Here is a 121896-nt window from a genome sequence, read left to right as displayed (position 1 = left end):
TCAAATGTTTTGCAGATGTCAGGACCTAGATATCATTCAATTCATTTTCAACAAATTAAGCTATGTCACACTCAGGGGAGATGTCCCGTGTGCTCTCGAGGAACCTCTTCGTCATGCCAATTCTCTAGCCCCCAGCCTTGTCACCATGTTCTCAGGCAGTGCTACCTCTTACCTGCACTCCCAGTCAGTTCGAACCCCAGCTGGGGTCATGGAATTACCTCTTGTGTTGGAAAATCGTAAAGCTTTGATTTTTGTTACACACAATGCTCCCAAATCGCATACCACCTCCTCTCGCACCACCGCCCCCCCCCCCCCACCCACAAAGTTTCTTTAAAAAGCAGTCATTTGAGCCCCCTGCTCCACTACTTAGTGAAAAGCTAATGATTGGACAAAGTGCAGCAAGGCTGTTGACACTGGAGGAACCAGAGACATTACTGTTGTGCAGACAGGGGCTGCTCTCCGACACCTCATCCAAGAGCCCGTGCTGGACGGATTCAATGTCCAGACAACAAGGCAAAGCAATTAAATCAGCTGATAGAGTGTTGGGATAGATGTTTGGAACAGTCTATGCAATAATGAGAGACTTGCATTAATGTAGCGCCTACGCCTTTCACAACCTCAGACCATCCCATATTGCTTTACGGCCAATAAAATAATAAAACATCTGGAATCCCTCATATCTCATAAATAACCTTCATAGTTTGGATCTTTAACTAATTTATGTAGTTTGACAATGGAACAAACTCCCTTGGTGTCCTTCATTAATCTAGATCAATACATGTGGCGGCACAGTGGCGCAGTGGTTAGCACCGCAGCCTCACAGCTCCAGGGACCCGGGTTCAATTCCGGGTACTGCCTGTGTGGAGTTTGCAAGTTCTCCCTGTGTCTGCGTGGGTTTCCTCCGGGTGCTCCGGTTTCCTGCCAAAAGACTTGCAGGTTGATAGATAAATTGGCCATTATATAAATTGCCCCTAGTATAGGTAGGTGGTAGGGAAACATAGGGACAGGTGGGATGTGGTAGGAATATGGAATTACTGTTGGGTTAGTATAAATGGGTGGTTGATGGTCGGCACAGACTCGGTGGGCCGAAGGGCCTGTTTCAGTGCTGTATCTCTAAACTAAATCTTTGAACTGTCGTCACTGTTGTAATGTCAATTTGCACACCACAAACTCCAACAAACAGCAATGAGGTAATCATCAAATAATCAGTTTTTGTGCCACGTCCCACTCCAGGGACTCGAGCACACAACCCAGGCTGAAGTTCCTAGTGCAATACTGAGAGAGTGCTTCACTGTCAGAGATGTGGTCGTTTGGATGAGATGTTCAACAGAGGTCCCATCTGCCTTCTCAGGTGGACATAAAAGATACCTGGTACTATTTTGTAAAAGGGCAGAGGAGTTCCTCCCTCATGTCCTGGCCAATATTTATCTCTCAATCAACACCATCAACAGATGATCTAGTTATCAGGTGGGAAGTGTTAGCTGACCAGCAAGCAGGGGCCTCATTTCAGGTGGTAGGAATCGACAATGTTCAGTGAAGAGGCAAATTGGGGTGAGTGGGTTTTGGCAGGTTCTTGCGAAAGGGAAGGGATGGGAGACCGGGGCAGGGGAGACTGAGGCAGTGAGGCCTAAACTTTTCTTACAGACTCCTGGCCCTACAAGGCAAATAAAACGTACCCGTTTGAGCTCTCCTGATCTAGTAACCTCCTCCTGCTGTTTTCACCTGGGAGCTGAGCCACAGGAAGTTCTCCACGCTGAAAATTGATGTCATCAGACGTCACAGTGGCGCAGTGGTTAGCACCGCAGCCTCACAGCTCCAGCGACCCGGGTTCAAATCTGGGTACTGCCTGTGTGGAGTTTGCAAGTTCTCCCTGTGTCTGCGTGGGTTTCCTCCGGGTGCTCCGGTTTCCTCCCACATGCCAAAGACTTGCAGGGTGATAGGTTAATTGGCCATTATAAATTGCCCCTAGTATAGGTAGGTGGTAGGGAAATATAGGGACAGGTGGGGATGTGGTAGGAATATGGAATTAGGGTAGGATTAGTATAAGCGGGTGGTTGATGGTCGGCACAGACTTGGTGGGCCGAAGGGCCTGTTTCAGTGCTGTATCTCTAAACTAAACTAAACTAAACAATCTGCATATTTAAAGGCCTCACAGATTTCAGGTGGATGTCTTTACAGCTTGCTCAGAAGAGACGATTTGACTGTGGTATGCCTCACCCAACTAATTCCAGCCAGGAGTATTGAACAATAATCAGAAGCAGGTGTTCTGCACCCCAAACCCAGGCTTATTGAAGCCAGCTATAGCAGCCCAATTACTGTTATGCTCGGAATCAACTACCTCAGTTAGACTAGGATCAAACCTGTGACTTTCCTGGTCCTGACACGCAACCTCTTCCATCAGTTGGACCTACCCAGAAACCAATGACAGTGCTGCAGAGGAACTAGCTCACTGATCGATCAGCAATGAGCATCTAAGTGTATATTCTCAGTCTCTGTTCTGGTTTTCTTGCTATCTATTTCTGACTTCGTTTCTCTTTGTCTTTGTCTTGCTGTCCCTCTGTCTCTATTATTCTCTATCTCCGGTCCTATCTCTGTTTCTTTCTGTGTTTCTTGTCTTTGTCTCCCATTCTCTTTGTTCCATCTCTCACCATTTCCCTCAGTTTCTCGCTTTTTGTGTGATATAACCAACGTGTTTGAAATACACACAGAGGGTATGTGCAACACTTCAGTTTCATGATTAAATGAAGCTGATGTACATTTAAAAGACACTGTCAGCTGATGGTTGAAACGTGACACTTTAAAGGGGTGTGTTTTGTAGGTAAGTATGAGCTCTATTTCCTTGGACATCCCAAACGACATTGGCTGGGAATGCTCTGTGCTGCTCCAACACCAATAACACAGGCGACTAGAATCACTGAGTGAAAGACTGAGGAAAGTCCGCAACCAGCTAGCCAGCAGAATCTCACATGCTCTTTCACCTGACACAGACTATCCCCACACATTGGTCCTTTCCTCAACCCAAGAGGCCGAATGGGCAACAGCCACCTGGAAATCTGCTGCTGTTCGAGAATGGAGTTTCACACAGTTAGGGTGCCTGGCAGAGCCCATCCTCTGATTTTTCCAGGTTTAACCATGTCGAGATACTAAGACACCTTCGTCCACCAGGCCTCAGTGCCTGAGCATAAGCCCAGGCTGTGCCATGTAGTGGTCATTCCTAATGGATGACAGCAATTTTGGGAATTTTGAGTGTTGAGAGTGGTGTGTTTAGTCACCAGGCATTTGTTTAGGTGAGAAGGTGGAGTCTGCCATCCTTACTGTGGAAGAAAACCAATGCAAGGTCTTTCACTCAGCTGCCATCTTGGATTTACATGACAACAGTGACTACATTTAAAAAAGTACTTTTCAATGTTCTGAGGCACTAAATAAATTCAAGTCATTTCAAGTCCTTTTTTTTAAAGCTGATGGATCCCTGTGTCTGTGTCCATGTCTTGACCTCTGACACAGGATGCCCGGGAATTCTTGGACCTCCACCGGCAACACGTATAACACACACTGAACAAAGTCCATAACAATCCCATGGCCTCGGGAATCAGCTTTAGATTCTTAAAATTCCAAACGCTAGAAACTGATCCAAGACCAGGATGTTGGTCTGTTTGAATCTTCTCTTCACAGAGGGTGGGCTCCAGGCTGGAGCCAGGAGCTAGGGGGTAGGAGAGAAGATTCAAACTTAGTGCTTTGATAGGGTTATGAGCTTTCTCAGCTTTTCGACCTCTGCCTGCAACAAAAATAAAACAAAATTATCAAATTATATTAAAAATACTTCTCTTTTAATTTTTTTTGTTAAAATTTGCTGATCTTTGGCTTTCTGTCACTCATAAGGTAGATACAGGCTGTGCTCCCCACAACGGCCTATTGAGACTATTGCCTTCTAAAGACTTGCCTTCAGCAAGTGACTCCTTCCCCCCCTCCCCCTTCCGCATCCCATTTTTCCCTCTCTCCACTAGTGATAATGAACTCCTCCTCTAACAGGAACACCACTCACACCCCCACAGAGAAACTGCTGGTAGCTTTGTCCACGTCTACAGCAGATGCTGTTCAGCAATGCCACCTGCAGGCTCTGCAATGATATTGCAGAAATTCCAAGAACCTGACAGAGTGTTATTCTGTTTAAATGAGTTAACATTCCCATTAAATGTACAGGAATGTCACCTCAATATTTTGAATATTAATGTCTGTCTCAGTTGATAGCACAATGTCAGAAGATTGTGAGATATCTTTTATCCATTCTTTGGGATGTGGACATCGTTGACAAGGCTGGCATTTATTGCCCATCCCTATTTGCCCAGTTTGATACAACAGAGTTTGCTAGGCCAGTTCAGGAGGCAGTTAAGCATCAACCATGTCAGTGTGGAGACTGGAGTCACATAAGCCAGACAGGGTAAGGGCGGATATTAGTGAATCAGTTGAGTTTTTACAACAATCTGACAGCTTCATGGTCAATTTTACCGATACCAGCTTTTTATTTCCATGAGGTTTGAACTTACTCTCAATGGATTACCAGTCAAGAAACATAACCACTACACTCCTGTACCCTCAGGTTGAGCATATAATCCGTGTTTGACCCTTGAGTGCACCGCTAAGGGAGCCTTGCAGAGGAGATATTAACCGGGAGCCCTGTCTGTCCAGGTAGATGGTAGGGTTGAAATTCTGATGGGGAGGGTTGCAACTTTGGCCCAATCTGGCAATGCAATTTGCAGCAAAATCCCGAGCTGCCCAGTTTCTGCCTCTCAGAAGTTCTTCAGGGAATTGCCAGGGAGGAAGTTGCTTCCTAGCCCATCCCTGTCTCATCATAACCGATCTTTTGGGTCGTGTCTGGAGGGTGGTGGGTGGGTGGGGTAGAGGTCAGATTTTCCCAGGAATTCTACTCAGCCCACCCAGACAGGTCCAATTGTACCGGGGGTGGGGAGGGATCACCTGAGAAGTGAGATCCCATCCGGCACTGCTCAAACTCACCTGATCTCCCTGATCTCCACCTTGGAGCATCAACAGGAGCGGGCTGGCAGGAGGAGGGGATGGAATATGGGGTTCAGGGAATATCTGGAGAAACATCCAAAGGGAAATTTCTAAAGAAAATGTTTCACATGTAGTTCACAACATATTAAATTATGACAAATAATTTTATGAATTGACAGTGCAGAAACTGGACAGCTGTGGATTTTGCTCCAAACGTCTTCTGCTTAACATCTCATCTGCAAGTAGGCCATTCAGCCCCTCCAGCCTGTTCCACCATTCAATTAGATCATGGCTGCTCTGTTACCTAACTGCATCCAGCTACCTTGGTTCCATGAGCATAAATTAACCTTACCTAACAAACATCTATCAATCTCAGTTTTGAAACTTTCAATTGACCCCCGGCCTCAACAGCTTTCTGCTGAAGAGAGTTCCAGCTTTCCACTTTTGTGTGAGGAAGTGCTTCTCGACAAGAGCCCTGAATGGCCTAGTTCTAATTTTAAGGCTATACCCTCTTGTTCTGGACAGAATAGTTTCTCTCTACCTACCCTATCAAATTCTTAACCAAATTCAGAAACAGTAACTCTTGCAAGAGGTTTACCTGCAGTGCATTCCGTTTGGTCTTCTCCAATGCAATCTCTTCTCTGAAATCAGTTGTATCCCTCCTGTGATGATAAAGAGAACACCACTCAATTACCTGAAGTCTTGTTAAGTGTGTCCCACCTCACGTTAGTACACAGGAGGTGAAGTAAACGTGCAACTTAAAACCACAGGTAGTTCCTTAGTTACGTTGCTTCATTTTTTAATTGTGTGAATTTTGTCCACTTCCTCTCCTGAAAGTGTTGTGATGTTGGACACGACTCCAAGGTGACAGTCAGCCATCCAGAACTTCCCCCAGATACTATTTCCACAGTGGTTAATTGATTTTGAGTGGCATCAGAGCTGAGCCCTATTCTGACCCTGCTTAATGCCCACACTTACCGGAAGGAGTAATGAAAAGCAACACCCTTGGCTGATCTTTCCTCTCAGAAAAGTGAGGTCACTGCTGTGACTCAGGTGAGACGGGACTACTCAGTGCAGAGTGAGGATTGAACCCATGCTGGTCAGCACCATACTGGGCAACTCTTTTATTCATTGAGCCATTGGGGCTTATTGTGCTCTCTGCTTTGTCAGTAATTGCCCCCCGCCATTTCCTTCAGCTACATGTCTCCATGCCCCATCCTTCCTACCACAGTTAGATGATGGTGATCTTTCCTGTCTCCAGTTAGATGATGCTGGTCTGTTCACTGTCAGATGTAATAAAGACTTGGAATAGTTTCTGAACTGAATGTTACTTACAAATGTTGATTCTTCAGCAGATCAAAGCTTAGTTGCAGGCTTCGCACTTCCGCTCTCAGCACTGCAAGAGATGTGGCCATGTCCTCGCTCACCGCCTCTCTCTGTGGTTTGTTTGGTGAACTAGACAAGACTGTGTCTGGTTTGACAGCAGATGATTGGTGCATTTGATATGGGGGTGGCTCAGAACGTTGGATGGTTGGAGCAGTGACCTTAGCTGGTGCTGCTGGTGATGCTGACCTCTTTACATCCTGCTATAGGCAGTTTCAAAAAAGAGAATGAGACTTGCTACAAGCACCATGTACCCACAAACAGAATTAGAGCAAAGGGAAAGCTTAAAGAGGGCACAGAGGAGATTTACTAGAATGGTGCCAGCGGTGAGGAACTTCATTCACATGGAGAAACCAGAGAAACTGGGATTGTTTGCCTTAGAACAGAGAAGATTAAAAGGAGATTTACCAGACGTGTTCAATATTGTGAAGGGTTCTGATAAAATAGAGAGGGAGAAACTGTTTCCACTGGCAGGAAGGATGTTAACAAGAGGACATCAGTTCAAAATAATTAGCTGAAGAACCAGGGGAGAGATTAGAAATTTTTTTAAGCAGTGAGTTAAGCAATACAATCTGGAATGGTCTGCCTGAAAGGGCGGTGGAAGCAGATACAATTATAATTTTCAAAAGGAATTTGGCAGATACTTAAAAAAGGAAAAATTTGCAGGTCTGTGGGGAAAGAGCAGGGGAGTGGGACTAATGGGATAATTCTTTCAAGGAGCAGGCACAGGCACATGGGCTGAATGGCCTCCTTCTGGACAGTCAGATGCTGTGATCGCCTCGGACACTATTTGTAATTAGTACCACATATTCTGTGACCGTGTGGGAAGCCGATTGGGTCCCGTGCCAAGGCTTCTGCCAGTGCAGCTCTGTAGCCAGGCGCATGAAGACAGCGAGGGGGTGACTGCTCTTGCGAGTTCTGTCCCACATTAAATTTTTAATGACTCCCAGTGCCTCTGTAGGGAGAGAATTTCCTTGAGTGAAAATTGCAGCCACAAACTCCCATTCTCCCATCCTGTGACTTGCCTCTGGAACACCAGCAAACTCCACCAGCTCCAGGCAGGAAAATGTAAGGAAAAGGAAACCTCGCAGATAATGAGAAAGTGAACAAATAAGCAAATTTAAAAAGCTCTTTTTCACATAAGTTCAACGTTATTCAGACCCCTATCCAGCAGCACTTGCAGGTCACCTCCCATCACCTTTGACCCTCAGCATCTGCTGTTCTTGGTCTCCCTGGGTGTCTGTCCAAAGCCCAGCAGCTACTGGAGTCGGGGGAGAGAAATAGATGGGTACCTACTAGGATTCTAACCTTTCACAGAGACTTGTCATGGACTGATGGTAATAAGTAATTTTGGGGGGCAAAACCCAACAAAATCTATATATTGTATTAGATTTTTAAAAGATCTGTGCGCGTGTACACTTTCCATTGCAAACTTCACTTCCTGTTGTCATGGTTTTTAGGTCATGCTCTTGACATCAACATTTAACACTATCAGTTGAAATGGAAATTCCTTATGTAAACAAAGGCTGGGGAGAGTTGTGGCCACAAGCTCCATTGTACTTTGCGCCACAGCATACTCTTCATCGAGAGCAATGCCACGGGAGATATACCAGTACTAGACAAAAACAGAAGGAGATTAACGTTTCTGACGGGGGGGCCCCATACTTTAAACTGCCCTTCCCTTTCGGACTCCATACATTTACAGTTTTTCTCTTTTGTAATTTGTTTTGACATTTGGAACCTTCCCTCATGCCAGCAGTGGGAGCTGCTCAGAAGCAAGAGGCAAAAGACAGACTCACGGCAGGTGAAGCAACAAACTGAGAGGGTGGCCTGCGCCCCTGGGGTTTGGGCCTGTCTGTTGTTGGGTGCCTCAGCTTCTCTGGAGATACAGCAAGCGTGTCAAAGGTCACCAAATCTGAGAGGGGAAAACAAAAATGAAATATTTTTAAATCACTGAGTTTTCCTGAGTAGGACAATGAGTTCTAATTCATCCCAGTTTCACCATCAGTTGTATATTTGCCATTACCTGGTGGGAATTTTGAGCACAGCCCCTGATTTTCATGTCAGCTGCTGCATAAAGGAATGTCATCCACCTAATTGTATGTTTCTACTGTCTTACAAGTAACATTAAGTGCAACTGCCATCCATAGAAATGCATTCTTTGGATCTAAAATTCTAGACTGACACTCCAGTGCAGTACAGAGGGAGTACTGCACTGTCAGAGGTGCCATCTTTTGGCTGAGACATTAAACCGAAGCCCCGTCTGCCATCTCAGGTGGACATAAAAGATTCTTATGCATGCTATTTCTAAGAAGACTAGGGGAGTTATCCCCGGTGCCCTGGGCAATATTTATCCTTCAACCAAGTAAAACAGATTATCTGGTCATTATCACATTGCTGTTTGTGGGAGCAATCTGTGCACAAATTGGCTGTCTGGTGTCCTACATTACAACAGTGACTGTTAATTTTATATTAATTGTGTTTAATTGTATGCAGGTTGTGGGCATTCACTTTAGCCCTTATAAATAGGCTCAGGCTAAAACTGTGCTTGTTGGATTAGGAGGTATATGCTTGTAATATGTAATTCGGTAAATAAATGTAAAAGTGTATAATGACTGGCTCCAGTTCTATCCTTCACCAACTGGCTTGCTGGAATAGAACAGTGACTACACTTCAATAGGTACTTCATTGGTTGTAAAGTAATTTGGGATGTCCTGAGCTGGAAAGGCACTATATAACTACAATGGGCATCTAAGCATATTTTCACACAAAAAAAAATTAAGTCCTTTCTCTATTTTTTGAACTGGCATTGGGCTGTAGGAGGCACGAGGGAGTTAGAGGCTGAGATTTCCACAGAATGGGGATTTCACAACCTGAATGGTTGCACTTTGCACTATTCTGACTCCTGATCTGCCAATAGATTTCTACGTGGGTGGTTGAGTAAGAGAACTTGCATTTATATAGCACCTTTCATATTCACGGGATTTTCAAAGGTGATTTACTACCACAAGGAAGTGTAATCACTGTTGTGATGTCAGAAACACAACAGCACACAAAGATCCCACAAACAGCAAATGAGATAAATGACCTGTTTTTGATGGTGTTCGTTGAGGGAGTGTGTTGGCCAGCAGTCCTCACCTGTCCTTCATCGAATAGACAGGACCTTGGTTTAACAATTCAGCCAAAAGACGACACCTCCAACAGTGCAGCACTCTCTCAGTACGGCTTTGAAGTGCCAGCCTAAATTTTATGCTTAGGAGTGAGCCTTATACTGATCACCTGCTGACTCAGAGTGTCACCACTGAACCACAGCTAGCACATGAATGCTGATGCTCAATTTACAACACAGCAGAGAAGCAGTTTTAGACCGAGCCCAGAGCAGAGAAACGCTGAGTAGAAAAACTGCTCCATAACTGCCGCCCTTGGGATTCTTACTTGCTACCATTGCATAAATCTAAAGCCAGGAGCACTGCTTACTGCAAACATGATTCTATACTACACATTTCAATTTACAAGTAAAAAGAAAGACTTGCATTTATACAGCACCTTTCCTAACCTCCAAAGAACTTTACAGTCAAATAAATACTTTTGAAGTCCAGTCACTGTTATAATGTAGGAAATTCAGCAGCCAATTTGTATACAGAACAATCCTACAGACAGCAATATGATAATAACTGTGTAATTTGTTTCAGTGACAGATAAACATTGGCCAGGACACCAGGGAGAACACCCCTACTCCTCTTCGAAATAGTGCCATTGGACCTTCTGCAGCTACCTGAGAGGGATGACTGGGCCTCGCTATAATGTCTCATGCAAACGACGCACCTCTGACAGTGCAGCAGTCCCTCAGTACAGCACTGGAGTGTCAGTTTAGATTATGTATTCAAATTTCATGGAGTGGGGGCCCTTGAACCTTCTGACTCAGAGTTGAGCATCCTGTCCACTAAGTCATGGCAGATGCCTCAAGCCTCAGAAAAGCTGACACAGCCTCATAAATAGCTGGCAATTCAAAAGGAGAAGTAGAAGTGAAAAACAGCTCTGAATAAATGCCTATGACCAAGGTCAACCCTTCAAGGCAACTGAATAAGTTAATTTTTTATCATATTGGATTTCAGGATTTTGATCAGTGTTTCGGGATCACATTCCTCGTTTAAATTTATTTTTCCGTGAAATCTGACACCCATATGGGAAAAGAAGTAATTACAATGGAAGTGGAGTGGGGCATAAATTGATCATTACTGTACCCAATATTCTAGAAAGAGAATAAACTGAAATATGCATTAATGCAATTTTTGCAGTTGTGAAGTTAGAAATTTTTGAATCGGGAGACTTTGTCCTCTAGTTTACGGAGGTGACAGTCAAGTCCAGCAGTGCTCGAAGTGTAGAAAGACAACTTGCCCAATGTATTAGCAGTCAAACCACAAAACAAATGGTCTCTTCATACTGCAGATACCAGCTGAGTACTCATATCGGATTTGAAGGACGAAAGGCAGCAGTACCTGATTAGACCACCATATCTAGGCAAAACATCACAAGACAGCACAACGCAACAGGTCAGATAGGTTAAATACAGAATAAAACTCCCTCTACACTGTCCCATTAAACATTCCAAGGGCTGTGCTTGCCCTTGGAGTACTTTATGCGACAGCATAGAGAGAGCTTTATTCTGTATCTAACCATGCTGTACCTGCCCTGGGTGTTTTTAATGGAACAGTGTAGAGAAATCTTTACTCTGTATCTGATCTGTACTGTATCTGACCTGGGGGTGTTTGATGGGACAGTTTGATTGAGTGTAGGAATTTTACACTGCTCAGCGCTGACAACAGGTATAAAAGGTCATGAGGCCGGAATTTTATGGGCTCCTGGGAGTCGGAATGGCAGGCAAGGGGGCTCATAAAATAGCAACGGAAAGCGGCAGGTGGAGTGCATGTCAACTTCCCATCACCATGCAATTTTGTTGGGGGCGGAAAAAGCCAAAGATGGCCTTCCTACCCAGAGGCCAATTGACCTTCTTACTAATACTAATTTCCTTCAATTCCTCATTCTCCCTAGTCCCTTGGTTATCAATGAGTGCATAAATGCATCAAAAACGATCAAATAAACAACTGGTCAATCTTGATGGGGCCATGGTAATTTTATGTACAAAATATCACTGTTCAGGACTAAGTAAGACACATCATATGAATACCTGCAAAATGGTCAATGTATAACAGCTGAGGGTGTAAATAAATCAAGCCCTGACTTTCAGGGGACTGATGCATATGATACACAAACATCCCCATCCTGGCTCCCTCAGTTGGACACTGTTATGTCTCTGCTCCGTGATGCAGATTCAGTTATTTGTAACATCATCTTGCCATAGTCACCCTTACCTGAATCACTGGTCCTGACTCTGGCTGGTTTGCTGTGTTCCTGTGGAGGGAGAGCTTGCTCTCCATTAACTCTGTAAAGAAAACATTTGTAACCATTTGTAATCCGTTCAACATCTCACTGCTTGTGTTCTCATTTTTCTTAAATAAAAAGCAAAGCATAATTATGTAAATATGCTCCTTATTTTGAGCCTCCCTCCTTCTGACTTTCTCTCTTATGTCCTTATCGTGCCGTGACGTTATGTGAAACCCATGCCAGTGCTGCTAGTTCCCAACGGAGGGATCTCATGCAGTTGACTGCAAGTCAAATGGAGACCAATTTTTCACCAGGTTTTACTGACACCTGGCGTTGAGTTTAATGAGATGTGTGTCCTTTGTTACCATGCATCCTGTGGTAACTCAGTCAAGACCCTTCCCCCTGCAAACTCCCCCCACCCTACCATAATCAAATGCTCTATTGACACCATGAGGGCTGAACTTGTGTAAAACCCCTCGGGCGTATGCACCAGAGAATGTTTGACATGGAATGTAAATGTACTTTGTAAACAGAACCTGTAATGGCAAATGTAGTGAGGCACCTCATGTCTTCTTGGCATTTCTTCACAGACGTAGATTTTGGGAAGGTTGTAGTCATTGGTTGCAGGCCCCGCTGGTGGCTAGTCAGGCCTTTCCGTGACCGGCAGGTTCTCCCACAGTGGAAACAATTGAAGGTGTAGTTGCTGCTGGGGGCAATTGGATCTATCCTTCTCCTCCTTTTCTCTTTCATGCTTGTTCTTTTCTCATTCTCAAAGGTGTCTGTAGCCCTCCTTATATAGCATCTCCAGGCATCACAATCTCTGGCCTACACTTCCCACTGGTGATAGTCGATGTGGCACACAAAGAGGGACTTCTTCAGGGAGTCCTTGAAACGTTTGCATGGGGCCCCTCTGTTCCTTTTACTCGTGGTCAGCTCTCCATACAACACGATCTTCGGCAGCAACTGTCATCCATCCGGCAACGTGACCCGTCCAATGCAGCTGGCTTTGCAGGAGGCTGGCCTCTGATGTTGGCTGTTCCCAGGACTTCAGTGTTTGAGATGCGGTCCTGCCTGCCACCGGATATTGAGGATGCTGCTGAGGCAGCGCTGATGGAAGCCCTCTAGAAGGCGTACGTGACGGTGGTACAGGACCCATGACTCGGTCCCATACAGAAGGGTGAAGTCTATGGCTTTGTACACTTTGAGTTTGGTCTGAGGCTGTGGTTCCTCCACACATATTTGTAGAGTCTGTCGAATGTACTGTTTGCTTTTGAGAGCCTATTGTGTACTCTATTGAAAAAAACTTATCTGTATTGAACTTTTATGTAATGTCAAATTTGGAATGTTACGTAATGTACTTTTACAAATTTTATGAATAAAGTTTATTTTTGAAAAAAAGCTCTATTGACACCTTGACCACAGGACTACAGTGAGGGGAGACAAGGAATACAGTCAAGTCTGATCCTGTCGTCACATAATATCCACACAAGCGCACTTTCCAGCAGATATCATTGGATAGTAGTTGAGAATGGGAAGTCTGGGAATACTCTCAGTTAACATGTTGCCATATTTTGAGTAAATGGCTGCAGTTTCCATTCAGCCTGGTTCTCACTATCTTGTAATAGACTTAAATAAGCCACATTTACAACCTGATCCATATTACCATCGGAAATGACTTGTAACTTCACAAACAGCTGAGCAATGAGTCTCACACAACCTGGTGCTGGTTTAGCCAGGGTTGGAGAGGGTCAGGGGCCTCTCTATGGTAACAGTGTGTATGACATGACTGGTCAAGAGGAGGCTTTCTAACCTGTCCTGAGGCAGGGTAAAACCACCTGTGGAAAATTTATTTTTCTAACCCCCATCCCGCCACTTAGTTCTTTTTGTGATTATTTTAAAATTGGTGCCTTCTCATTATCATCTCACTAATGGAAAAAAAATCAATCACCAAGTATCATAACTCTTCATAACATGGAAGACCTTTACTAGTACACCCCTCAGCTATCTCAGCACCAGTGAAAAAGCTCTCAAGTCCTTCTTTATGTCTGGTTATCTCATCCTGGTAATATCCCAAGGAATCTATGCTTCACCTTTCCCATTGATTTCATTCCCTTCCTATAATGGGGTGCACTAAACTACATACAATACTCCAAATGCAGCTGAAGTAAGGTTTAGTAGAAGTTTTGTATTGCAACCTTGATTCAGTGTTTTCTTTGTTTATCACCTTCAATGACCTGTATATTAGCACAGCAAAGTCCCTTTCTCCCGACTGAATTTAAAATCTTACCATTTAAGGTCCATTTCCTTACGTTCATTTGAAAAAAGTACCATTTCACATTATTTTATATTGAACTGCATCTGCCACATATCTGCCCAACCTGCGGGTCTATCTACAAAAATTACAACTTGCATTTAAATAGAGCCTTTAACATAGTAAAACGTCCCATGGCACTTCAAAGGAACACAGACAGAAAAAATTGACATTGAACAACATAAGAACATATTAGGGCTGGTGACCAAAAGCTTGGTCAAAGAGGTAGGTTTTAAGAAGTTTCTTGAAGAAAGAGAGAGAGAAAGAGAGAGAGAGAGAGAGAGTGAGAGAGGCAGAAAGGTTTAGGGAGGGAGCTTATGGCCTTGGCAGGTAAAGGCACAGCCACCAATGGTGGAGGGAATTAAGTCAGAATGATTGTGAAAGTCAAAGGATTGAAAATTCATCAGAGGGCTGTAGGAAGTTATAGAGCTTGGGAAGGGTGAGGCCAATGAAGGTTTGAACATGAGGATGAGAATTTTAAATCTGAGACATTACTGGATTAGGATCCAATGTAGGTCTGTGAGCACAGGGGCAATGAGTGAACAATACCTATTGTGAGTTAGGATAGGGGAAGCAGAGTTTTGAATGAGCTCAAGTTAATGCAGGGTGAAAATGTTTTAATAGTTTCTTCAACATATCCCGAACCTAGTGGAAATGGAATGCACACCCCTTGGTTAACTGATTCTAGGTTAATAGCCCCTTACGTAGCTGGGTCTGGTTGGAGTTTAGGTCAAATGGCAGCCATCACAGTGAGGTAAGCACATGTGCCCTTGTCAAATAGGAGTTTTCTCGGCAAAACATTTTGCCGCTAAATATAACAAACGTACCTAGAATAAGTTAATAGGGAAGGACATTGAGGCTAATAGCATTAATGGGTTCAAAAGACAATTAGCTATGTACTTGAAAAGGCAGTTTAAGTGATTCAGTGGGCAGGTGGAGTTAAAATCAGTCAAACAGGCTGACAGAGATTAAGAGCAGAATTTTCCTGTGGGTTTCAGGAGCCCACTGCCAGGCTCATTGGGGGTCAGAAGCCCACACTGTGTGAGAAACAGTCAGTCATCTGTGGTTTTCCCCCGAATTGGCCAATTAGTGGAAGAGGGTGGCTCACTGCTCAATTAAGGATGGTGGTTGGCTTTCGAAGCTGGAGGGCCATTAGGAGGCAGAAGCAGGATGCCTTTGCAGGTAAGTAAGGGAGAGGTTGTCCCTCGGTGGAGGCGCCCTCTCTCCAACATTTCTAAATTTAAAATTAAAAATGGCATCAACAGCTGAGTCACCATTGTTGGAGGTAGAGGGTGGGGGAGGGGAGCAGATCCCCTCTAAAGCGCGGCCTGCAGCTGTAGCTGAAGTCAGGGAGGCCTGTAAGCCTGTCTGGAGTGCTGGCTCTCCAGTCTGTTGCCATGAGGCTGCCTCCAGTCAGCCTCCAACAATAGGCCTTAATAGACCCCTAATTAAGTAAATTGACTACCTGCTGCTTACGGGCTGCGCTGGCACACTGGAGGCGGTGCTGAGTTTCATTGTTGATGTCTGACCTTGCTGAGAGGAGGCTCCCTTGCTGAGAGGAGGTATGGGAAGTCACAGTGGCGCAGTGGTTAGCACCACAGCCTCGCAGCTCCAGTGACCTGGGTTCGCTTCTGGGTATTGCCTGTGCAGAGTTTGCAAGTTCTCCCTGTGACTGTGTGGGTTTCCACCAGGTGCTCCGGTTTCCTCCCACAGCCAACGACTTGCAGGTTGAAAGGTTAAACTGGCCATTATAAAATGCCCCTCGTGTAGGTAGGTGGTAGGAGAATGGTGGGGATGTGGTAGGGAAAATGGGATTCATGTAGGATTAGTATAAATGGCTGATTGATGGTCAGCGCAGACTCGGTGGGCCGAAGGACCTGCTTCAGTGCTGTATTTCTCTATAAAATATATCATCCCTCCTTACTGTAGTAATTGACTCCTTGATCAATAATGCAATGCCACCTCCTCTTTTACACCCCCTCCCCCACTCCGTCACGCCTGAAGATTCTATACCCTGGAATATTGAGCTGCCAGACCTGCCCTTCCTTCAACCATGTCTCTGTGATTGCAATGATATCATATTCCCACATGTTAAGCAATGCCCTCAATTCATCTGCCTTACTTGTAAGACTCCTTGTGTTAAAATAGATGCAATCCGGCCTTGCATTATACGCTTGTGCCTTAACAGGTTTATTATTTGCTCTGCCTTCCAGACTGACTTAGTTTCTTTTCTATATTTGGCTGTGCACCACCCCCTACTGTACCTCCACTCTGTATCCCATTAATCCACAAGTGATCCACATTGTCCACTGGTTCGCAGTGGATCTTGATAGTCGGGGCAGTGTTGCGCTGCGGGAGCAGGCTGGTAGAGGACCTTTGTCTTTTGATGATTAGCTTAAGGCCCAATCTTTCATACACCTCTGTGAATGCATCAACGAGGGTTTGAAGCTCAGCCTCTGAGCGTATGCATACTCAAGTGTCGTCAGCGTACTGCAGCTTGATGACAGAGCTTGGAGTGACCTTGGTTTTGGACTGGTGGTGATATAGGTTAAATAGTTTCCCGCTCATCCTGTAGAATAGATCTACTCCCTCAGGGAGCTTCATGGAGATGAGGTGGAGTGTTGCAGCGAGGAAGATGGAAAAGAGCATTGGCACGATGACACAGCCTTGCTTGACCCCAGTTTGCACTTGGATTGGGTCAGTGGCTGATCTGCTGGCAAGGATTACAGCTTGCATGTCGTCGTGCAGCAGGCGGAGGATAGCGACAAACTTCTCCAGGCAGTCAAATTTAAGGAGGATGTTCCATAATCCCTTCTGCTTGATACAGTCGAAGGCCTTTGTGAGGTCAAAGAAGGTCACGTATAAAGGTTTTTGCTGCTCCCTACATTTTTCTTGGAGTTGTCTTGCTGTGAAGATCATATCCACTGTGCCTCTTGATGGACGGAATCCACATTGTGATTCTGGTAGGTGTTCTTCAGCCATGAGGCAGAGGCAGTTGAGAAGGACTCTTGCGATGACCTTCTCTGTGGTGGACAGCAGGGATACCCCTCTGTATTTACCGCAGTCAGTCTTGTCACCTTTTTTGAAGATGGTCACAATTATGGCGTCTCGGAGATCCCCTGGCATGCTCTCCTCCTTTCAGATGAGGGAGCTGAGACCATGTATTTGTGTCAAGAGTACCTCTCTGCTGTATTTTAGAATTTCAGCGGGAGCTCCATCTCCACCGGTGGCCTATCCTAACCCGAGAACTCCACCACTACAACATTGATATCGCTGCCCTGAGCGAGACACGGCAGGCAGGAGAAGGCCAGCTCAAGGGTCAAGGTGTTGGAGACACCTTCTTCTGGAAAGTGTCATGGGAATTTTTTTTCCTCTATTTAAAAACTAAGGGGGGCTGTGTACCTATAAGACTGAGAGAAGCTTTTATATTCTCTGTGCACAGTGCGTGCAAGCAACAAGTCTGTTTCCTAGGTACCAGCAGATGAGAAAGAGGCCACATGTTGTATTGTATCAGTTGACTGTGGGTAAAGACTGGCTAGAACTGGTTTGATGTGGTAGTCCAGCGAAGCATGCTCTACATGAAGGAAGGATTTTGTCTCTCTCAGCAGAAAATCTGCATTGGCCTATAGGCTGTGTTCAACAGAAGAAGAAAAAAGCCCTGAGAAGGAACCTTTGCATTGTTGGAGGTAGCAAATTCCATTTTACTTCCAATCACTAATAAGTCTCTGCCTCTGGAGTGACTTTCTGTTGCTTTTTGTGTTTCTGGGAGTTTGGGAATTCTCAGTAAAGTTTCTACTGATAGACTGCCAATTTAAAAATCCAAATAGACCTGTTGCTATACTCCTTGTTGAAAGATCTGGGTGATGCCTGCTGCAGCCGAAGTGCGTTGAACACCTATCCATTATAGACGGTTCCTTAAATTCGCCTGGAGACTTCGAGTGGCATATGACTATTTGACTCTGGGACACCTCACTGAACCAGGAACATAAATCACCAGGACTTACAACCAGCTATTTAATCATTCTGAAGAAACAGCTCTAATTTAAAACATCATTTTTGAACCACTTAACCATTGGTTTTTGAATATATGTGTGTGTGTATGAGGGTTAGGAGGAATAAGAAGTTATAAAGTCTTTAGACGTAGATTTATCTCAATATTGTTTAAGATTTAGTTTATTAATAAATAGTTAATTTGTTGTTGTTTAAAGATAGCTGGTTTGCTGCGTTTTATTCTGGGTGGTTAATGAAGTGTTTAATTTGGTTATTTTCCAGTAGGTGGGAAACTTTAATCATATGCTATGACCTGTGGAGTAATGGGACTGAATTGACAGTGCATTGCTCCCGCCTGGGTCTAGCAAAAGGTAAACCAGAAGAAGAGCACCGACTCCATGGGGTTGGCTTCGCCATAAAAAATGAAATAGGCTACTGCTTCAGCAAACCGCCTTGGAATTAAACGATCGTCTCATGACCCTCCGGCTCACCCTAACCCGGGAACCACATGCCACAGTTGTCAACGTGTACGCCCAAACCCTAGAAGCAACAGATAAGGTCCAGGAGGCTGGACTAACCAATCTCACCACAAACCTCTGCTTTTTCCATAGGCACACCTCAGGGGCCAGACCAGCAGCAATGGGTCAGTTTACATAGAAACACGCACTTTCTGAAGCACACGTTCATTTGGATTGCACTTGGTTTGCAAGAGAGTGTGCATCACAGGAAGCACCTCACAGCTCAGATCAGGACTGACTAGTCGCACCACAAACCACTTCTCTTTCCCAGATTAGCACCTGATAGAAAAATAGGAACACTTATCCCCTCGAGCCTGTTCCACCATTCAATGAGATCATGACTGATCTGCGACCTAACTTCATATACCCACATTTGCCTCATATCTCTTAATACTTTTGGTTAACAAAAATCTATCAATCTCTGTTTTAAAATTAACAGTGGATTTAGCATCAACTGCCTTTTGTGGAAGAGAGTTCCAAACTTCTATCTTTGTGTGTAGAAGTTTTTTTTATTTTTTCACGGGATATGGGCATCGCTGGCTAGGCCAGCATTTATTTATTTAAGTGTTTCCTATTTTCACTCCTGAAAGGTCTAGACTATGCCCCCTAGTCCTGGACAAGACTGGACAACCAATAGAAATAGTTTCTCCCTATCTGTTCCCCATAATATCTTAAAAACTTTGATCCAATGTATAATTTACCTGGTCCTTGTAGAGTACACTGGTTCCTGGGGCCATGTGTGGTTAGTAGTTGGAGCAATCTACAGAGGGTGGTACCAGTAACCTACCTAACTAGAGATCTGATTCATTGAAATCATTGTCCTTGACTGCCTATGGATAGGTCACTGTAGCTGGTTGGTTTCCCCTCCTCTTCTGGTCTGCCTTTTCCTCTGGGAGGATGCCATGGCTGCTGATGGAGCCTTGTGTCAAATGACCTCAGTAACCTTATGGATTCTTGAGCAATGCCCTTAAACCCTTTGGTCCCTATAATCCCTAGACTCCATTTCAGACTCAACACCATTAACTTGGATCTCAAGCAAAAGGTAGCAAGCCAGTGTGCCAAAAGAATTATGGTATGTGAGTGACCACAATGGAGGTGGCGAATTGCTAGTCAGTACCATACTGATCGATGGAGAAATGTGAGAGGGAGTGCTACCAAAGTTAGCTGTGCAATGAGGAAAGTAGCCACACTGATGAGAGAATTGAGCTGTGAAACCGAAGAAAGTGGGCAAGAAAAGTTAAAAATACATAAATGATGTCTAAAAAGATGGCTGGACTTGTCCGGACATAAAGGTTCATTTTGTCCCAGACTCCCAATTATGATGTCCTGTTGTACACCTATTAGAATGAGAATAGAAGTTTCTCATATGTCCCAGGTTATATCTTACAATGCCCAGCCAATGCCAATTGTTTTACGTTTTCCAAGGGGCAATTGCCATTATTCAGAAATAACATTAATTTAACAGAGACAACTGGAGTAGTAATGGAAAGGGAAATGGTGCAGACAGCACTACCCTGGGTGTAAACATCACATCATTTCTCTTACTTATTCGGCAGGTTCGCCAACACCGGCTTCACTTTTACAGGAGGTGGCACCTTTTTGAGAGGCATTGTGTTGGGCTTCACTGCAGCTTCTGACCACTCATTCTTGGGTTCTTTCTTCTCATCTGCAAGAGAAAGGAGGCAGTGAGTGAGAGAGGGAGAAACAGAAAGACAAGAGCACAGAAAGAGGGAGAGAGAAAGAACATCAGACAGATATAGATGCAAAGTGAGAGGGAGAAATAGCAGCAGATTAGAATGAAGGGAAAATATTAAAACACACAATTGGACAGATAAAGAAATTTAGATTTGCATTTATATAACACTTTACACAATATCAAGTCATCCCAAAGTGCTTTGATACCAGTGAAATACTTTTCAATTTTAGTCACTTTTGTGAATATTGAAAACAGGGAACCAGTTTGCCCACAGCAACCTCCCACAAACAGCAAGGTAGGTGAGGCCTCAGTTCAGTGGGCGAATTTCCCCAGCCCGTGGAGGTGGTTTTGGAGGCAGGGGGGCAATGAGGAGCGACAACCCACCCAGCAGTGGCAGGTCACCAATAGGGCACTTAATGGGGCAATTCGCCCCTATTGTGGAATAGGTTTGCAATTTTTCTGTGCTTGTAGCTCACCAATCTTAATCACCACACTTTGTGTGTTTACATGCGTGCATTCTTAACCTGTCTTTTTATTCCTCATAATACTTCTTAGTCTGCTCCTATCTAATATGGTACTGCTTCCTTCCCTAGTACTATTCAATGGTTTCACTCCTTTATGCACCTTATTCCTCTTTTCTACTTCTATAAGCTGGTGCACGGGCCCCTGCTGTGTCAGGAGCCTGGCAATGGAATGGAGGCAGCTTCACAGCTGCAAGTCCTGAGCCCCGACACATGGAAGGCCTTTAATTTAGTTGCAGTCATTAAATAGCAGTGCTCAGCTCTCCCCAAGCAGAAGGCATGTCATTGTAGCCACTTCAAGGAGACTGATGTCACTTCTACAATGGCAGCTGCTGTTTTCCATGGTGCCACTGAGCTCATGCTGCTGGCCTCTCAGCAGCACCTACACTGAAAGGGAGGCCAGCAACTCTACCCAGAGGCCTCGCTGAACAGGCTTCCTGTTGGAACCCGACTGCCATCCCTAATTGGAGGGGGATCCTGGAGTCGGCTTCTTAATTGGTCGCCTCCAGGATGATGGTGTCCAACGTCCTGCCACCGCTAATTCTGGGTCCCTGATCCAAAATTTAGGCCGACGTCGGGATCACAACCCACCCAATGTCTCAGTTGCAAGACGGTACCTCCAACAGTGCAGCACTCCTTCAGTATTGCACTGGAGTGTCAGCCTAGATTATGTGCTCAAGACTCTGGAGTGGGATTTGAACCCATAGCCTTCTGACTTAGATGTGAAAGTGATACCACCAAACCACAACAGACACTGTAGATAGAAAAGTAGGACCTCAAAGGTAGTACTGTCTGGATTACTCCCAGTGCCACACACTAACGGGAGTAGAAATAGGATGATAGGGAGGATCAATGCGAGGCTTGACACATGGTACAGGAGAGAGGGCTTCAGCTTCTTGGGACATTGGGACAATTCTGTGGCAGGAGGCACCTATTCAAAAAGGACAGGTTGCATCGCAACAGGACTGGGACCAATGTCCTCGCAGGGAGATTCACTAGTGAGTTTGGGGAGGGTTTAAACTAAAATGGCAGGGGGATGGGCACCAGCTTATAGAAGTAGAAAAGAGGAATAAGGTGCATAAAGGAGTGAAACCATTGAATAGTACTATGGAAGGAAGGAGCACCATATTAGATAGGAGCAGACTAAGAAGTATTATGAGGAATAAAAAGACAGGTTTAGAATGCGCGCATGTAAACACACAAAGTGTGGTGATTAAGAGTGGTGAGCTACAAGCACAGATAGCCATGTGGGACGTAGTGGCAATAACAGGCACGTAGCTTAAAAATGGTGAGGACTGGGCGCTTAATATTCAAGGATACAAAGTGTTCAGAAAAGATAGGGAAGGAAAAAAAGGAGTGGCAATACTGATTAGGGAAGACATAGTAGTGTTAAGGATATCCTTGAGAGGGCAAAGACAGAATCCATTTGTTTAGAGAAGCAAAAAGGATATAATCACGCAACTGTGGCTATTCTATAGGCTTCCAAATAGTGAGAAAGAGATAGAGGAACAAATTTGCAGGGAAATTACAGTGATGTGCAAAAATTATAGAGTGGTGGTATCGGAAGATTTTAATTACCCAACTATTGATTGGGATAATGTTCGTGTAAAGGGTAAGGAGGGGGAGGAATTTCTGAAATGTGTTCAGGAGAACCTCCTTGACCAGTATGTTCTTGTTCCAACTAGGAAGGAGGCTTTGCTGGATCTAGTGCTGGGGAAATGAGGTGGGCCAAGTGGATCAAGTGTCTGTCGGGGGGCACTTGGGTAAGAGAGATCATTGTATCATAAGATTGAGATTAGTAATGGAGAAGAGCAAGGAACAATCTAAAGTAGAACTACTAAATTGAAAGCGGGCTAACTACAATGGAGGGAGAGGGGATCTAGCCAGAGTAAACTGGAATCAAAGACTGAAAAGAAAAACTGTAACAGAACAATGGGTGATCTTTAAGGAGGAGATGTTTCAGGTACAGGCCAGGTACATTCCAACAAGGGCAGAAGTTAAGGGAACAAAATCCGGGGGTCCTTGGATGACAAGGGAGATATAAAGTATGATGAAACAAAAAAGAGTGGGTATAATGCATGTCAGGTGAATTTTTCAAGCAAGGACCAGGCCAAATACAATAAGTTGAGAGGGGAAATGAAGAGAAAAATGAGACTGGCAAAGAGAGAATATGAAAAGAGAATGGTAGTTAACACAAAAGGGAACCAAAAACCTTCTACCTGCATGTAAATAGTAAGCAGGTTGTAAGAGGCGGGGTGGGTACTGTTAGGGACAAAGAGGGTGATATATGCTTAGAGGCACAGGGTAAGGCTGGAATAAATAATGAGTAGTTTATATTGGTGTTTACTAAGGAAGATAATGCTGACAGAATATCGGTAGAAGTGGAGAGGGTAGAGGTAATGGATGGGGTGAAAATTGATAAGAAGGTTATACTGGAAAGGCTATGCTTAGAATGGATAAATCACCTGGTCCAGATGGCTTGCATCCTAGGTTGGGAAAGGAAGTGGGGAGTGGAGATGGCAGAAAGGCTTGCCATAATCTTCCAATCTTCCCTAGATACAGGGGAGGTGACAGAGGATTGGAGAGTGGAAAATGTAATACCCTTATTCAAGAGTGTAAGGACATTCCTAGTAACTGCAAGATGGTCAGCATGGGTTTGTAAAAGGCAGATCGTGCTTGAGTAATCGAATTTAATTTTTTGATGAAGTAACAGAGAAGGTTGATGGAGGGAAAACAATGGGTTTTGTTTATATGGATTTTAAGAAATAATTTGACAAAGTACCATATAAGAGGCTGGTTGAGGCACATGGACTAGAAGGGTCAGTGTCACATTGGATAAAAAATTGGCTTAAGGACAGAAAACTGCAAGTTGTGTTAATGATTGTTTTTCAGACTGGAGGATGGTAGACAGTGGTGTTCCCAATGCTCAGTGCTAAGACCACTACTTATTTTGATATATATCAATGACTTGTATATTGGAATATAGAGTCAAATTTCAAAATTTGCTGATAATACCAAACTTGGACAGTAAGGATTATACCAATCGACTGCAACAGGACATAGGTAGGCTAGCAGAATGGGCAGACAAGTGGCAGATGGAATTTAATACAGGGAAGTGTGAGTTGATACATTTTGACAGACAGGATAGGAAGAGGCAGTACAGACTAAATGGCACAGTTCTAAAGAGTGTACAGGGACAGAGGGACCTGGCGGTTCATGTGCATAGATCTTTGAAGGTGGCTGGACATATTAAGAGAGTAGTTAACAAAGCATATGTGATCTTGGGTTTTATAAATACAGGTATTGAGTACAAAAGCAGGGAAGTTTTGCTGACCTTTATAAAGCTCTGATTAGACAACAATTAGAGAATTGTGTCCAGTTTTAGTCACCACACTTTAGGAAGGATGTGAGGGTCCATGAGAGGGTGCAGAGGAGATTCACCAGCATGGTTCCAGGGATGAGGGATTTTAGTTACAAGGTTAGGTTGGAGAAGCTGGGGTTGATCTTCTTGGAGCAAAGGAGATTGAGGAGAGATCTGACAGAGGTGTACAAGATTAAGGCAGATTTAGATAAGGTACACAAAGATGGTACAAGGACTAGTGGGCACAAATTTAAGATTTTGGACAAGAGATGCAGGTTGATGTGAGGAAGAACTTTTTACTCAGTGAGTGGTAATGAGCTGCAACTCGCTGACTACGAGGGTGGTGAAAGCGGAGATAATGAATGATTTCAAAAGGAAATTGGATGGGCATTTGAGGGAAATAAACTTGCAGGGCTACAGGGATAGAGCTGTGAAATGGGACTGATTGAACTGCTCTACAAGGAGCCGGTATGGACCAAAGGGCAAAATTGCCTCCTTCTGTGTCATAATGACTCTGTAACTCTAAAAGGATTTTCACAGAAATCGAGAGAGAAACTTAGAAACTTAGGCAATATTAGGGATAAACGTTTAACATGTTTATGTAATACCCATCCATCTTCAGTTATAATGTATGTGGTAACCCGTTTAATCTCAATGGATTAACAACGCCATTAAAAGAGCACACAGTAGAATTTCATAGGAATGTGTGAAACATTTGTCCTATGATACAGTTACAGTTTTACAGGAAAGGCAAATACATTGAGAATCACTGAAAGGAAAAAACTGAGAATGGAATAGGAAAAACAGAAAGTGAGAAAAGCACTCAAAAAGAGCAGGAAGATGGTCGGAACCAACAGACAGGAGGTCAAGGAGACAGAAGCATTCTGAGTCAGAGAAAGGGAGATACAGCCAATGCATTGAACAGAACGAGAGTGAGCGGAAGGTCGGAAGTTTCATCACGTGACCGCCCACCTCCAACTGTCCCTCGCCCACACTCCCAATATTGGTCACCCAACATGTCCATCCTTGTGGCGCACTGCCTTCCCCCTGCCAACTGGAAAGTGAATAGACTCTTTGTTATCCAATTAGATGAACCTTAATTGTCAGTCAAGCAGCCCTTTTCCCCAGTTCCAATATTTTTATAACTAATAGTAAGTTTTCTAAGAAAATGAAAAAAGCAAACAATTATAATAACGTCCTATGAGTTTTCTCTCAGGGTTGCTCGCAGCAGATTAATCCTCAATTCGTGATGATGCCAGGACAATCGTGAAGGGTTGGTAACCTTGTTGAGGACACAAGAGAGACAGTCCATGAGAGAGAGAGAGAACAAAGGAGAGAGATAGATAAAGTCCCTTCTGTGCAACGGTTAATTTAAAATATCAGGTCAGAAGTAGAGAGGGTTGGTTTCACAAAACTGGAGCAGTTACTGTTGCTGTAGATGAGGGGTGTTGGTGGGGATTTTTGACACATATTACTGGTTCACACATTCGCTAACAGAACTTGAGTATGCCCACATATTATGCAGTGTTTTTGGTTTCCTGCCTGTGCATTGCTTGTTTGAGATGTACTTCTTCAATCTGTCGGGCTTTTATCATAAACTAATACCTGTTGACCAGCCAAACTGAACTTTAGAGTTGAGAATAACTGGTGCAATTGATGTCTTAGCAGGCGGAGCTGCTGGTATCTGCTATGCTCTGCCCTCTGTCCTCTTCCCACTACCTGCTACCTTCTGCTTGCTATCCTCTACCCATTACCCTCTGCCATTCACACATCCCACCAGCTGATGTTTTCACACATTGTTAAAACACACAGCAGTGAGGTCAACTATCTAGCCTTTGGCTTTTGATTCATCATAGCACTTTTGCAGTTGATGATTTGCTAAATGCCACACTCTCCCCAACGTTGATTTCCTTGTCCCCCAAAAAATACACAATCACTAAGACTGCTATTTGTACCTCTGGAACATCGCCTGACTCCACTGTTGCCTCAGATTATCTGCTGCTAAAACCCTCATCCATGTTTTTGTTACCTCTAGACTGGACTATTCTAATGCAGTCCTGGCAGGCCTCCCTAATTCAACCCTTTGCAAACTTGAAGTCATTCAAAACTCTGCTACCCATGTCCTAAAGTGCACCAAGTTCCTCTCACCCATCTTCCCTATGCTCGCTGACCTATATTGACTCATGGTGAAGCAACACCTCGATTTTAACATTCTCATCCTTGTTTTCAAATCCCTTCAAGGCTTTATCCCCTCCCTAACTGTGATCTCTTCCAGCCCCCTGAGATCTCTGTGCTCTGCCATTCCTGGCCTCTGGAGCATCCCTGATTTCTATCACTCCACCATTGATGACCATGCCATCAATTGCCACGGTATAAGCTCTGGAATTTCCTCCCTTAATCTCTCCACCTTTCTACCTCTCTCTCCTCCTTTAAGATGCTCCTTAAAACCTACCTCTTTGACCAAGCTTTTGGTCATCTGCACTAATCTCACCTCATATGGCTCCATGTCAAATGTTTGTTTGATGATGCTTGGATGCTTGTAAAGGCACGATATAAATGCCAGTTGTTGTTGTCTATGTGGGTCTTGTTGTATGATCGCTTTAAGAGTGATGTCACTTTAAGAACACAATATGCTAATGAGCTAAGTACCAGGATGTAGTCACATGACTAGAAGCCATAATCACTCTGCATTGTAACACCCTGGACAAAGGTTCTGTCTACAGTTTTCTCTGTATTGTGTGTATTAGTTTAGCTGTTAATAAACCTTCTCGAGATCTTCAAGGAACTGAAATCCATGTACCTCATTGTGTTGCTTAAGATAACACAAAGAAAGTCATGATATGCTGGCAACGGTAGTGAAAAGATGAGATATAAGCTTGAAGACCACGGGTAAAATAGTAAACAAAATTTAAAAGCAGTACAGAAAAAAGAAGAAAAACTTTGAAGCAACAAGTGAAGACACTTTTAAACAAGTAACTGAATAGAGTGAAAGAAAGCTACATACCTTAGAAGGCTGAGAAAATTTCCATAGAACAGAAGCATGACTGTAGATCATGCAATCGGGTGAGTCATTGTGCCGATGATCAAGAAATCCCAGTAAAAGAAAAGCCTTTGAAGATGTTAAAAAAACCTGAAGAGTGCGAACTGAAAATAATGTCTGATAGTGAAAAGAAAGAGTGGGAAACCCCGAACGCAGCAGAGTCTTCATTAAAGCAGTTAAGCTGAAAAAATAATTAAACCAGTCAAGCATGAAGAAGATAAATAAACTCGAACAAAAAAAAGCAAAGGGGAAAACCCTTGAACTGCCTAACAAACAGCTATGTACCCATACAAGCAAAGTTCTGAAAGAGAAAAAAAACAGAGAATACTGTCAAGCACCTGCTGCACCTGTCAAAGCAGCGAGCCTGGAAAAAAGAATTTCTTAAAGGGGGAACAGTGCAGAGTTAATAGAACAAGTTTTCAAACAGGCTTTAAGCCACAAATAGAAAACACAGTGCTGATGGCACACACAAAGCTGAACAAAGTTAAACATAGAGCAGAAAGCAAAATAACAGCAGAAGGATGGATATCAAATTTCCCAGCATGAGCTGGAAGGCCATTGATATCCTATCCAAGTTCGAACTTTTTAAACAAAGAATGCAGTTATGCTTCACAGACCAAGCAGTTGCAGAACCACAGAAGCAGGCTGTGAAAATACTGACAGCAGTTGGAAATGAGGGCTTGTACAGAATCAATACCTCTGGCTTATCTGAAGAGCACCAGTAAGATCCCGCAAAAATATGGAAAGTGCCAGATGATCAGCTTTGGGTAAGAGTGAATTTTAGAATTTGTCACCTGGAATTGATGTCTTGCAGGCAACAGCCACAGGAATCAATAGATCAATTCATCAGTAGGGCAATGAATGTGATTTTTCAGAAACTGAGCTGTCAAAGCGAATCAACACCTGAGCTGTCAACACCTATTGAAGCATTTCAAGAAGACCTCTTAAGGAAAAAGAAAGGTCACGGCATTGATGGGCTGCGAGAAGATGGCAGGAAATACAAAGCCATTGTAGCTGATCAACAGCATCTGCAAGCACTAGTGGCAGCCAACAGTATCGACACAATAACCAGGTCACAAAAAGCAAACAAGCTGTGTGGTAAGTGTGGTTTGTCCCACTCACCATAAAGTTGTCCTGCATTTCAAGATCTTGCAAGGTGTGTGATGCAAAATGGCACTGCCTATGCAAGAAATCTGGCTCCAAAGACGCAGCCAAAAGTCAGAATAGGACACAAAGGGCGGCACAGTGGCGCAGTGGTTAGCACCGCAGCCTTACAGCTCCAGTGACCCAGGTTTGATTCTGGATACTGCCTGTGCGGAGTTTGCAAGTTCTCCCTGTGACTGCATGGGTTTCTGCCGGGTGCCCCGGTTTCCTCCCACAGCCAAAGACTTGCGGGTTGATAGGTAAATTGGCCATTGTAAATTACCCCTAGTGTAGGTAGGTGGTAGGAGAATTGAAGGAAGGTGGGAATGTGGTAGGGAATATGGAATTAATGTAGGATTAGTATAAATGGGTGGTTGATGGTCGGCACAGACTCAGTTGGCCAAAGGGCCTGTTTCAGTGCTGTATCTCTCTATAACTCTATGACAAACAAACAGAAGACAGGAGTGGCAACAGCAGCACGGAGAGTGCCAGAGACCTGTGTAAATGCATGTTGATACACAAAGTCCACAGTAAAACAGACCTGAGACAAGACTCAGAGTGAAGCAATTCTCAGCCAGAAGATGAGCAGGTATTTCATATTGTGAACCTGAAACATTGTGTTGATGAAGTTAAACAACTGGAAGCTTTTGCTACTATTAATATCATGTGCCCAAAGAACTCAGGACCAAGATTGACACTGGAGCTAGTGCAAATATCCTACCAGTCCGAATTCTAAAGTATATGTACCGGTTGTTTCTGAAAAATCACATTCATTGCCCATACTACGGCATCTGCTGATGAACTGATCTATTGATTCCTGTGGCTGTTGCCTGTAGGACATCAATTCCAGGTGATGAATTCTAAAATTCACTCTTACCCAAAGCTACTTATCTAGTACTTTCCATATCTTTGCCGGATCTTTCTGGTTCTCTTCAGATAAGCCAGAGGCATTGATTCTGTATAACCCCTCATTTCCAACTATTATCAGTATGTTGGAAATTAATGATACAACCTACAACTGCAAACTTAACTGCATACAATGGGTCACCCATCACTTGCAGTGGTACATTAACAATGCAATGCAGCTATGGCAGGTCAGCATGGAAACCACAAATATTTAACCTGGTAGACATGAGAGGACCAGTAGTAACCATTTATAGACCTCAACATCATGACTATCCACGAGATCACCAAGGTACCCATTACAGAAGAAGAAGAAGAAACCAAGGGTACTCGCATTGAGTCAGTTCAGGACTTACAATGAATGTACCCACATAGGCTCGATGCCATAGGAGATTTCAAAGGCAATGCCTTGCTGCACCTCAGAGAGGATGCAATTCTGTCAATCGACGCTCCCAGAACGTGCAGCGTGCACATACAAGAAAAGCTTAAGCGCGAGTTAGATGACATGAAACGCAATGGCATCATCCATCATGTGCACCATCACACAGACTGGTGCAGCTCAATTACATGCATACTGAAGAAGGATGGAGCAATCAGAGTATGTCTAGATCCGAGGGGTCTAAACCTCTCCTGAAAGAGATGCCCCCACAAGATTCCAACATAAGAGGAATTGAATTCCAAGTTCACAGGAGCCAAATTCTTCTCCAAGTTGGATGCCAAACATGGATATTGGTCGGTACACTGAGCTGAGGAATCTCAGGAAGTCACCATCTTGAGGACACCATTTGGAAGATATTGCTTCCAGAAACTACTCTTCAGCTTATCTGTCAGTCAAGATCTGTTTCGGCAGCACATGGACAGAATTATAGAAAACATGCCTGGATGTATATGCATTGCCGATGACATTGCGGTAATGGGCAAAACCAAAGAAGAGAATGAGCAAAATCTTCACTCACTGATAACAGTAGCTCATCATGAAGGGCTCATTTTTAACAGCACGAAGTACCAGGTAAATGTAAGTCAGATCAATTTCTTTGGCTCTATCTACTCAGGTTGCAGAATCTGTCCTGATCCAGGCAAAGTTGAAGATGTAAGGCATATACCTACTCCACAAGACAAAGAAGATCCACAGAGATGTCTTGAATTTTTCAACTTCTTGGCACCATACATTCCAAATTTTACTGACAAGGCATCATCACCGAGAGAGCTCTTAAAGAACGATGTACCATATGTATGGCTGGAGGACCATCCGTATATGTTTGAGTCCCTCAAACAAGCATTGTCAGCAGAAACCTGCACCCTGCAGTACTATGATCCAAGGAAGACGACAATCCTGGAAGTTGACACCTCACAGAAAGAGCTAGGAGCGTGCATCCTGCAGGATGCCAAAACAAGTGCATTCAGATCCAAAAGGTTATCTTCAGTACAATCCAATTACTCAAACATAGAGCATTTTGCTCTGGTGTTTGGGATCACAAGGTTCCACACCTACCTATTCGGTAAGCAGTTTACTGTGGAAACCAACCACAAACCACTGGAGATGATGTGGCGCAAACCATTGACAAAGCACATCACCTTGACTACAGCGACTCTTAGTGAAGACTTCGATGTCTGCGACAAACCGGGTACCAAAATGGTCAACTCGGATACGCTGAGCAGATTGCCAAACCAGAACAAGAGTGAAGAAGTTCCACTGAATCTACAAATAGACAGCACGGACATCGAGGTGGAAGATGTGCTCAATAGCGATTTATTGCATTTTGGTCAGCACAATTGCGACCAACCACAATCAGAAACAGCCAATGACCCGCAACTGAAGGCAGTGTGGAGAGTCATCATAGAAGGCTGACTTGACATGGTAAAAAAGGTGCCAGAAACCCTCAAATGTTTTTGGCTTTATAGAGATGAACTTGGTATTGCGAGAGGCGTCACCTTCAAAGGAAAACATGTGATTGTGCCCAAAGCTTTCCAACAAGACATCTTGTCACAACTTCACCAAGGCCATATGGGTATAGAGCAAATGAGACAACTGGCATGAGACACTGTTTATTGGCCAGGGATCAACAGTGACATCGAAAAGTTAGTGAAGATGTGCAAGGCATGCCAGAGCCACCAGCCACAACAATGCAAAGAACCTCTACATCCTCATGCGATTCCATCAGTCCCTTGTTCCAAAATCACCATTGACCTATTTACCATGAATGGAGAAAACTTTATCTTAGTCACTGATTATTTCTCCAAATTTACAATTATCACACAGGTAAGACACTTCAAGCACAGTTGTCACAGACACATTGAGTGCCATATTCAGTCTATTTGCTGCACCTGAAGAAATCATTTCGGACAATGGGCCACAGTATATGGGCAAACCTGTCAGAGATATGTGTGCCAAATGGTGTGTAAACCATGTGACGTCCTCACCACATTACCCTAGATCTAATGGTCTTGACGAGTGAATGGTTCTCACAGTTAAATTGCTTATTCTGAAGTGTAGGACAATGAAAAAAGTTTTTACTGTTGCCATGCTCCACCTCAGAGCTACACCTATGGATATGGGCTTATCGTCACCAGCAGAGATCATGTTTGGCAGACAAGAGAGAATGATTCTGCCAAGCTATCATCTGTCCAAGTTCTCCGAGATACAGGAGACACTGCTTGAAAAACAAGGGAGAATGAAGATGGTGCATGACCAACATGCAGGGGTGGAACTATCTCAGCTACACGTAGTACAAAAGGTCAGGGTCATACACCCCACAATGAGGACATGGTTACCCGCAGAGGTATCCTAAGTATGCAGTGAGCCTAGGTCTCCGAGATTACAACATCTATAGGAGCAGTATTGAGGAGGAACGGAAGCCAATTCAGAGAAGTGTGCAATACTCCAATTGCACACAGTGGACTCGAAAGAACACACTCTGACAATGAGGGTGTGATGGAACAACAGGACAACAACCAACACATTGACAACACGTCTGCAAGCCAAGAACAGCCAAGCGTGAAATCCACATCCCCAGAAGGTTATACTGTAACAAGATCTGGTAGACGTGTCAAACCACTGAAATGCTATATGGACTCTTAAGTAAATTTCACAATCCTTATCTTTATACTTGTAAATTTTATAATCTCTATCCCTGTATAACTAGTTTGGATATTATCCAATTTCGTGCATCGTTACTTGTAGTGTACGATACTTATCTTTGGAAAGAAAGGGAATATTGTGTGATCACTTTAAGAGTGATGTACCTTTAAGAACTCAGTATGCTAATGAGCTAAGTACCAGGATGTCATCATGTGACTAGAAGCCATAGTCACTCTGCACTGTAACACCCTGGACAAAGGTTCTGTCTATAGTTTGCTCCACATTGTGTGTATTTGTTTAGCTGTTAATAACTTTCTAGAGATCTTCAAGGAACTGGAATCCATGTACCTCATTGTGTTGCTTAAAATAACACAAAGAAACTCATGACAGGCCTCATGCCAGTTCCTTTGCACTGTAAGTGGCTGAGCTGCAACCCAACCATAGCAGAGGTGCCTGTATTGAAGAACAGAATTGGCTGTGTCAATTGCAAAAGAGACAGGATCCATTCATCCTCGATGGGCCCAGCTACTCTATTAACGACAGCAATCTCCCGCACCATAGTGAATTTCTCTGCAGTAAGTCAAGATCAGGGGGCAGGTTGTTCAACCTTGCCCGTCTAAGAGCGAAGTCCAAAGTACGGAAAGTCCCCATCAGAGAACTCCTCTTTGCTGACGATGCTGCTTTAACATCTCACACTGAAGAGTGCCTGCAGAGTCTCATCGACAGGTTTGCGTCTGCCTGCAATGAATTTGGCCTAACCATCAGCCTCAAGAAAACGAACATCATGGGGCAGGACGTCAGAAATGCTCCATCCATCAATATTGGCGACCACGCTCTGGAAGTGGTTCAAGAGTTCACCTACCTAGGCTCAACTATCACCAGTAACCTGTCTCTAGATGCAGAAATCAACAAGCGCATGGGTAAGGCTTCCACTGCTATGTCCAGACTGGCCAAGAGAGTGTGGGAAAATGACGCACTGACACGGAACACAAAAGTCCGAGTGTATCAGGCCTGTGTCCTCAGTACCTTGCTCTACGGCAGCGAGGCCTGGACAACGTATGCCAGCCAAGAGCGACGTCTCAATTCATTCCATCTTCGCTGCCTTCGGAGAATACTTGGCATCAGGTGGCAGGACTATATCTCCAACACAGAAGTCCTTGAAGCGGCCAACACCCCCAGCTTATACACACTACTGAGTCAGCGGCGCTTGAGATGGCTTGGCCATGTGAGCCGCATGGAAGATGGCAGGATCCCCAAAGACACATTGTACAGCGAGCTCTCCACTGGTATCAGACCCACCGGCCGTCCATGTCTCCGCTATAAAGACGTCTGCAAACGCGACATGAAATCGTGTGACATTGATCACAAGTCGTGGGAGTCAGTTGCCAGCATTCGCCAGAGCTGGCGGGCAGCCATAAAGACAGGGCTAAATTGTGGCGAGTCGAAGAGACTTAGTAGTTGGCAGGAAAAAAGACAGAGGCGCAAGGGGAGAGCACGTATCCATTGTCTCTCGAGATAAGGAGGCCCAAAAGAAGAAAAGAAAAGAAGACGCACACAATCCACGCTTGACGTGGGCCACTATTGACCGTCAAACAATAAACACTAGCCTTGCAAATCTTAGTGTCCGAGCACTTAATGGGGTAGACTTTGACTTTATACGATTGTGGAAAACAGATGAAAGCGAATTGCCAGCCTGTTTAACATCTCTCCCAAATTCTCCTTCTATTAACTTCAATGTAAAATGGGCTGCTGACTCACTATTACCTTATTTCCTATCACACAAAATCAAGATCTGCCCCAATGAGTTAATATTCGATTCCTTTGCCTGCTCTTTAAAAATGTACTGGTTAGCCCTTCAGTTAACATAGACAAGGCAAACTAAAGTTTCCATGCACTACAATTCACTCAGTGATACATCCAGGCCTTTGCCTCTTATGTTCTGAGGTTAGCAGCATTTGTAAGACACTTTTCCAACTTAAGACTTTTTTTCAGAAAGAAGTCTGCACTGTTAGAGCATCGGCTGACACTAAAAAGACTAAAACTAAAGAGTGAGCGAGGCCCTTGAGCCACCTGCTCTCTTCAGTCACACTTCAAGTTTATAGGATTTTCTACACTTACCTTTGTGGTCGATTTTCCAAAGTAACAGCTCCTGGGTTTTTGCTGTTGCCATGGCGTCAGGTTTCGAAGCTAAAATAAAATAAAAACCCAAAGAGGCATCCAACTTAAAGAAAAGTCATGCTTCATGTACAGATGAGAAAAATACAGCATAATTTGAAGCTGATTTGAATGTGGTATAAAGTACCTGGGCTTTGAGTGCCATAGCTATACATATCTTAATTTAAATCCTATCCGTATCCACTACGCATTGGAGATGGCAGATGGCAGATGAGAACTTTCCAAGCCTCTCAATGCTTCGGGCACATATACAGAAAAGGAAAATACACAGTTTTCTTGAATCCTGCAAGTTCCTGTTTCAGAACCAAACTCTTTCCACCCTGGCCCCAACTCCACCCCCATGCACACATTCAATGCAAATTCTAATGTAAAGCATTAGTCGAAAAGCCCCGGGAACATCTTGTTGCAAAGTGCCCGCAACCTTGCAAACTACAGACTCGTGCAGTCTGGCCGACAGCCCACAGATTGAGTCACATGTTGTGTGGTTAAATGCAGCTGCCTGAGCACAGTGAAAACAGGCCAAGTAACCCACATGATTCCTGTAGAAACGGAACGATGTAAACTAAAACGGCAGAATGCAGTTCACACAGCGCCATACCACATCACTCAGAAGCAGGTCATCACGCATTGATGACGCCAAGCTGAATGCCCCCAGTGTTCTGGGTGCCAGGGTCCCACGATGCGATGCCCCAAGACCTACTCATTGGCCGATGCTCTCTACGTTCTGTACTACCCTCAAACTAAAGTCTTCACATCGAGCTAATTAGGGGCTCAGTTTCAACATTAATTAAGCCAAAGCCCCATAGGCCTGAATTTTACTAGGCCATTGTGACCGGGGTCGGCAGCTGGGTGAGGGTGGGGCTAGGAGCCCTTAAAATGTAGTTGGGGCGCATTCGCCTGGAAGTCCGACATCATGAAGTCACTTCTGCATTTTCCATGCAGCGGCAACCATGGAGAACAGACCTCTCACCACGATATGGCGAGAGATCAACTCAGGCAGTATAAATGACAATTAACTCAAAATTTTCAGTGCGTTTATAATTTTATGAATGGTGCACAGGAATCACAGGGTTTCAGAGCACACCACCCCACCCCGGTTAAAGGAGGCAGCAAGGAGGTGAGAGCTTAGTGCTGCCTCTGCCAGCCAGCCATACTGAGAGCCAACGTGCAGTAGAAGGGTGGGTGGGGAATGGAGGCCATTGCCAGACTATGGCAGATGAGGGCTGGGGGAGGTGGTGATGGTGGCAGCACCAATGGAGGGGGTGTGCTGCAAGGGTGACAGAGGGGCCATGGCACTTGTTCCCAAAGGCTAGCCAGGGAAAGATCTTGGGGCAGGTGGGCTGCAAAGAATACACAGGACCAGGACAGTGCCCACCTGCCATGAGCCTGATCCACCCAGTCTTAATGGCCTGCACTCCAGCCCCCGCAAGCAGGAGGTGGAGCAGTGCAGAGGGAGAGAGTTCCAGGCACCAGCAGGGGCACAGCAGGAACACCAGGAGCAGCAAGAGGGCCAGCATCCGGGTCGGCACACTGGGGAAGGGCGCAGTGGGACGTGCCAACAGCCTCATGTGCGAAGAAGGGTCTATCCCCAAGAGAGAGTCTACAGTACAGGGCTCAACTATCTGCAGATATCTGAGTGTCAGTATCAGCGCAGACTGAGTTCTCCAGGGAGGCAGCCACCAACTTTTGTGCCATGCTACAGAACAAGCTGAGCCCTATGGGGTTTGGTGGGCACCCAATGCCAGTGGCCCTGAAGATACCATGGATCTCAATTACTATGCCTCCAGATCTTTCCAGGGATCCACTGGGGATATGTGTGGGATCTCACAGGCTGCGGCCCATCGGTGCATCAACGAGGTGACCAATCCTATGCTCCAGAAGGCCAGTGACTATGTGCGCTACTGAACCAACCTGAACAGTGACAGCCATTGGATTTGGGGCCATTGCTGAATTCGCCCAGGTGCAGGATGTGACCAACTACATGCATTTTTTTCATTTGTTTCATGGGATGTGGGCTTCACTGGCTAGGCGAGCATTTGTTGCCCATCCCTAATTGCCCTTGAGAAGGTAGTGGTGAGCTGCCTTCTTGAACCCCGCAGTCTACTGGGTATGCAAACAAGGTTGTTAGGGAGGGAGTTCCAGGTTTTTGACCCAGTGACAGTGAAGGAACAGCGATATAGTTCCAAGTCAGGATGGTGTGTGTCTTGGAGGGGAACTTGCAAGTGGTGGTGTTCCTATGTGTCTGCTGCCCTTGTCCTTGTAGGTGGCAGAGGTCGCAGGTTTGGAAGGTGCTGTCGAAGGAGGCGTGATGAGTTGCTGCAGTGCATCTTGTAGATGGTACACTGCTGCCACTGTGCGTCGGTGGTGGAAGGAGTGAATGTTTAAGGTGGTAGATGGGGTGCCAATCAAGCGGGCTGCTTTGTCCTGGATGGTGTTGAGCTTCTTGAGTGTTGTTGGAGCTGCACTTATCCAGGTAAATGGAGAGTATTCCATCCCATGGACTAGCCAGCGGCCTTCATCAACAGGAAGGGTTTCCATTCCATCAGTGTACAATTGGTCTGCAACTGTCGAAAGCAGATCCTTTAGCTGTGTGCATAGTTCCCGGAAGCAACCTCGATATCTCGATACTTGGATGGATTCTCAGGAACAAGGGGTACATATTAAAGACATGACAACTCACGCCAGTAAGGAACCCTCGCTCTGCAGTGGAGGCAAATTACAATATGTGCCAGGGGTCCACCTGAGCGACCAACAAGCAGGCCATTGGGCTGCTTCAGATAAGATTCAGGTATCTGGATCGATCCGGTAGAGCTCTTCAGAATGCCCCAGCGAGTGTCTCGTGCATCATGGTGGTCTGCTGTACTCTGCACAGCCGAGCACTGTAAAGGGGGGAGATGTTGAATAACAAGGACAGCATCGATCACCACTCCTCATCTGAAGAGGAGATGTGGAGGAGGCTGCAGAGCAGGCAGTACCGGATGAAGAATCCTTTGCACCAGAGGCAAGGGGAAATGAGAGATGTGCAAGAGAGGCTCGGGACAATCTCATACATTCACATTTCCTGTTACCCTGATGCCCTTTCAAAATCAGTGCAATAAAAACTCACTTCTATGTGGACATGCTGTCGCCCCCTTCATCTCGTACTCATCGCCCAGCACCGAGGTACACAGCACGCATTGGGAAAGCTGAGGAGCTGACAGACATGGCCTACTCCAACACTAGCTGTGCATTGTGGGAGCGAGGCTGCGGATGACATCTATCAAGGCAGCACGAATGGAAAGGATGACCAACAGCAGAGCCTCCAGCATCTATTGAGTGGCACAACATAATAAAGCCTTAACATCTACAAAGTCTAAACACCCGTGAACACCAAGTGCATCTAGGTGCTCTTCTTAACTGGCTTACGAGTGCTCCTACAATGTATCACCCCTACTTTTGCAGCTGAGGTGGAGGCAGGTGGCTGATCGGGCTGTCCCATGGCTTGAGATTACCTTGGTGGCCGACCTCTGGCTGCCTGAGGCCTGGAGAGCCCTGGCATGCTGAGGGCCTCCTGCACAGGTGCCAGAGCCTCCTCTGTCATTGCAGCTACTGGAGGCGCTGGGGTCACTGGCAGAGGGACTGAGGAGCCACTGTCCACACCAAGAGTATCTTGAGAGGAGCCTCCAGATGCAGAAGGCAGACGCTCCTCCTCCCTTGTAAGGCAAACTTGCACCTCCCTGCTGACCTGAGAAGGGTGAGGACCTGGTGGAGACTCCAGGCACCTCGTCCCCCTCTCACTTTGTCACTGCTTCATGGAGCTCATGGACAAGGCAATGGTGTGCAGGTTTGTGGCATCCCCAGCATCCACTGAGTGTTTTGGTAGATATGTTTTTTCAAGAGGGTCACCAACCTCTCGATGGAGGAAGACATGTGTGCATATGCCTGAGACATGACCACACTAATGGCCTCGATGGATTCCTCCATCGTCAGTGCATGGGTGACTACAGCCTCTGGCTGCTCTGCCAGATGTTCCCTAACCTCTCGCTGCAGCTCCAGCACTGCCATGTTGCTGAAAGCTCCTGAGGTATGTCATCATCCTGGGCCTGGCCTCCCACAGTCCTCCAACTGTCAGAGGCCTCAGCTGTCACAGCCTCCGTCAGATGCTCGGGCACATCTGTGATGAGCTGTGCTCGCCAGCTTGTGACCCTGATTCTAAATGTGGATGCATAGCCTCCAACATGAAAGTACCTGCGCTGCTGGAGGTTGCAGGGCAATGATGTGACAGTGCACCCTCTGAGGATCTCTCCTCCTCCTCAGAGGTGGATGGATGTCCCCACGCTCTCTCTAGTTGCACATCCTTTGGGATTACCGAGACCAGCATGAGAGAACACAAACATTAAGGGGTTAAAGGCTTCACATCTCCTCATCCCAAGCTGCCTGATGTGGAGTTCCATGTGTCCAATGGTTGACAGATGAGCACTGTGCTTCATGTGTGGGCCAGGTGCACCCTCATGCCCCTGTAATCGTTCACTCACTCTCCTGTGATGGCTGTCCAGTTTTTGCCATCAGCAATCGCTCGGCTGCTTTGAGACCCAGCCAGTTCCAGGGCCTCCTCCTCTGCCGGGGTCAGCATACGCAGGTCTGGGAGGCCTCCACCAGTCTTGGTCATCCCTTTATTGTTGTGTGCCCATTTCTCCTGCAAGCAACAGCAGGAAGGCTGTTAGTTTCCCCACGAAGCACCCTTTGGTCCATGATGGGGACTCACGAATGCCTCCTCCATCCATCTGCTCTCGAGAGACCTTGTCAACAGAGACCGATGGCTGCCTCTCGCTGAGGTGCATCCATGCAATTGACAGGGTCAGCTGCTGCCTGACCATCTTGCCACTGACTGGGTGGTGACTCCCTAGCACACCCTCTCGCATTGCCACATGCAAGCCCCAAAGAGGAAAGTGGGATGGAGAACTCACCTTGGTGGAGCAAAGTATGTAATTGACTTGTTTGTGGCACTGCACCCATGTTTGGGGGGTGACCCCACGGTTGTTGACCTCCTCTTCAATCTCTGTCCAGGCTTGCTTGGTCAGGTGGGCCGATCTATTTTTACTGCCCTTGCAGCGTGGAGGAGAACCTGCGGGGAGGCGTCACTAAACCATGGGGCCACCTGATGTCCTCCCTCTGCCATGGTTACAGCAGGCTCCTGATCAGCTCCTTTGGGGTCTTCTGCAATGATGGTCGGGGGAGAGGTCATCTGTACAGGGAAGTTCTTTGAACAAGGCAGTAGTACATGCAGGGCTGGCAGGCCTTTAAAGATGGTGCCAGCACCTGTCCTTGAGTCAGATGATGCTGCCATTGGTGCCTCGTTGCCCACCTCCACCTTTTAATTGGACGGGACACACGCCTCCCCTAAGTTAATTGGCCGGCCATTGAGTGTTCATGTTTGGCCGGCCGTATGACACTTGTGCAGAAGCGGCACGTGCTTCCGGTGCAGCCGCCGGGACCTGCAGCTTCCAAACAAAATTCAGCCCATAACGTGGAGAATAACATTCTTAACTTAAACCGAAATGTTTTGGTTATAATGAAAAAGGTCAACATTTTCCATTAGTAGCTTGTCTCTTAGATCTCCCCTGTTCCAGAGATACACAAACAGTTTTGTGCCTTCAACATTTATATTCCTTCTTCAGCCTTTCATGTACTTAATAGTTCTTCTCTCTCATACCAGCAACAGAGTGTTGGGTCAATCCAAGTTCTTAAGTTGCAAAACTCCTGGAAACTACCCGGTTTTGACATGTCGTAGGCTTATAATCAGGCCCATTCTTCAATTATCTGCTTTTCGGGGCTCTTTCAGATTTTATGAAGTTCTGAAGAAGGGTCACTGACCTGAAACGTTAACTCTGCTTCTCTCTCCACAGATGCTGCCAGACCTGCTGAGTATTTCCAGCAATTCTTGTTTTTATTTCAGATTTCCAGCATCCGCGGTATTTTGCTTATATATTCAGATTTTATGAAGCTGTTGGTTCAGCTTTCACCACTTTTCTACATTAGAATATACTTATACCTGCCCTTGGAGCATTTGATGGGAATGTAGAGGGAGCTTTACTCTGCATCTAACCCTATACTGCACCTGGTCTGGGACGGGTTGAAGGGACAGTGTAGAGTGAGCTTTGCTCTGTTTCTAACTTGTGCTGGACCTGGTCTCGGACTGTTTGATGGAGACAGTGTAGAGGGAGCTTTACTCTGCATCTAACCCCTTTTTAAAAAAAAACTTCATTAAAACTCAAATCAAAATAAGATTCTCTACCTCTATGATGCACTCCAGCCCCTCCATTGCCGACTGGTCGCAGAAGGCCTCAAGCGAACCAGTGGACACTGCATGCTCCCTCTCTAGGACACCCGGGCACAAATGTAACCTTGGATGAGGGGCAGGCAGTGTAGAAGGAGCTTTACTCTGTATCTAACCCCATGCTGTACCTACCCTGGGAGTGTTTAGTGGGTCAGGGAAGAGGGGTCTTTACTCTGTATATAAATCCATGGTGTACCTGATCAGACAACAATATTGTTGATTTTGTATCCAAACAGGTGGAAAATGTTGCAATCCATTCTGACCCCTCATATTCATGAGCACCAAGTTTTTCCTAAGCATTATGCTTGGGCTTTTCTTGGTTTCTTTTGCTCCAATGCATGGACAATGCCTCATGGTTTTCCTTGTCAGACTCTTGAACTCCTTCAATTCCCAGCACTGAGTCACAAGAGGATGACACTGAGTTGACTGTTCAGGCTGGTTAAACCCTTGCAGGCTGAAGGGTTTGATTGATGGTGTATTGATTCTGGTGCTTTAATTGGAACAATGATCCTGCCTTCTTTCCCATATCACATGTGACAGGTCAACATTTGCACATTCTGGCCAATGCAATCTGCTCCTGATAAGTTAGTTCTGATTTGTCTGCCTGGCCTAAATTTAAATGGATGATTGCTAATAAGGTGGTTTTACTTACTGTTATCCACACCTGTTCTTGAAGGAAGGACCTTTTTCATCTGCAATTTAAAACAGAGAGAGGTAAAATAAATTGTGGGATAAGAACACGTCATTAGATTCTATCAAGCCCACTACATACTCCTCCACAGATCATGTATAATCTACCCTTCCAGGAACTCCACTCCCCTTGACATTCAATGGCATTACGATTGCTGAATCCCCCACTATCAACATCCCGGGGGTTACTTTTGACCAGAAACTGAACTGGAATAGCCATATAAATACCATGGCTACAAGAGCAGATCAGAGGCTAGGAAACCTGCGATGAGTAACTCATCTCCTGACTCCCCAAAGCCTGTCCACCATCTACAAGGCACAAGTTAGGAGTGTGATGGAATACGCTCCACTTGTCTGGATGTGTGCAGCTCCAGCAAAACGCTAGAAGCTTGACACCATCCAGGGCAAAGCAGCCCGCTTGATTAACATTCACTCCTTCCACCACCGATGCACAGTGGGCAGCAGCATGTACCATCTACAAGATGCACTGCAGAAACTCACCAAGGCTCCTTCGAAAACACCTTCCAAACCCGTGACCTCTACCACTTAGAAGGACAAGGGCAGCAGATGCATGGGAACACCACCATCTGCAAGACACCCTCCAAGCCACATACCATCCTGACTTAGAACTATATCGCTGTTCCTCCACTGCCGCTGGGTCAAAATCCTGGAACTCCCTTCCTAACAGCACTGTGGGTGTACCTACCTCACATGGACCGCAGCGGTTTAAGAAGGTAGTTCACCACCACCTTCTCATGGGCAATTAGAGATAGACAATAAATGCTGGCCTGGCCAGCGATGTCCACATCCCCATAAACAAATAAAAAATCATTTATACCCCTGTTCAAGTCCCACTTCAGGACTAGAGTACAATATTCTAGGCTGTCAATGCAATGCAGTACTGAGGGAGTGCTGCACTGTCAGAGGTGCCGTCTTTCAGGTGAGACATTAAACCCCAAATGCCCTCTCTTGTGGATGTAATAGTTCCCATGGTTCTATTTTGAAGAAGGGCAGGGGAGTTTTCCCCAGTGTCCTGGCCAATATTTATCTCTCAATCAACATCACAAAAACAGATTATCTGATTATTATCACATTGCTGCTGTGGGATCTTGCTGTGCACTTATGCTACAACCATGACTACGCTTCAAAAATACTTCATTGGTTGAAAAGCGCTTTACGAAGACCAGTGGTCATAAAAGGCGCTATATAAATGCAAGTCCTTTTTTGTAATAAGTATCTATGTAGATATCTGGAAGAGTTAATCCAGCCTCATAGGTCCATCATTTAACCCTAGCTTGCTGCCCTCCAGACACAACACCTGAACCCTTCCTAACCAGACAAATGCCAAACATGTCAACCACGTCGTATTTTTGCTTATTCTGGTTTTGGCTTGGTGGCTGTCACTTTAAATTCACCCACGTCCCACTCAAATCGGATTCGTGTGTTGAGAGGTTGGTTCAAATTGGTTTACCAAGCTTTTAAACTTGAGAGAGGAGCCCAGCTACTCTGAGCAAATGCAGGCCATGTAATTTATATGACAGTCAATTATTTGTGAACCCAAGTGTCAGTTATAAAAATCTAAAGCAGTCACAGAAGCTGGTGGAAGCATGTATTGAGTAGCTGGGGCTGTCCATTAAGCTGACAAAAGTTAACTAATTGGAACCTTCACAGGAAAAGATGACTAGGTTATCGAGTTAAATCAGAAAAAAATTACAAGGAAGTAAAGGACTGTGAAATTGGACTACGCCAGCAGCACAAAATGGGATTGTAATACATCGCCTGCCAATTCTTCACCCGGCCTGATCTTCCTTCCACTGAGGTTCACAGAATAATAGTTCAAACTCTTTTTAGAGACCCGTTCCCTAGGCTGACTGTCACTTTTACATGGTTTGAAATTAAAAATCTTGGCAATATTTTCTAAGTTAATAGAAAATAAAAACTGGTGAGGTGAAAAATCGGCTGCTGATTCACTGGGAGCCCGTTATGAGCTGCTGGCGTAGACCAATTTACCTCCTATGTATCTAAACTTAACCATAAAAGAATAGCTTAGCATTTTATTTTGTGTTTTTCCACTCAAGAAGTGAGATAACTGGCTTTCTACAACAACAACTTATATTTATATAGAGACTTTAACGTAATAAGCTACTTCACAGCAGCACTATAAAACAAAATATGACACCCAGACACATAAGGAGATATTAGCTCAGATGACCAAAAGCTTAGTCAAAGAGATAGGTTTTTAAGCAGAGTCTTAAAGGAGGAAAGAGATGAAGAGAGGCTGTAACTATTCTACTGTACTACTACTGTCACTATATAATACATAATAAATATATAATACTATATGATCCAATCCCCACAAGTTATATTGGGCAAATTTGTGATTGGCCCGCTGTACATGATGGCTGATATAACATGATAGTGCTATTACAGTGCTCTACAGTATAACAAGAATGTTGTCTACTCGTCGATCGCGAATAAACTAAACAAGACTGCATGCAATCCACCTAGATTTATTTAAACTGCAGTCAGAGCTTTGGACAAACTGCAAGTCCATGTCACTTAGAGGGATTAGAAGGGCTTATGTGCACAAAATGTAATTGAACATTAATGAACAGTTTTCATGAAAGGTCATCGACCTGAAACATTGGCCGGGATTTTGTCTGGGCGACGGGGGTCTCGGCCACTGGCTAAAGCCCCGCGTTGCTTCCTGTGGGGAGGGCTCGCTGGATCAAGTGTCAGCTAGGCACTCAAATGGTCAGCAGCGGGCCTTCCCCAGCATCAAGGACCCTGAGCTGGCAGCTCTTTAACTGAGCAGCGCCACAGCGGAGTTGGTGGTTACTGCCAGTAATGGAGTCAACTGAGGTGCTGGACCCTGGCCACAGGTAAGTCAGGGTGGGAGAGGTTTTGCAGGGGGGGGGGAATCATGGGGGAGGGGGCTGTAGGGGGATCAGCAGCAAGGGCTGTTACTATTCTATTCATTGGCTCATTATTTGCCTTTTAAATTTGCTAAATAACTTAATTTTTAAAAGGATGTGAGGTGATGCTGTATCACTATCAGAGATTATAGAGAGACTCAATGAAGACATAAGATTAATTCCAATAGCTTAATAATATTAACCCGACAGAATTTGTTGTTTGTTATTCTGGGCACATTAAATAACGCTTACCTGTATGTCAAGGCTAGAATAGACATACTCAAAGGTCTGGAGAGTTGGGACTTGCCCATGAGAGAGATCTAAGGCACAAGTGCCAAAATAATCTAGCGAATGAAGGGTAGAAGAGAACTAAAAATGTAACACTGACATTACAGAAACTATTGGGGTATTTGATTATTTCAGCCAGTACCGCTCCATCTCAGTGCAGTTGATTCTTAGCTGGCCACTTCAGAGGGCAAGCAAGCAGTTGTATAAGGGCAACTTGGGATGGGAAATAAACACCAGCCTTGCCAATGGTGCACACTTCATGAGAATTAATAATATTAAGCTCTAATACTCATTCTCAACCATGGAAGCTGCCTAATTGTTGCGAATTCCCAATTGGTTCTCTAATGTCCTTCAGAGAAAGAGAACCAGCCATCCCTACCTGCTCCAGTGTATATGTAACTCCAATCCCCTGCCCCGACTGGGTCACACACCTGCTGAGAGCATTGCAGCGAGCCGATCTTCAATCCCACTTTGTGGAAACTCTTACTCTTACTGTCTGCAGCTCAGCCGCCGAGTAAAAGTGAAGCCTGAGGCCCAATATCAGCGGCTGCTTGAGCCTCACCGTTCAGGTGCAGAGATTATACCCTGTGCCTCCCACCCCTCCCCCCACCTCACACCCAAAAATGGGCACACCTGAATTTCTATCCCTGTGTGCCTCAATATTCTATCCGTCAGTGATTCCTTCCAATAGGCCATCTAGAGAGCTCAGCCAGCCTCACGTTTGATCCCTGAGTGTCTCATAATAAACAATCAGAAAGGCACTCACCTCTGTATCTTCTAGGTAAGGGACCACATAGTTGTCTGGGAATAGCCCTTGGTTTCCATTCACATATCCTTCCCACCAGCCATAGTCCTCTGTCTCCTGTTAACAGATATAAATCAAACTCCTGCTTAGATGGGAATGGAATGGGATGCAGTTCAACTGTTGCCCAACCTATCACTGCAGTTGCCTCCTTTGGTAAACATGTTTCCACCATATACTGTGAACTGATTCCCACCATTATACTTGTAGCCTGAGTTCAAAGGGTAAGACATTTTAATTTATATGAGGATACTTCTTTTTACAGATAATTTTAAACTTAGAATTGTAACATTAAAACCAACTTCTTTTGACCAAGTTTTTAGTTACTTTCCTAACATCTAATTCTTGGGCTCAGTGTCAATCTGTGTCTGATTACGGCTCTTAGAAGCTCCTTGAGACATTTTACTATAATTAAAGGTGCTATATAAATGCAAACTGTTGTTGATGCTATTGTTTGAATCAGATTGAAATGTGAGATTGCAGTGTGTTGTACCATCACCTCTACTGGATGGACGTGTGCATCAACAATACTGGTTGAAAGAGTTGGACACCAGGCAGACTGAGCTCTTGCATTAGCAGCAATGCAGCTTTCAGTTCTCCTGTTTTTCAAAATGGGGCACCCTCTATCCCAAATATCCTTGCAATACAGGAGCGGCCCTTCAAAACCTTGGCAATGTTTCGCCATGCCTTCATCACCTCCAGCCTTGATTATTCTTTACCCTTATTCTCCATTCTGGCCATAACAAATTAAACTCATCCAAAGTTCTGCCACTCGTATCCAATCCCATTCCCAGTCCCATTCCTCCTTATCCCTGTGCTTGCTGACTTTCTTTGGTTCCCTACCACGATGCATCAATTTCAAAACCCTTGTCCTCATCCAGTAATCTCACCATGGCCTCCTCCTTCCCTATAACTGCAACCTCCTACAAGTTCTATGTTTTTGACAGCATCTACTGGCCTGCTTCATAACCCTTTCTCCTTTTTCTTTACTCAACATTTAACCACAAAGCCATCAGCCAATTTGCTCCCACACTCTGGAACTCCCTCCCTTTTCTACCAAGCTGCACGCCATCGAAACCGTCCTCAAAACCCAAATCTTTGATTACACTTTTGGTCACCACCCCGAACCACTGCTTGGCATCTGGTTATATTTTCACCTCCATGAAGTCCATAGGACATTTTATTACATTAAAGCCTCTCTAATAGTGCCAGGTTGTTGTTGCTTAATCCTTGCTGACCTTCTGAATTCTGTCCTTAAAAAATTCAACCCATTCAAGTTTAAGTTGTTGTTGTTAATGGTGTCAGCTGTGGATCAGTGACAGCATGCTTATCCCTTCACCCTTACAATCTTTATTTAACAAGGGAATACCTCTTTCCATCCCCAGCTTAGAAAGACCAATGAGCTGAGCTCAGAGATCACCTCCCACCAAAACTTGCCACCAGGTAAACCAGAAAGAGGCTGTGAGGAAAGTCTTTAAATCCAATTATTTCTGACTGCAAGTATATAGATATCATCTTTTATTTCTTTTGCTGAGGTTTATGTACAAATGTACAGACATATATATAAAGAAAAATGATTACCTTATCTAATATAAGGATGATATCTCCTTTGTCCAGATTGAGTTCATCGTCTGCACTTGCAACATAGTCAAATATTGCCTTATAGTACTCTTTGCCTGAAAAGAAGGATTACTCCATTAAAACATAGTAAACCATAAAATAATGTGTCTGAACTTCCCACTGGTTGGGTGGATGATGGGTCATCCAGTGTGGCACTAAGTCATAGGGTCCAAAAGGATCTCAGGTTCTGGTCTGTGTTGAGTTAGATGATCTCGGCCAGGCTGCTACAAATGGCCTCAATGCCAAGGGTAGGGAGAGGGAAAGTTAGCCAAACGTTCCTACCTGAGTATTGGCCACTAACTTTATTGGAAGCTACAGATGTCGGGTGAGGACAGGACTGAACTTGAATGTGTTGCTGCCGTGCAACACTCAGTTGTCTGGGTTCAGCACCTGAAGGGCAGTCACATGGGTAAGGAACCAGTCAGGAACAGAGGAAGAAAAATATATAGTGCAGCTTGTGGATTAATCTCCAGTAATGCTGTAAATAATGCAACTTATCAAGGCAGACATCATACATCCCATAATGCCTGTCTCAATTGCCTTTGTTAATAAGTGGAAACTAGCTGACTATTTTTAATGTTCTACAACTCCTAGTATAGTGCCACCCAGAGGCTCCAGTGTAGATGGGTTGTGGGTGGCACAATGTTAGGAGGTGGAATGTGAGAACTGAAATGTTAGTTTGTATGGACTCAGTAGCGCTGACATATTTTGATCTCTCTCCAGCCTCTGGTCCACATCATGTATCCTCCTTTCTCCCAAACCTACCTTCAATCTCCTTACCCTCCCTCTACAGAGATGATGGCAGCAACATTACATTGATTGATCGGAATTTTTTGAAATGTGATTTTTGATGCATCTATATTCCCACTGTTCACGCAACTCCAATGATTTCCCTGGTAGTCACTGAGGAACAGACATACTGCTTTAAACCTGTGAATCTATCCATTCTTAAGACAACAAATCATCCTCCCACACCCCTTTCCACTGCTTTGGCCAACCATTCTCTATTCCCACCCCCCCTAACCCCCACACCTCTGGTTAGCAAGGATCCAGAACAATGACGTTGATTAATTTAATGCAGTTTTAATACAGAAGCCCTCAGAGCAGAGCTTGGGGACTTGACTTACTGAATCTCCATTAGCTTCCCCATGCACTGAGAAGGCTTCTGTTTATCTTCAGCATTAACAGCTATATGCTTCACTGGGATTCTCCTGGTGCCAGGTGAGCAGTCCCTGAGCCTCCACTGGTACCAGGTAGCCAGTCCCTAGGTCTCCCCCATTCCAACTGACCAGTCCTTGAGCCTCCCCAGATGCTAAGTGACAGGTCCCTCAGCCTCCCTTGGTTCCAGGTGAACAGTCCCTAGGTCTCCCCTAATCCAGGTGGCCTGCCCCTAGACCTATCCTAGAGCAATACCGAAACCAACACCAGACTGTCCCCTGGATGACTCACACTTGCTCTGAAGTGAGCTTTGGAACTCTGCATCTCAGATTTAATACACAGAAAACACAGCATCCCAACAGTCCATGTCACAGTGCAATACCACTTCAAAATGTTACACCACCACCTGCAAACGTCCAAAGAGTAGCATGTAGAGCAGTTTTCAGCTTTTAGGTATTGTGTGTACAATAGATCGAACACACTGGATACAAACCCATCTGTTGTCGAGCAGCTCCAGGATCCCCAAGGTCTGTTTTGGGAGGTGCTGATCCAAAAGTTGGGTCCTACAAAAAAAAAAACACTTTGACTTCAACAGCACATATTCTGACACTTTTTTTAAAAAAGCAGTTTTATTGATCACAGTTTTCCAGTGTCAGCTATGAACACACGGAGCGTGGTAAATAAGGTTGGCATGTGGCAGGCACAGATGGACGCTGGAGAGTATGATGTCATGGCAATAATGGACACTGGGCTCAAAAAAAGGGCAGGACTGGATACTAAATATTCCTGGATGCAGATTGTTCAGGAACAATAGGGGAGGAAAGAAAGGAAGAGGGGTAGCAGTATTGATTAAGGAGAATATTACAGTACTGGAGAGAGAGGATGCCCTCGAGGGGTCAAGGATAGAATCTATTTGCTTAAAGCTAATAAACAATTGAGGTGTCATTATACTCCTGGGTGCATTCTATAGGCCACCAGCTAGTGGGAAACATATACAGGAACAAATGTGCAAGGAAATTACAGAAAGGTGAAAACCCTATACAGTAGTTATAAAGGGGAACTTTAATTATCCAAATATAGACTTCGATAGTAATAGTGTAAAGGGTTTTGAAGTATGTTCAGGAGAATTAAGATAGGTATGTTTCTGGTCCAACAAGGAAGGAGGCATTGCTAGAGCAGGTTCCGGGGAATGAGGTGCCTCAGGTGGATCGAGTAGTAGTAGGAAGACATTTAGGGGACAGTGACCATAGCAACCATTAACTATGGAAAAGGACAAGGAGCAATCCAGAGTAAAAATAATTAACTGTGGAAGATCCAGTGAGAACAGATCTGGCCCAGGTAAACTGGAATCAAAGATTGGCGTGCAAAACTGGAACGGAACAATGGGCTGCCATTAAACAGGATATAGTTTGGGTACAGTTGAGATACATTATCACGAAGGAGAAAGGTAGGACACATAAAACCAGAGCTTCCTGGATGTTGAAAGAAATAGTGAGTAAAATGAAACAGAAAAAAGGCACGTATGAGAGATGTTAATACAACTGAGAACCATGCTGAATGTAGAAAGTTCAGAAGGAAAGTGAAATAACTATTGAGAAACAAAGATGATACCAAATATGGAAGAATTTTGAACTGTAAGGAGGATAGTAATAGACTTCAAGTAGACATAGACAGGCTGGTGGAATATGCGGACAAGTGGAAGATGAAGTTTAATGCAAAGAAGTGTGAAGTGATACATTTTGGTAGGAAGAACAGGAAAGTCAATATAAAATAAAGGATACAATTCTAAATTGGGTGAAGGAGCAGGGAGACTTGGGGATATATGTGCACAAGTTGTTGAAGGCACCAGGGCAGGTTGAGAAGATGGTGAATAAATCCTATGGGGTCCTGGGCTTTGTAAATAGAGGCACTGGGTATAAAAGCAAGGGAGTTATGGTAAACCTATATAAAACTCTGGTTTGACCTCAACTGGAGTATTGCGTCCAATTTTGGGCACCACACTTTAGGAAGGATGTGAAGGCATTGGAGACAGTGCAGAAAATATTTATGCAAATGGTTCCAGGGAAGAGGGACTTCAGTTACATCGACAGATTGGAGAAACTGGGGTTGTTCTCCTTAGAGAAGGTTGAAAGGAGTTTTGATAGAGATGTTCAAAATCATAAGGGCTCTGGACAGAAAAGTCAGAGAGAAATTGTTCCCATTGGCAGAAGGGTCATGAACCAGAGGACATTGATTTATGGTGATTGACTCTCATGCTTCTATAGGATTCTTGCCTGAAGGGACTGTGGGTCACAGATAAAGTTTCAAAACTATAGAGCCAATTCTCGGATGATGCATCCTTTCTAGGTGAGACATTGGAGCATGGGATTAATTAATTTATTTCCCGATAATATTACTGTGTGTGTCCTGTTGCAACATGGTGGACATCAACACTGAACAGTAGTGTGGGGACAGATCAAAAGTAAGCTAATCAGCTAACAGACTAACTGTGAAGCTGTGGAGCCAATTTGTAAAAAAAAATAACAAGCAGAAGCTAACAGGACAGCTGCAGATAGCTTAATAGTAGCCTATTGTTTAATAATCAGCCTCACAGTTCAAGGAGGGGGGATGTGAAACTACTGAAATAAAATGCAAAAATAAAATGCTGGGATGAATGAACCAATCATGCATTGATAATAGAAGTCTGCAAACCACTCAGAAACAAGGGGGGGAGGGCGTTACTAGTTTTGTTTGAATAACTATAAGAAAGGCTTGCTGTAGTGAGTACATGTTCTTTTGTTTTATTCTTTTGTTTTGTTCTTTTGCATGTTCTTTTGTTTTGCTTCTTGTTCTTTTTGTATCCTTGCAATGTAACAATCACGTACTGCAATAAAGTTTCTAAAAGTTACGGTCGGACTTCGTCTCTCTTTGTAACTGATGGGATCCAACAACTTGGCGTAGTTGGCAGGATCGCTGGAGGATAAAGACCGAAGCCCTGGACATCGGACCTATATCGGCCCCCGGAGGTAAGGACTCCTCTTTACTTTAAAAAGTCCTCGGCTGTTGTCTAGTTTCGGTACTCCACCACACGATCCCGAACTCTTCCGAGGCTCGAGACCCCCTTTATAGACGTCTAAATCGGCGGTGTTCGATGGTAATACACCAGCCCGGCTGAAAAGCTCCACGGCATTTGTATAAGAAGCCGCACGGCTCGAGACCCCCTCCCCCACACAAAATTGGTACAATGACTGACGAAGGAAACCGACAGTTGCCAACCACCGTAAAAGGCGGGCGGGCCCCGCCAGACGTTTCCGAAGATGAAATTCTACAGCAGTTAAAAGGATATATGGAGCAACAGTTTAATTTGGCTAAAACCTGCACTGAAATTGAACAGAAATACAGTGCCTCCAAGGGACAGTGGTTCCTGGAAGATATAAAGAGAGTTTGGGGAAAACGACCCGTTTAAAGGATAAAGAATAGACCCAATGGTCCTTAGCCGTAATGAACCAGATCCGACAGCGTAATGAAATTATCCAACAAGCTCAACTGTCTCAACACGACCGCGACCTGACTAATGCTAAGGACCAACTGAAGGTGGTCTGCGAACAACTGAGAAAGGAAAAGCTTAAATTAGAAAAATTAGAAACTGAAAAAGCAAGGTTGGAAACCGAAAATAAAGAACTTAAAAAACAATTACGAGAAGAACAGGCAACGCAACCGAAGGGACCGGGACCGCCCTGTGGACCCCGCCGACCACAACCGTCTCGCCTGTACCCGAATCTGGAGTCGTTACTAAAAGAACTACGAAAAATGCAACGGCGTGAAGCCGGTATAGAGGAAGCTGAGTCCTCCAGCGAAGAAAGTGATACTGATGATGAGTTGCCTTTTGCGCGGCTCACCCCCCCCCCACAAACAGAAATGCGTTAAGGTCAAGCAGGAAAAGAAGACGACAGACGGTAACGAGGTGATCACGTCTGAGCACAACACTTATTGGATGCATGTCCCGGCGGATCCTGAGAAAATTGATAAATGGTCCAAAGAATTGCCTGACCCGAAAAAGGGGGGTCAGAAGACGTGGGAATAGTTGGAACGTCTGAAGGGAATTTACCATCTTCACCCATGGGACGGGGTACAGATTTTGACTGTGATGGTGCCGGGGCGAGTGGGGCGAAGACTGAACAGAGAGGTCCAAACTGCTTTGGGCGAGGACGAGCAACAACTAGATGCCGGATGGGCTGCGAATAGTCAGTGGCTGCGAGCGTTCTGTCCCACAAAGACGGATTGGAATAAAACTACAGCCTGTCAGCAAAAAGGTACCGAAGAGGTGCGGGAGTATGTAGAGAGGTTTAGATCTGCTTGGCTGGAACACTCGGGGATAACGGACATTTCTCCAGAGGATCTGGACGATACCCATGTTGTGCCTTTGAAGTCTGCCTTTCTTGCGGGGCTAAAACTAGAATTATCCAACATTCTGAAGGTAACCTTACCAGATTGGGAAGGCACAGGAGTAACATACGCGCAGTTGATTGATCGATGCAGTCAGCTGGACAGGGACATGGGAGCAAAGCTCCGAGCTCTGCAGGCGGTTGGACACCCAAAGGCCCTGATAGGGCGCAAGATAGGCGACCCGGGGCACGCCACTACTGTGGGAAGGAATGCCATTGGGGTAAGATGTGTAGAGCGAAGGGATGGGGAAGAGGACGGCAAGGATACAATCCGGCACCAAGACCAGGTCCCTCCCCTGAGGACGATGACCTAGAAAAATTCAAACAGTTGTCACCCCAGCAACGGAAGGAGATACTGGCATTACTCGGTGCGGCAAAAAACGATCGGAGCCCTCCCTCGCCCCTCCAATGCCCCTTCTGGCGCTAATAGAACAATGAAGAGATGGATTGTGTATAACCGCGAGGGTGGGCGATCAAGATATAGACTGCCTATTGGATACCGGGGCCGATTTAACGTGTCTACCTCAACGATACAGGAACTCTATACCGATGGACGGTAAAGCTAAGACCGCCCACGGGGCTGGTGGCCATGGGGTGGTGATCAGGAAAACTCAGCCCATACGCATTGGTCTTGGTCCACACGAATTGATAACACCAGTCTGGATAGGTCCGGTGGACCAGGCCCTTCTGGGTATGGACGTTCTTACCCAGTTGAACTCCTCGTTGCATTTTGAAGGCGGCCAGATAACATGGTCTGTCAGAAGTCTGAAGAAGGAGGAGCTGAGGGAGCACCCAATATGGGCTCGGGATAAGAACGATTGTGGGCTACTTCAAATGGAACCGGCAACATTTACAGGATCCGCTCCACCCTGTACTAAACAATATCACATTAGTCCAACATCTATTGCAGGAATCTTACCCGTAATTAGACAATTAGAGGAGCGAGGCGTGCTGGTTAAAACACACAGTACCTCCAACAGCCCTGTGTGGCCAGTACGGAAACCAAACGGGACCTGGCGGCTTACTGTTAACTATAGAAAGGCTAAGCAGTGTATTGATCAAAAGGCTCCTCTGTTAGCTGACCCCTCAATGCCCTGAGGCCGGAACATGAATGGTTCTCTGTTATCGACATGGCCAATGGATTTTGGTCGGTGCCACTGGCACCCGAGGTCCAACCGTGGTTCGCCTTTACCATTCAACCACAACAGTACACCTGGACCCGACTGCCACAGGGTTTCCACAACAGCCCTACGGTATTTCATATGGCCCTACAAAACCATTTGAGGGAGTTACCTTCCATGCACTCCACGGTCATCCAGTACGTGGACGACATCCTGTTAGCCTCTGAAATGGAAGAACAACACGAACAAGATCTGCGTACTATACTGGACCACCTTCATCGGAGAGGACACAAGGCCAGTATCGACAAAGCGCAAATAGCCCAAGAAGAGGTCGTGTACCTGGGACAAAAGATTTCGAAAGGGAAGAGGGAACTTACCCAGGACAGGACCACAGCCATCCAGGCTGCCAAACAGCCCACCACTATCCAGGAGATTAGGTCCTTTTTGGGTTTGTGTAACTTCAACAGAAATTGGATCGACTCCTACACACAACTGGCTCAACCGTTAAATGATCTCTTGAAAGGGAAGCAGGCCTCAAAGGAGGCAGTCACCCTCACAAAAGACCAACAAGAGGCCATGCAATTACCACAAGAGGTGTCCATTCTGAAATGTAAAGCCCATACGAAGGATAATACCATAGAGGCGAAGGGGAATGCCCTAGTCAACCAGGCAGCCAAGGGAATCGCCTTGCAGGGTGACTCCCCGGACGCACGGATGCAAATATGTAAACTGAACGTACCCAGTTTGGCACAAGACCTACAAGTGATGCAGAGCGAGTGCCCCAAAGACGAAAAATGGACCTGGATAGAAGCAGGGATCAAGCTATGTGAAGACGGCATCTGGAGGCAAAGGGACACCGAGAGACCAGTCGCGCCACAGGTGCTGATGCCCTTTTTAGCCCAACAGATTCACTCCTGGGGGCACTTGGCCCCACAACAGATGACAGCTCAGTTCCAGAGAAGCTGGTGGGGTCGGGGGTTCAAAAAACACGCCCAGCTAGTGGCTGACCACTGTGTGGTCTGTCAGAAAAACAATCCAGGACCCACCACGATAATGCCTCAACTAAGAGCTCCTGCTCCAGCCGGTCTATTCCAGTGCTTGCAAGTCGACTATATCACTCTCCCACCTTGCCAGGGATACACCGGCATTCTCGTCATTGTCGACAGATTTTCCAGATGGGTAGAGACCGTCCCAGCCAGAAGAGCCACGGCCAATCACACTACTAAGGTCTTGTGTAAGGATTACATCCCCAGATGGGGAGTACCGGTCAGCATTGATTCTGACCAAGGGACTCATTATACAGGCGCGGTCTGTCAGGAAGTCTGTCGGCTACTGAACTTTACGTGGGATTTACACTGTCGTCACCACCCACAGTCCTCAGGCCAAGTGGAGCGAATGAATCAGACTCTAAAACAAAAACTATCTAAGTATCACCAGGAAGGAATACCATAGCCCCAGGCGTTGCCGATAGTTCTGTGCGGTATTAGGGCGACTCCGAACAGAACTACGAGCCTGAGTCCATTTGAAATAATAACAGGGAGACCCATGTCACTTCCGGGAACAATTGATTTGCGAAAAGCTGATTGTCACCTGATGAGTGACGCTCTAGTAGAATATTGTCAGAACCTAACAAATGCTATCAGTTCTGCTTCCTCGCAGGTATCGGTAGCTTGGGGTGACCCATCAGAAGGAGGGCACGACATCATCCCGGGAGTCTGGGTTTACATGAAGAAAATACATAAAGAACCATTGGGCGCCAAGTGGGAGGGACCTTTCCAGGTGCTACTGACCACCCAGGCAGCAGTTAAGGTGGAAGGGAAGAAAGCCTGGATACACGCCTCTCACGTCAAGCGAGCGACCCGTGACTAAACACAAACCTGCTATCAGGACAATTACCATTTGCCAATATGTTCAGAATTTTTATTATCCTCTTTGCATGCATTTTAAGTATCTGCTTACTTTTGGCTAACCAAACCTTTCCACTTTAGGGAACTAATCGAGTGTCCATGGAAATTCACGTTGATAGAAAAACTCAAACAACCCCCAACTCCCACCTTATGGGGTTGGGCGACTGGGTGGTTGGGCTCAATAGGGACCTGAATGGTACAGGGTTTGATCTTTTTTGTTATAATCATAATTTTGTATTTTACGTTTTTGCTTATTAAGTGCTGTTGTAAACAAGTAACTGAAACCCCTGCCAAGCTTATGCCCTTATAGAGCTCCCACCATCCCCTCTTGTGGCACAAGTGGGCAACGTATTAAGCACAACCCCTCCGGGTGTTGAAGGCTGTTTCTAGACGAGTAGAGACCATTAAAGGCACCTTGGTGGGATTGATGGAATGATTCTTCAAGAAGTTTGAAGAATCAAAGGGGGGGACTGTGGGGACAGATCAAAAGTAAGCTAATCAACTAACAAACTAACTGTGAAGCTGTGGAGACAATTTATAAAAAATAACAAGCAGAAGCTAACAGGACAGCTGCAGATAGCTTAATAGTAGCCGATTGTTTAATAATCAGCCTCACAGTTCAAGGAGGGGGGATGTGAAACTACTGAAATAAAATGCAAAAATAAAATGCTGGGACGAATGAACCAATCATGCACTGATAATAGAAGTCTGCAAACCACTCAGAAACAAGGGTGGGTGGCGTTACTAGTTTTGTTTGAATAACTATAAGAAAGGCTTGCTGTAGTGAGTACATGTTCTTTCTTTTGTTTTATTCTTTTGTTTTGTTCTTTTGCAGGTTCTTTTGTTTTGCTTCTTGTTCATTTTGTAACCTGGCAATGTAACAACCATATACTGCAATAAAGTTTCTAAAAGTTACGGTTGGACTTAGTCTCTCTTTGTAACTGATGGGATCCAACAAGTAGACTACACTTTCACACTTTTTGCCCCATTGTCAGTCTTGAGCATTTCTCGCTCAGGTATAGCAGAGACTAGTTGCAGTGTGTTGCCTTTGGCATTTGGGACAGTGAAAATCTTGGCTTTGTCTGGGTTTGCAGCTATCCCTTTAACTGTTGGGTGTGGATATTGAGAATCCTCAATTATTCAGGTAAAATTCATGGATCAATGGAGATTTTTAGCTTGGCTGGCTTCATAATTTGAACCATAATTGACAACAGGCCATGGGTTCACTCCAACACTCTCTCTGCAGGCTCCATCAGCACAAAAGGTTATGATGCAAGCTCACACTTGGGTCCACTTCAATGTGACTTGTGGCAGCCCAAGAATGTCACCAGGTCCATTCATCATTTTCTTATAAACCAATAGCTCCATGATTGTTTTGTAATAAATACCTAATGACAGGTATCTTTAGAAAACTTCAGACCACATTTGTCTGGTGGATGCATCACAGACCCATTGCACAATTCCACCTCAGCATGATGGCTTTGCAATCCCCCTATCTGTCACTATTCTGGGTGAAAGCAGACTGCGCACATCTCCACAATCTAGCTGAAATCTAGTGCTAAGATGATCATTGCCTCTCATTGTCACTTCTGGATTTGTTGGAGGTTTTACCTGCACGTCTGAGCTGGCTTCATCTTGATTCTGGGCACTGGGACCTAATGAGAGAAAGATGAATATGAGAAATTACACATGACAGGATGATGATCACAGCAGAATTTGAATGAGTCCTGTCAATTTATACAGAAGCTCCGCCCCATTCACTTCCTAGTGATTAAATGTCCTCATTGAAATCCAACATTTAGAATCCTGAATCCATACTATCATTTTACACCCCTCCTTTCATCTTGGCAGTGGTCCTCTGAACTTTCTTCCTTCTAGGCTCCAACCACACCATCCCATATTCCCTGCCTCCTCCAAGCCCTTCGAACACTGTTTAAATCAAGTTACATTGCACTATTCCATCAGTTGTTCACATTCTTGCCTTAGTGTCAGGAAGTTGTCTCCACCTTCTGCACATAACCTAGGCTGATCACTCAGTGTAATACTACACTGTTGGGGCTGCAGTCCTCCAGATCTGATGTTAAAGCAAGCTTATGTGGGTGCCTGAGGCTCTCTATGTTAAATGCAATAATTAATGTAAATGCTGGATGTTACTTCAAATGAAACCATTAAAATAAAGTAGAGGATTTAAATTAGTGAAGTTCAAGTTTAAAGCAGATATCAGGAAGAACACCAGACCGATCAGGGAAGGAGTTGAACCTCCATCAGCCCATGGCCGATGTCCCTGACCCTGGCTAAACTCCCAGTCTCTGGATCATTTCAATGTTTCAGGTCAAGGGCATTGAACACAATTATAGGTCCCGTACTGCCTCCTTGGCTGAGACCAGCTAACTCTGCATAGACTAAGATGCAAATCTATGGATGATATATCTTAGATTTACCAAATGTGTCATCTGGGGAGCAATTGGTGCTCCTCTTCCCTCGGGGGAGGGACTGGAGCAAATATGAACCCTCTAATTTTTTTCTTTTGTTGTGCATGGCCGATTTTGTGCAAATGCGCGGACCCTTTAAATTTTTTTGTGCAGCTGCACTCGGTTGGTAACTTATAGAGGCCGACTTGTGTGCGGCCTGCGCAGGAACTTTCTGGTTGCTGAATGGCCACACACCTGAGAGGGAACATTGGACAGAAGGTCTCCTCCCTCTATTTTCCTTAGAATTTAAACCAGCTTTCGGAATCTTCATCTGCATTTTATTCAATCATATAAACAATGGAAAATTGTAGCAAAACAATCAAATAAATCAACTTCAATGCACAACTAATCACCTCTCCCTCCCCTGGCCCTCTTTAACTTATCATGGTTATACACTCACCCATCTCTGCAACCCACTCACTCGCTGGTGCTAGTTTGGATGATAGTGTGCAATGGGCAATACTGATTGGCTGCCTGTTGTACACCTTTCCCTAATATTTGTTCCCATTGTAATCAGTAGCAGTGAAAATGGGGAGAGGAATGAATGGAGAGCTGATCTGTTACCCCAGTTACAATTACCGTCACTCAGGCCTCATCACCCACAACACAAGGAACGTTGAAAAGTTTTGAATCGACAAACCTGTAACAGTGAAAGAGACCGAGTAGCTTCCGTTTCTTTCCAGCCAGAGGCTCTAAATTGAGGCATGAACAATATACAATCCATAGTAGGAATGATTCATCTAGGGACTGCTAGCTTGTAACGTTTGTTTAGCCCATTAACAGGGGTAGGCTGGTGTAGATTATTATTATCTATGGTAAAAGGAGTAATATAGTTTCGATATATTTCACTAGAAGACTGGACTCAGCCATTCATAAACTTCAAATCAAATAAACCAGTTTGTCGATTCAAAATTTGCTTTGCCTCATGGATGTGTTTATCAGTTTGCCTTCCAAAAGTTAGAGGAAATGCATGTGGTAATCTGAACACAATCATAGTATCCAATCGCAGAATAAGGGGTCTTTTTGTTACACCCACCTGGTCACTCTCTTGTTTAACCAGATATCATATAGTAAGGGTGCTCTCCAGATTGTAAGGAACGCACGGTCCACTTACAGGAGTGACAGGGGATATTGCATCTCAGAGAATATCGACCATACAAATGAAACCTCTAACTCTTGTTGAATGAACATAATAAATCAAAAATCATACTTGAGTCGGTAACTGAGTGCTGAACCTTTCCTTCAGTGTTGTCCATTTCTACGACAAAAGTAGATGGGAAGCCCCCGGTTTTTCCGTTCTTTTTTCCTATCCACCAACCGTCTTCAATCTAAAAGGCAAACAATTTTTAAAATAAATTAGAGTAGGTTTTTCACAGTGTCATGACTGAGCAAGTCTCAGTTCAACATTGTGAGGGGTTTTGGTAGAGTAGATTGGGAGAAACTGTTTTCACTGGCAGGAGAGTCCATAAGCAGCGGGCACAAATTCATGGTAATTGGCAAAAGATCCAGGGAGGAAATGAAGAGAATTTTTTTTTTTTACACAGTGAGTTATTGTGATTTGGGATACACTGCTTGAAAGGGCGGTGGGAGTAGATTCAATAGTAACTTTCCAAAGCGAATTGGATATATAATTGAAAAGGTTATTTTTGCAAGGCTATGGGGAAAAACTAGTAGAGTGGGACTAAACGGATCTTTCAGAAAGCCAGCATGGGTGTGATGGGCCGAATGGCCTCCTTCTGTGTTGTACGATTCTATGATCCTAATGGGACTCACATCACCATTCAGCAGAATATTCAATGTTTTATTGAGTTGTTCTCAAGATGAGTGTGACACAAATAAGATCAGCATTTATTGTCCATCACTAGTTGCCCTGAGAAAGTGGTGGTGGCCTTTTGCTTGAACCACTGCAGTGCTTGTGGTGATGGTGCTCTCACGTTGCTGTTAGAGTGGGAATTCCAGGATATTGACAGGTGTGGAGACACAACCTACTTTCTCACCAGGGGAACAGTTCATCATCCGGTTCCGCCGCCTCTGAGTGTACGAAACACTCTGTAGGGAATTGTGGGTGAGCCAGCATACAATTTTAATGTGAATTCACTAATAGGATATACTGTTTAACAAATAAAAATATTTTCAAATTCAATTCATGCTAACATGCTAATGAGCAGCAAACATTGCATGCACAGGAATAATTAGTGAGTCCGACAGCACAGAGACCCAACCTTATGCACACGTTTCACTTCAGAGATGAACATTTTTAATCTGAATCAAGCCTCTCCTTCAACTCATCCTTTCTGTCCCTCTCTGTTTTATCTGTAGGTCTATGATCACTTTGCTTGCGGATTCTCTTGTTACTCCTATACAATCTCTCCATGGATCCTCACTGTCCTAAAATCAGAATTACCAACTGGCTCCCACTCAAGCTAATTTTATCCAGGATTGAAGAAGTGTGGAACTCCGCCCCTCCCTTAGTTTTGCCTTCTTCTTACATTCTACAGGCTTTATTATCTCCCAAGCATAATGTCATATTGTCAGCTCTGGCTCAGTGGTTGCTCTCTTGCCCCTGAGTTAGAAGGTTGTGGGTTCATATTCTAATCCAGGGACTTGAGCACGTGATCTAGGCTAACACTCCAGTACAGTACTGAGAGAGGCCCTGTCTACTCTCTTAGATGGATGCAAAATATACCTTGACACTATTTGAAGAAAAGTGGTTTTCCCAGTGTCCTGGCCATTACTTATCCCTCAATCAACACTTAACACAGATTGTTTGATCATTATCACATTGCTGTTTGTGGGAGCTTGCTGTGCACAAATTGGCTGCTGTATTTCCTACATTATGACAATGACGACGCTTCAAAGGGACTTTTAGTTGGCTGTAAATCTCTATGGGATGTCCTAAGGTTGTGAAAGGGTGCTATATAAATGCAAGTCCTTTTTTTATTTAACTACTACATGACTGATATCATCTTCTCTCCTTTTCCACTCTAGTCGTGGCCTGTATTATAGGTATGGGCCTTCACTATGTCCCTTAACGGAAGCAACATTACAGATAGAAGCTCCATGGACTGTGATGAAGACAAACTTGTTCATTTGTAAAATTTTATTTGAAAAGGGATCTCACCTCATCGATGACTTCAATGAAATCCCCCACGTTGAGTTCCAGCTCCTCTGATTTCACAGGGCTGTAAGAAATGACCACCTCACACCATCTCTGCTTCCTCTTCTTCAGCGCGTGCTCTGGAATTACAGACCTGATAGTCAGTTCTCCCTCAGTTTGCAGGGGTCAAGATGCTGCTTCAATCAGCACTCACTATTATACATCCCTCCCACACTGACAGCTCTGCGATTGTCCCTCTAAGTATGTCCTTACAAGGAAACAGCCCCACAGCCACTACCCACCCTCTGATTTATTGCTGAAGAGATCAGACTAATGTATGAACCTAGATCCTGACTGATTCCAGGCTATTCGGCGATGGAAGGCATCACAGATGAGCCCAATCCTCAACAGGCAACAACATGCATCTTCCTGCTGAATGGTGGGAGTCCTGGCCAATTCTAACATTCTTTCTGCTGTACCAGAGATCAACTAACCCAGCACAAACCAGGGACTGAGCCTGGCACTTTCCAGTTCCACTTGCTTCAGTACCACTTTGGACAATGTGCTTCACAATTGGAATTACTTTCTCCAAGGGCCTCATTATAAAAGCTGTTTGTGGACACAGCTGACTGTAATGCACAGTCCAGATGGTTCTTTCAAAGTGATACCTCTTGTGAATAATGGTCATTAGGTGTTGGAGTCTGTCTTCCAGCCTGTCAGTATCGGTTGGTGTCTATCTGTGTTTATATTATTGGTGTGGGAGAATGACGTTAGAACTATTTGCCTACATGGAGGGTAAATGCCAACACAAACTGGATCAAACCCATCAACAGTGAGACACTTCACTGGATCAATCCCATCGACAGTGCGATACCTCACAGAATCACAGAAATGTTACAGTGCAGAAGGAGGCTATTTGGCCCATTGTGTCCATACTGGCTCTATGAAAGAGCAAGTCCCTCAGTCCCATTCCCCTGCCTTCTCCCCATAACTCTGCACATTCTTCCTTTTCATATTACTGTCTAATTCCCTTTTGAATGCTTTTGAACACTCTCAGGCAGTGAATTCCAGACCTTAACCACTCACTGTGTGAAAAAGTTTTTCCTCATGTCACTTTTGCTTCTCTTACCAAATAATTTAAATCTGTGTCCTCTCGTTCTCGATCCTTTCACGAGTGGGAACAGTTCCTCTCTATCTACTCTGTCCAGACCCCTCATGACTTTGAATACCTCGATCAAATCACTTCTCAGCGTTCTTTTCTCCAAGGAAAACAGTCCTAACTTCTCCAATCTATCTTCATAACTGAAATTCCTTGTCGCTGGAACCATTCTCATCAATCTTTTCTGTACTCTCTCCGATGCCCTCACATCTTTCTTAAAGTGTGCCGCATAGAACTGGACGCAATACTCCAGCTGAGGCCGAACAAGTGTCTGATACAAGTTCAACATAACCTCCTTGCTCTTGTACTCTATGCTCCTATTAATAAAGCCCAGGATACTGTATGCTTCATTAACTGCTCTCTCAACCTGTCCTGCCTCTCAATGACTTATGCACATATCTACCCATGTCCCTCTGCTCCTGCACCTGCCTTAGAATTGTACCATTTATTCTATATAGTCTCTCCATGTTCTTTCTACCAAAATGAATCACTTCACATTTCTCTGCATTGAACTTCATCTGCCACCTGTCTGCCCATTCCACCAACTTGTCTATGTCCTTTTGAAGTTCTACACCATCCTCCTCACAGTTCGCAATGCTTCCAAGTTTCGTATCATCTGCAAACTTTGAAATTGTGCCCTGTACACCAAGGTCCAGGCCATTAATATATATCAGGAAAAGCAAGGGTCCCAACACTGACCCCTGGGGAACTCCACTACCAAACTTCCTCCAGCTCGAAAAACATCCATTAACCACTACTCTTTGTTTCCTGTCACTCAGTCAATTCCGTATCCATGTTGCTACTGTCCCTTTTATTCCATGAGCTATAATCTTGCTCTCAAGTCTGTTGTGTGGCACTGTATCAAACGTCTTTTGAAAGTTCACGTACACCACATCAACAGCATTGCCCTCATCAACCCTTTCTGTTACCTCCTCAAAAAACTCCAGCAAGTTAATTAAACATGATTTTCCCTTAAGAAATCCATGCTGGCTTTCCTTAATTAACCTGCATTTGTCCATGTGACTATTAATGTTATCCCAAATTATTTTTTCTAGAAGTTTCCCCACCACCGAAGTTAAACTGACTGGCCTGTAATTGCTGGGCTTATCTTTACATCCTTTTTTGAACAAGGATGTAACATTTGCAATTCTCCAGTCCTCTGGCAATACCCCCGAGTCTAAGGAAGACTGGAAAATTATGTCCAGTGCCTCCGCAATTTCCACTCTCACTTCCCTCAGTATCCTTGGATGCATCTCATCCGGCCCTCATGCTTTATCCACTTTAAGTACAGACAGCCTCTTTATCAATTTTAAACCCTTCTAACGTATGTATTACCACCTCTTTCACCATTGCCTGGGTTGCATCTTCTTCCTTGGTAAAGACAGATGCAAAGTATTCATTTAATACCTCAGCTATGCCGTCTGCCTCCATGTGTAAATCCCCTTCATAGTCCTAATCAGTCACATTCCTCCTTTTATCACCCTTTTACTATTTATCCAGGGAGGTGTCTCACTGGATCAATCCCATTGACAGTGAGCCACCTCACTGAATCTATCACAATGGGACAACACAATTTCTGACTGCACCCACAACTCCATTACTGAAGTTTCCATCACTATAACGTTCCCTTTAAGGCTGAGTTTCCCCATATTACCTCACACTACAGCCATACAAGCACTAAAAACCATCATAAAGTTTCTGTAATTATGCGACCATCAAATACTGATGTAACCAGAACCTGAAATTACTGTTCAGCAACAATCGGAAACCTACAATCATTTATATCAAAACAAATTGAACTAAAAATTGCCCGAGAGGTAACAGATCCTGAGAAGGACATTTTATAGATTTGTAACAATCAATAACCAATGACAGACACAGAACTCACCCTCCACCCCAACGAAAATAGAAATAAACTAAGCTCTCCTTGCATTTCTGGGTGCTGTCTGATTGTGACCAGCTTTACATCCCTTGCCTGTTCAATTAGCCTTCTGACTCCCTGTGGCTCTATTCCCCATCCCCATCCTTTCAAAGCAGTTCCCGACACATGCTTGACACTGTACCAGTGATGAGTGACAACTTGGTTTCCGACCTCCTCCTGAAGCAGCAACACATCCCAACTGTTACTCCAATCAGACATTCAAATTAAAGCCATCCAGGGGGCCGTGACCAGGGTGATAGAGCAAAGGAAATAATTTTGAGTATGAATTAAGCTGCCTTTGAAAGTGTCACTTCCTGCAGAGGGTCAGATCCTATCTGTTGTTTTCTCTCCATTGGCCTGGCCCAGTGGTCTGGTATTTCTATTATCATACCACGACAAGATTTGCTTCACTTGAGTACATCGATATTAAGCCACTTCCTGAAAACAACTGCCCACTATAATCTCACCATCTGCTGTTGCAGAGAATTACATAGAATGCATAGCACAGGAACAGGCCATTCAACTGAACCAGTCTGTACCAGTGTTTATGCTCTACACGAACATCCTCCCACTCTATTTCATCTAATTCTATTACGTACATACGAGCATATGAATTGGGAGCTGGAGTAGGCCACTCGGCCCCTAGAGGTTGCTCCACCATTCAATAAGATCATGGCTGATCTGATTGTAACCTCAACTCCACATTCCCACCCATCCCGGATAACCTTCCACCCCCTTGCTTATCATGACGCTATCTAACTCTCCCTTAAAAATATTCCAAAACTCTGCTTCCACCTCCTTTTGAGGATGTCCCAAAGCCTTACAAACCTCTGAGGGAAAAAAATTCTCCTCATCTCTGTCTTAAATGGGCGACCCCTTATTAGCATATCCTTTCATTCCTTTCTCCCTTCAAAAGTACTTCATTGGCTGTAAAGCGCTTTGGGATTTACTGAGACTGTGAAAGATACTATAAACACTCCTATCTATCCAGTCACAGCCAGTAAATGATCTGCAACAGTTTCTCATACTGCTCCCACACTGTTACTTTATTTTTATTTTTGATTTTTATTTAGAGATACAGCACTGAAACAGGCCCTTCGGCCCACCGAGTCTGTGCCGACCAACAACCACCCATTTATACTAACCCTACAGTAATCCCATATTCCCTATCACCTATCTACACTAGGGGCAATTTATAACAGCCAATTTACCTATCACCTGCAAGTCTTTGGATGTGGGAGGAAACCAGAGCACCCGGTGAAAACCCACGCAGACACAGGGAGAACTTGCAAACTCCGCACAGGCAGTACCCAGAATCGAACCTGGGTCACTGGAGCTGTGAGGCTGCGGTGCTAACCACTGTGCCACTGTGCCGCCCCTTTGATCTTTTCTTGGTCCCTTCTATTTCACATCTACATGCTGCCCCTCGGTGACATCATCCAAAAACACATGTCAAGTTCCACATGTCTGCTGACAACACACAGTTCTACCTCAACACCATCGCACTCCAATATCTCTGACTGCTTGCTCAGCGTAGATGATTGAGGTATACAAAATTATGAGGGACATTGATAGATTAGATAGGAAGAAACTTTTTCCCTTAGCAGAGGGGTCAATAACCAGGGGGCATAGATTTAAGGTATGGGCAGGAGGTTTAGAGGGGATTTGAGGAAAGGTTTTTTCACCCAGAGGGTGGTTGGAATCTGGAACGCACTGCCTGAAGAGGTGGTAGAGGCAGGAACCCTCACAACATTTAAGTAGTATTTAGATGACCACTTGAGCTATGGGCCAAGTGCTGGAAAATGGGATTAGAATAGGTAGGTGCTTGATGGCCAGCACAGACACGATGGGCCGAAGGGCCTGTTTCTGTGCTATATGATTCTATGAGCAGACATTTCTTCCAACTGAATATTGGGAAGGACGTAGCCATGGTTTTCAGTCCCCAGCCAATCTCCATTCCCTAGCCACTGACTCCATTCCTCTCCCTGGCCACTGTCTGAGGCTGAACCATAACCTTTGCATCCTATTTGACCCTGAAATGCATTTCTGGTTACATTGCTGCTCCATCACCAAGACCATGTCCTTCCGCCTCCGTAACAGTGCCTGTCTCCGCCCCTGCCTCGGATCATCTGTTGCTGAAATCCTCCAGAATTGCCTATGCTAATATTCTCCTGGTGAGCCTACCATCTTCTACCCTCCAAAAAACTTGAACTCATCCAAAACTCTGCTGCCTGAGTCCTAACCTGCACCAAGTTCTGTTCATCCATGACCCCTGTGTTCACTGACCTACATCCGCTCGAAGTCTGGCAATGCCTCGATTTTAAAATTCTCATCCTTGTGTTCAAAATCCTCCATGGCCCTGCCCCAGCCTATCTCTGTAAACTCCTCCTACCCCACAATCTTTCAAAATCTGTGCACTCGCCCAATTCTGACTTCTTGCACATCCTGATTTTAATTTCTACACCATTGGTGGCCATGCCTTCAGCTGCCTGGGCCCCAAGCTCTGGAATTCCCACCTGTGCCTCTCTACCGCTCTCTCCTCCTTTCAAATGCTCCTTGTTAACTATCTCTTTGACCAAGTTATTGATCACCTCCCCTAATATGCCTTCATGTGGCTCGGTGTCAAATTTTGTTTGATGGTGCTCCTGTGAAGCGCTTTGGTTTTACTATGTTGAAGGTGCTACATAAATGCTAGGTGCTGTGGTAGGTGCAAGTTTCTGTCTTTCTGTCCTTCAGCAACGTTTCTCAGTCCTATCTTAATGGAGAGAAACTTCAGAATGCTTCGGTGCAGAGGGATCTGGGTGTCCTCGTGCATGATTCGCAGAAAACTAGTATGCAAGTACAGCAGGTAATAAGGAAGGCAAATGGAATTTTGGCATTTATTGCTAAAGGAATAGAATATAAAAGTAGGGAAGTGTTGCAGCAACTGTACAAGGCATTAGTGAGACCGCACCTGGAGTGTTGCGTACAGTTTTGGTCCCCTTACTTGGGGAGGGATGTAGTTGCATTGGAGGCAGTTCAGAGGAGGTCCACTAGATTGATTTCAGGGATGAGGGGTTTGTCTTATGAAGAGAGATTGAGCAGTTTAGGCCTTTACTCTCTAGAGTTTATAAGAATGAGAGGAGATCTAATTCAGGTATATAAGATGATTAAGGGGATTGACAAAGTAGATGTAGAGAGGATGTTTCCTCTTGAGAGGAAGAATGGGCGGCACAGTGGCGCAGTGGTTAGCACTGCAGCCTCACAGCTCCAGGGACCCGGGTTCGATTCCGGGTACTGCCTGTGTGGAGTTTGCAAGTTCTCCCTGTGTCTGCGTGGGTTTTCTCCGGGTGCTCCGGTTTCCTCCCACAAGCCAAAAGACTTGCAGGTTGATAGGTAAATTGGCCATTATAAATTGTCACTAGTATTGGTAGGTGGTAGGGAAATATAGGAACAGGTGGGGATGTTTGTTGGGAATGTAGGATTAGTGTAAAAAATGGGTGGTTGATGTTTGGCACAGACTCGGTGGGCCGAAGGGCCTGTTTCAGTGCTGTATATCTAATCTAATTGAGGTATATAAGATGATTAAGGGGATTGACAAAGTAGACGTAGAGAGGATGTTTCTTCTTGTGGGGCAATGTAGAACGAGAGGTCATAGTTTTAGGATAAGGGGTAGCAGATTTAAAACAGAGATGAGGAGAAATTACTTCTCTCAAAGGGTCATGAGTCTATGGAATCACTACCCCAGAGTGCAGTGGATGCCGGAACATTGAGTAAATTTAAGAAGGAGATAGACAGATTTTTAATTAGTAATGGGTTGAAGGGTTATGGAGAAGGCTGCGTGTGCTGATAACGCTACCACTAGGTGGCACTGCAATGGCACAGGCGCAAATGCAGCCTGTGCCACTAAAACGTCACAGTCTGCGACTTCAGGCAGCTGCCAGGACTAAAGATGGCGCTGCTCAAATAATCACACAAAGGCAACCTGACCTAAACACATGACAGCACACAATGGCGGGAGGGAGAAAGCGAGTGAGCGGGCCGGGGATGGGGGCGGTGGGGGGGGGGTGGGGAGTGGAGCGGGCTGGGGGGGAGCGGAACGGGGGTGGGAGGGGGATGGGGGTGGGCCGGGCCCGGAGATGGGGGGGGTGGGGGCAGTGGTAGCGGAGCGGGCCGGTGAAGGGAGTGGAGCAGGCCGGGGAGGGGGCAAGCGAGTGGGCCGGAAACGCTGAGGGAGCGGAGCGGCCAAAAGAGTGGAGTGGCCGGAGAGAGCAGCGAGGGGGGAGCGCAGCGGCCGGAGAGAGCAGCGAGGGGAGGAGCGGAGCTTGACGCATGGGTGAATACGTTAGCATTGCATTGCTGTACGCGTAAAGCGCATGCACAGAGGCTGACCAGGCACATTGCCTGAAGATGCACACATCACGCGACGAGGTCATCGGCGCATGTGCTAACCAGTCCTGGCAAGTTGGAACACAGCGCACACGCAGAGAGCAGGAACCCGTCTGCGCAAGTGCACACCTTGGCGCAGTCTGATGACGTCAGTAGCCAGCTGCATTGTCAGGAATCACTTTGTATGGAGAATGGGCAGCCACCCTCAGACCTCCTTGAGCATCATTGCTATTTAGCTGTAGTTCTGTACTGGTGGCCCATTCACACTTAGAGGGCGATTTACCAAAAGAACCATAACCGTCCAGCAAAAACCAAGTGGGTCAGCCTTAAAATGTAATGGGTAATTTACACGGCGATTTCCCGCCTGCTTTGCACCGCTCCTAATTTTAACCAGCTCTTCTCAGCTGGTGGCAAAGGCACCAACTGAAGCCAGAGGGTCCTTCTTAAAACAAGCAGATCGGGGTCCGAGTCTCTTGAATGGAACTTGAACCCATGACCTTCTGACTCAGAGACAAAAGTGGTACCACTGAGCCACAGCTGACATTTTGCTAGGTTAACAAAAACTGGGTTTTGTTTTTGCTGGGTTATTCCATTTTGTGAAGTTTAAGGGTACCAATCATACACAACATACAATCCCTTGGCCCTCCTCCCCAGGACAAAGTGCAACTTTGTCATCTTGTAACTCTCTTCTCAACTAGTCTATTCTTTCCTCGTTGGGCAGAGGAAGGAGGAAGAGTGTGACTTCATGCAGGCTTCCAAGAAAAGGCTTCAGATTGGGTCGCAACTCCAAGTACAGTCCATACATTGCCTCTTTGGCCTACTATAAGTCGCACCGTTGATTTTCCCACATGCTTGTTCTGGGGTAAGTTGCTTTTCACTGCCCAGGGAAAAGGAACTGTCTCTAGCAGTGCCAGCTGCTGCATCTTATGTGTTATTCGCTCTCCAGTGAGTCGGCCCAATATGCAGGGGTCTAGTTGAGTAGAATCTGTGAGACCCCCATCTCAGCTACTTCCCAGACCACTGTTCTGACTGGCTGAGGGCGGAGACATGACAAGGCTATGAATAACAGTGACAGTGTGTCCAGGATTTGTGTGACAGCTGTTGTGGTACACCTTTAAGAAAGTGTGGTTATGGTTCCGATACAACAGTGTAATGGAAATGATGTAATGTACCAGGTGACTTCTACTTTGTGTTGTGAGTCAGTAGACAGTAGTCATCCAGGCCAGACCTGTGTAAGATTACTCCTTGTTGTACATGTGCAGCATCAATTTTTTGGGGTCAATTTACTTGAGTCAAGGTATTCAGCCTGATCCCAGCAAACTGGAAGATATTTGCACTATGCCAGTACCTCAGGACAAGGAAGATCTCCAAAGATGTTTGGGTCTTTCCAACTTTTTATCACCATATATCTCAAAAAGTTTCATCACTTACAGATTTACATAAGAAAGATATTCTTTTTCTTTGGCAGCAAGATCATCAGTTTGTGTTTGACCCAACTGAAGAAGTCATTGTCTGAAGGTGTGTCAGTTCTTCAGTATTATGACCCGGTAGAGGTGACCACTCTGGAAGTTGATGCTTCTCAGAAGAGTCTTTGGGCATGCATATTACAGAAGGGGTGACCGCTAGCTTTCAGCTCCAAAAAGTTATCAATGGCTCAAGGGAAACGTTAACTTTAGTCTTTGGTTTATACACTTCCACACTTATCTATTCAGGAAGAGACTTCGGGTACAGACAGACCACAAACCACTCGAGATAATCTGGAAGAAGCCATTAATAATTGCACCACCAAGACTGCAAAGCTTACTCATCAAGATACAGGGTTAAGATACAAACCAAGCAAACTTATAGTTACATCTGATATGCTCAGCAGATTTCCCAACCCAGCAAAGACCGAGGATGTATTGATTGATTTACAAGCCGAACTTGAAGATGTTCTACATGTCGATTTGGTACATTTCGGACATCAGAAATGTGATCAATTGCAAACTGGAACGGTAACAGACTCTTCTTTTCGAAAGTTGTGAGGGATCATTATGGAAGGATGGCCCCACTCTATCCATGACTTGCACCTGAATGTCAGGCCATTCTGGGCTTATAAGGATGAGTTTGGGATTTCCTGAGGAGTCATTTTCAAGGGCTGGCAAGTTATTATTCAGGAATTGCTTGAGCTGACATATTACAGCAATTGCACCAATCACATCTGGAAATTGATAGGACCAAAAGACTAGCCAGGGAGACATTGAATCCATTGTCGAGGAATGTCAGGCATGTCAATCCAACATGCCTAGTCAACATAGGGAACCACTTCTGCCACATAAAGTTCCTACGTATCCATTGGCCAAAATAGCCACTGACCTCTTCCACATTCATGGTGGTGATTTTCCCAATTTCCCATTATACATCAATTGCATGACATGTCTAGTTCTACTGTGACACACACATTGGCTGGGATTTTACTAAGCTCCCGACGTCAGGCTCCATGGTAGGGGGGTTGGGGAGGGGGTGGCAAAAGATCATTCTGGCAGCAGCCCGCCGTGGAGTCCGACGCCGGGAGTGTCAGGCCCAATCATCCTGGTGGTACTGAAGCTCCGTGGCAGCGCCCCTGCTACTGGGTGATGGGACCTGGCTTTGAATATTTAAACTAACACAATGCATACATTTAAATACAATACACTCCAATCTTAGCCTCGGGCCACAATCTTCTGAGTGTCAGCCAGCACTCACGTGCATTCATTTCCCATCTAGGGAAAGCAGGTGCTGCTGCGGTGGGGAAAGGGAGAACTTATGATTTTTAGTGCAGTATGAGGGGAGGGGACAGGGTCACATTTACATTACTAGTGTAGGGAATGGTGGGAAGGGGTGACCTCTGCACTTGGTTCAGTTTCTGGGGGAAAGATCAAGTGTTGAAGGTAAGTGTTTTGGGGGTGGGGAGAGAGGGTAAATACTGAATTTAATTGTTATTGGGGTTGGGAAAGCTGTGATAGATATTTCAACGGTACATTGTGGGGGGTGGGGGGGGGGGATTACTTTAAAAATGTAAATGAGTCGGCAGGGTTGGCTGCCTTTTAAAAATGGTGCCAGCGCCTGCGCAGAGGCAGCTGACGCCATTGTCGGCGTCCGAGATTCCACCCCGCCACAGACCAGCTGCACTACTTCACCTCATTACCCACGATCTAATGGCTTAGCAGAATGTATGAACTGCACAGTAAAGTTTCTCATTCTTAAGTGCAGGCAGACTAATCAAGATCCACATATAACTACGCTGTATATTAATGCAATTCCTCAAAGTTCTACCATTCCATCTCCAGCAGAATTGATGTTCGGAAGACAGGTATGCACAGATGTACCCAACTACCAGCATTCTACCCATCCAGAAGTCCAGGAAGTACTTTTGGATAAACAAGGGAGGATGAAGGACATACATGATAGCCATGCAGATGGAGAGTTACCCAGTCTGTCAGTAGGAATACAACATCATACAAATGGTACGTGGGGTCCAGCAGAAGTTTCCAAAATATGTCCAGACCCATGTTCATATGAAGTTGTTAACCCACTGGTACGACAGTGAAACACAAGAGAGGGCAGATCAGAGAAGCTCATGATCCTGCATCACAGTGCGATTACACTGCGAACAGGACACGATCAAAACCCAAGTCTCAAGCAAAGTCTATGCACACTACTCCCAAGAAGAGTCCAGGTAAAACTGTTCAGCACACTGAGAGAAGATTTGTGTGACAGAGCGTCTGGAATTTGTGTGACAGTGTGTCTGGGATTTGTGTGACAGAGCGTCTGGGATTTGTGTGACAGAGCGTCTGGGATTTGTGTGACAGTGTGTCTGGGATTTGTGTGACAGAGCGTCTGGGATTTGTGTGACAGAGCGTCTGGGATTTGTGTGACAGTGTGTCTGGGATTTGTGTGACAGAGCGTCTGGGATTTGTGTGACAGAGAGTCTGGGATTTGTGTGACAGAGCGTCTGGGATTTGTGTGACAGAGCGTCTGGGATTTGTGTGACAGTGTGTCTGGGATTTGTGTGACAGAGCGTCTGGGATTTGTGTGACAGAGAGTCTGGGATTTGTGTGACAGAGCGTCTGGGATTTGTGTGACAGAGTGTCTGGGATTTGTGTGACAGAGCGTCTGGGATTTATGTGACAGTGTGTCTGGGATTTATGTGACAGAGCGTCTGGGATTTGTGTGACAGTGTGTCTGGGATTTGTGTGACAGAGCGTCTGGGATTTGTGTGACAGAGTGTCTGGGATTTGTGTGACAGTGTGTCTGGGATTTGTGTGACAGTGCACCTGGGATTTGTGTGACAGTGCACCTGGGATTTGTGTGACAGTGTGCCTGGGATTTGTGTGACAGTGTACCTGGGATTTGTGTGACAGTGTGCCTGGGATTTGTGTGACAGTGTGTCTGGGATTTGTGTGACAGTGTGCCTGGGATTTGTGTGACAGTGCGTCTGGGATTTGTGTGACAGTGTGCCTGGGATTTGTGTGACAGTGCGTCTGGGATTTGTGTGACAGTGTGCCTGGGATTTGTGTGACAGTGCGTCTGGTATTTGTGTGACAGTGTGCCTGGGATCTGTGTGATGGTGTGCCCGGGATTTGTGTGACATTGTGCCCGGGATTTGTGTGACAGTGCACCTGGGATTTGTGTGACAGAGTGTCTGGGATTTGTGTGACAGTGTGCTCGGGATTTGTGTGACAGTGTGTCTGGGATTTGTGTGACAGTGTGCCTGGGATTTGTGTGACAGTGTGCCTGGGATTTGTGTGACAGTGTGTCTGGGATTTGTGTGACAGTGTGCCTGGGATTTGTGTGACAGTGCGTCTGGGGTTTGTGTGACAGTGTGCCTGGGATTTGTGTGACAGTGCGTCTGGGATTTGTGTGACAGTGTGCCTGGGATTTGTGTGACAGTGCGTCTGGTATTTGTGTGACAGTGTGCCTGGGATCTGTGTGATGGTGTGCCCGGGATTTGTGTGACAGTGTGTCTGGGATTTGTGTGACAGAGCGTCTGGGATTTGTGTGACAGAGTGTCTGGGATTTGTGTGACAGTGTGTCTGGGATTTGTGTGACAGTGCACCTGGGATTTGTGTGACAGTGCACCTGGGATTTGTGTGACAGTGTGCCTGGGATTTGTGTGACAGTGTACCTGGGATTTGTGTGACAGTGTGCCTGGGATTTGTGTGACAGTGTGTCTGGGATTTGTGTGACAGTGTGCCTGGGATTTGTGTGACAGTGCGTCTGGGATTTGTGTGACAGTGTGCCTGGGATTTGTGTGACAGTGCGTCTGGGATTTGTGTGACAGTGTGCCTGGGATTTGTGTGACAGTGCGTCTGGTATTTGTGTGACAGTGTGCCTGGGATCTGTGTGATGGTGTGCCCGGGATTTGTGTGACATTGTGCCCGGGATTTGTGTGACAGTGCACCTGGGATTTGTGTGACAGAGTGTCTGGGATTTGTGTGACAGTGTGCTCGGGATTTGTGTGACAGTGTGTCTGGGATTTGTGTGACAGTGTGCCTGGGATTTGTGTGACAGTGTGCCTGGGATTTGTGTGACAGTGTGTCTGGGATTTGTGTGACAGTGTGCCTGGGATTTGTGTGACAGTGCGTCTGGGGTTTGTGTGACAGTGTGCCTGGGATTTGTGTGACAGTGCGTCTGGGATTTGTGTGACAGTGTGCCTGGGATTTGTGTGACAGTGCGTCTGGTATTTGTGTGACAGTGTGCCTGGGATCTGTGTGATGGTGTGCCCGGGATTTGTGTGACAGTGTGTCTGGGATTTGTGTGACAGTGCGTCTGGGATTTGTGTGACAGAGCGTCTGGGATTTGTGAGACAGTGTGTCTGGGATTTGCGTGATGGTGTGCCTGGGATTTGTGTGACAGTGTGCCCGGGATTTGTGTGACATTGTGCCAGGGATTTGTGTGACAGTGCGTCTGGGATTTGTGTGACAGAGCGTCTGGGATTTGTGTAACAGTGTGTCTGGGATTTGTGTGACAGTGTGCCTGGGATTTGTGTGACAGTGTGCCTGGGATTTGTGTGACAGTGCGTCTGGGATTTGTGTGACAGAGCGTCTGGGATTTGTGTGACAGTGTGTCTGGGATTTGTGTGACAGTGTGCCTGGGATTTGTGTGACAGTGCGTCTGGGATTTGTGTGACAGTGTATCTGGGATCTGTGTGACAGTGCGTCTGGGATTTGTGTGACAGTGTGCCTGGGATCTGTGTGATGGTGTGCCCGGGATTTGTGTGACATTGTGCCCGGGATTTGTGTGACAGTGCATCTGGTATTTGTGTGACAGTGTGCCCGGGATTTGTGTGACAGTGCACCTGGTATTTGTGTGACATTGTGCCCGGGATTTGTGTGATGGGGTGCCCGGGATTTGTGTGACAGTGTGTCTGGGATTTGTGTGACAGTGTGTTTGGGATTTGTGTGACAGTATGTCTGGGATTTCTGTGACAGTGCGTCTGGGATTTGTGTGACAGTGCACCTGGTATTTGTGTGACAGTGTGCCTGGGATTTGTGTGACAGTGTGTCTGGGATTTGTGTGACAGTGTATCTGGGATTTGTGTGACAGAGTGTTTGGGATTTGTGTGACAGTGTGCCTGGGATTTGTGTGACAGTGTGTCTGGGATTTGTGTGACAGTGTATCTGGGATCTGTGTGACAGTGCGTCTGGGATTTGTGTGACAGAGTGTTTGGGATTTGTGTGACAGTGTGTCTGGGATTTGTGTGACAGTGTATCTGGGATCTGTGTGACAGTGTGCCTGGGATTTGTGTGACAGAGTGTTTGGGATTTGTGTGACAGAGTGTTTGGGATTTGTGTGACAGTGTGCCTGGGATTTGTGTGACAGAGTGTTTGGGATTTGTGTGACAGTGTGTCTGGGATTTGTGTGACAGAGTGTTTGGGATTTGTGTGACACTGCGTCTGGGATTTGTGTGACAGTGTGTCTGGGATTTGTGTGACAGTGTATCTGGGATCTGTGTGACAGAGTGTTTGGGATTTGTGTGACAGTGTATCTGGGATCTGTGTGACAGTGTATCTGGGATCTGTGTGACAGTGTGCCTGGGATTTGTGTGACAGAGTGTTTGGGATTTGTGTGACAGTGTGTCTGGGATTTGTGTGACAGAGTGTTTGGGATTTGTGTGACACTGCGTCTGGGATTTGTGTGACAGTGTGTCTGGGATTTGTGTGACAGTGTATCTGGGATCTGTGTGACAGAGTGTTTGGGATTTGTGTGACAGTGTGCCTGGGATTTGTGTGACAGTGCGTCTGGGATTTGTGTGACAGTGTGTCTGGGATTTGTGTGACAGTGCGTCTGGGATTTGTGTGACAGTGTGCCTGGGATCTGTGTGATGGTGTGCCCGGGATTTGTGTGACATTGTGCCCGGGATTTGTGTGACAGTGTGCCTGGGATCTGTGTGATGGTGTGCCCGGGATTTGTGTGACAGTGTGCCTGGGATTTGTGTGACAGTGTGCCTGGGATTTGTGTGACAGAGTGTTTGGGATTTGTGTGATGGGGTGCCCGGGATTTGTGTGACATTGTGCCCGGGATTTGTGTGATGGGGTGCCCGGGATTTGTGTGACATTGTGCCCGGGATTTGTGTGACAGTGTGCCTGGGATTTGTGTGATGGGGTGCCCGGGATTTGTGTGATGGGGTGCCCGGGATTTGTGTGACATTGTGCCCGGGATTTGTGTGATGGGGTGCCCGGGATTTGTGTGACATTGTGCCTGGGATTTGTGTGACAGTGTGCCTGGGATTTGTGTGACAGAGTGTTTGGGATTTGTGTGACAGTGTGCCTGGAATTTGTGTGACAGTGTGTCTGGGATTTGTGTGACAGTGCGTCTGGGATTTGTGTGACAGTGTGTCTGGGATTTGTGTGACAGTGCGTCTGGGATTTGTGTGACAGTGCGTCTGGGATTTGTGTGACAGTGTGCCCGGGATTTGTGTGACAGTGCGTCTGGGATTTGTGTGACAGTGCGTCTGGGATTTGTGTGACAGTGTGCCTGGGATTTGTGTGACAGTGCGTCTGGGATTTGTGTGACAGTGTGCCTGGGATCTGTGTGATGGTGTGCCCGGGATTTGTGTGACATTGTGCCCGGGATTTGTGTGATGGGGTGCCCGGGATTTGTGTGATGGGGTGCCCGGGATTTGTGTGACATTGTGCCCGGGATTTGTGTGATGGGGTGCCCGGGATATGTGTGACAGTGTGACTGGGATTTGTGTGACAGTGCGTCTGGGATTTGTGTGACAGTGCGTCTGGGATTTGTGTGACAGTGTGCCTGGGATTTGTGTGACAGTGCGTCTGGGATTTGTGTGACAGTGTGCCTGGGATTTGTGTGATGGGGTGCCCGGGATTTGTGTGATGGGGTGCCCGGGATTTGTGTGACATTGTGCCTGGGATTTGTGTGACAGAGTGTTTGGGATTTGTGTGACAGTGCGTCTGGGATTTGTGTGACAGTGTGTCTGGGATTTGTGTGACAGTGCGTCTGGGATTTGTGTGACAGTGTGCCCGGGATTTGTGTGACAGTGCGTCTGGGATTTGTGTGACAGTGCGTCTGGGATTTGTGTGACAGTGTGCCTGGGATTTGTGTGACAGTGCGTCTGGGATTTGTGTGACAGTGTGCCTGGGATCTGTGTGATGGTGTGCCCGGGATTTGTGTGACATTGTGCCCGGGATTTGTGTGATGGGGTGCCCGGGATTTGTGTGATGGGGTGCCCGGGATTTGTGTGACATTGTGCCCGGGATTTGTGTGATGGGGTGCCCGGGATATGTGTGACAGTGTGACTGGGATTTGTGTGACAGTGTGCCTGGGATTTGTGTGACAGTGCGTCTGGGATTTGTGTGACAGTGTGCCTGGGATTTGTGTGATGGGGTGCCCGGGATTTGTGTGATGGGGTGCCCGGGATTTGTGTGACATTGTGCCTGGGATTTGTGTGACAGAGTGTTTGGGATTTGTGTGACAGTGCATCTGGGATTTGTGTGACATTGTGCCCGGGTTTGTGAGACAGTGTGCCAGGGATTTGTGTGACAGTGTGCCTGGGATCTGTGTGATGGTGTGCCCGGGATTTGTGTGACAGTGCGTCTGGGATTTGTGTGACAGTGCACCTGGTATTTGTGTGACATTGTGCCCGGGATTTGTGTGACAGTGTGCCCGGGATTTGTGTGACAGAGTGTTTGGGATTTGTGTGACAGTGTGCCTGGAATTTGTGTGACAGTGTGTCTGGGATTTGTGTGACACTGCGTCTGGGATTTGTGTGACAGTGTGCCCGGGATTTGTGTGACAGAGTGTTTGGGATTTGTGTGACAGAGTGTTTGGGATTTGTGTGACAGTGTGCCTGGAATTTGTGTGACAGTGTGTCTGGGATTTGTGTGACAGTGCGTCTGGGATTTGTGTGACAGTGTGCCTGGGATCTGTGTGATGGTGTGCCCGGGATTTGTGTGACAGTGTGCCTGGGATCTGTGTGATGGTGTGCCCGGGATTTGTGTGACAGTGCGTCTGGGATTTGTGTGACAGTGCACCTGGTATTTGTGTGACAGTGCGTTTGGGATTTGTGAGACAGTGCGTCCGGGATTTGTGTGACAGTGTGCCCGGGATTTGTGTGACAGTGTGTCTGGGATTTGCGTGACAGTGTGCCCGGGATTTGTGTGACAGTGTGCCCGGGATTTGTGTGACAGTGCGTCCGGGATTTGTGTGACAGTGTGCCCGGGATTTGTGTGACAGTGCGTCTGGTATTTGTGAGACAGTGCGTCTGGGATTTGTGTGACAGTGTATCTGGGATTTGTGGATAATGTAATATTAACCCAGAGCAGCCAGCCTGATCACAGCTGTTCTAACACTGTTCCATCATTCCTCAACCAGCATAACTGTCACTTCACTGCCAGATCTGGCTGGACCACATACATCACTAATGGGCCCTGCTCTCAGCTGCTAAAGCTACTCACTATTTCAGGATCACTGTGGAATACAAATATAACCCTCGGTTTCTTTTCTCTACTGCAAGCCATCTTCGTAAACCGCTCTCCTGTGTCTCTTTCACCCTCATTCCAACAAAACATGCAAGGAGCTCATGGACTTCTTTCTCACTAAGGTTGAGACCATCCAATCAGTGGCCTGGCCTCTTCCCGCCATCTCCAAACCCACCGGTCAAACTTCCTCTAAAATCTCCTGCTCACCCGCCGTCCTATCCCTGAACTCACATCTTTCTCTAGTTTATCTCTTATCTACCCTTGTGCCATACCCAAGCTCACTTATCCATGAGACCCACCTCCTGCTCCCTTGACCCTATTCCCACTAAACTGCTGACCACCCAACTTCCCCTCCTGGCTCCCATGTTTACTGACATTGGTAACAGTTCTCTCTCTTCAGGTACTGTCCCTCTCTCCTTTAAATCAGCTATCATCTCCCCTCTGCTCCAAAAAACAACCCTGATTCCATTGTCCCTGCAGAATAGCATCTCATCTCCAACCTCCTTTTCTTCTCCAAAGGCCTTGAATGTTTTGTTACTTCCCAAATCTGTGCCCACCTTTCCCAGAATTCCATGTTTGAATCTCACCAATCAGATTTCTGTCTCTGCTAAAGTACTAAAATGGCTCTTATCAAAGTCACAAATGACATCCTAAGAAACTGTGACAAAGTTAAATTCTTCCTCCTCGTCCTTCTCAACCTGTCTGCATGGTTGACCACACTATCCTCCTCCAATGCCTCTCCACTATCATCCAACTGGGTGGGACTACTCTCGTCCGGTTCCATTCTTAACTATCTAATCGCAGACAGAGAATTACCTGAAATAGCTTCTCTTCCTGCTCCCACAGTTACCTGACATCCAATACTGGACGAGCAGAAATTTCCTGCAATTAAATATTGGGAGGACCATTGTCTTTGGTCCCTGCGACAAACTCCGTTCCTTAGCCACTGACTCCATCCCTCTGCCTGGCAACTGTCTGAGCCTGAACCAGACCGTTGCAACCTTGATGTCATATTTGACCCTGAGATGAGCTTCCGACCACATAGCCACACCATCACGAAGACTGTCTACTTCCATTGCCGTAACATCCACCCTGCCTCAGCTCATCTGCTGCTGAAACCCTCATTCATGCCTTTGTTACCTCTAGACTTGACTATTTCAACGCACTCCTGGCTGGTCTCCCAAATGTTGCCCTTTGTAAACTTGAAGCCATCCAAAACTCTGCTGTCCAGGTCCTAACTCACACTAAATCCCATTCCCCTTTCACTCTTGCTCACCCACATTTTCTCCCGCTCAAGCAACATCTTGATTTTAAGATTCTTATCCAAGTTTTCAAATCCCTCCATGGCCTCATCTCTCCCTATCTCTGTAATCTCCTCCAGTCCAAAACCCTCAAAGATATCTGCGCTCATCTGAATCTGACCTCTTGCACATTCCCAATTTTAATTGGTCCAACATTGGCGGCCGTTCCTTCAGCTGCCCAGGTCCTAAGCTCTGGAATACCCTCCCTACACCTCTCTGCCTCTCTTCCTCCCGTTTCTCCTTTAAGGCACTGTCAAGAAAACATGCCATGGCAAATAAGGATTTTTAGTTCATCGGTTGGAAACCTACATTAAACTTTTGAAAAGCTGGCAGAGGATGGCCAGCACAATTTGCATTTCAAAGGAGAGACAAAAGTCTGAGTGAACCACAACTAGAACAATGCCTCATGAATTTGGAATTAGCTCATCACTTCACTTCTAATGGCAAAATCTTCAAAGCCATCTTGAAACAATGAGACCAGAGAGAGATTGAGAATTCCTAGACTTGACTCTAATTAAATTGCAAACAAGGACACTGAACAATCATCCTTGCCTCTTGTTTAAACTCAAGAAAACCTGTCCGATTGGTTCTTTTATGATTACAGCAAAGGTAAAAGGTAAACACTCACTGAAGTGGTAAGCACAGCCACTGTTTAAAGAGGAATAAACCCTGTTGTGGTCAAATAGGAAAGGCAAGAGGGGAGTCTTGCGACCCCTCCTTACCTGATTGTAACAGAAATTTGCAGGCTCGTTCGGGATCATTACCCAAAGACAAACAAGAAATTGGAAATAGGAAACCAAATTAATCCTGAGCAAAAATTTTAAAACTTCAATACAGGTTTTCTTGTGGTTTTCACTACTTGAGTACTAACATGTCCATTTGAGACCAGTACTTTCCTAAACCAGAGTCAAGTAACTTGGGACAGATTAAAAGTCCTATTTATTGAAGAGTTGAGGAATGTAGCTGGTCAGTTAGGGATTACTATTGTTATGAAAGTGCTTCCATTTTAAAACTTTTTTTTGAGGGCTTGTGTTAAAACTGAAAAGATTCCATGGGTGTTTTTTTTTTACCAAGTTCACTGAAAGGAGACTTGAGATGTTGTTTAAAAAACTACCTGTGCTGGAAGTCATGTGCTTTGCACTCAGTAAACAACAGAACCCTTGGTGACCTGGGGAAAATGGTTACAGAGAAGCCACATGTCAAGGTTTATGGAGGTCAGCGTGTTGACTCTCTGTTTAAGGTGGATATTGTTATCAGTTTAGTTGTAGTATGAACTGTTTGAAGACAGTTGGTGTTTTTCAAGGAAAAAGAAACCACCCTGCTCACCTCTTTCTCTACCTCTTTGAAGAAATCCTGCCAAGATCCAGTGTGGGAGAGTATAGCACCCTGGTGCTACATAGCTCCTGAGAAGCTGAAAAGAAATCCTGCGATTCAAGTATGTGCTGGCGGAAAGCCCTAATGCCACATTCTCCTAGAAAGCCTACTAGAATAATTCTCGACATCTCCAGAATGCTTCTGAAATGACCCCAGTGATCCATCTCTCTCTACCCAGATGCCAGACCAAAAAAGGGACAACTGACATCCTTCCATAGTTTCTCTTTTTTTCATCAAGAATTAGCTAGTATTTGACAAAAGTAGTCTTGTTTGTCTTTTTTTTTTGTAACAGACCTCTGCAGAGAGAATTTCTGTATTTTTTTCCAGTGTGTGTGTGAGTGTAATGGGAAATTTAAAAAGGGAACTTTCATATTTCAATCTGTGTGTTAATGCTTTACTTTATTACTGGTTAAGTCTTGTTTCATAATAAACTGATAATTTTGTTGTTTATTAAAGAATTATTTAAAAACTATTGTTGCTGTTTGGTGTATTTTATTCTGGGATAAAAAAATAGAGTATATGATTGGCTGTATCTGTAACCGGGTAAACATATGTTGAGATCTGTGGAGAAGTGGAACTAGAAAAGACCATTCACACCTCCCACCTCAGTCATAGCATGATCTGTCCAGAACCTAGGAAACTCAACTCCTAAAACTTGTGGCCAACAATTTTGCACTTGAACCTGAAGACTCAGAAACAGGGTTAGAGACAGAAACAGACAGGGTAATGTTAGTTAAGATACAACTAGAACAGAGGAGACTAGAATTAGAATTCCAGGAAAAAGAGAGAATTTTCCAGAGAAAGAAAAAGCAGAAAGTATCAGGAAAGGGAAAAAGAAAGAGCTTTCCAAAGGAGTTAAGGCAGCTCGAATTAACTAGAGGAAGTCGCAATGCACCTAGGGAAGGTATAGCTAGTGAGGGGAGCTACCCCAGCTCAGAATCGAGTGCTAAGCTCTTAAAGTTCTCCCAGTTGGTTCCAATGTTCAATGAGGGGGATGCGGAAGCAGTTTTTGTCTCTTTTGAAAAGCTTGCAAAACAGCTGAAGTGGCCGGCAGAAAGTTGGACACTGTTATTGCAAAGCAAACAAACAGGAAAAGCCCATGAAGCTTAGCACTGCTGCCTGATGATAGTTCATCAGACTATGAGATGACTAAAAATGCTATCCTGGGTGCATTTGTGCTAGTACCAGTGGTGTACCACCAAAAATTCCAAACCCTCCGAAAGTGGCCTGAACAAACTTACCTTGGGTTTGAAATAGTGAAGCAGCTTTCTTTTGACCACTGGATACGGGCACTCAAGATATAGTCCACATATGAAAACCTCTGAGTGGTGATCCTACTCGAGAAGTTTAAAAACTCGCTCCCCCTTTCCATTAAAACCCACATTGAGGAACAAAAGGTTCAAAGAGCCAGGCAGGCTACAATTCTGACTGATGAATTTACGCTTGTCCACAAGTCCTTACCCCAAGGGAAACCCTTCCCGAGTCACCACCCCCCCTCCCTCCCCCCGCCCCACAAAACCTGAAAAGGATTAAAGGTGAGAGGGTGATAGGAGCCTGAGTAACCATTAGTGAGAAGGAAAAGCTGGACACACAGTGGGCCCTCCTCAGGCCAGAAAGTACAGTGCTGAGAGCAGGAGTGATGATCAAAAATCTGTGTGTTTCTATTGTAGTAAGGCAGGTGACCTTCGAGCTGACTGCTGGAAGTTACAGGGAAAACCTGTAGGATTAATCAGGGCACACCAAACCAGTGGAGGAAAAGGGGCCCTGATGGAAAGCACAGCAGAGCAGGCTGTGGCTTTAACTGCGGCAGTAAGATGCAGTAAACCTACCGCTGGGAGTGCGGGAAAACTTAACAAAATCCCTGCAAGTTACCAGGATTTTGTGTCCCAAGGAAAAGTGATCCCCTGCCCCTTGAAGTGAGACAAGTAAGCCCATAATCATGCTTAGGTATACAGGGGCCACCCAATCCCTTCTGATGGGAAAAGGCATGTCCTTTCCCCCAGAGAGTGCATTGAATGCCAGGGTGTTAGTGAATGGTCTCGGAGGAAAGTGTATGCCCATACCTTTATACCGGGTGCACCTGGAGTGAGACCTTGTTTCAGGACCAGTAACTATGGGGATTGTCCCTAGTTTACCTGTGGATGGGGTCGACCTGCCCTTGGGTAATGATCTGGTGGGGACAAAGGTGGTAGCTTCCCCAGTAGTTTTAGAAAGATCAAAAGAGGTCAGGGAGACAGAGCAGTTGTAGGAGAAGGCCCCTAGCATATTCCCTGATTGCGTAGTGACCCGCTCCATGGCCAGACAAACTCCATGAGAGGAGCCTGAACTGGCACTACAGACAGTTGACCCTACTGTCTGGTTATCTGAAACCTTCTTTGAGAAGTTAGAGGACCCAAAGGATGGGTTAAACAGATCTTCCTTGGTCGAGGCTCAGCAAGCTGACCCAGTAATAAAAAGGTTATCACAGAGTGCCCAAACTGAAGCTGAAGCTGAGGAATTCCCTTAGTGCTACTATTTAAAGAATGAGGTGCTGATGAGGAAGTGGAGACCGGCTCACAGACCTGAGGACAAAGAGTGGACAGTGGTTCACCAGATAGTGGTGCTGCCGAGGTACCGTCGGGGTACCCTAAGGAAATACAAAGAACATCCCACAAACTTCCAATGGCTGGACATGTCGATATACGCAAAACCCAAGCTGACATCAGACAGCATTTTGACAGGCTAAAACTCCACAAAGATGTGGTGGAGTTCTGTAAAACTTGCCACACATGCCAAGTTGTGAGGAAGCCTCAACTTGCAATAAAATCTGCACCCCTAATTCCCATACCAGATTTTGGGGAACCCTTCAGCAGAGTGCTGGTGGATTGTGTGGGACCCCTGCTAAAAACAAAAGGGGGCTACCAGTGTCTTCTCACCATTCCAGATGTGGCTACCCAATTCCCAGAGGCTATCCCCCTAAGAACTGTCTCTGCCATGGTAATGGTGAAGGGGCTAACCCAATCCTTCACCCGATATGGGCTTTCTGCCGAGCTCCAGTCGGATCAGGGCACAAATTTCATGTTTGGGATCTTTCAAAATGTCATGGGCAATCTGAGTGTAACCCAGCTAAAGTCCTCAGCCTACCGCCCACAGTCACATGGGACTTTGGAATGGTACCACCAGACCCTAAAGATAATGATCAGGACATACTGTTACGAGTAACCCCATGACTGGGACAAATGGTTGAGATTTCTCCAGTTTGTCACCAGGGACTCACCCAATGAGCCCACCGGCTTTAGCCCCTTTGAATTAGTTTATGGACATGAGGTGAGAGGTCCTCTTAAACTAATCAAAGAGAGGTTTTTGGGAAACAGGGATGAGCCTTCCATGTTAGACAACACCTCGCTGTTCCGAGGACAGCTCACAAGAGCCTGTGCAGTGGCTCAGGAACAGCTAAAAACCTCCCAGACAGATATGAAAACGCTGGCATACATACATGACAAGACCAGAACATTTCAGTCCTACAATATAGGGAAAACCATTGAAAGCCCAGTTCAGTGGCCCATTTTTAAAAATTCATTCATGGGATGTGGACGTCGCTGGCCAGGCCAGCATTTATTGCCCATCCCTAATTGCCCTTGAGAAGGTGGTGGTGAGCTGCCGTCTTGAACCGCTGCAGTCCATTTGGGGTAGGTATACCCACAGTGCTGTTAGGAAGGGAGTTCCAGGATTTTGACCCAGTGACAGTGAAGGAACGGCGATATAGTTCCAAGTCAGGATGGTGTGTGACTTGGAGGGGATCTTACAGGTGGTGGTGTTCCCATGCATTTGCTGCCCTTGTCCTTCTAGTTGGTAGAGGTCGCGGGTTTGGAAGGTGCTGTCTAAGGAGCCTTGGTGTATTGCTGCAGTGCATCTTGTAGATGGTACACACTGCTGCCACTGTGCGTCGGTGGTGGAGGGAGTGAATGTTTGTAGATGGGGTGCCAATCAAATGGGCTGCTTTGTCCTGGATGGTGTCAAGCTTCTTGAGTGTTGTTGGAGCTGCACCCATCCAGGCAAGTGGAGAGTATTCCATCACACTCCTGACTTGTGCCTTGTAGATGGTGGACAGGCTTTGGGGAGTCAGGAGTTGAGTTACTCGCCACAGGATTCCTAACCTCTGACCTGCTCTTGTAGCCACGGTATTTATATGGCTACTCCAGTTCAGTTTCTGGTCAATGGTAGTCCCTAGGATGTTGATTCAGTGATGGTAATGCCCTTGAATGTCAAGGGGAGATGGTTAGATTCTCTCTTGTTGGAGATGGTCATTGCCTGGCACTTGTGTGGCGCGAATGTTACTTGCCACTTATCAGCCCAAGCCTGGATATTGTCCAGGTCTTGCTGCATTTCTACACGGACTGCTTCAGTATCTGAGGAGTCACGAATGGTGCTGAACATTGTGCAATCAACAGCGAACATCCCCACTTCTGACCTTATGATTGAAGGAAGGTCATTGATGAAGCAGCTGAAGATGGTTGGACCTAGAACATTACCCTGAGGAACTCCTGCAGTGATGTCCTGGAGCTCAGATGATTGCACTAGGTATGACTCCAGCCAGCGGAGGGTTTTCCCCCTGATTCCCATTGACCTCAGTTTTGCTAGGGCTCCTTGATGCCATATTCGGTCAAATGCTGCCTTGAAGTCAAGGGCAGTCACTCTCACCTCACCTCTTGAGTTCAGCTCTTTTGTCCATGATGGAACCAAGGCTGTAATGAGGTCAGGAGCTGAGTGGCCCTGGCGGAGCGCAAACTGAGTGTCACTGAGCAGGTTATTGCTAAGCAAGGGCCTGTTCTGTGCTGTATGTTCTATGTTCTATAAGGCTTTTGGATAGGTATATGGATAAAGGAGAATGATGGGGTATAGATTAAATTGTCCTTGACAGAGGACAAAGGATCGGCACAACATTGTGGGCCGAAGGGCCTGTTCTGTGCTGTATGTTCTATGTTCAAGTGCCGCTTGATGGCACTGTTGATGACACCTTCCATCACTTTACTGATGATTGAGAGTAGGCTGATGGGGCGGTAATTGGCCGGGTTGGACTTGTCCTGCTTTTTGTGTACAGGACATACCTGGGCAATTTTCACATTGCTGGGTAGATGCCAGTGTTGTAGCTGTACTGGAACAGCTTGGCTAGGGGCGCGGCAAGTTCTGGAGCACAGGTCTTCAGTACTATTGCCGGAATATTGTCAGGGCCCATAGCTTTTGCAGTATCCAATGCCTTCAGTTGTTTCTTGATACAAGCAGAGTGAATCGAATTGGCTGAAGTCTGGCATCTGTGATACTGGGGACTTCAGGAGGAGGCCGAGATGGATTATCAATTCTGCACTTCTGGCTGAAGATTGTTGCAAATGCTTCAGCCTTATCTTTCGCACTGATGTGCTGGGCTCCCCCATCATTGCGGGTGGGGATATTTGTGGAGCCACCTCCTCCAGTTAGTTGTTTAATTGTCCACCACCATTCACGGCTGGATGTGGCAAGACTGCAGAGCTTAGATCTGTCTATTGCAGGCTGCTTATGCAGTTTGGCACGCAGATAGTCCTGTGTTGTAGCTTCACCAGGTTGACACCTCATTTTGAGGTATGCCTGGTGCTGCTCCTGGAGTAAACCCCTCCCACTTGTGTGATGATGATGTAATAGTCACATGGGTGTTAGACTGGGAAGAAGCTCGAAGCAGCACGAGGGGTGCTGGCTAGACAGGCTTGTGGAGAGTGTAAATAGTTATATCTGTATATAATAAATGACTTATTCTTTAGCTCTACAAATAACTCGAGACTTATTTAAACAGCACTCGATCCATGCTACCACAATATACAACACTGTGAAGTACTTTGGGGCATTTTATTATGTTGGAGATGCTATATACATACAAATCGTTGTTGCATTATTATTGTAAGGATTACAAATAGCACAGAGTGAATGAAACTAGCTGGGGTGTTTGCACAATAACATTGTCAGTGCAAGTGGAAACATTACAGGATATGCTAGTGTATCTGTCAAGCTCAATGTTTCCTTTCAACCAATTGCGGGGTAAATTCATACCACTTCCTGCCCTTCTGTGATGTTCAAGATGAAGAGAAACGGAAAATATTGCGATGCTAGTTCATGGATGATTGATGGAGATGTTTAGAGGAAGAAAACTCAGATATATTCAAAGAGAAACAATTCTGCTCAGCCCTGACCAGCAATTTACTCCAGGTTCACTCACGGACCAATGAGTAACAAGATTCATGTGCTGTTTGAGCATTGCAGAGTCTGACTTGCGCAGCACATGCAGAGTGAGTTAGGACCAACACAAACCCAATCTTGATCGCACCTGCTGTAAAGTTATTTAAGCAAGGATTATCAATAGTGCAGAGTGCGATATACAGCTGGGGAGTGAGCAAATGTGAAATAAGATCGAGAGGAAGGAACAGAAACGGAAAATATACTGAGGAGGCTCTGCAAAATGGAGTTCACAGTGTGAGGGGCAAAATAAATGCAACAAATAAGCTGCAGATTTAGGGACACAGGAGAAAGAAAGAAAGAAAGAACTTGCATTTATATAGCGCCTTTCATGATCTCAGGACATCCCAAAACGCTTAAGTACTTTTCAAATGTAGACACTGATGTATGAAATGCAACATCCACAGTAAACTCCCACAAGCAGCAATGTAATAATGACCAGATAATCTGCTTTTAATGATGTTGGTTGAGGGATAAATATTGCCCAGGACACCAGGTTAACTCCCCTGCTCCTCTTCAAATACTGCCATAGGACCTTTTACATCCACCTGAGAGGTCAGACAGAGCTTCATTTTTACAGCACTTCTGACAGTGCAGCATTCCCTCAGTCCTGCACTGGAGTGTCAGCCTGCATTTTGTAGTTAATTCTCTGGAGCAGCAACCATGAGCTTTTGGCTCACAGGCGAGAGTCCCTAAGCCATAACTAACCCTATGTGTGAAAGAGGACGGTAGAGCCCTGCCAACTCTCCTGCAATTTGGAATGAGATTCCTTTCGGTTTTAAAATGAGATCCTATTTTGATACCCAAAAATAACAGAGTTTGTAATCTGTCGCACTCTTCTTGTTTGCAGAGAGTGAAGCTCACCACTTGTCAAAGACGGATTAAAAATCTTTGAGGCCGTGGGTATCAAGTACATTCGGGGCCCCTCCACACATCCCCCACAGTAGTCCCTGCACAAATCCCAAATCCACTGAAACCACAATGTGTTTTATTAGGCCTCTGGAAAGGGCCCCAGAGTTTAGAGTGTTTAATTATGAGGACAGTTTGCATAAACTTGGCCTGTATTCCCAGATTTTTTTTAGAAAATTGAGGAGTGATCTTGTCAAGTTTGAAATGTTAAAAGGATTTGATAGATTAGATTCAGAGAAACTATTTCCTCTGGTGGGGAATCCCAAACAAAAGAACATTGTCTTAAAACTAGAGCTAGGTTGTTCAGGAATGAAATCAGGAAGCATTTTTCTAAGCAAAGGGTAGTAGAAATCTGAAACTCTCTCAAACATATGAACATATGAATTAGGAGCAGGAGTAGGCCACTCAGCCCCTCGAGCCTGCTCCACCATTCAATAAGATCATGGCTGATTGGATTGTAACCTTGACTCCAAATTCCCGCCTACCCCCAATAACCTTTCACCCCTTTGCTTATCAAGAATCTATCTACCTCTGCCTTAAAAATATTCAAAAGCTCTGCTTCCACTGCCTTTTGAGGAAGACAGTTCCAAAAACACATGACCCTCAGAGAAAAAATTTCTCCTCATCTGTGTCTTAAATGGGCGACCCCTTATTTTTAAACAGTGACCCCTAGTTCTAGATTCTCCCACAAGGGGAAACATCCTTTCCACATCCCCTCTGTCAAGGCCCCTCAGAATCTTATATGTTTCAATCAAGTCGCCTCTTACTCTTCTAAACTCCAGCGGATACAAGCCTAGCCTGTCCAACCTTTCCTCAGAAGACAATCTGCCCTTTCCAGCTATTAGTCCAGTGAACCTTCTCTGAACTGCTTCCAATGCATTTACACCCTTCCTTAAATAAGGAGACCAATACTATACACAGTACTCCAGATGTGGTCTCACCAATGTCCTGTATAACTGAAGCATAACCTCTCTACTTTTGTATTCAATTCCCCTCACAATATATGATAACATTCTATTAGCTTTCCTAATTATTTGCTGCACCTGCATACTAACCTTTTGCGTTTCATGCACTAGGACACCCAGATCCCTCTGCATCTCAGAGCTCTGCAATCTCTCACCATTTAGATAATGTGCTTCTTTTTTATTCTTTCTGCCAAAATTTACTATTTCACATTTTCCCACATTGTACTCCATTTGCCAGTTTTTTACCCACTCACTTAACCTAGCTATATCCCTTTGTAGCCCCCTTGTGTCCTCTTCACAAGTTACTTTCCTCCCTCTCTTTGTGTCATCAGCAAATTTAGCAACCATACCTTCAGTTCCTTCATCCAAGTCATTTACATATATTGTAATAAGTTGAGGCCCCGACACTGATCCCTGTGACACACACATCTTGCCAACCATAAAATTATGCCTATTTATGCCTATTCTCTGTTTCCTGTTAGCTATCCAATCATCTATCTATGCCATAATGTTGAGCTTTTACTTTGATGTGGTACGTTATCAAATGTCTTCAGGAAATCTAAGTACAGTACTTTACTGGTTCCCCTTTATCCACAGCACATGTTAATTCTTTAAAGAACTCCAATAAATTAGTTAAACATGATTTCACAAAACCATGTTGCCTCTGCCTGATTACGTTGAATTTTTCTAAGAGCCCTGTTATAACGTCTTTAATAATAGCTTCTAATATTTTCCCTATGACAGATGCTAAGCGAACTAGCCTTTAGTTTCTTTCTTTCTGTCTCCCTCCCTTCTTGAAAAGAGGAGTTAGATTGGCTATTTTCCAATCTAATGGAATCTTCCCCGAATCTAGGGAATTTTGGCAAATTAAAACCCATGCATCAACTATCTCACTAGCTGCTTCTTTTAGGACCCTAGGACCCTTGTCAGCTCACATCTCCAACAATTTGATCAGTACCACTTCCCTGGTGATTGTAATTTTCTTGAATTCCTCCCTCCCTTCCATTTCCTGATTTACAGTTATTTCTGGGATGTTACTTGTATCCTCTATAGTGAAGACCGATGCAAAATACCTGCTCAATTCATCTGCCATCTCCTTATTTTCCATTATTAATTCCCCAGCCTCACTTTCTATAGGACCAATGCTCACTTCAATAACTCTTTTTTAAAGATCTATAGAATCTCTTACTATCTGCTTTTATATTTCTAACCAGTTTTCTCTCATACTCTAATTTTCCTATCTTATATTCTTAAAAATCCCATCTTCTCACCTGCCACCCATCTTTGTGCAATTATATGCTTTTTCTTTAAGTTTGATACTATCTTTAGCTTTTTTAGTTTACCACGGATGGTGAGTCCACCCCTTGGAATTTTTCATTCTCGTTGGAATGTATCTATTCTGTGTATTCTTAAATGTCTGCCACTGCATCTCTATTGACCTATCCCTTAACCTACTTTGCCAGTTCATATTTGCAAGCTCTGCATTCATGCCCTCATAATTGCCATTATTTAAGCTTAAAATACTAGTCTTAGACCCACTTTTCTGTCCCTCAGACTGAATGTAAAATTCAATCATATTATGATCGCTGCTGCCGAGGGTGACTTCACTATGAGGTCATTAATTACTCCTATCTCGTTGCACAATACCCGGTCTAGTATAGCCTGCTCTCTGGTTGGCACCAGAATGTGCTGTTCTAAGAAACTATCCCAAAAACATTCTATGAACTCCTCATCTAGGCTACCTTTGCCCATCTGATTTTTCCAGTCTATATATAGATTAAAATCCCCATGATTATTGCTGTACCATTCTGACAAGCACCCATTATTTCTTCCTTTATACCCCGTCCTACCTAGTGATTACTGTTAGGGACCCTGTACACCACTCTCACAAGAGACTTTTTGCCTTTATCATTTCTCATCTTGACCCAAACCGCTTCTACATCCTGGTTTCCTGAACTTAGGTCATCCCTCTCCATGGTGCTAATGCGATCGTTAATTAAAAGAGTCACCCGTCCACATTTTCCTCTCTTCCTATCCTTCCTAAATGTCATGTCCCCTTCAATCTATGTCATCCTGCAGCCATATCTCTGAAATGGCTATCAGATCGTACTTATTTATTTCTATTTGTGCTATCAGTTCATCTGTTTTGTTTCGAATGCTATGTGCATTCAGATACAGAGCCTTTAGTTTTGTCCTTCTATTATTTTTGTAACCTCTAGCCTTGTTTACTGATTTACTCTTAGATTTGTAATCACTGTCCCTTCCTGTCACGGTCTGTTTATCATTTTCCATATTAATACCTTACTCTCTTGCCTTGTCTCAACTCTGTGATTTACCACGTCTTCCCAAATTTGATTGCTTTCCCCACTATTTAGTTTAAACCCCTCTCTTCTTCCCTAGTTATGTGGCTCACTAGAACACCGGTCCTAGCATGGTTCAGATGTAGACCGTCCTAATGGTACAGCCCCCACTTTCCCCAATACTGGTGCCAGTGCCCCACGTACCAGAACCCACTTCTACCACACCAGTCTTTGAGCCATGCATTCATTTCTCTGATCTTATTTTCCCTATGCCAATTTGCATGTGGCTCAGGTAATAGTCCAGAGATTATTAGCTTTGAGATTCTGCTTCTTAATTTGGTGCCAAGCTCCTCATTCTGACAATGCAGAACTTCTTTCCTTGTCCTGCCTATGTCATTGGTACCTACATGGACCACGACGACTGGATCCTCCCCCTCCCACTGTAAGTTCCTCTCCAGCCCTGAGCAGATGTCCCGAACCCTGGCACCGGGCAGGCAACATAATCGTTTGGACTCTCACTCTTTGCTGCAGACAACTGTGTCAATCCCCCTCACTATACTGTCCCCTACTACCACTACTTTCCTTTTTGCTGCCCCCACTTGAACAGCTTCCTTTACCATGGTGTCATGGCCAGTCTGCTCATCCACACTACAGCCCTTGCTCTCGTCTATGCAAGCTGGAAGATCCTCAAACTTGTTGATCAATTGCAAGGGCTGAGACTCCTCCACTCCCACTTTCTCGATCCCCTTACCTGCCTGACTCGCAGTCACACCCTGCTGTCCCTGACCAATGAGCAAAACAGACAACTCTGTCTTAAGGGGTGCAACTACCTTCTGGAACAACATGTCCAGGTAACTTTCCCCCTCCCTGATGCATCGCAGTGTCTGCAGCTCGGCCTCCAGCTCAATGACTCTGAGCCGAAACTCCTCAAGCCGCAGACACTTACTACAGACATGGTTGCCATGGATTGCTGTGGCATCCAGGAGCTCCCACATACTGCAGCTGCAACACATCTCCTGTCCTGCCATTTTTATTGTGCATTGTCTCCCCAAATGACTGTGGATGCTGAAATACAATTGGAGCTTTAGAGACTGATAGATTTCTATTGAAGCTAAAGCAAGTAAATAATGCCGAAGGATGTTGTAGGTTGCAGAGGGACATAGATAGGCTGCAGAGCTGGGCTGAGAGATGGCAAATGGAGTTTAATGCGGAAAAGTGTGAGGTGATTCACTTTGGAAGGAGTAACAGGAATGCAGAGTACTGGGCTAATGGGAAGATTCTTGGTAGTGTAGATGAGCAGAGAGATCTTGGTGTCCAGGTACATAAATCCGTGAAAGTTGCCACCCAGGTTAATAGGGCTGTTAAGAAGGCATATGGTGTGTTAGCTTTTATTAGTAGGGGGATCGAGTTTCGGAGCCACGAGGTCATGCTGCAGCTGTACAAAACTCTGGTGCGGCCGCACCTGGAGTATTGCGTGCAGTTCTGGTCACCGCATTATAGGAAGGATGTGGAAGCTTTGGAAAGGGTGCAGAGGAGATTTACTAGGATGTTGCCTGGTATGGAGGGAAGGTCTTACGAGGAAAGGCTGAGGGACTTGAGGTTGTTTTCGTTAGTGAGAAGGAGGAGGAGAGGTGACTTAATAGAGACATATAAGATAATCAGAGGGTTAGATAGGGTGGATAGTGAGAGTCTTTTTCCTCGGATGGTGATGGCAAACATGAGGGGACATAGCTTTAAGTTGAGGGGTGATAGATATAGGACAGATGTCAGAGGTAGTTTCTTTACTCAGAGAGTAGTAGGGGCGTGGAACGCCCTGCCTTCAACAGTAGTAGACTCGCCAACTTTAAGGGCATTTAAGTGGTCATTGGATAGACATATGGATGAAAATGGAATAGTGTAGGTCAGATGGTTTCACAGGTCGGCGCAACATCGAGGGCCGAAGGGCCTGTACTGCGTTGTAATGTTCTATGTTCTAAATGGAGTTTAGGGATAGGTCAGCCGTGATCTAATTGAATGGCAGAGCAGTTTTGAGGGACTGAATGGTCTACTCCTGTTCCTAATGTTCCTATATTGGGGGACAGGCTTGTGTGTTAATCTGCACCTGGTACTTGTACTACATTCCTGAGTGTGTGTGTTTTTTGCACAGGAACGTTACATAAATGCGTGAAGCATTCACATATGCGTTTCACTGATTGGAAGTTCTATCCTCAAATTTACCCAGGGTGAGAATGCGGAATGCAACAGGACCTGAATTTCATGTTCGACACAAAGATCCAACACTGGGCTTAAAAAAAACGCACTTTAAAGTCTGTGAGAGTGTTTCGCAATGAAAAGTCGATCAGATACACATCACCAAAGGTAGATGCCCTACACAGAGATCACAAAAGAAGCAAACAAGGAAAGGCCATTCTGTGTAACTTGACACATTCACCAAGAAGGAAGTTTCCACAGCATCAACATCACAGCATTCCATTTGCTCTGGAATGACTTCAAGGTTTTAGTCTCTGTTAATCCACCCAGAGAGGCTGCTTCATATTGAAAGTATAAAGCTCAATAATGGCTAGTCAGAAATAAAAAGCACTTGGATTTATATAGTGCCTTTTTTGTCCTCAAGATGTTTCAAGTCAAAGAAGTGCATTTGAAGTATAGTCACTGCAGTAGTGCAAACAGCAGCGTGATAATGACCAGATCATCTGTTTTAGTGATGTTTGTTGAGGGATAAATCTTGACCACAACACCAGTAGAACTCCCCTCCTCTTCTCCAAATTGTGCCATGGGATCTTTTATAGCCACTTCAGACAGCAGATAGTCTCAGTTTTAGAGCCAGGAACTTAGCTTAAAATCTCATCCAAAAGACAGAACCTCTGACAGCGCAGCACGCCCACCGTACTGCACTGAAGTGTCAGCCTAGACTTTGTGTTCAAATCTTTGGAGTAGAACTTGAACCCGCAACCTGCACTTCATAGGCAAGAGTGCTACAAACTGAGCCATAGCTGACCTGGATGATAGGGAGATCCGACAGGATAATGCTCAAAAACACAATGGTTTTCCAACAATTAGTTGTGCCCTCTTTGAGCCAGGTCCTATCCCCATCCCTACCTACTCGCTTGTGGCTCAGTGAGGTCATGCACTGTCCCATGTGCTGTTGAGCCAAACAAACTAATAAGGTCCCAAATTCAATCCCTGGTCTGTATTGAATTAGTTCATTCCAGCCGGCAGTCTTACAATTAGTCTCAGCGACTGAGAGATGGGGGAGACGGGTGTAGAGTAATACATCATTTGAGCTTCCATTCCTGAACTGTAGTCAATAGGACTAGTGGAGATGTGTATGTGTATGGCAGGTCAAAACAAGTTCAGACTCACTGTGATAGCCCCCATAGAAGAATTGCTTGGCAAAGCTCACCTTGCATGTTTATAAATGAAAAGTAGACACTTAGCTGCGGCATTGGTGGGGCCCTGGTATCCATCAGACTGAACTCCAGCAAGACTCACCCTTTCAGAGAAACAACTATCATGGAAAACTTCAAACATCCACGGTCACCCTGTCCAGACCAATTGGCCCAGCTTCCTGGTTTTCCTATAGCCAGGCAAGTGTCAAGGTGTTTCCACATTTTCCTTCATGTACTGTGGGAATATGGGTGACTCTGAAAAAGCCACATCCACTGCCCATCCCCTCACCTCCCTGAGCAGGTGGAGGTGGTAATGATTGTTTTTACAACAGAGTGGTTTACCTCATTAAGGGTTCAAGTACAGAAATCACTAAAAGTTAGTGGATAGGTATAAAAAAATAACTTTCCAGATAGATGGAATGTTGGCCTTCGTCTCAAAGGGGCTGCAATACTAAGGGGTGGAGGTTACATTCCAGTTACATTAAGCTCTGGTCAGATTCCCACCCTTTAGAGTACAGTGCTCGTTTCTGGGCACCACTTCTCAGGAAGGATATCCCTTGAAGGGGGTGCATCGCAGATTCACCAGAATGATACAGGGGGGCTAAAAGGGTTAAATTATGAAGAGAGTTTGCATAGACTAGGTTGTACTCCACTGACTATAGAAGATTAAGGAGTCATCTAATCAAGGTCTTTAAGATGATTCAAGGATTTGACAGGGTAGATGTTGAAAAATGTTTCCTCTGGTGAGGTGTCCAGAACAAGGGGGCTTAACCTTAAAGTTAGAGCTCAGCCACTCAGGGGTGATGTCAGGAAGGAGTCAATTAAAAATTTCAAATCTAAGATTGATAGGTGTTTGTTAGGGAAGGATGTTAAGGGTTATGGAACCAAGACAAGTAGATGTCACCTAGTCGAGGTACAACCCAGTTCGGGTGGCAGGTTCCCTTCCCTCAAGAGTAGTTAGTGAACCAGGTAAGGTTTTTATGTTGGGCACTCTGGGCACTTTCATGGTCAGTTGTCCAGTTCACGTTATGGGAGACTGAGATCCTTGCACCAGTTCCTTATATTCACACTGCTAATTGAGCAGACCCATCTCTTCTGCTAGGATAAGGAATCTGAACTTTGCAGCATAAATACAGGAGGTGATGAATGGCCACCATACGCCTGCAATCCAAAGGAAACATTTTTTTTTTGATTATGCCTCTATGAAGTGTCTTGGGATGTTTAAGGCACTACATAAATGCAAGATGTTGTTGTTGTAAACAAGTGGCAATGTAAAAGCATCTTAAAAGGAACAAACTGATTGGGATGCTTTAAATTTCTTATGATGCAGCCTAACAATGGCCTCAAAGCAAGTCTCGGTGAACCAGTCTGAGGGAAAGCAGACAGACTGGTACATGTACATTCAGGTCATTCCTTTCTTGCTTCAGTTTGCTGCTAATCCAAAAATTGACAACACAGCAGCCTTTGCTGCCAAGTTCACCACACCCAGTGTTGAATATCGTGCGCAAAATCTGCTGATATTAGGAATTAATCATTCCAATTAAACTTTAGTCCAAGATCGTGCCTGCCTGTTCAGGTTAATGTTAAAGATCCCATATATGGTTTGAAGAAGAGCAGGGAATTTACAGGTTTCCTACCCAATGTTCCTCCCTCAACTAATACTACCAGGAAACAGATAAACTGGTTCTTCATTGCCGTTTGTGGGATAGTGTTGTGCACAAAATGGCCGCAGTATTTCTTCATGGAACAAAAATCACTTCACTTTAGGGTATGTGGAATGCTTTGAGATGTTCCTGTGTTGTTAATGTGTCCTCTCCCTCTCTTTTGTTTACATTCGTTCTTGGGATTGCAGCATCACTGGTAAGGCCAGCATTTATTACCCATCCCTAGTTGCCCTGAGAAGGTGGTGGTGAGCCTCCTTCTTGAACCACTGTAGTGGTTTGAAATAACTGAGTGGCTTGCTAGGCAGCTAATTGTCAATCACATTAGCTGAGGCTGGAGGTCAGACCAGGTAAGGATGGCAGATTTCCTTCCTAAAGGATATCAGTGATGGAACTGTTGGCAAATTATTGATCTGGTTAGGAAATTGACTGAGGGGTAGCAGACAGAGAGTAGGGATAATGGGCAGATTCTCTAATTGGCAGGATTTGACTAGTGGTGTCCCGCAGGGTTCTGTGTTGGGCCTCAACTATTCACTGTATTTGTTAACAACTTTTAGATGATGAAATAGAAAGTCACATATCCAACTTTGCTGATGACACAAAGATGGGCAGCAATGTAAGTAGCATAGATGGAAGCATAAAATTAGAAAGATATTGATCCATTAATTATACTAATCTAATAATACCTAATCTCCAAAAGAAGCAAGTGTTCCAATTCCCAGTGCCAGTTCTAATTGCCATACAGGGTAAATGTTGCAATTCATATCCCTGGCCATGATCAGCACAAACATGTACAAAATGTTAATAGTAATTAGAATATAACTTGTAATTTAGCCCAACTCAGTGTACAGACAACACAGGAGAGGAGAACGACACCAGGGTTAAAAGATTTAAATTAAGTGGATAAGTTCCATAGGCTAGACTTGTATTTTCGTGAAAATAGAACATTAAGCGCACGTACACAAATTGGCAGGATGTGATTCGTGGTGTCCCCAGGGTTTAGCTCAGGGGCCTCAACTTTTCACTATGTTTAGAAATGACTTAGATGGGGGAATAGAGAGCCATATATCTAAGTTTGCTAATGATGCTAAGTTAGGTGCCATGGAAAATAGTGCAGATGGGAACAGAAAGTTGCAAGAAGACACTGATAGATTAGGTGTGGGAAAAACTGTGACAGATGGAGGTTAATGTGGAAAAATGTGAGGTCATCCTCTTTGGACCTATAAAAGCTATATAGAACAGAACGTTTTTAAATGGTGAAAAGCTAGGAACTGTGGATGAGCAGAGAGATTTAGGGGTATAAAAACTAAAATCTAGTGGACAGGAACAAAAGATAATTAAAAAGGCTAATGGAATGTCAGCCTTTATCTTAAGGGGTTTGAAATACAAAGGGTGGAAGTTATATTACAGCTGTACAAAGCTGTGTTTAAACCCTATCTGGAGAAGCAGTGTTGGTGAGAGCGCGAACAAGCGAGAGGAGCCGGGATATAAAGAGTAGAGACCGAGGCCCGAGACCAGAAGGAGTGGCGGTGAGAGCGGGAACAGGCGAGAGGAGCCGGGATATAAAGAGTAGAGACCGAGGCCCGAGACCAGAAGGAGTGGCGGTGAGAGCGGGAAAAGGCGAGAGGAGCCGGGATATAAAGAGTGGAGACCGAGGCCCGAGACCAGAAGGAGTGGCGGTGAGAGCGGGAACAGGCGAGAGGAGCCGGGATATAAAGAGTGGAGACCGAGGCCCGAGACCAGAAGCAGTGGCGGTGAGAGCGGGAAAAGGCGAGAGGAGCCGGGATATAAAGAGTAGAGACCGAGGCCCGAGACCAGAAGGAGTGGCGGTGAGAGCGGGAACAGGCGAGAGGAGCCGGGATATAAAGAGTAGAGACCGAGGCCCGAGACCAGAAGGAGTGGCGGTGAGAGCGGGAACAGGCGAGAGGAGCCGGGATATAAAGAGTAGAGACCGAGGCCCGAGACCAGAAGGAGTGGCGGTGAGAGCGGGAAAAGGCGAGAGGAGCCGGGATATAAAGAGTGGAGACCGAGGCCCGAGACCAGAAGGAGTGGCGGTGAGAGCGGGAAAAGGCGAGAGGAGCCGGGATGTAAAGAGTGGAGACCGAGGCCCGAGACCAGAAGGAGTGGCGGTGAGAGCGGGAACAGGCGAGAGGAGCCAGGATGTAAAGAGTGGAGACCGAGGCCCGAGACCAGAAGCAGTGGCGGTGAGAGCGGGAAAAGGCGAGAGGAGCCGGGATATAAAGAGTGGAGACCGAGGCCCGTGACCAGAAGGAGTGGCGGTGAGAGCGGGAAAAGGCGAGAGGAGCCGGGATATAAAGAGTGGAGACCGAGGCCCGAGACCAGAAGGAGTGGCGGTGAGAGCGGGAAAAGGCGAGAGGAGCCGGGATATAAAGAGTGGAGACCGAGGCCCGAGACCAGAAGGAGTGGCGGTGACAGCGGGAACAGGCGAGAGGAGCCGGGATATAAAGAGTGGAGACCGAGGCCCGAGACCAGAAGCAGTGGCGGTGAGAGCGGGAAAAGGCGAGAGGAGCCGGGATATAAAGAGTGGAGACCGAGGCCCGTGACCAGAAGGAGTGGCGGTGAGAGCGGGAAAAGGCGAGAGGAGCCGGGATATAAAGAGTGGAGACCGAGGCCCGAGACCAGAAGGAGTGGCGGTGAGAGCGGGAAAAGGCGAGAGGAGCCGGGATATAAAGAGTGGAGACCGAGGCCCGAGACCAGAAGGAGTGGCGGTGAGAACTCTCTGTTCTGTTCTGTTCAGTGGACTTGCTTGACCAACAAAAATTGAAATGTGACATCACAGGAGAGCTGGTAAGTGATTGGTGGGCATTTCTTCCGTGTCGCTTTTTGTTTTGACCATGTGATTTAAATCAGGCGACGTCATTACAGGTTAAGAGTGCACTTAAATAATTCATTATTTTTAAATACTGTGATCCAAATTAATTAATTCAATAGAATAGAGATGGCTGGTCAGGCGATGTGTTACAGCTGTAGTATGTGGGAGCTAGCGGACGCTGGTGCGAGCCACGGTGACCACATCTGCAGCAAGTGTTGGCTGCTCGAGGAACTTCGGCTCAGAGTTGATGAGCTGGAGTCCGAGCTGCGGACGCTGCGACACATCAGGGAGGGGCAGAGTTACCTGGACACTGTGTTTCAGGAGACAGTCACACCCCTTAGATTAATTACATCAAATTTAGGCTGTGATCAGGGACAGGAGGGTGTGACTGCGAGTGAGGCAGGTATGGGGATCCAGAATTTAGCTTTGGAGGAGCCTCAGCCCTTATCCAATAGGTATGAGGTTCATGCTCCCAGTGTGGACAACGGCACAGGCTGCAGGGAGGATGAGCAAACTGACCACAGCACCGTGGTTCAGAGCGCCATTCAAGTGGGGGGAGAAAAGAGAATGTAGTTGTAATCGGGGATAGCATAGTTAGGGGAATAGATACTGTTCTCTGCAGCAAAGATAAAGAGTCCCTAAGGCTGTGTTGCCTACCTGGTGCCAAAGTTAAGGACATCTTTTCTGGGCTAGAGAGGAACTTGGAGTAGGAGGGAAAGGATCCAGTTGTCGTGGTCCACGTAGGTACCAACGACATAGGTAGGACTAGGAAAGAGGTTCTGCTGAGGGACTATGAGCAGCTCGGGGCTAAATTAAAAAGCAGAACCACAAAGATAATAATCTCCGGATTACTACCTGAGCCACATGCTAATTGGCATAGGGTAAATAAGATTAGAGAGAGAAATGTGAGGCTCAATGATAGGTGTGGGAGAACTGGGTTCCAATTCCTGGGACACTGGCACCAGTACTGGGGAAAGAGAGAGCTGTTCCATTGGGATGGGCTTCACTTGAACCATGCTGGGACCAGTGTCCTGGCGAATCGTATAACTAGGGTTGTAGATAAGGCTTTAAACTAAATAGTGGGTGGGAGGGTTCAATTGAAGGGAAGTTTAAAACGTCGATAAGTAATGAGAGAGCAGAGGTGCAGGGTAGTGAAGAGGTGAACAGTAATCAAAGTGTGACAGGAAGGGACAGAGAATACAAGCATAAGAATGCAGCAGACATTAGAACCAGAGTAGGTAAAAATGGTAAAAAGTCAAAGCTTAAGGCTCTTTATCTGAATGCAGGTAGCATTTGTAACAAGATAGATGAGCTGACGGCACAGATAGAAATAAATGAATATGATTTGATAGCTATCACTGAGACGTGGTTGCAGGATGACCAGGACTGGAAACTCAAATGTTCAAGGATATTCAATGTTCTGGAAGAATAGGCAGAAAAGAAAAGGAGGTGGGGTAGCTTTGTTATTAAAGGAAGGGATCAGTGTAGTTGTGAGTAATGATATAGATGTAATAGATTATGATATAGAATCAGTTTGGGTGGAAATAAGGAATAGCAAGGGAAAGAAATCATGGGTGGGAGTGGTCTATAGGCCCCCGAGGGAGTAGGACAAAATATTAATCAGGAAATAATGAAGGTGTGTAAGAAGGGCACTACAATTATCATGGGTGATTTTAATCTGCATATAGACTGGACAAATCAAATTGGCAAGGGTAGCTTGGAAGACGAATTTGTAGAGTACATCAGGGATTGTTTCTTAGAACAATACTTTGCAGTAGCTAGCCGGGAACAGGCTATTTTAGATTTGGTAATGTGTAATGAGGTAGGATTAATAAGAGATCGCGTAGTTAAGGATCCTCTAGGATGAGCAAAGTGTAAATGGGAGGGAGGAGCTTGTAACAATCTCTATCACAAGGGAAAAGGTGCTGGACAAACTGATGGGACTAAAGGCAGACAAGTCACCAGGACCTGATGGCCTGCACCCAAGAATTTTAGAAGAAGTGGCTGCAGAGATAGTGGAGGCATTGGTCATAATATACCAAAACTCACTGGATTCCAGTAGGGTACCAGCGGATTGGAAAACTGCTAATGTGACACCCCTATTCAAGAAAGGAGGGAAACAGAAAGCAGGAAACTATAGACCAGTTAGCTTCACATCTGTCATTGGGAAAATCCCAGAGTCCATTGTTAAGGAAGAAATAGCAGGATATTTAGAAAAACATAATGCAATCAAACAGAGTCAACATGGTTTTAGGAAAGGGAAATCATGTTTGACAAATTTTCTAGAGTGCTTTGAGGATACAACAAGCAGAGTGGATAAAGGGCAACTGGTAGATGTAGTGTATTTGGATTTTCAGAAGGCATTCGATAAGGTGCCACATAAAAGGTTATTGCACAAAATAGGAGCTCAGTGTATTGGGGTTAATGGATTGGCATGGATTGAGGATTGGCTAACACACAGAGGGCAGAGAGTCGCAATCAATGGGTCTTTTTCAGGTTGGAAAGCCGTAACTAGTGGGGTGCCACAAGGATCGGTCCTAGGGCCTCAACTATTTACTATCTATATTAATGACTTAGAGGAAGGGACAGAGTGTAGTGTATCCAAATTTGCTGACGATACAAAAATAGGTGGGAAGGCATGTTGTGATGAGGACACAAAGAATCTGCAAAGGGATATAGATAGGTTAAGTGAGTGGGCAAAAACTTGGCAGATGGAGTTCAATGTGGGAAAGTGTGAGGTTATCCACTTTGGTAGGAAGAATAAAAAGGCAGATTATTATTTAGATGGAGAAAGACTACAAAATACTGCAGTACAGAGGGATCTGGGTGTTCTTGTACATGAAACACAAAAAGTTAGCAAGTAATTAGGAAGGCAAATGGAATTTTGGCCTTTGTTGCTAGGGGGTTAGAATTTAAAAATAGGGAAGTCTTGTTACAACCATATAGGGTGTTGGTGAGGCCACGCCTGGAGTACTGCGTACAGTTTTGGACCCCGTATTTAAGAAAGGATATATTAGCATTGGAGGCGGTTCAGAAAAGGTTCACTGGGCTGATTCCTGGGATGAAGGCTCAAGAACGGCTAAACAGGTTAGGCCTTTATTCATTGGAGTTCAGAAGAATGAGAGGTGATCTTATTGAAACATATAAGATTGTAAGGGGGCTTGACAGGGTAGATGTTGAGAAGATGTTTCCACTGGTGGGGGAATCTCGAACTAGGGGACATCGTCCTTCTTTGGCCTCCTTGTCTCGAGAGACAATCGGTAAGCGCCTGGAGGTGGTCAGTGGTTTGTGAAGCAGCGCCTGGAGTGGCTATTAAGGCCGATTCTAGAGTGACAGACTCTTCCACAGGAGCTGCAGATAAATTTGTTTGTCAGGGCTGTTACACAGTTGGCTCTCGCCTTGCGCTTCTGTCTTTTTTCCTGCCAACTGCTAAATCTCTTCGATGCGCCACACTTTAGCCCCGCTTTCATGGCTGTCTAACAGCTCTGGCGATCATTGGCAACTGACTCCCACGACTTGTAATCAATGTCACAGGACTTCATGTTATGTTTGCAGACGTCTTTAAAGCGGAGACATGGACGGCCGGTGGGTCTGATACCAGTAACTGGCTCGCTATACAATGTGTCTTTGGGGATCCTGCCATCTTCCATGCGGCTCACATGGCCAAGCCATCTCAAGCGCCGCTGGCTCAGTAGGGTGTATATGCTGGGGATGTTGGCCGCCTCGAGGACTTCTGTGTTGGAGATACGGTCCTGCCACCTGATGCCAAGGATTCTCCGGAGGCAGCAAAGATGGAATGAATTGAGACGTCGCTCTTGGCTGACATACGTTGTCCAGGCCTCGCTGCCGTAGAGCAAGGCTTGATACACTCGGACTTTTGTGTTCCGTGTCAGTGTGCCATTTTCCCACACCCTCTTGGCCAGTCTGGACATAGCAGCAGATGCCTTTCCCATGCGCTTGTTGATTTCTGCATCGACAGACAGGTGATAGTTGAGCCTAGGTAGGTGAACTCTTGAACAACTTCCAGAGTGTGGTCACCGATATTGATGGATGGAGCATTTCTGACGTCCTGTCCCATGATGTTCATTTTCTTGAGGCTGATGATTAGGCCAAATTCATTGCAGGCAGCCGCAATCATGCCAATGAGTCTCTGCAGACACTCTTCAGTGTGAGATGTTAATGCAGCATCGTCAGCAAAGAGGAGTTCCCTGATGAAGACTTTTCGTACTTTGGTCTTCGCTCTTAAATGGGCAAGGTTGAACAACCTGCCACCAGATCTCGTGTGGAGGAAAATTCCTTCTTCTGAAGACTTGAACGCATGTGACAGCAGCAGGGAGAAGATCATCCCAAACAGTGTAGGTGCGAGAACACAGCCCTGTTTCACACCACTCAGGATAGGAAAGGGGTCTGATGAGGTGCCTTTCATATTGTCATGGAATGAGGTGATGATACTTAGTAGCTTTGGTGGACATCAGATCTTTGCTAGTAGTCTGAAGAGACCACATCTGCTGACGAGGTCAAAGGCTTTGGTGAGATCAATGAAAACAACGTAGAGGGGCATCTGCTGTTCACGGCATTTCTCCTGTAGCTGGCGAAGGGAGAACAGCATGTCAATGGCGGATCTCTCTGCTCGAAAGCCACACTGTGCCTCAGGGTAGACACGCTCAGCCAGCTTCTGGAGCCTGTTTAAAGCGATTCGAGCGAAGACTTTCCCCATTATGCTGAGCAGGGAGATTCCACGGTACTTGTTGCAGTCACTGCGGTCACCCTTGTTCTTATAGAGGGTGATGATATTGGCATCACACATGTCCTGTGGTACTGCTCCCTCATCCCAGCACAGGCAAAGCAGTTCGTAGAGTGCTGAAAGTATAGCAGGCTTTGTACTCTTGATTATTTCATGGGTAATGTTGTCCTTCCCAGGGGCTTTTCCACTGGCTAGAGAATCAATGGCATCACTGAGTTCCAATTTTGTTGGCTGTTCGTCCAGCTCATCCATGACAGGCAGAGACTGGGCTGCATTGAGGGCAGTCTCAGTGACCACATTTTCCCTGGAGTACAGTTCTAGGTAGTGCTCCACCCAGCAGTCCATTTGCTTGTGTTGGTCAGTGATTGTGTCCCCTGATTTAGACTTGAGGGGGGCGATCTTCCTGATGGTTGGCCCAAAAGATCTCTTAATGCCATCATATATTCCTCTGATGTTTCCGGTGTCGGAGGCCAGCTGAATACGACTGCATAGGTATTGCCAGTAGTCATTTGCGCAGCACCTGGCTGTTCTTTGTACAGTGCATCTGGCTGCTTGAGTGCTTCAGATGTTAGCTTGTTGGGGGCTTTCTTGTAGTTCAACAGTGCAATGCGCTTAGCGGCTATGACAGGTTCCAGCTCTTCAAAGTGAGATTGAAATCAGTCTGCATTCTGCTTCACACGTTTGCCATCGGTGGTCATTGCTGAGTCATAGATGGCATCTCTGATTTGGGCCCAGTTGGTCTCTGCATCCCCTGCAGGACTGTTTTGAAGTGCTTTTTCAGGTAAATTTAGAAACTTATGTAAGAGCTGTGGATGAGAGATTCTGCTAGTGTTGATGCGCAGGCGGCCCTTCTGCTTGGAGTGATGCAGCTTCTTTGGTTTGAGTTTAACCTTGCTGCACACCAGGGAGTGGTCGGTGTCGCAGTCCACACTGTGGAAGCTGCGTGTGATTTGAACGCTGTTTAAAGAGGCTCGTCTTGTGATGATGAGGTCCAGTTGGTGCCATCTTGGGTGCCTCCAAGAAACCTGGTGACAGAGTTTTGTATGAAAGAATGAGTTGGTGATGCAGAGGTTATGATAGGTACACAACTCAAGCAGTCTCTGTCCATTCTCATTCATCCTTCCAATGCCATAGCGCCCAAGGCAGGAGGGCCATGAGTCATGGTCGGCCCCAACCCTGGCATTAAAGTCCCCCAGCAGGAACAGATGTTCGGTATTGGAGATGCTACTAATGATATTATGGAGTTCCTCGTAGAACTGGTCTTTAACTTCAGGTGGGGAGCAGAGTGTTGGAGCATAGATGCTGAGTAGGTGTACTGGACCAGAGGCGGTGAGCAGTCGGATGGACAGTATGCGTTCCGAGCCATTTGAAGGTGGCTCTATCATACTGAGCAAGGAGTTTCTGATGGTGACGCCCACTCCATGCTGTCTTGGTTCTTCAGGATCCCTACCCTGCCAGAAGAAGGTGTAGTCTTGCTCTCTTAGAGATCCGCTCGCAGGGAGGCGTGTCCCCTGAAGTGCTGCAATGTCTACATTGCGTCTACTGAGCTCGTTGTTAATGATGGCAGTCTTCCGAGAATCGTTGATTTGTGTAGGGTCTTCCGACAGACCAGGACACATAGTTCTGACATTCCAGATTGCAAAACGAAGGGCTGGTAGCTTCTTTCCTTTTTTTGTCGTGATGTTTGGTGCGGTGTTACAGTCCGCTTGTCGGGCAGTGACCCTGAGCTCCAAGCACCCATTGAAGCAGGTGGACTGTGGCGGGACAGAACCTTACTGACCAGGGGCTGCCCGATTTGAGGCGGGCGGTAGCTGTCCAGTGAGATGCGATGACCTCTCCCACCAACAAAGGCAACCCGTGGCACCCAATCTCTACGCCAATTGAGCTGGACTTATAACCCATAACTGCTGCCTTCCGTGTTGTTTTGGTCGCTGTGAGGTGACTTTGGAGTGACCTCTCCATGGCACATGCCTGGGCGGATGTATGGAGGTTGTGAGTTGCACAAGCGTCAAAACCCCCCTCTCAGCCTTCCTGGTGTGGTCCAAAGGAGTGTAGAGCGTGACGTTTGGCACCAGTATGGCTGCAGGAACTGCTGGAAACATGCCAAAGGTGACACATGACCGCCTTCGGGGTTCCGCTCTGGATTTTCTGTTAGGGTTTACTCCCTTAGCTTTGGTCTCTCCCGAGACACCCACAAGGCAGTGGGGTTGTTAGGGCTCCTGCTCAGGGATAGGTGGATGCCGGTGGGAGGAGGTACAGAATAAGGGGTTACACATTTAAAACTGAGATGCAAAGGAATTTCTTTTCTCAGAGGGTGGTGAATTTCAGGAATTTTCTGCCTCAGAGAGTTGTGGAGGCTAGGTCACTGTATGTATTTAAGGAGGAGGTAGATAGATTTTTGAATTCTCGGGGAGTCAAGGGGTATGCAGAGCAGGCCCGAAAGAGGAGTTGGGGCCTGGGACAGATCAGCCATAATCTTATTGAATGGCGGGGCAGGCTTGAGGGGCTGAATGGCCTACTCCTGCTCCTATTTCTTATGTTCTTATTGTGTTCAGTTCTGGGCACAGCACATTAGAAAGAATATATTGGCCTTGGAGGGAGTGATGTGCAGATTCAACAGAATGATACCTGAACTAAAAGAGTTAAATTATGAAGACAGATTGTATAGCCTAGGCTTATATTCCCTTGAGTATAGAAGATTAAGGAGTGATCTAATTGAGGGCGGTGCAGTGGTTAGCACCGCAGCCTCACAGCTACAGCAATCCAGGTTCAATTCTGGGTACTGCTTGTGTGGAGTTTGCAAGTTTGTCCTGTGACTATGTGGGTTTCCACCAGGTGCTCTGGTTTCCTCCCACAGGCAAAGACCTGCAGGTTAATAGGTAAATTGGCCATTAGAAATTGCCCCTAGTGTAGGTTCGGAGAATGGTGGGGATATGGTAGGAATATGGGATTAATGTAGGATTAGTATAACTAGGTGGTTGTTGGTTGGCACAGACTCGGTGGGCCGAAGGGCCTGTTTCTGTGCTGTATCTCCAAAATAAAACAAAAATAATGATTAAAGGATTTGAAACAATAGAGAGATATTTTCTCTTGAAGGAGTAACCAGGACAAAGGGACATAACCTTAAAACTGGAACTTGGCTATTCAGGGGTGATGTTGGGAAACATTTCTGCACACAACAGCTCGTGGAAATCTGAACTCTGCCCACCACCCACCACTAAAATGTTGTTGCAGCTAAGGGTTAATTGAAAATTTCAAAACTGAGATTGATAGGCTTTTGTTAGGCAGGGGTATTGAGGGTATTACAGAACTAAGGCAGACAGATGGAGTTAAAATACAGACAGCCATGATCTAACTGAATAGCAGATCAGGCGTGAGATGCTGAATGGCATTCTCCTGCTCCTTCCGATAAAAGTTTACTAGCCTGTAACAACTTTGGGCTCACATCTTTTTCTGGATTTGTTTTGGAACAGAAGGGCCAGCTTATCAGTGAGCTGTCTGAAATTTTCACCCATGTAAAACAGATCCCGCATTTGCAATAAAAAAACATATTATTTCTACTGAGCCCTGCGTCTCACAATGTGGAAATGTTACTTAATAAGATTTTCAATTAATTTTTATCATCAGCTGCAGGACGTCAGAACAAGCCCAGATCTGGCCCCTATATCTTCCCCAAGCCATTCCCCTTTTGTCCAGCATTAGACTTGGCAACAGTTAGCAACACTAAGTGGAAATCTTTAAACCAAGTGGCACAGTGGTGCAGTGGTTAGCACTGCAACCTCACAGCTCCAGCGACCCGGGTTCAATTCTGGGTACTGCCTGTGTGGAGTTTGCAAGTTCTCCCTGTGTCTGCGTGGGTTTCCTTCGGGTGCTCCGGTTTCCTCCCACATGCCAAAAGACTTGCAGGTTGATAGGTTAATTGGCCATTATAAATTGCCCCTAGTATAGATAAGTGGTAGGGAAATATAGGGATGGGTGGGGATGTGGTAGGAATATGGAATTAGCGTAGGATTAGTATAAATGGGTGGTTGATGGTCGGCACAGACTTGGTGGGCTGAAGGGCCTGTTTCAGTGCTGTATCTCTAAAACTAAAACAAGCAATGTAAATGTATATTAGCTGACCAGGCCATCCCAGCATTGCTCACAATGTCTTTATGATCTGGTGCATGATGGTGTTGCTTAAGTGTTTTTAATGTGGCCTATCCTTTTAAGGCTGCTTAAACTGGAAAGGATGGCAGTTGAAATGACTCTGAGTTATTTTCCCGCTCTGGAGATGGTAAGACCTCACTATCCGCAATTTTAGCCTGCGCACTGAGCAGGTGTCAGGGACAATTCCCCCTCACCACCCAAAAGCAGGCGGGACCTTCTTTACATATGCATGCCAGGTCTTGATGAGGTCATCAGGACCCGACTACAATTTAAACTTAGGCCTGAGCGGGGAAGCTCACTGCCGTCGCCCTATGATAGAAGAGGATCGGGCCCAGGAGAAGCTGAAACAGGGGTAAGTGTTTTTCTTTCCTTTGTGAGGCCAGGAGGCGCCAAAGACCCCGTCCACATCTTTCTGGATGGGTGAATAAAGATGGCTTAACAGCTTTCCTCATCCATAATTATCTTGTAACCTTGGAGAAGTTGAAAGCCTAGAGCCTGCACTGGGTTCTGGGAGTTATAATCAGGTTGGCTCTGTCACAGTATGGCGACACCCTCTGCACATGTGTTGTGATGGAGGCTAGGCTGTGTGGTGGCTTCTGGGAAATGTAACACAGTTGCTTGGCGCAGTGGTTAGCACCGCAGCCTCACAGCTCCAGCCACCCGGGTTCAATTCTGGGTACTGTCTGTGTGGAGTTTGCAAGTTCTCCCTGTGACTGCTCGGGTTTATCGCCGGGTGCTCCGGTTTCCTCCCACAACCAAAGACTTGCAGGTTGGTAGGTAAATTGGCCGTTATAAATTGCCCCTAGTATAGGTAGGTGGTAGGAATATGGGATTAGTGTAGGATTAGTATAAATGGGTGGTTGATGGTCAGCACAGACTTGGTGGGCCGAAGGGCCTGTTTCAGTGCTGTATCTCTAAATGAAAAATGAAATGTCAGGCCTTAACTGGACAGGCTAAGCTGTGAAGAATCAATGGGTATTCTATTTAACTAATGGGGATAGGATAGGAAAGTGGAGCTGAGGTACAAGATTAGCCATAATCTTATTGACTAGCAGAGAAGGCTCGAGGGGCCAATATGGCCTACTTCTGCTCCTATTTCTTATGATCTCATGTTCGAAAAATGCTGGCTTTTTTTGCACTCCTTACTAAACACTGAATAGAAGATGGCACTTACTTCTGCGAATAGAACGAGGCTGTATATGATTTCCAGAGACAACTGTGTGAGATGGCACTTCCTGTAAAACACAAACATTGGTTTGTACTGAATTGTCTCGACCACAGACACTCTGATTAGTTTAGTTGGATATTTGTGAATGCAACCACTTCCTGATAAACCTCCATCAGGAAAGAGTCTGTTATGAGGGGGCACCTATTTATATAATTTTTAAAATCCGTTCATGGGATGTCATTGGCAAAGCCCGCATTTATTGCCTATCCCTAATTACCCTTAAGAACTTAGTGGTGAGCTGCATTCTTGAACCACTGCAGTCCACGTGATGTAGGTACCCCAACAGTGCTGTTAGGGAGAGAGTTCCAGGATCTTGACCCAGCAACGATGAAGGAATGGCGATATAGTTCCAAGTCAGAGTGGTGTGTGACTTGGTGGAGGTGGGGGGGTGGGCGCAGTAGTGCTGGGTGACCTTGGAGGTAGTGCTGTTGCCATGCACCTGCTGTCCTTGTTCTTCCAGATGGTAGAGGTCGCGGGTTTGGAAGGTGCTGTGGAAGGAGCCTTGGTGAGTTGCTGCAGTGCATCATGTAGATGGTACACACTGCTGCTACGTTGTGCTGGTGCTGGAGGGAGTGAATGTTTAAGATGGTGGATGGGGTGCCAATCAAGCAGGCTGCTTGGTTCTGGGTGGTTGGGTGTACATGTTAGGTGGTAAAGTTTACAGCACTCGAAATTGCACTGGTTATGTTACAATTCAAGTTTGCAATAAAATTAATTTGAACAGTCATTTAGTAGTACAGAACTTGAGTATTGCTGAAAATAGAGACATTTTGTCGAAGTTTTTCATCTTGCACTCATCAGGACAATTCGAAAGAATACCAATGTCAGGGAGCAACAAATTTATGCTGTATGAGGAGAGTGCTGATTGGTTGGCAAGTAGACTCTGATTGGTAGAGGTGTTGCCATAGAGAATGCACCAGTCTATGGTAACTGACAAGCTTGGCAGTTAACTGTCAGTCACCATAAACTGGTGCATTCTCCATGGCAACGCCTCTACCAATCAGAGTCCACTTGCCAACCAATCAGCACCCTTACATTGGTATTCTTGTGAAATGTCCTGATGAGTACAAGACAAAAAGCTTCGACAAAATGTCTCTATTTTCAGCAATACTCAAAATGAATTTGCATAATCACAAACCTAAATTCTTCCATGAACCACTACAACCCTGCACCGTAATAGTATGATTGTTTCTTTTTTCTCTTTCCATTAAAATGCATCCCTTGACGTACTGTAGAGTGGTAACCTGGTGCAGTTTTATTACTACAGCTGAAAATAGGTTCATCAGCAAGAAGAAGCATTTTTAATAAGGGTGTCCAGTTCTGTGCCTGTGAGTAACCTGATATAAAATCACTACAAATGACCTAAGAAAACCTATACTGAACCGTTTAATAGTTCAATTGGTGTAGAATAATCAGTTTCTTGTAAATTAAATATTTTTTGATATGATAAAACTGTTAAAATGTATCTACCAGTACCTATGTGTCTAAGAAAATAAGTGCAATTTGAAGAGCCTTCCCAAACCAGTTCAATCAGCGGAATTTTGGAATTTCAGCCAGGGAGGGGTAGCTAGTTTTTTGAGCGGGGCCCGATCTGGCAAATTGAATCTTGAAGTCAGGATCATAGAACTATTGCAGCACAGGAAAAGGCCATTCGGCCCGTCGTGCCTGTGCCAGCTCTCCGAAAGAGCAATTTACCTAGTGCCATTCCCAGGCCTTCTCCCCGTAGCCCTGCACATTCTTCCTTTTCAGGTAATATTCCAATTCCCTTCGAAGGCCTCAATTGAATCTGCCTCCACCACACTCTCAGGCAGCGCATTCCAGATCCTAACCACTCGCTGCATGAAAATGTTTTTCCTCATTTTGCCAATGCTTCTTTTGCCAATTACCTTAAATCTGTGCCCTCTTGTTCTTGATCTCTCCACCAATGGGAACAGTTTTTCCCTATCTACGCTGTCCAGACCCATCATCATTTTGAACACCTCTATCAAATCTCCTCTCAACATTCTCTTCAAAGAAAACAGTCCCAACGTCCCCAATCCATCCACGCCCTTCCCTGGAACCACTCCCGCAAACACCCCGATCTTTTGTGCTGGCTCAGCCAATTGCACTCACCAGGCATTGATATTCCTAGTGTAAACAAGCAAAAACTCTATCCCAGATGTTTGTGAGGCCGACTGAGTGCATTGTGCATGAAACACAGTGTCTCACGCAACAGGCAGCACACAATCAGTGCCTGCAGTCGCTATGAGATCCTTGTCTGAACAATATTCAGGCAATGTTCAGCAACCACTTGGGTTGCCAACTCTGGTTGGATGTATTCCTGGAGGTTTGATCACATAATTTCCTGCTTCCAAACAACAGTCAAACTGCCTTTATCTCTGACTTGCAATATTGTTATAACTGAAAAATTAAAGTGTGTAAAGAAAATGAAATAAAAGCGCATAATTTTTTTAATGCCCCTATGATTTTTCTACCAGGTTGCTGGCAGCAAAGATTCCTCTTTAATTCCTACAGACTCCAGGACAGGACAATCCTGGAGGGTTGGTAACCCTAGTCTGTACCTGTACCTGGGGCAGTGGTTTTACACTACAATTGGCCTCAGTGCCTGGGTGAGAGAGAAATCGGCCTAAGCTTGCACCCCTGGTCAATGCGCATGGGTAGTTGTCGGGTAAGGACAGGAACACGCTTAACTGCGCCGCAGTCCAAAATTAAATAGCCTACTCACACTCGGGTAGGAATTCACCGGTGCCTGGTTTCAGGCATGAAGGTAGTGATGTAGTTGCAAAGTGTCTGCAAACAGAAGGGCCAAAAGTTGGGCCTTGGTCCTTATCTAAATATTGTGCGTGATCTGCCATCACCTTTTGCAACAACACAGGCAGCTCACCTGTCAGCTGAGTTGAATTTCGATCTACTTGTCTCGCCAAAGGAGAGGACAGCATGAGCAGCCCAATTACAGCTGTCAGTGGCTCTCAGAAGGAGATAAAAGGAGTGGCGGAGAGAGAGAGAGCACTGCAAGAACAAATCAACAAAAATAAATCAAGGAGTGATATCACAGGACAACAGCTAGGTGCCCGGTTGTTCGGAGAGCCTGGAGGTAAGGAACGTGGATCTGAAGGAGTTCAGGGGCAGAGCGGTGTTGTCAGCACATGGGAAGGTGCTGATTGGTGAGTAGCTGATGGAGTATTTTTATATGTCTTCAGTTTATTTCTGTTAATTTTAGTCAGTCTAATAAATAGAGGCATGGCAGGGAACCTTAGTCCCATGGAGTGCACATCCTGTACCATATGGGAACTTGATGATGCTTCTTACATCCTGGCCAACCACGTTTGCAGGAAATGCCATCAGCTGCAGCAGTTCATACTGCGGATTGTGGAGCTTGAACAGCAGCTGGCGTCATGTTGTACATCTGGAAGGCTAAAAGCTATGTGGATAGCATATTTCTGGATGTGGTCACCCAACAGCATAAGGCTGTGCAGGCAGAGAGGGAATGAGTGATTGCCAGACAGACAAGGAGGACCAGGCAGGTAGTGCACGAGTCCCCTGAGTACATCTCGCCTTTTAACCGGTATTCGGTTCTAAATGCTGCTGAGACTGAGAGATCCTGGGGAATGAAGTCAGAGCCAAGTCCATGGCACCACTGGTGGCTCAGCTGTATGGGGAGGGGTGTGGGGCAGCAGGAAAACTGGGAAAGCAATAGTGATAGGGAATCCTATAATTACAGGAACAGACAGGCGTTTCTGTGGCGACAAATGTGAACCCAGGATGGTGTAGAGCCATAGAGAGATACAGAACTGAAACAGGCCCTTTGGCCCACCGAGTCTGTGCTGACCATCAACCACCCATTTATACTAATCCTACATTAATCCCATATTCGCTACCACATTCCCACCTTCCCCTACCTACACTAGGGGCAATTTACAATGGCCAATTTACCTATCAACCTGCAAGTCTTTGGCTGTGGGAGGAAACCGGAGCACCCGGCAGAAACCCACGCAGTCACAGGGAGAACTTGCAAACTCCGCACAGGCAGTACCCAGAACCAAACCCAGGTCGCTGGAACTGTGAGGCTGCGGTGCTAACCACTGCGCCACTGTTGCCTTCCTGGTGCCATGGTCAAGAATGTCACTGAGTGGCATTTTTTTTATTTGTTCAAGGGATGTGGGCATCGCTGGCTAGGCCAGCATTTATTGCCTATCCCTAATTGACCTTGAGAAACTGAGTGGTTTGCTAGGCCATTTCAGAGGACATTTAAGAATCAACCACATTGCTGTGGGTCTGTAGTCACATGTAGGCCAGACCAGGTAAGGACAGCGGATTTCCTTCCCTCAAGGACATTGGAGAACCAGGTGGGATTTTACAACAATCGACAATGGTTTCATGGTCACCATTAGACTAGCTTTTTTAAAAATTGCAGAACAGTCTGAGGGCAGGGGGTGGGGGGCGGGGGTGGGTGTGGGTGGTGAACAGCCAGAGATTGTGGTCCATATCAGTACCAACAACATAGGTAAAAGAAGGATGAGGTACTGCAGGCAGATTTTAGGGAGCTGGGGAGCAGACTAGCAAGCAGGACCTCAAAAGTAGTAATCTCCAGACTACTCCTGGTGCATTATGCTAGTGAGCATTGAAATAGGGAGACAGAGCAGATAAATGCATGGCTGGAGAGATGGTGCACGAGGTAGGGCTTTAGATTCCTGTAACATTGGGACCAGTTCAAAGGGAGATGGGATCTGTACAGGCCGGATGGGTTGCACCTCAACAGAGCTGGGACCAAGATCCTTGCAGGACGGTTTGTGAGTGCTGTTGGGAAAGGTTTAAACTAACTTGCCAGGGGAATGGGGACCAACACGTAGCAATAAAATTGAGAAACAAGAGGCACAAAAGATTGGGAGAGACAGACAACACTAGAGTAAGAAATACTAAGGTATTAGGTTGGGTTAAAGTAAGAGAAAATGCAATAAGGTCTAAATTAGGTTTAAAGTTCATGTATGTAAACTTACAAAGTGTGCTAAATAAGATTGCTATGCTGTAGGCACAGATAGTCACATGGGAGTATGATGTGGCGATAACAGAGACCTGGCTGAAAAAAGGGTAGGACTGAAGTATTAAAGATTCCTGGACACAGGATATTCATGACAGGTTGGGAAGGAAAAAAGGAGTGGGGGGGGGGTGGTGGGGGTGGCAGGAGAATACTACAGTGCTGGAAAGAGGGGAGGGGTCAGGAACAGAATCTATTTGGTTAGAGTAAAGAAACAATTGAGCTACCATTACACTACTGGGTATATTCTATAGGCCACCAACTAGTGGGAAAGATATCGAGGAGCAAATTTGCAAGGAAATTACAGAGAGGTGTAAAATCTGTAGGGCATTGATAATGGGAGACTTTAATTATCCTAATATCCTTTGGCCTCCTTATCTCGGGAGACAATGGGCAAGTGCCTGGAGGTGGTCAGTGGTGTGTGGAGCAGCGCCTGGAGTGGCTATAAAGGCCAATTCTAGAGTGACAGGCTCTTCCACAGGTGCTGCAGAAAAATTTGTTTGTCGGGGCTGTTACACAGTTGGCTCTCCCCTTGCGCCTCTGTCTTTTTTCCTGCCAACTCTAGGTAGGTGGTAGGGAAATATAGGGACAGGTGGGGATGTGGTAGGAATATGGGATTAGTGTAGGATTAGTATAAATGGGTGGTTGATGGTCGGCACAGACTCGGTGGGCTGAAGGGCCTGTTTCAGTGCTGTATCTCTAAACTAAACTCTTCAACTCGCCACACTTTAGCCCCGCCTTTATGGCTGCCCGCCAGCTCTGGCGAACTCTGGCAACTGACTCCCACGACTTGTGATCAATGTCACAGGACTTCATGTCGCGTTTGCAGACGTCTTTAAAGCGGAGACATGGACGGCCGGTGGGTCTGATACCAATGGCGAGCTCGCTGTACAATGTATCTTTGGGGATCCTGCCATCTTCCATGCGGCTCACATGGCCAAGCCATCTCAAGCGCCGCTGACTCAGTAGTTTGTATAAGCTGGGGATGTTGGCCGCCTCGAGGACTTCTGTGTTGGAGATACGGTCCTGCCACCTGATGCCAAGTATTCTCCGGAGGCAGCGAAGATGGAATGAATTGAGACGTCGCTCTTGGCTGACATACGTTGTCCAGGCCTCACTGCCATAGAGCAAGGTACTGAGGACACAGGCTTGATACACTCGGACTTTTGTGTTCCGTGTCAGTGCGCCATTTTCCCACACTCTCTTGGCCAGTCTGGACATAGCAGTGGAAGCCTTTCCCATGCGCTTGTTGATTTCTGCATCTAGAGACAGGTTACTGGTGATAGTTGAGCCTAGGTAGGTGAACTCTTGAACCACTTCCAGAGCGTGATTGCCGATATTGATGGATGGAGCATTTCTGACGTCCTGCCTCATGATGTTCGTTTTCTTGAAGCTGATGGTTAGGCCAAATTCATTGCAGGCAGCCGCAAACCTGTCGATGAGACTCCTAATATCCTAATATAAACTGGGATAATAATAGTGGAAAGGGCAGAGAGAGGGAAGAGCTTTTGAAGTGTTTTCAGGAGAATTTTCTTGGTCAGTATATTTCCAGCCCAACACGGAAGGAGGCATTGCTGGATCTGGGGAATAAGGTGAATCAAGTGTCAGTAGGGGAACACTTGATCACAGTATCATAAGGTTTAGGTTAGGTATGGAAAAGAACAATGAGCAATCGAGAGTAAAAATGCTTAATTGGTGTTCAATTTCAATGGAATGAGACAGATCTGGCCTAGCTAAATTGGAATCAAAGATTGGCAGACAAAACTATAACAGAACAATAGCCTGCCTTTAAAGAAGAGATAATTTGGGTACAGTTGAGGCACATTCCCATGAGGGAGAAAGGTGGGTCAAACAAAGCCAGAGCTCTATGGATGACGAGAGAAATAGTGTAAGAAGGAGCAGAAAAAGGGGACATCTGGACAGATGTCAGGTTGATAATACAAGTGAGAACCAGGTAGAATCAAGAAAGCTCAGAGGGAAGTGAAAAAGGAAATGAGAAATAGAGAGTATGAGAAGATCCTAGCAGCTAACATAAAAGGCAATCCAAAAGTCTTCTGCAGGCATATAAATAGTAAAAAGGTCATAAGAGGAGGGATGGGCCGATTAGGGACCAAAAGGAGGATTTATACATGGAGGCAGGGAGCATGGCTGAGGTACTAAATGAGTACTTTGCATCTGTCTTTATATGAAGGAAGAAGATGCTGCCAATGTCATCGTGAAAGAGGAGGTAGTTGAGACACTGGATGGGCTGAAAATTGATAAAGAGGAGGTATTAGAAAAGCTGGTTACACTTAAAGTTGATAAATCACCAAGGCCGGATAGGATACATCTGAGGATACTGAGGAAAGTAAGGGAAGAAATTGTGGAGGCAATGGCTATAATCTTCCAATCCTCCTTAGTAATAGGGGTGGTGACAGAGGATGGGAGATGTTATGTCTTTGTTCAAAAAAGGGTAACAACTAAAGGTCAGTCAGTTCAACCTCAGTGGTGGGAAAGCTTTTAGAAATGATAATCTGGGACAAACTTAACAGTAACTTGGACAAGTATGAATTAATTAAGGAAATCCAGCACAGATTTCTTAAAGGCAAATTGTGTTTAACTAACTTGATTGAGTTTTTGTGATGAGGTAACAGAGAGGATAATATGATTAATGTGGTGTATATGGACATCCAAAAGGCATTTGATAAAGGGCCACAAAACAGGCTTGCCAGCAAAGTTGAATCCCATGAAATAAAAGGGACAATGGCAGCATGGATATGAAGTTGGCTGAGTGACAGGAAACAGAGAGTAATGGTAATCGGTTGTTTGTCGGAAGAAGGTTCCCCAGGGATTGCTACTAGGACTTCTGCTTTCTTGATCTATAGTACTGTCCTATACTTGGATGTACAGGGCACAATTTCAAATTTGCAGATGACAAAAAATTTGGAAGTATTGTGAACTGTGAGGAGGATAGTGATAGACTTCAAGAGGACATAGACAGGCTGATTCAATGGGTGGACATGTGCAGATGAAATTTATACAGAGGAGTGTGAAGTGATACACTTTCATAGGAAGGACAAGGAGAGGCAATATAAAATTAAAAATGCAATTCTAAGGGACGTACAGGAATAGGGGGACCTGGGGGTATATGTGCATAAATCATTAAAGGTGGCAGGGCAGGTTGAGTAAGTGGTAAAAAAAAAAGGCCTCCTGGATCCTGGGTTGCAGAAATAGAGGCATAGAGTAAAAAAAGAAAGGAAGTTATAATGAACCTTTATAAAACACTGGCCTCAACTGTAATATTGGCTGGGATTTTATTGTGGCAAAGAGGGTCTCGACATCCAGAAAAGATGATGCTGAGATCCCCGCGTCACCTCTTCTCTGGAAGGCCCACCTAATCTAATAGCAATCAGGTACTTAAGTGGACAACAGCGGGCCTTCCAACTGGATCAAGGAGCCCATCGCCAGAAGCCCTGCCATTGGAGAGCTGCAGGCCAATCAGAGGCCGGCAGCTACAGCACCACGCAGAGGCTGCTGCTGGAGGAGCACCTACGGGAGGCTAAGAAGAATCACTTGACTCAGGCCACAGGTAGGTCAGAGTGGAAGGGGTCTCGCTGGATGCGGGTTGCGGGGGAGGGAGGTGTAGGGGGGTCGGTAGCAAGGTCAGGGGGCTGGTTCTAAGCAGGCTCCCCTTCCTGATACCAGGTCCCTCGTTCAAGTATAAGTGCCTTTTAACGAGCGACTCCCACCCCGCCCCCAACCCCGGAGCCAGGAAGCGGCCCACACGGTTTTTCGTGCCGTGCTTCCTGTGCAGCTACAGCAGAAAGGGGCCCTTAATTGGGATTTATTGCCCAGTTAAGGGCCTCAATTGGTGGTGGGGCAGGAAGGCCATTCACAGGCTTTCCTTCACTGGACTAAATTTTGGCAGAGGCGGGATGCTGGAAAGAACCCCACTCACCCCCCCATCATCCCATCTGATTTTATGCTACCCCCACCTCCAAACCCGCTGCGGGGAGAGCATAAAATTCCCTCTATTGTGTCCAATTCTTGGCACTGCACTTTAGGAAGGATGTGAAGGCTTTAGAGAGGGTACATGTGTACAAGAATGGTTCCTGGGAATGAGGGACTTCAATTACACGGATATATTGGAGAATCTGGGATTGTTCTCCTTAGAGAAGAGAAGGTTTAGAGGAGATTTGATAGAGATGTTCAAAATCATGAGGAGTCTGGACAGAGTCGATAGAGAAAAAAATGCATCCATAGGCGGAAGGGCCGAGAACCAGATGAAGCTGATTTAACGTAATTGGCAAAAGACCAAATGGCGAATGGTTAGAATTTGGAATGCACTATCTGAGAGTGTGGTGGAGGCAGATTCAATTGTGGCTTTCAAAAGAGAGTTGAATAAGCACCTGAAGGGAAACAATTTGAAGAGCTACTGGGAAAGGGCTGGTGAGTGAGACTAGCAGATTTACTCTTGCAGAGAGCTGTCACATGGTGGGCCAAATGCCTCTTCTGTGCTGTAGCTATTCTGTGATTCTTTAAGAACATAGGAACAGAATTGGGCCATTCAGCCCCCTCAAGGCTGTTTCACTGTTAAATTCAATCTATATTTTAAGTCCATTCTCCCACCTTTGCCCTGTAACTGCTAATATCATTGTCTAAAAAAAAACTATCAATCTCAATTTTGAAATTTTCAATTGCCCTAAACTTGATAGCTTTATGGGGAAGAGAATTCCATATTTTCACTAACCTTTGTTTTTTTTTATTCATTCCTAGGATGTGGCCATCGCTGGCTAGGCCAGCATTTATTGCCCACCTCTAATTGCCCTTGAGAAGGTGGTGGTGAGCCGCCTTCTTGAACCGCTGCAGTCCATGTGGGGTAGGTATACCCACAGTGCTGTTAGGAAGGGAGTTCCAGGATTTTGCCCCAATGAAGGAATGGCAATATAGTTCCAAGTCAGGATGGTGTGTGGCTTCGAGGGGACTTGCAGGTGGTGGTGTTCCCATGCATCTGCTGCCTTTGTCCTTCTAGGAGGTAGAATTCGCGGGTTTGGAAGATGCTGTCTAAGGAGACATGGTGCGTTGCTGCAGACGGTACATACTGCTGCCACTGTGCGTCGATGGTGGAGGGAGTGAATGTTTGTGGATGGAGTGTCAATCAAGCATGCTGCTTTGTCCTGGATGGTGTTGAACCTCTTGAGTGTTGTTGCAGCTGCACTCATCCAGGCAAGTGGAGAGTATTCCATCACACTCCTGACTTGTGCCTTGTAGTTGGTGGACAGGTTTTGGGGAGTCAGGAGATGAGTTACTCGCCACAGGATTCCCAGCCTCTGATCTGCTCTTGTAGCCACGGTATTTATATGGCTACTCCAGTTCAGTTTCTGGTCAATGACCCCCAGGATGTTGATAATGGGGGATACAGCAATCGTAATGTATTTGATTGTCAAGGGGAGATGATTAGATTCTCTCTTGTTGGAGATGGTCATTGCCTGGCACTAGTGTTGCACGAATGTTACTTGCCACTTATCAGCTCAATCCTGGATATTGTCCAGGACTTACTGCATTTCTACACGGACTGCTTCAGTATCTGAGGTGTCGCGACTGGTGCTGAACATTGTGCAATCATCAGCGAACATCCCCACTTCTGACCTTATGATTGAAGGAAGGTCATTGATGAAGTAGCTGAAGATGATTAGGCCCAGGACACTACCCTGAGGAACTCCTGCAGTGATGTCCTGGAGCTGACTTGATTGACCTCCAACAACCACAACCATCTGTCTTCCTTTGTGCTAGGTACAACTCCAACTAGCGGAGAGTTTTCCCCCTGATTCCCATTGACTCCAGTTTTGCTAGGGCTTCTTGATGCCATACTCGGTTCAATGCTGCCTTGATGTCAAGGGCAGTCACTCTCATCTCACCTGTTGAGTTCAGCTCTTTTTTCCATGTTTGAACCAAGACTGTAATGAGGTCAGGAGCTGAGTGGCCCTGGCGGAACACAGTCTGAGCATCAGTGAGCAGGTGCCGTTTGATAGCACTGTAGACTGATGGATGGTAATTGGTCAAGTTGGACTTTTCCTGCTTTTAGTGTACAGGACATATCTGGGCAATTTTCCACATTGTCAGGTAGATGCCAGTGTTGTAGCTGTACTGAAAAAGCTTGGCTAGGGGGCTGGCAAGTTCTGGAGCACAAGTCTTCAGTACTATTGCCAGAATATTGTCAGGGCCCATTGCCTTTGCAGTATCCAATGCCTTCAGTCATTTCTTGATATCACGTGGAATGAATTGAATTGGCTGAAGACTGGCATCGGTGATGCTGGGGACGTCAGGAGGAGGCTGGGATGGATCATCAACTCAGCACCTCTGGCTGACAATTATTGCAAATGCTTCTGCCTTATCTTCTGCACTGATGTGCTGGGCTCCCCCATCATTGAGGATGGGGATATTTGTGGAGCCACATCCTCCAGTTAGTTGTTTAATGGTCCACCACCATTCAGGACTGGATGCGGCAGGACTGCAGAGCCTAGATCTAATCTGTTGGTTATGGGTTGTAGCTTCACCAGGTTGATACTGCATTTTGAGGTATGTCTGTTGCTTCTTCTGGTGTGCCTTCCTGCACTCTTCATTGAATCAGGGTTGGTCCCCCAGCTTGATGGTAATGGTAGAGTGTTGGTTCTCTCACCACCTGCCATGGACCCAGTCTAGCAGCTATGTCCTTTAGGAATCGGCCAGTAGTGGTGCTAGTGAGCCACACTTGGTGATGGACATTGAAGTCCCACACCCAGAGTACATTCTGTGCCCTTGCCACCCTCAGTGCTTCCTCCAAGTGGTGTTCAACATGGAGGAGTACTGATTCATCAGCTGAGGGTTGGGGGGGGGTGGGTGAGCGCAGTAGGTGGTAATCAGCAGGAGGTTTCCTTGCCCATGTTTGACCTGATGCCACGAGACTTCATGGGATCCAGAGTCAATGCTGAGGACTCCCAGGGCAACTCCCTCCCAACTGTACCACTATCTCTGCTGGGTCTGTCCCGCCAGTGGGACAGGACATACCAGGG

General features: G+C 45.6%; 1 protein-coding gene across 5 annotated transcripts; it reads right to left on the bottom strand.

Moving 5' to 3' along the window:
* Positions 1–320: 320 nt before the first annotated feature.
* sh3d21 (SH3 domain containing 21) lies at positions 321–64681 on the bottom strand. 5 transcript variants are annotated; one of them, XM_068011133.1, is made up of 15 exons: positions 64579–64681; positions 61352–61467; positions 59441–59558; positions 57371–57414; positions 48801–48870; positions 47111–47205; positions 45494–45589; positions 41487–41526; positions 34462–34530; positions 20146–20266; positions 11769–11839; positions 8196–8311; positions 6349–6599; positions 5612–5675; positions 321–3775 (listed from the first exon to the last, which is right to left on the bottom strand). In XM_068011133.1, the coding sequence occupies exons 3-15, from the start codon at positions 59484–59486 to the stop codon at positions 3728–3730; spliced, it is 1131 nt and encodes a 376-aa protein (XP_067867234.1). In that variant the 5' UTR covers positions 59487–59558; positions 61352–61467; positions 64579–64681; the 3' UTR covers positions 321–3727. The 5 variants fall into 5 exon arrangements, with proteins under 5 accessions (XP_067867234.1, XP_067867233.1, XP_067867236.1 ...); XM_068011132.1 differs by having other exon boundaries at positions 64550–64678; XM_068011135.1 differs by lacking the exon at positions 64579–64681 and adding an exon at positions 64375–64500.
* Positions 64682–121896: the final 57215 nt, after the last annotated feature.

The sequence above is a fragment of the Heterodontus francisci genome, chromosome 31 (genome assembly GCF_036365525.1).
Source record: "Heterodontus francisci isolate sHetFra1 chromosome 31, sHetFra1.hap1, whole genome shotgun sequence".
Classification (NCBI taxonomy): Eukaryota; Metazoa; Chordata; class Chondrichthyes; order Heterodontiformes; family Heterodontidae; genus Heterodontus; species Heterodontus francisci.
The sequence above is the reverse complement of the archived record's forward strand: the minus strand, read 5'-3'. Positions and strand labels throughout refer to the sequence as shown.

What these genes read in the sequence shown, in the direction of transcription:
- sh3d21 (XM_068011130.1), bottom strand. Translation starts at nt 62,775, where the DNA reads ATGTTGAACTTGTATCAGACACTTGTTCGGCCTCAGCTGGAGTATTGC. An exon ending in TCATTGAAGTCATCGATGAG is followed by an intron (nt 59,559 to 61,351) that starts GTGAGATCCCTT and finishes TTTGCCTTTTAG; the next exon opens with ATTGAAGACGGTTGGTGGAT. An exon ending in CCAAACGGAATGCACTGCAG is followed by an intron (nt 3,776 to 5,611) that starts GTAAACCTCTTG and finishes TTTTTGTTGCAG; the next exon opens with GCAGAGGTCGAAAAGCTGAG.